Below are 144,179 nucleotides of genomic sequence, written 5' to 3' on the forward strand. Positions count from 1 at the left end.
TCACAAACGAAGAGGCAGATGAGGGGAGTGCCACCATTTATTTGGCTGTTTACTTAACACATCCATCACTGTCCCATGCGTGTCCAGGGACATAGGTCTTTGGAGGCTTTCCTCATGCATCACCTCATTAATCTTCCCAGCCACGCTGTGGGGAGGACTCATCCAGCCCAGTTTGCTGAGAAGGAAACAGACCGAGAAGTGGCGGGGAGTGTCCAAGGCGAGGCCTCAGAGAGAGTGGACAGGGGGCCGGGAGGCTCAAGCGGACATGGCTCGGGCAGGGGAATGGTGGGCTCCGCAGGCCAGCATTCATGTGACCTGCACGGGCCTCCTTGCGTGTGGCCTAGAAAGCCCTGCCTCTCCATCTCTCGGGATTCGGGTTTAAAATGCATTTCCCAGGCCCCTCCCCAGACGCACGGACTCAGGGCCTCTGAGCAGAGTGGACTGAGAACATGTATTTTAACGAGCTTCGTGGATGGTTCTTCCACTAGTTGCAGTGTGAGAACTAACCAGCTATTAAGCTTTGGGGGCTCCACATCTTCAGGGAGCCTGTGGGGCATTCCCCAGGGGGTGGCTGGCCTCTGGATAAACCCACTGCTCCCCAGGGCCCTCAGAATGGCCCCGGGTGGGTGCTGGCCAGGGAGAGGCAGCCTCTTTGCCCAGAGACGTGCTCACAGGGGCGGATGCACCGGGTCCCCAGTGCAGGGAGGGAGGAGCAGACATCAGAAACAGAAGGAGAGCCGGGGAAGGGACCAGAGAAGCACGCCAGAGACAGAGGAAAGGGAGAGTCGGAGACAGACAGACGGACAGATCAAGACAGTGGGCTTGGGGGGGTGGCGGGGAATACCAGAGCGAGATTAGGAGAAGTGAGTCGCTCCCATCTCCTGGGCCTTCTGAGCCCTCCCTCGAGTGAGGGGCAGCCCAGGCCGGATCAGCACCCCACCTCCGGAGCCGGCCCCCTCCCGTGCACCAGCCACCCCCTGCCCAGCTGCCAGGCGCTCAGGGCTGTGCCTAGTGGGTGTCCCTGTGACTGCGCCAGGCAAGGCTCCCCGGAGGCACACACATGGTGGGGGGGCGGGATCCAGGGCGCCTTCACGAGTGCGACACCCAGAGCAGGCGAGAAGGGCCTCTGCAGAGTGTGGGGGAGCCGGGGGTGGGAGACAGCCCGCAGAGAGGCTGGAGCGGGGGTGCGGGAGGGTCAGAGGCTGGCTCGGAACTCGGGACCACAACTGGAAAACAAAAGGGAAAGCGAATGGAATTTTGTTGGCACCTTCCATGTATCGGTACCTTATCTGCATTTGCCTGTTTGAGCCTCCAAACAGCTGTGCGGTGTAGAGACCTTGTCCCCGTGTTACAGATAAGGGACAGAGACTAAGGGATTACAGACCCCAGGCATTTAGCTGGTACGAGGCAGACCTGAGTTTCCTACTCAGCCTCAAGTGTGTCTAATTCTAAAAAATATGGGTTTCTGTCCACGACACTGAAGTTTCCAAGTTGATCAGAAGACAGAGAACAACACACAAGATTTTTAAACCGCACAATTTAGTGACACCAGAGCTGCCACAAGGCAGTCGGGATGGACCCTAGACCGGGAGCTGCAGATACAACAGGGGGCAGGACAGAAGCAGAGGGGTGTGGGCAGGGTGTCCTGGGACGGCTTCAGGGGCGAAGGGAGTTACCTCTTTAATTCCCTGCCCTACCGCCTTCTGTAAGGTGTTGAGGAGGTTACAGTAAGACCACATATACTGCCAAAATAGAAAATCAAAAACATATAGGAGGAGGAATTGTGTGTGTGTGTGTGTGTGTGTGTAGGGATGCTGTGATCGAACATTAAGTTTAACATTGAGCTTCCTGGCAGTTGTGGCGAAAAGGGAAACACAAGTTACATGATTCAAACACAGAAGTCCGCCTTATCAGCAGCAGATACGTCCTGAGACCCCAGTGGATGCTTGAAACCATGCATAGTACCGAACCCTGTATACACACTGTTTTTTCTATACATACATGCCTACGATAAAGTTTAATTTATAAATTAAGCACAGTACAAGATTAACCACAGTAATAATAAACCAGAACAATTATAACAATTTACTGTAATAAAAGTTCTGAATGTGGTCTCTCTCTCCCAAAATATCTTCCTGTGCCGTATTCTCCCTTCTTGTGATGATGTATGATGAGAAAATGCCCGCGTGGCGAGGTGAGGTGAGTGATGTGGGTGCTGTGACATAGCGTTAAGCTACCACCGACCTCCCGACCTTACGTCAGAAGGAGGCACATCTGCTTCTGGGCTGAAGTTGCCTGAAGGTAACTGAAACCACAGATAGAAAAAGGGCAGAGGAGAGGGACTCCAGTACAGGATGAAACATCCTGACTTAGCAAGAGAGGTATTTATTTCCCAATGTCTAGAAATCATAGAAAAGGCTTCCAGATGAATAAAATGTCACAAACTCTTATCTTATTATATTGTTATACACACATTTATATAACTATATATAACATATGGTCATAACAATATAATTGTATATATATAACAATATAGTTACAAGCTATGTAACTCTCTTTCTCTCTGTCTCTCATGAATAAATAAATAAAATCTTAAAAAAAAAATCCCTGTGATGTGCTTAAAATCTAACATTTCATCACAAACATCCTTCCGGTGCCATTTAAATTGCTCCGGTAGTATTGTTTTTGATATCTGCATAATGTGCTTTTTTTTTTTTTTTTAAGATTTTATTTATTTGACAGAGAGAGACACAGCGAGAGAGGGAACACAAGCAGGGGGAGTGGGAGAGGGAGAAGCAGGCTTCCCGTGGAGCAGGGAGCCCGATGCGGGGCTCGATTCTAGGACCCTGTGGTCATGACCTGAGCTGAAGGCAGGCACTTAATGACTGAGCCACCCAGGTGCCCCTGCATAATGTGCTTTATTTCCAGTCTTTGCTATAGTAAATACAGCTACAGTGAACATCTTTGTGGTTGAATCTGTGGCTGAATTACAGCTTGCTTGGGATAATTTTCTAGAAGAGACACTATTTAATCAAAAACTTTTTGATTATTTAGGGGTGCCTGGGTGGCTCAGTCAGTTAAGCATCTGTCTCTTGGATTTGGGTCAGGTCGTGATCTCCTGGCTCATGAGATAGAGCCCTGAATCAGGCTCCCCACTCAGCGGGACTCTGCTTGGACAGTCTCTCCCTCTGTCATGCGCGCGCACGCGTGCATGTTATCTCTCAAGTAAATAAATCTTAAAAAAAAAAAAAAAAACCTTTTTGATTACTTAATCAAAAAAGGCAAGTTTGCTTCTGCTGTGATTAGTGCCAGGTTATGGGACGTACAGGCATTTCCACATTGTCCAGTGGTGATTCTGTACAGAGTCTTTGTGTGTCTTGGAAAATGACTAGCTGGAGCCAAAGGCTCCAAGAGACAGCAGATGCTGGTGAGACATCTGCCAGGGCCCAACTCACAATATTCGCTTGAATATTGTCAGTTGCAAAAGCAACAGGACAGACCTCCTGAAACTTTGGGAAATGTAGGAGGAAGACCTTTCTGATGAGGCTTTCCTTCCAGCACCCCCATGTAATAGACACCACCACCCGCATCCCCTTTAGGGCCATCCTGTGGAGTCAGAGCACGTGCATATTCTCCATTCTTTTGAAAGTTTACATTACCTCATACACAGTTTTCCTACTATTACCAAAGTCTTCAACTGCTTCATTCTAGGGGGATATACACATACCATTAGGGACCTTCTCGTTCACTCACTCCTTTACTGTTGAGCAGAGAGGCTGCTTGGAAAACGTTGCTATTATGTGTGTCCTTTGCTGGGGAGTTTTCTCCTGGTGAATCATAAGCGGGATACTTATGTTTCTTTTTTCCCTTTGGCTCCCAAGAAGCTTAGACTCAAATATATGGTTTCAATGTAGCAACATATAGCCTGTTTCAATCTCGGCTATATTCTTACACAGGTGGACACAATTTACTCCTGTCTTTTCATCTCTCTGGTCCTGATGTTTTACTGGGCTTTTTAAAAATACTTTATTATGTTTCCCACTGGCATTCTCACAGCTTTGTGGGATGAGGAGGGATGGAAATTATTAATAAAGAATTTAACAAAATGTTGAGACAAAGGCAACCATCTATAGGTCCATAGCTCTTCCTCGCTCCAGAAATCTCTAACTAGTATACTTAGAGTTTCTGAGAATGACATCACCAGATCAGATAGAACACCATTAGACCTTCAACACAACTACTCCAGAGCTTCTGAGAGAAAACAGGGGAATATAGTTGCAACACAGTATAAGTAACAAATCCGAAATCTCCATTGTGCCTCCAAACAAAGGCGAAAGGGCTCGTCATGCGAAAAGCCAAAGGGAAAGGGGGCCTGGGGTGCCATCTACAGCTTTCCTCTTAATTTCTTCCACTTCCCAGCTCTTTGGTTCTGCACCCCCGCTTCCACCCTGTAGCATAGGATGTGGAGTAGAAGCTTACTACAACCTTGTCGATGGAAAGGAGGAGGAAGGGTGAGGGAGAAGCACTGTTTCTGACACCCCAGTAGCTCCTTGCTTTGGGGCACAGCATAGGCCCTTGATGAATGTTTATTTCATGAGCAACTTGTGATTGGATGGATGGATGAATGGATGGATGGATGAGTGGATGGATGAGTGGATGGATGCACAGATGGATGGATAGATGGATGGATGGATGGATGGATGGATGGATGGATGGATGCACAGATGGATGGATAGATGGATGGATGGATGGATGGATGGATGGATGGATGGATGGATGGATGGATGGATGGATGAGTGGATGGATGGATGGATGGATGGATGGATGGATGGATGGATGGATGGATGAGTGGATGGATGGATGGATGATTGGATGGATGGATGGATGGATGGATGAGTGGATGGATGGATGGATGGATGGATGGATGGATGGATGGATGGATAGATGGATGGATGCACAGATGGATGGATAGATGGATGGATGGATGGATGGATGGATGGATGGAAGGAGGGAGAGAGGAATGAGTAGATGGATGGGTGGATGGATGGACGGATGGATGAGTGGAGGGAGGGAGGGAGGGAGGGATGGGTATGCTATACTTTAGGGTTTCAGAGAAGATTCCTATGTGAGATTGGAATATACCCAGATGACTTGTAAGGGTCCCAACTATAAGATTCTGCTTGTCCATGGGCTTCACTGTACTTTCCCACTATCCATGCATCGTCCCCAGTCATACCCTCTGCAAGACATGCCTTTTCCCCCTCATGTCCTCATCTTCCTGGTGAACCCTTACTCATCTTCCGAGGAGCAGCACAGCTTCACTAATCCCCCCCCTCCCCAGCAGATCAGCTGCTCCTTCTCCCGGGCTCCTCTCACTGCCCACATTACCCCATCCTGCAGTCTGGTTTCATAATCCATTTTTTTTCATTGAACAAGGAGTACCTTAAGAGCAAAGACCAGGCCCAAGACCTCCCTCTGTAACTAGGCCTGACATCCAGCTCAGTCTTTGCTTGGGGGCTAAATAGACTTCTGAGCTCAACCAGTTTTAACTTCTGTAGAGCATCCTAGATGGTCTGTAACCAGAATCCTATAAAAATCGTTTTGAAGGTTATGCAATGCAGGCAGCTGGTAACTCAGACTTTACCTGCACATGAGGTCAGAGTATTTTTCTCCCTGGCTTGAAAGTTATGTAAGCTTCATTATGTATATTATGACATTAACATGTTTTAAAGTTCTATTCATCTAGTTTTCTCTCCAAGGCAGAAGGGAATTTCTAACTTTAATGGCTGAACTTCAGCTCAAGAGCAAGGTGTTTAGCAGCCTGTTCTGATGCCCCAACTGGGACTGGGACTGCTTGGAAAATGTGCAAACCCTGAGACTTGCAAGGTGGCTGAGGACTTGTTGCAACCAGCAAAAATGCGGGGTTTTCTATGCTCAAAAACCCATTCTCACCCTGATTTGTGCAATCGGGATGGGGAACATTTCTGACCCTAACATGCCCACAGAATACTGTTACTCTGTGTGCACAAGACACTCTGGTCAGGATCCAACCATTCAAAGGCAACAATGGGTCCTTCCAGGTCACCTTAACTCTCCATTTTATAGGTGGGGAAACTGAGACCCAGAAAAGAGAAAGGACTGACCCAAGGTCACAGAGCTACTGATGAGACAATACTGAGAATGGAGTTGAGCCTTTCCTCTGCACCACTGATAACCCACAAATTTGGTCTTCTTAGAAGGGCTGAGGGAGAGGACGGGCTGCAAGAAAGCAACTGAGCCTTTCAGTTCTGCCAGTTGCCCAGTTTTCTGAGTGGAAAACACACAAAGGCTCAGATACCTGTGTGTTAAAGCCAGCTGCGGAAAAGACTTGGAGCCCAGGCCTAGGAAAAAAAGAGAGTTCCTCTGTGGAAATTCTTGTTCCTTAAGCCTCTAGAGAGCAGGGCAGGTCTTCTCCTGAATGGCTGCCTACTCCCTGCTTGGTGCTGGGGTTCAAATCCCACTTCTTTTCCTCCAGTGCTTAGGCACGGCCTTGGGGGAATGGTGACCTGTTTGGGGTGAAAAGAGGACACAGAAGAACACGCTGCCTTATTTCTCCTATCATCTCTGTGGGCAGAACCCACAAAGCATCTTAGCAAGCATGGCTTGGCGTGTGTTCATTTTTTGCAGTGTCCTTGCCAAGATTCTTGGGCTGCCTAGGTTGGGACCTGGTTCATGGTTGCAGAAATGGACTTGAGTGGAATGTTCTTTGTGTATCTAAGAGCAGGAAATGTAAGAAGAGCAGTCAAGAAGGACCCAGTGGGTCTTTGATCCCTTTGCACTCAGGGATGGGCTCTGACTCTCACTCACAAGGAGGAAACCAAAGGTAACCTTGTGCCTAACTGGCTGAAAGCCAGCAAATGCCTTCTTCCATCTCCATCCTGACTGCTCCAGGCCCAGCACTGGGAAAGGCCAAGTTAAAGGCTAGTTCCTTCTGAAAGACCTTGTTTCCTCTTCTGGATCTGGGTGATTATCCCTAAAGAACATTTCCTCAAGTCTGTTAACATCTAGCCCGTGGGAGGGGAAGTGAGTCCTCCTAGGTGATTTTGTTAAGAGTCACAGAGAGTCAGAGATGCTATCCAGTCCAACAACCTCACTTCACTGATGGGAGACCTGGGGGACCTGACCAAGGCCACAGAGCCATCTGGGTGCTTACAGAAGGGCTTCTGTCTCTCTCTGGTCCCTGGGTGCCTCACCCAGTGGCTCCCACTGGGTGTTCAGAAAATGTGAGCAGAATTAAACTAGACCCGGGCCTTGTCATTCCCAGACAAGTACCTTCTCTTCTAAACCACTTGTTCTCCAATGGGGCCGTCTACGAGAATCACCTGGATCACTTTCAAAAATACTGATGTCTGGATCCCACCTCCACAGATTCTGGTAGAGATCGGTTCGGGTGGGGCCTGGGCACTGGAACTTTCAAACCCTCCCGGGTGACTCCAATGTGCAACCAGGACTGAGAACCACGGATCTAAATCGTGCTGCTTTACGAGAGTAAAGAAAGAGAACTGCCGGTCTCTTGGGCCATTGTTCCCAGTCTTCCCAGATACGGGCGCCAGGGGTGTGGGTCAAGAGGAAAATGGAGAAGACCTTCAATTCGCCCTTGGAAATGAGCTGTCCATCCCCCACCCTTGAAAGACACAGAAAAGGACAAGGTTTGGAGATCAAGTTAAATGTCCAATTTATTTTTATAACTTGAAACCAGAACAAACTTGGTTTTGAACAAGCGTACAAATGGAATGGCAGACACATGCTGAACTCAACATTGTGACATTAAGGGAAAAAAGAGGCCCAAAATCTTGTACAGAGAATAAAAGGAACAATAAATATTTTACTAAGCCATATTGAAATGACCTCCTGTCATCTCAACATTTTATCCATAATAAAAAAAAAAAAAGTGCCCGTTTCTTAAACAGAGCACAAATACCAAGCAATAATAAATAGTTCCAAACTTGTAGTAAAAGACAGAACCTCCAAGTAAACAACAAAAGCTCATACAATAAGTAATAGAAAAGGTAATAAAAATATTTCACCTTGCCAGTACAAATGCAAACAACTTAAATCAATGTAACTTTGCTTTGCAGGGTTGAGATACAAAGAGCACCAAAATCACGGATTTGCCTGCGCGCAACAAAACCTTCGCTACGGACCGGGATGAAAGGCTGACTTCCTTACTTTTCACATTTTGCTTAGAGTAGTTCAGCCTCCTCCTCTCCCCATGAAAGACCCTCTAATGGCAAGTGGCAGGTTCCAGTTTGGGGCAACTTTGAACAAAGTTGTGGCAGTATGGAAACCAGCCTGAGGTCGGCTGGGTCACCCAGGCTCGGGGCCTCTCTCACTGGGTCATCTGCTCCAGTGTTGGCTTTTTAAACATGAAAGAGAAGCATAATGCTCTTTTCTCTGCAGTCGACAGAGACACAATCTTTGTGCTTTAGGATGGCTTAGTCCTGGCATTCTGGTGACTTTGTGGAAGCTGGTGAGGGCTGGCTAGCTTTCGCAACTACAGGAGGATCACCTTGGAGGCTCAAGTACCTTAACAGGGCATCCGAAGGAAAGGGCAGCCCCTGGGTCTTCAGGTCGGGCAGGTAGGAAACTGACATCTCAGCTTCCTCTCCCCTCCTCCCCCTTTCTGCTCCCTTTGCAAAGGTCAGTGGCAAGGAGGGAAGGGTGTACTGAACAGAAAAGCTCCCAGAAGAAAGACTTCTGCGTTTGGTAAAGAATTGCCCCAAAAGATGCTTGGTTATACTTTCATAACCTGAAATAATGGTTTTACAGTTCCTGAAATAAAAAATGGCTTCCTGATATAGGGTTTGTTTTTTTTTTTAATGTATTATTCCCTCATCCAAAAAACCACCACTTCATTATCTTAAAGCTACTTGGCTTTACAAAAAAAAAAAAAAAAAAAAGGAAAAAAGAAAGAACGAACGGGGGGGGCTACAGAGAGGGAGAAAGAAATGCAATTGGGTAAAAATGAAAAGGACAAAATAAAGGGCTGACAGAGGCTGGAGGATGGAGAGGAAACACAGAGGAAGGAGAGAGAGAGATATGGAAAGGCACCGAATTCATCCCAGGCCCTCGGCACTCGGAAACTGACGGAATGTAGGTTTCAGCGAGAAAAGCAGCAGAGCAGGTAAGAAAGACAACAGGCCAACACTCTCCATGGAATGAAAGGCCCTGGTTGTGACGGGGACTCCTTCCTGAAATCCAATCTGCGCTGGTCTCAACAGCAGCTCACGTCACCTGTGCCTAGCTGATTCACCAGCTCCTTTCACTACATCTTTTGTCTGTCTGTTTCATGTTTTCTCAAGGACTAAAGAAAGCTCCGTTTGCATTCCTTTCTGCTCCTAAGGGCGGGAGACGTGGTGACCCGCCACAGTGGTGACAGTAGAGAAGGAAGATGCTCTCTCGCTCTCTCCTCTAACACCTGACATCTTACAGATGGCCTCTTAGAGAACGAGAGGACTCTGAAATACACCGACATCTTTACAAAAACTGGCTTCTCCACTCAACACGAATAAAGAATTTCCCATCCGGTCTGCTGTGGCCACACCAGGGAGCCTTGATGCAAGGTTCGGGGCATTCCGAGAGAAGCCCTGCTCGAACAGTCCTTTGTATAGGCCAATTCTGACAAAAATATATACAACTAAAATGATTTGTGAACCAAAGCATTTAACGACTTCCTTTTGTTTCTTTTCCTCAAAGGTTGTCAAACAACCCCTTTTCTCCTGTACAATAGGACTAAACATACAAATTTTTTTTTGCAATATTTTATCCTGCCAAATTAAAAAAATATATTATGGCAGCCTGTTTGTTTTTGTTTTTTTTTTTTTTTCTTTTTATTTCCAAATTCACTAACAAAAAGGTACATTAAATCCCTTTAAAAGGACAAGCTTACAGTTAAAAAATTACAAGCTCCAGTAAAAATACAGCAAGTGCCTACATCATATGAACCAACCAATATATCCATTCCAGAGGGGGCAGGGAGAGAAAAATAAGTAAAGGTCAGAAATGTGATTTTTTTTCTGCAAAGCAATAACAATATTAAGCACTTTTTTTTCTACATACTTTTTCTACATGGTGTAGCAATCCCCTTTTAATCCCCAAATACAAGTTTCTATACATTTTTTTTTGAAATAAAAATTCAACACCCAAGGCAGAAAAGAATTTACTAAAACTCCGACTTTACAGTTACTGTGACAAGAACAAATTTATAGACCCACCATTTAAATTTTACTGCAACATTTTCAAGGAAAAGAAAAGGGTTTTTTTTTTTTTTCTTGTTTTGTAAAATGCCCAGGCATTCTCGATTATTACAAATACTGGTCCACTTGTACAGTAATCAAGAAATTTTAATATATATAATATATACTAAAACCCCGTCACCAAAAAGAAAACAATATACACGCAGCCAACTGTGGCATTTTTTTATAACCTAGTAAGCAAACTTGGAAAAAAAAATCGCTCCAACACACATACACACAATTTTTTTTTACCCTTGTATGTATCCAATACTGTAAACGTATTTTTAAGACAGAGTGCACTAAATTTAACTTTAGAAAAAAAATTAGCCGTTGTTCCTGAATTGTTTGTGTTTTGTTTTTCATTCAACGATATCAACGTGTAACTTGTGTCACTTGAGTTTTAATTCAGCAGTAAATCACCTCCACGCCAAATCTAAGCAGCGTTGTCCCACAAACAAAGGGGGTTGAGGATAATTCAGCTAAGATGTCCATGGTTGTGCTGGGCTTATCTCTTCATTTGATTGGGTCTTATGGCATTTTCATGTCCTCTATCTTCAACCAGGATTTTTAAAAATTTAATTAAAAGTAAATGTGGCTTTGTTTGTGTCTAAAGAATGTACTTTTCTTGTTTTACTCTTTCAAAAAGTCTTTTCATTTCCAAAAAAAAAAAAAAAAAAAGTTTTGCATTTGTCTCAAGAGACTCAAATAGGAAGATCAGTTTCCAAGGCACTCACATCAAATTGAATGGCAGTAGAAAAACCGTCCAATAAATTATTTTATTTTGTTCTTTATAGTGCCAGTATTGTGAATGCCAAGCTTAGCAACACTGACACTCAATCTCAGCCGTCCCTTACAGGTTAACCCACCTCTGGGCCAAAGAGAAGAATATGCTGCAATTTCTTGTTTAGAAGCCATTTAATTTAAATGCAAACAAAAGCTTTAAAGTGCGGGTCAACAGAATTCAAATGTCTAATCTTAACAGTCCAATGTTTAGTACCTTCCAACCTAATGGGATAGGAAAAAAAAAAAAAAATTGGGAAGTAGCGCTGGGCACCTTCGGATGGAATGCTTTCCCTGCTTATCCAGTAAAAGGGAACAGAAATTCGCAAGATTCGCCCACCCGTCCGCACAATGTCATCAGTGTGCATTAAATGAGAGAAAACTACCTTCTCTCAGTTCCCCTCATTGGGGCACTTGTCTGCTTGAGACATGGTCAATTATCACTGGTAGCAACATGCGACTTGGGATTTCTGTGGTGGGGGGTGATGAAAAGAGAGAGAGAGACAGAGACAGAGAGAGAGAGAAGCCATCAAGCCAGAAGAAGCCTGAAAGAACATGGCTGGTTCCTTCTTTTCTGTGTCACCGCAGGTCACCGCCAGCTACCCAAAAGAGTACCCTCAGCCCATTTTATTTACCCTCATCTACAGCAAAGAGCAAAGACGGCATCCCAGGGCAGGCGGACACTCCAAGAAAAGGACCGTATCTGCTGGTGATGCACAACTGCAGGATGCTCTCGGGCCACCTCCCCAGCAGCTCTCAAAAACCCCTATTTCTCTGGCAGTGCTGAGTCTTCCGGGGGAGGAGGGACCTCTGACTCCCCCTCACCACTAAAACTATCTAAATTCCTTAGATAATGTAAAGGTTGAAAACACAGGAAAGGCCTCTGTTACTCAGGACATCATCAGTGCTACATCTCAATTCCAATTCTGAAACAAAGTGCTACAACTTTAAAGATTGTTATCCGCTGTACATCCAACCCTCCCCCCCCCCCAAAAAAACAGCATGCCACTTTTTATTTCAGGACCAAAGAAAAAAAAGAAGGAATTAAAAAAAAGTAAACAACTTTAAAAGTCATTTAAGTGTTGGCTTCTTGACAAGAAATTACACATGCTTAGCTTAAATCTCAAAAAAGCAGCGCCCTCCCCCCCCCAAATTATAATTTAAAAGATAAGCTTCCCTTCTATATCGCTTGGGAGTCATTGCTCAGGCTGCTACTGGGTTAAAAAAGAAAACAACAAAAACAACAGCAACAAAAAAAGGAAAACGAAGAAGGGATGGATACCCAACAAAATCTCTTAAAAGAATTTAACAGAAAGAATAATAATAAAAAGTATCTGCACATGCCAAAAAATTACAAAACCCAATAAATACAGAAATTATTGCACAGTTAAAGGCTCCACAATAGTTTACTGCCTCAATCAACCCTCGGGTTTCCCTAGGACTTCGGAGACACGGGTTAGGTTGGAGGGCCGCCTCCCCGGGGACCGCGCGCCGAGGGGGACCCGCGCGCGGAGCGGGGCGAGGGGGCGCAGACACGGGGGCGAGCGTCGGGCGAGCACTCCGGCGCTGGCGAAGGGCCGCGGGACCGGGGCGGGCGCGGCGCCCGCTTAGCTCCTCTCGGCCTGCTCGATTTTGACGTCGTTAGTCAGCAAGTGCTCGCCGTGCCACTTTTTCATGTGCTTCTCCAGGGTGCTGTAGACGCTGAAGGGCATCTGGCAGATGTCGCAGCGGTACACCTCCTTGCCGATCTGCCCGTGCGTCTTCATGTGGCGCGTGAGCTTGCTGCTCTGCGCGCACGCGTAGTTGCACAGCTCGCACTTGTACGGCCGCTCGCCGGTGTGGCTGCGCCGGTGCACCGTCAGGTTGCTGCAGTTCTTGAACACCTTGCCGCAGTACTCGCACGTGTCGCTGCGCCGGCCCTCCTTGGAGCTCGGCCGCCCGGGGCCCGGGCCGCCCAGGTGCGGCGTGCTGCCGCCGCTGGCCGTGCCGCTGCGGCCCGACAGGCCGCCGTCCAGCAGGTCCCCGGGCGGCGTGGAGAAGCGCAGGCTGCCGTTCTCGGACGAGTGCTCGGACGACGTGGCGAAGGGCGACTGGCGCGCGTCCGTGAAGCCCAGGAAGGGGTCCTTCATGAAGTGGCGCGACGCCGCGTAGCCCACGAGCCACTGCGAGTACACGTTCTCGGACGGGATGAGCGCGGCGGGCGGCAGCTCCAGGTCCTTCTCCACCTTGATGCGCTTGGCGGCGCTGTTGAGCCCGGGGCTGGGCAGCGGCGCCGGCTTGCGCGGGAAGAGGCCCGGGAAGGGCTCGGCGCCCGGCGCGAAGCCGCCGCCGCGCCCGTTGACCGCGCCGCCCGGGCCCGCGTCCCCGCAGCCGCCGGCGTCGTCGTCGTCGCCCGCGTCGCCGCCGCCCGGCGCGCGCTTCAGGAAGGCGCCGCGCTTGGGCTTGTCGGCCAGCAGCTCGCCGTACGGCGGCAGCGCGCCCAGCCCCACGTTCTCCATGACCTTGCCCAGCACGAGCGCCTTCTCGTCGGCCAGCGCCTTGGCCGCGCCGCCCGCGCCGCCCGCGCCCGCCACCCCGGCCACCCCGCCGCCGCCGCCGTTCTCGCGGTTGCGGCTCAGCTCCGAGTCCATGCTGAAGCTCGACTCGGGCCGGCTCTCGTTCTCCAGCAGCAGCTCCTCCTCCTCCTCCTCCTCGTCCTCGTCCTCCTCCTCGGGCTCGTGGCCCAGCGACGGGTCGCTCTCGTGGTGGCGGAAGTCGCCGTCGGCCGCCTTGAGGCCCTCGCCGGCCAGCTCGCTGGTGCCGGGCTCCGGGGAGCTGGCGGCCGAGAGCCCGTCGTCGGAGCGGCCGGCCAGCGAGCCGGCCTTGTGCATGTGCGTCTTCATGTGGCGCTTGAGCTTGCTCGCCTGCGAGCACGCGTGGTCGCACAGCTGGCACTTGTAGGGCTTCTCGCCCGTGTGGCTGCGCCGGTGCACGATGAGATTGCTCTGGAACTTGAACGTCTTGCCGCAGAACTCGCACGACTTGCTCTTGGCGGGCGGCTGCGGCGGCGGCGTGCCGCCGGGGGGCATGGGCGGCAGCGGCGGCGTGCTCAGGAACGGGGACTTGGGGCTGGGCTGGAAGGGGTTCAGGAGCCGGTGCATAGGGTTGCCGCGGCCCGGCGACACGGGCGGCGGCGTGGAGCTGTTGCCCGCCAGCTCGCGGAGCCGCCGCGAGAAGTCCATGGCGGGCGAGTCGATGGCCATGGGGTTGAGGCGCATGACTCGGTCAAAGGCACTGGGGTGCTGGGCGACGAGCCCCATCTCCTCGGCGCTGAGGCGGTGCGGGTCCAGGTGGTGGCGCGGCGGCGGGCTGAAGAGCGGCGGCGTGCCGGGCAGGCGGCCCTCGCCGAAGCCCGGGTGGTCCCGCAGGATGGGGCCCGTCATGCGCAGCAGGTTGAAGGGGTTGCTGTCGCCCAGGAAATTCATGAGCGGGGACTGGGCCACGGCCTCGGGTCCGAGCGGCGGCGGGATGGTGAGCCGCGGCGTGAGCGAGCTGCTGGCCGGCCCGGGCTCCAGGTAGATGCGGAAGCCGTGCGTGTTCTGCGCGTGCTGCAGCAGGAACCACGCGCTGTTGAAGGGCTGCTTGCATGTTGTGCAAATGTAGCTGGAAGGCTCATCTTTACCTGGGGAGACACACGGACAGAAAGGCAGAGAGAGCGTGAGAAGCAGACGGGGCGCGCGCACGGCGGGGCCACTGACCTGAAGGCGCGCGCGGGGGGGGGGGGGGCGGGCATGAAGCGAGTCCTGGATCCGCGCGGCTCCGGAAGGTGGCCCTGGAAGGCGGCCCCGAGGCGGGGGGGGGGGGCGCCCTTCGGAGCGGGCCAGGGCCGGCGACGTGTCGGACCCTCCGGCGGGCCAAGACCCCACCCGACTGGAGAGCTGAAGAAGCTGGCTCTGTGGGCAGGTGGCCCCGGCAAAGCCCAGATCGGCCACACGACCTCAGCAAGCACCCCCAATTCCTAGACCTCGGCTTGCTCCCCTAAAGAAAAGTTGCTCTTATCCCCATCATCTCAGAAGCCAAATGAGGCGGTGTTGTGAGAATGCGTGATGTCAACGACAGAACAGCCGGGACACCTGCAACCATGACAGACCAAGGTTTGTCAACCAAGGCACTACTGACATTTGGACCAGGAGGATTCTGGGGTGCGGGTGGGGGGGTCCTGTGCTTTGTAGAATGTTCAGCAGCATCCCTGGCCTCTACCCAGTACAAGCCAGTAGCACTCCCTCCCCCAGTTAGGAGGGTCGCAAATCTCTCCAGGCCCAACCAAATGTCCCCTGGGGGGCAAAACCGCAGCTCACGGCTCCCCCTCAGCTTCAGAACCAGTGATTAGGCAATATTTGATCCAAGGGGGTTCTAAAAAACACAAGTCAAACCCAATTGCCTGGCAAACATTTTTTTAAAGAGAAATGGCTGATACCTCTGCATCATTTGGGATTTCAGCTATAGGAAATACGAGGGTTTCACACACCAGCATACATGCCGAAAGTACTGTCAAATTTACACATGAACATATAGGAGCAGAAGGAATTTAGCATGTTAGGAAGCCCACTGCCCTCCGATGCCCCCTCTGGCCTCACACACACCCCTACCCACCCCATGGAATCTGGCCTCCGCAGGCCCCTGGGCGGGAGGGAGCGGGGGCCACTGACAAGCATGAAGACCTTTGCCGGAATGCTACCTGAATGGGAGAATGTCAAATCTGACGGGGCGGTCGAATGAACGGTGGCAAGTGTGGATCTGTTACATGCTGGCTCTGGTGACATCGGGACCAAATCTTAGTGGACACTTGTGGCACTGAGCCAAAAACGTTAGTCTTTGTCCATCATTGAGGCAGTCAGAAAATGGAGGCTGAACGTTTCATCCAGAACCTGTCTCGGGGCCGCCCTCCTCAACCTCCGGGGGCAGCCTGCTGCTTTTCCAGTCTGGGTTGCTCCTAATGCTCTCTATAAAGGGGCAGGTGCGGGCAGGCCCTGCTTTCTGCCATGAGATTCGCTTGCTAGCCAGGGAGGGAACAGAGAACAAGACATCACAGCCCAGATCTTGAAAAACCCCTTTTGTTTTTTCAAACTTTCCTGTACCTGGAAGGTTTTAATGCTGATGAAGTATGGTAGCCGCAGACTCCCTGGTGAAGCCAAAGCTGCAAATTAATTTCCAGACCCCAAATCAGAAGGTGACCTGAGAATACAGCAGGGTGCAGAGTGGAGAAGACCGCCCCCATCTCAGCCTCTCCCCAAAAGACCTTCCGAAATCCTGCACAGAGATTTATTTTTTGTTTTCCGTACACAAGTTATGTTTCCGGGGGCTTCACATTTAGCTGTAAAAACCAAATGACCGAAGGATCCAATGTTCACAGGCTCGGCTGGACAGCTTCAGAGGGCAGAGACCTCCCCGCCCCACTCAGGGCCTGAGGTGTCACAGAAAGGGACCAGCCCGTCCAGCAGGCAGGGTGGAGATCCTACCCAGACCCCAGAACCAACTGGGCCAGAACACCCACCTCCTTTGGAAACCAAGACAGGCTTTAGGAGTGTGGTGCCCCATAGTGATCCGTTCACTCCCGGCTCCTAGTCTGTGTCTGCGTGTTTGGTGGTAAGGAGACCAGTGGGCAGGGGGGGGAAGGACAGAGAGGAAAAAAGAATTGTGAGGTTCGGCTTCACTCTGCTTTTGCTAACAGCTCAAGGAGAACTTCTGAGGCAATTTTCTTTCTCCGGTGTACCCAGTCCGTCTGGGCAATTCAGTTCCCCACGCTGGAGTCCCCGAGGGGAATTTTCCCCGCCTGGAAAACGACAGGGAGGCCTCCCAAGGCCCTGGGCCGCCGTGTTTCGCATGGGGCGCCCGCTGTACGGTGGTACCAACCGTGGGCCTTCCCTTCCGGCACACCCCTCAGCTGGCAGAGAAAACACCTCCTGCCTAGCTGATTAGTTAATGGACTTGGGCGAACGGAGCCCTCTGCCTCAGACTGCCGCACAAGAGAGCTGGCCAGAAACCACAATATTTAGAGTCCTCTTGAAATCCTCTTCTAGAGCAAGGCAGAATAAATATGTAATAAATAACAAGAGGATAAATAAAATGTCCCTTTCTGACACGGAGCTAATAACACAAATGAAGTGCCACATCCTACAAGGTCGTAGATCTTCGAATTAAAGAGCGTTTCGGTACCCTTCACCTTGGCTTTTGGAAACTCTAATTAATCGATTTATGGTACACAGATGCTCTGGTTCTTCATTTTTTAAGTGGGACCCCACCCCCTTTTCCCCGATCTCTTTGTTCTTCATCTTCATCTCCTTGGGCTTCAACTCCAGAGCATTTCCTGTTTCTTGTTCTGCTGGCCACATATTTTCTAGAAAGTTCTACTGCTGGTGAGGAATGCAGATATCAGAAGAAAATGCAGAATTCCCCGGCAGGCCAGGAATAAAGAATCCTCTTCAGCCGAAATGGCCGATTAAAACATTTTTTTAACTCAAAATGGCAGCTGCTGGGAAGCCTGTAGCTACATGTTCTAAAGAGCTCAGATGTTTCCACTTCTTGTTTAAAAAAAAAAAAGAAGAAGGAAAAAATGAAAAAAAAAAAAAAGACACTTCTAAAACTCTGGAGCAGCCAACGGAGGAAGTTACCTGTCCGTAATTCACCCTCAGGTGGGGAAGAGCTATGTGTCCATCAAATAGGATCTCAGAGCCACTGCTCATGCCGGGGTGAGCTCTTTCTTTTCCCACACCCCCGAACTGCTTTGGTTCCCAAACTGTCCTCGCACGATGGCCAGATTCACTGCAGGCGACGGCCTTCCCAGGATCTGACAGCTTCTGACTTTTTTTAAATCTCACAGCCCTCAAAGGCCCTCCCTAGACAACTCTCTTTCCACTCTCCCCCAGCTTTTTCTTTTTTTTCCCTTAATAAAATGTTCATTTCCATATTACCACTTCATGGTTCTCTCTTGCCTAGAAGTAGCCTTGAGCACTAGGGCTGCTCACTTTTAACAAGTGAACAATGTCAGAAGTCTTTGAAGAGCCACTCAGAACATTTTTCTATTCAAAAACTCACTAAATATTTTACACTCACAGCACACCATTCACGGACAGCTCATTTTTAAATGCAATGGAAGACCCCTGGCGAGAGGGTTGGCCCCCTCCCCGTCCCAGGACCGGACGTGACCCCCTCCTCAAGCTCAGGGCCACCTGCCCAGAGGTAAGCTGGCAGCTCCACGAGACCACTTAGCCAGCGACCCAGACAGGATCCACTCCCACCACGCGCCCCGCGTGGCTGCTGAGGTGCCACGTGATCGGTGGATGCCTATAATATTTTGAAGTGACGTACCAGCAACATCAAACCCAGCCTACAGACCTAGAAATGTCAGCTGCGCTTCGATCACGAAATCAGGCTTGGCAGCTCAGAACCCAGGGCCCGTGTCTGTCTTTGCTTGCTTGCTTCCTTCCTCAGACGCTTTTACTCTCAGTTGGCAGAAACCCAGACTGGATCTTCTTTGCTCTCCTGGCTCTAAAGGGAGTTCTTACGATTTTCTCAACCTGGAAACCCTCCCTGCCGTCTCTAGTTACGAGGGCCTGGGCGACCCTACCTCTGCCTTGATGTTCCCAGCACGGTGAGGTCACTCAAATCACAACCTCTTTGGGCCTCGATTTCTACATCAGTAGAATGGGAATAAGATACCTGCCTTTAAAGACGGCTGGGGGTACCCAGTGAGATCCTGCATGGGGACACACACTGAACATCGAGCATGACGCAGATGTTATGAGTGGGGTTTGTATAGTATCCATCCTTGAACCTGGCGGTGCATGTTTAAATCTGGCAGTAATAAAACCCACCAGGAATTTTCATGCAGCCTGCCTCAAGCATGAGAGGCTCCAGGGAAGTGAAAACCTGTTCACAGTGAGGAAACATCATTTCTTACAGTGACGCTTGGGGACCGACCGGCAACTGGACCCTCCTGCAACGGATGAGTCTCCCTCCACCATGAGGGGTTGTTCCTTTTTTTTTTTAATGAGCATTTAAATAATTGTTCTTCCTTATTATGCTGGTTACTCTAATAAGACCAATAAAGGTATCAGGGATGTTCAATAAAAAACACACCTTTAACTGAGTAATTATTCAATGAAAAAGCCACAGCTGAGCGCGCTAGTTTAACGGGGTCTTTCCAAAGGCCAAGTGACGCCACGAGGAAGGGCGCTCGTGCCTACGGGAGAGGAGCGGTCCACTGCTGCTCAGAGGGGGCAGCGAGGATGCCCCCCCACCCCCCAGCTCACGCAGGGCCACAGGTGAGATCCCGCCCGGGCCGTTCTCCAAAGCTGGGCAAAATTAGAATCGGGACCCTTGGACTCTGATCTAAGAACCGGGTCTTGGCTTCACACAGCCCTCCACAGTTTGCAAAGTGCTCCGTAGCTGGTTTAGCATTTTTGCCAGTATTAGCATCTTTCGTCGTTCCTCACCCCGCCTCTGAGGAAGGCCAGGCAAGGGCTGCATCCCTGCTGGTGCATGAGGGAATGGAAGCTCAGGGAAGCAAGCGGAGAGAGCCCCGTAGCCAGCAGGGAGAGGGCCGCGGCCCTCCTCAGGCTTCCCTCAGGTTCGCTCCCCGCCGGCTCTCCAGCGCTCAGCACCACCTGAGGGACTGATCCTTCTCGCTACACTCGTCAGGGCCTGTTTTATGATGAAAATGGCCAAGAAGGAGGTTCTCCTGCCATGCTGTGTGCCCTTCGGTGAAGGGCACAATTATCCTTTCCTGGAACCCAATCGAGGCCACTGCAGGCCTGGCCCCTGGAGGGGGACATTTCACAAAGCAAGTAAGCCCACTGGGGGTTGGGGGGGAGGGCAACAGAACCCAGGACCCAGATGCAGGGCAGGATGCCGGATCCCAGGGTCCCCTGTGCCCCAAGAAAGGGCTTGGTTCACTGGTCCACACCCAGTCCTCCTCCCGAATCTGTAACTGCTAACAATATCGTCTGCACTGTTCCAAAATGATAGTAATTATTATCACTAGTATCCTTTGGATGTGTAGACCCCTTAGTAGTTGAAAAACCGTCTCCCCTTTCATGAGCCCAGAAAGAAAATGTCAGCTGGCCACCTGGGCGGTTTTTGTAGGTTTTGTGTTTCTATTATTTCTGAGCATGGCTGTCTACGAAATCTAGAATCACCCCTGCTTGATCTGCAGGTACCCTGTGAAACATCAGCCTCTCTCCAAGTCGGACCTATGGGAGTAGTCACGACAGCAGGAACCCTAAGCCATCATTAGATCCTTACACGGGCCTGTCCACAGCTAAGTAGAGCTGACCTCACCCGAGGCTCCACACAAGCCCCGAAGAGCTGTCACTGGCCCCATTTCACGGAGGAGGACACTGAGGGCTGGAAGAGGCAAGGCGGTTTGCCCGAGGCCACACAACCGGCTGCGCTCTTGAGCCCTGTGCCAACTGATAAAAGCCCCGGCAAGAGAGGAACGTGTACAGACCTGGGACCCCGGGCCAAGGTACCTGGGCATAGCTGTGCCGGGCGCGGCACCTTACCTTTTGCTCCAGCCCAAGTGCTAAGAAGCGGAGGGGTGCTGCTGTGGGCTCGAACCGCGGTAACTCGGTGAAATCATGCTGATTACATCTCATGGAAAAGTAAGAGATGCACTTTGGTGGGGGTGGGGGTGATATACCACTCCTGTGTGGTCTCCCTGGTGCTCAGCCAGGCTCTGCCTCACAGAGCCCACGCCCCTCCACCACTGCCCGTGGCAGACGTGGCCAGTCCATCCCTGCACTCTCCCTCCGGGCCTCGGAATCCTCTAGATCCTCATTACCACATTCAGTGTGCCTCTGCCTCGTTGCCCTCCATGGATCCCAGTGCACAGAAGCCCAGTAAGTGGGGGCCCAGGTGAGACGGGGCTCAACTAACGAGGTGGCAGTGTGTGTCCTGCTGAGAGCCAAGACCCCACTGGCCCTTCCTTTGTTCAGTGCACAGACAGGAGCTGGGCACCCTGGGCATCCGCCAGGTACTCTCCCTAGATGGACAGAGCTCACGCTGCAGGGGGAGACGAGACACCTAGTGCCCCCTCAATCATTTGATGAACAGTACGAGCACTGCTAGGTGGGCAGCCAGGGTGCCGGGAGAGGGAAGAACGCAGGGGCCTGGCGGAACTGGGGCTTAGAGCCTACGGCGTGGGGCTCCCGTCTGCATGGCCTCCTTTAGTCCTCGTGATAACTACACACCGCGACCACTGACAGGAGCAATAAAGGAGGCTCAGGGAACGTCAATGAGTTGCTCAAGGCCACATTATTGGCCCTGGGTTATTGATTAAAAATTCATCATCTGGGCTAGATTCCAAGCTCCCTGAGGACAGGGACCGAGCCGGCCTTGGCCGCTGCTGTGACTATGGCCACCCACACAGTGACCAATGCACACGTGCTTCAGAACTGCGGGTGACCTGCGAAAATACTGTGTCCCACGGCCAGCGCTGTTGACCACATCGTCACCCAGACGAGGGTGTCTGGGTGAACCTGCCTGGCCCCACAGGGCTCAGCCTTCACCTAGTGTACCACTCCCTGGGCACGCCGGGCACAGGGCCCACCCAACATGCCCACGCCTCTCAGCCGCAGCGCCTACCACCGGGCAGGCCGGGATCCCAGGGGACTCCAAACAGAACCTGGACACTAGGCCACGGCCACCGCCCCGCCCCCCTCTAAGCTGGCGTCAGCAAGACGGGCGAGCAGGCCACCCCCCCATCTTCCCGCATCACAGGGCTGCCGGCCCCTGCTGCCCAGGGCGAGGGAGAGGCACTCAGCCTTCCCTCACCCTCCCGGTCCTCTGCTTGAGGCCACGTGTTTACACACGGGCTGGCACCTGCTGTTCCCTGCGCCCAGATTACCTGCCTTTCCTTCTCTGCCTGAAAATGTCTTTTCAGACCCTGCACCACCGCCAGAGTATTCCCCGGGCATTTGGGGAATACTACTTGATACTGATCACACGTACTATCATAATCTGTCCTTGACCTTGGTGTGTTCAACTCACATGCCATCTGCACGTGTCAATGCCGGACCTGGACTCTCAGGCAGATGCTCACAGAAACTCTAGGAAGTGGGTTTTAATCGAGACTTACATAAAAAAGAAATGAAGTCTCATCACAGCTACGTGCAGGACCCAAGGTCATATGGTTTATGGATCACAGAACCCAGATTCACACAGGGTCTGAGTCCCAGAGCCTGTGCTGCATCCAGACACACAGCTGGCTGCCCCCTCCACACGAAACTGCAGCCTCCACTATCGTGGGCCCTGGCGAGGGGCCCGGAGCAGGCACACAAACCACTCCACCCACACCCATGAACACCAGCAAGCTGCAGGCTGGGGTACCTCGGCTGAGACTAGACACCTGACACACGTGGGAAGACCCCGCTCAGCCTCTCAGCGTTTGGGGACAGTCCACTGACCCTGCCAGCATCCCAGGGGCAGAGGTCCACTGTGTGCTTCATATGCCTGGAGTTAACTAGGGCTGGGAGACCGGGCCTCCAGCCTCCCCCACAGCCTCCAACTCAAGCCCCCAACATCCCCCTAGGCAGCTGTGCACAAAAACACCACTGAATCTTGCTTCAAGCAAAAGAGACATACCTGGGAAGTGAGTGAACCCAAGGAAATCTAACTATGTCCCAAATGCTCTAGGGACATGCGTTTCTCATTCATTCATTCATTCATTCATTCATTCATTCATTCATTCATTCACCTCACTATCCAGTTATTCACGGCAGACACGATTCAGAGGGATTGGCCATGACCCCTCCCCTCCAGGAGGCCATAGGTAGGAGCTGAGAAGCGGGGGAGAGTGAGTGGACACAAAGGATCCTAAAGCAGAGCAGAACCTGCTGAGGGACTTCAGAACACCTGGGGAGAAGGCAGGCAGGCAGGAACACTGCACGGACGGGAGTGCAAGCCGGGGAGAGGGCACCTGCCCAGACCACGGAGGGAAGGCGTGTGGATGTAGGGCACTGCACGTGCACCCTCAGGGCTGCAAAGAAGAGAAAAGCCCGGGGAGGGGAAACGGGAGATGCAGCCGGGGAGGGACGTACCTCCCAGAGATGGCACAGATGCCTGCTCATGGTGCGGGGCTGTCCTCACTCGTCCACACTCACCGTCCAAACCCAGGGCTCAATATTAAACACGGAGAAGAGGTGCTGCTCTCAGGTGTCCTTATCCTTCTTTTAGGGAAACCAAGGAGCACATCAGGACAGTACCCAGGATCGCACTACATCTGGCACCCCAGAAACTGCACTGTGGTAGCAAATGATGAAAGGATCTGTCCGACACCATGTAGTTAGTCACTTGCTCCGTCCCCCCTTCCTTGGCTCTATGACACAGAAAGCACCTGCCGGGCTCTGCTGAATGGAGGGACACAGCAATGTACGTCTGTCCGCATGGAGCCTGGGGTCAAGTGCAGGGGCTAATGAGTCCCCACGTTTCTAGTAAGGCTTCAGGCCATGAGGTCACTAGGAGAGGCTGTGACATGAGGCACAGGATCCAGAGGAGGGACAGGCGGACAGCGTGGGAGGATCAGGGAAGACCTCTCCGAGGAGGAGCTCCTGGAGCTGAATTCAGAAGGAAGGAGTCTGTTGTGCAGAGCAAGAAAAGAAAGTGTGTGCCTGGCAGAGGAAACTGCACACACAGAGGCATGGAAATGGGACCCCAGATTCACAGAGGCAAGGAAAAGGATGTGGGACTGAAAAGGGGGTCTCAGATCAATCTGAAGAGGCTCTGAAAACACAAAGAAATGGAGCCAGATACAGATTAAATTCCATCGCTATCAATTCCATCATGGTGAAAACTCTGATTTTTTTTTTTTTAAATATGAAGATTTTCAAACCCACACTCAAGGCCTACTTGAGTCAAAAACTGTTCCATGCAACAAAATGTCAGTATAACCAAAGGATGAAGGGGAATCCCTTGAAGGGCTCTTTCTGAGACCAGATCTACCCTTTCTGAACTGTGAAACCGTAAGATATAAAGAAATGAAACCGGGGCGGGGGGGGGGGGGCTGGAAAATGCAAAGAGGAAATTTAAAATCCAATCTATGAGGCTCACTAGACTACAAGTTGGCTTCAATATCACTCTCTCCAGCAGGAGTTCTATTATTCCATCAAGATTCTCATCTGAACCACCTAGGCCTGTGATCCAGCTTCAGGAACAGGGTGGCCCAGGTTCTCAGAGGAACAAAGAAGTACTAGAACTGAACTGCAGCTGCAGGCACCATGCACCCCAGATTTCCCCAAACAGTCTCGATTTCAACTGCTCAATTCTGTGGTCAGGCCAGGTGTGCAGTTCAGGCTCAGGAAACAGCCACCCAGCCCTGAAACAAAGCAATATTGCTGACCACGGGGGCATCTCGGGGAAGGGTGAGAACGGTGGTGTTTGCTAGTAAGATGGAAGAGCCGGAGGCCCTTCTGACACGCGGAGTGATTTTGTATGTGGCAACGCACTTACGGCATTCTCGAAAAACTACGGCACATTCCTCAAGATCATCTTTATAGAGCTTCCCCCCCCCTTTACATAAGGCACGCAAATCAGCTGGAAATAGTATGTCTTCCCCAAAATAGATGAATGCATCGTCAGATTCCCTTGAAATCTTTCTGTCGACTTCTCTCAAAAGGACCTACGACAGTGGGTTCTGGTGGGCTGAGAGATACACTTACTTTGGTGGTTTTGTTCCATCCCCCAGTCCCCCGCAAATATATGTGGTTCTCTGAACGCACCGCACCGTAGCACTCTGGGGACAGGAGTTTAGCAGAGAATGTGTAGGGGAAGCATGAAGCAAATCCTCCTTATCATTTAATGGAAAAATAAAGAGTGAATTAAGAAATAAACAGGTAGGGCGCCTGGGTGGCTCAGTTGGTTAAGCGACTGCCTTAGGCTCGGGCCATGATCCTGGAGTCCCGGGATCGAGTCCCGCATCGGGCTCCCTGCTCGGCGGGGAGTCTGCTTCTCCCTCTCCCACTCCCTGTTTGTGTTCCCTCTCTCGCTGTGTCTTTCTCTGTCAAATAAATAAATAAATAAAATCTTTAAAAAAAAAAGAAAAAGAAAAAGAAATAAACAGGTAAAAAAAACACACACAACTCAAGGCGTGAGCTGCCGGGGTGCGAGCTGGTGTGTGCGGGCGTGTGCACACCTCACGGGTATCTTCACGCACGCGTTCTGGCTGACACAGGAAGTCTCTCTTCTCCATTATTCATGACTTTCTTCACAAGGCAGGAATAAGGCTTCCTTCCTTTCCTTAAATCTACAAAAATCTTCACATTCCACCCCAAGAAGTATTGCAGGGGCAGTAAATCTCGTTTCAATGGAGTGTACGTTTAGCTCTGAGGAGATAATTGACGTTATGGAGAGCCTCGACACCGAGTTATATAGGTTAGCTAATGCAGAGGGGACTCATTACCCACACACTACAAACAAGTAGTAATATATGTATATTGTTCAGAATGGCGTCATAGCCAAAGTGTTCCGGTCCGCAGGGATTGATAAAACACAAGAAAACAGCAGACATGCACTTGTAAATTTGTCTCATTTGTCTCTGAAGTTAAAGGTTATTCCCTTGTTCTGAATTTGTAATAAAAACATGCTAGCCCAAGGTTTGTGGAGGATGTTTGAATATTTAAATTGTGTATAATGATAGGCAATTATAGGATGAAAACTGGACCGTGTGAATGGGGGAGCACTGTCTGGATCACCAAGTGTTTTCCCACCAACGAGTCATCTGTCTTTCACGTGCCACCCTTCCCCCTCCCGGAGGGCTGTGGGGACTGTTACCAGGTCCCACGGCCACCAACCAGCAGCCAAGCAAGCTGGGGTTTGCTCGGGTGCGTGGGTTCCTCCCTTTCTTTTTTTCTTTTAGTTTTGTTTTCTTCAACACGCACAGCACATCTCTCCAACCACAGGCGGGGACCGAGGCCACGGCCCCTGGAGGACGACCCGCCACACGCCGTCCTTCTGCAGCCGGTCAGCGCTTCCTCGGGGCGGGAGGCAAGGCCGGGCGTGGGGAGGGGCCTGCCGGCAGAGTGTGAAGGTCCCCCTGCTCCCAATTGGGGTGCCCGTCACCCCAACTCCCTCTCTGGTGGCACGCCCGGGGTGGCTCCGTGGCACCCTGGCTAGAGCCAAGGTGCCCGCCTGGCCCCATCCAGGTTAACCAACTGCAGTGTTTGAGTTACTCCAGCCGGCTTGTCACCGAGCACAAAAGTCATCAGCGAGTGAATGTTCTTTTCTGCACCACAATTAAGACGAATCAATACGACGTGCCGCAAATGGTATTTTACTCTCAATAAGAACTCGAGCTGAGTTTATTCAGAATATTTTAGCGCTTCCCCGGGGGATTTTGGGCCGACGCAGATGGCAAATAAAGTACTCAGCCTAAGGCTACAGCACATTATGGTAATTCTAATGTCAGATGTACTTTAATATACAGCTCTATTTAATCACCCCATTATTTCACATTTCCATATGAAAAACCTGCGGCACTTCGGCAGCGCTTTGCCTCTTCCACGGTGCCAGCTTCCTCCAACCTGCCGGCAGCCAGGGAGATGGTCATTCTCACCAGACGCAGCTCAGTGTCGAAGTTTCCGGGTGCTCCATGCACAGCCGAGCCACCAGGCATGATCAGAGAACCAGAGGATTCAGAGGCATACCAAATGCCACGGAGGTTACAGAAAACCCAGACCGAGCACCCCCACCTCCCCCACGCACAGGTTCTCACACACACATGCACACACATGACGGGGACACAATTACATACATGCCCTCCACGCTGCCCGGCTCCATCACCAGCAGCCTCAGCATGGTGGCTGGGCAGCCCAATGGCTAGATCCAACTGTGGCTCAGGGCTGGTGGAAGATGTGGCTCCCGCCGTGGCCCACAGAGCCCATGCCAGGGGGTTCTCACAGCACTGCGCCCCCTGCCCCCCCAACCAGGGGTACATGAAAGCAGCAATGCCAAGGGGCAGGGGAGCTGTGCTGGCGGTGACAAAGGACGTGGGCAGAGCAAGTGGGGGGCCAGGGGGGGCAGAGGAGCTGCCCAAACTGCCTGTACAATCTGGGAGCCAGGAGGCCCCCAGGATGGTGCTGTCAGGTTTGCACTGGAGAACCCGAAGCCAAGAAGCCCAGGCCCCAGGGGAGGTGGAGTCCTGTGAATTCCAAATGGCTCTTGCACCTCCAGGCTGGCTCTGCTGGCCAGTTGGCAGAGAGAAGCCAGCGGAAGCCTGGGTTTTGGCTGAGCCCAGGAAATCACTCTCTCGCGGTCACACGCATACTTGGCCACGCGGCCTTCCAAGGAAGCCCGGCACAAAACCCGCCGACCACCTGGTTCTAGATTTCTCGAACAGGAGTCTGCTGATGGATGAAGGGACACCTGGCACCTGACCCTCCCGGCTGCCCCAGGAATGAGTCAACATTAAAGCCACAGAACACGATTCTTGTAAATGAATACAGTGTATGTCGTCAAAATGAGGTGCTTGCCTGTGAGCAGGCTAGGTCCGGTTCCTACCACGGGGTAACAACCTCTCAGGAAAGGAGGCAAGTGAGGAGACAGAAGGAAGGGAGGGAGGGTGCAGGCAAGCGAAGAAGGAAGGGCAATAAAGGGGAGAATGTCCCAGCGTACAATGCCAAAAACACTGGCAAATTCCTCACAACTGTTGGTTCACTGATAAGATGGTCAGTTACCTAATGCTAACAGAGCTGTATTAGAAGATCCACGTAGGGGGGCGCCTGGGTGGCTCAGTTGGTTAAGCGACTGCCTTCGGCTCAGGTCATGATCCTGGAGTCCCGGGATCGAGTCCCACATCGGGCTCCCTGCTCGGCAGGGAGTCTGCTTCTCCCTCTGACCCTCCTCCCTCTCGTGCTCTCTGTCTCTCATTCTCTCTGTCTCAAATAAATAAATAAAATCTTTAAAAAAAAAAAAAAAAAGAAGATCCACGTAGGAAACATTTTAGAGAAAACTGCTTGCTTATTTGAAGGCACAGACTCTGGCCAACCTGGCCATTCCAACACCTACAGATGCAGCTGGGACAGCTCACTGCCCCTCACCGGCCACACCGGGGCCACCCCTCAAACCCGGATCATCCTGCCACTTCTTTTAAAAATTTGCTTTGGGGGTAAAAATCAAGTGGGGGACTCATTCTCAATTTTCAAGGCTTTTGATTTCACTCGGCTATTATTGCTGATGTGTAAACCTAAAAATGGGTCCTAATAATCTCCGGGCCTTTTTTTGGCTGTAAGTTTGGGGAAAAAGGCCAGACCAGTGGTACCTGACGGAGGACTGTTTTGCCCATGCAGAGAATTTTGGCAATGTCTTGAGACATTCTGGATTGCCACGATTGGCAGAGGGGAGGGTGTGACTGGCATCTACTGAGTCGGGGCAGGGATGCTGCTCAAATGTCCTACGACAGGAAATCATCCAGCCCCAAAGGTCAGCATTGCCGCGGATGCACAACCCGGGGACAGACCAGACCCCTCACATTCAGTACCGGCCTCCTTGTAGGCTCTGCAGCTGAACCTGCAAAACTGACTGCACGAGAGAGAGAGAGAGAGAGAGAGAGAGAGAGAGAGAGAGAAAGAGAAAGAGAGAGAGGAGAGGTGGGGAAAGAGGGTGGAGAGAAACTGAGAGTCAGAGGGGAGGAGGAGGGGCCGACATCATTTACTTTTGGCAAAAAGCAAGCTTGGGGCATCCCAGTCAGTTTCATCATTACAGAAATCATCTGAATCCGAGTCGCCGGGGATGGCGGGTCCGGGGCTCCCAGGGAGCTCTCTGCCTTGCTCCCCGCTAAACAGGCAGGGGGAGCTGGGGGCCATTAACAGTGCCAGCACGCCCCGCTCCCCAGCCCTCCTCCAAAAACCCTTCCGCCTGAGGGTCGCCTCCCTCCAGAACTGGGCTCTGCCACTGGTGCAGGGATGTCAGGGGCTGCCCTAGATTCGGCTGCTCAGATGTGAGCCTTGCAACAGCGGCTGCAGGAGATGAAAACCCAAATATACTTCCTGAAGTCAAAGAGATAAAAATACAATTTCTGCTGTGTAGGGCACTCTTTCACGCTGCAGCAATACTTACGGGGTGGGGGGGGAAGGGGCGGGCTGGGGGGGGGGAGCGAGGAGATGACCATGCAGGCTTAAGTAAATTCCTTTTTTTAAAAAACACACGATCCAGAGAGATGACATAAAAAGTACAATTAAGGACCGCTCAGAATCCCGAGGCCTTCGAGAACGTGCTGCCTCCGGAATATTTTTAGAACAATCACTGGAGTGATTCTTCTTAGTTGTAGAAACACTCCAAATCAGAAAGTCAATTTTTCCTCTATTTGCAGAAGTGAGCTGGCTCCACTGGACGGCAGGCGCGTGTTTTGCTTGGCGGCTGTTCACAACACTGTCTTGGCAGCGTTTCCTTGGAGCGCGCACGGTGAACCTGGCGCTCACACACAGTAGCACTTGCATTTCAAACGCCCCAGCCACGCTTCCCTAATAACAGCCTGGGAACTGCAAAACCCCTGTAAGCCCAGCCCTTTAAATGGGGAACAGAGCGCGGCCTTCGGGGCCCTTCTCACCACAATAGGGGTTGTAAACTGGGGCTGGGGCTTTCAATAAAGATGTTAAAAGGCAGGAAAAAAAAAAAAGCCAATGCTGCGACATTCTGGGGACCGTGAAAGCTACCTTCCCCCTCGCCCCCTGCTCCCCCCCCACCCCCCTCAGGCCCAGCCCTGGCTGGCTCCCCTGACCCATCTGCCCTCTGGACAGGTACCAGGTTGTCTCCGGACCTGCTGAAGTTTTTGCCCAGGAAGGGGCATGGGGACTCCAGAACCACACTGGGGCTGGGGGTCCTTGGGCCTGACAGATCCGGCTCTCCTGCTTCTAGCCTCGGCTAATGTGAATGAGGGAACTTGACTGTGGGCTGAGTTTCCTTCTCCTCCAGCGGCAGGAATACCTGTACGGGGGATCTAGAGCATGCGTGTAAAGAACCTTGCACCCGGTCAGCGGTCAGCGCTCAACCGAGGAAGCTATTGCGCGAATGTGAATGAGCACATGAATGAATGACTGGGTGAAAGAAGGAATGAATGAATGACCACAGGATGGAGTGAAGAGGGGGGAGGCAGAGAACCCACCCCTCCCCTCCCCTTCCTGGGGCAGCAGCTGCAGCCCCGCCCCCCCCCACCAGGGGAGCCATCACTCAGAAAAGGGACTTCCAGGTACAAATTTCCACCCCTCCCTGGAAGCAAGAAATGTAGCTATTTGGGCCTCTTAGAACTGGCTCCTCACCACTGTCTCTGCCTCACACGTTCTTCTTTCTTTCTCTCTGTGTTGTTTACAAAGGTTTCATTATGTTTTCAACTAATCAGAAAAGCCCCGCTAATACACAATTAACATGTGATTATAAAAAAAAATTAAAATAGCTTCTAGAAGAAGGAAATGTAATTAAGTAGAGAATGCTTTTCAATAAGTGCTTGCTTTAACCCATTGTCAGAACACAGTCTATGTTCGTCCACAATGCCTGGAACAGATGCCAAGGGCAGAATGTTAAAAGCAAGTTAAAAAAAAAAAAAAGGACATTATTTTCTGGAGGAATAACAGCCATCGACTTGGCATGACATGCCAAGATGCTGGAAAGCTCAGATTCTGCCTGCAGAGGGGTGACCTCCCCCAATCCTCTTACCACTCTCTCCGATAAAAACGCTTCCCTTCTAAAAAATAAAATAAATAAGTAAACCCAAATCCAGGATCGTAAGAATGAGCACAAGTGAGCGAAGAAACAATAGTGACATACACACATTTACAAACTCCACCGTTAACAGATGTTTTAGTCCAGACCACAAAGAGAGCCTGATATCACCACTTTCTGATCAAGTCTGTGATCGTTTTGTTTCAAATCACTTCGGCCAAATTTCAGAAGGAATCTGTCTTTAAAAAGCCCAAGTCTAAAATGGGTTTTTAACCTCACGTTCAAGAAGCAAGCTGACAAACTGAGGGATTTTGTCATTTCCCCGCTTTTCTTCCCCCTCAAATCAATTCTTTATGCCAACGAGGTCCAGCCCTGGTACTGGCCCCCGGGCTTGTCAACGTGAATGAAGGCCCCACAGGTTTCGATGGTTTCTGCCATGGCCCCAGAGCAAATGGCAAATTCAACAAGTTCCCAAGGAAATGGGAACCCTGTGAGAAACGTGTATGGCCCTGCACACGAAGCATCCGGTCTTCACCATAATTCTCCTAAACATGATGGGGAAGAAGCACAATCAGGGAAGTTGGGGCTGGTGTCAGGGCTGCCTTACCAGGGACCTGTCCTCCCTCCTCCAGGCCCGAGCAGAAAACAAGCATTTTCAGTCCCAGACTATCCCCAGTGGTGGAGGCAGCGGTCGGTGAATGTCATGCACCCGCTCAGAAAACACACCCTGGTGGGCCAGGCCTGCCAAGAAGCTGGGGCTTCTGGATCAGGGCTCCACAGTGGAGGCCGAGCGGGGGCCCAGGGTACGGCTGGCCCCCAGCAGTGCTGCCCCATGCACCCCGAGCAATGGGCACAATGCTACCAGTTTCTGGTCCAGGCTCAGCAGTTACTAGCTGGATGGCCCTGGACAAGGCACCCCACTTCTCTGTATCCGTCATTCAGTGTGACATTCCTCGCCTATAAAATGGCCCCAAGAGTGAGCTCATTTCTGTCTTTTGGGGAGAAGAGTGAAGAGTGGAGACTCCAAGGAGTTTCCACAGGAAGTGCCGAGACCCAGGCCTGGACAGTCTGGCTCAAGAGCCCATCGTCTTAACCACAGCACTGACTGCCCTCGACAACAGGGACCCCCAGAGAGCTGCCAGATTCATACCACGGGCACCGTGTCAGCAGGGCCTTGTTCCGTCCTTACGGCAATCCCAGAGGTACATACTTTCACTGAGGTTTAAAGGTGAGGAACCCGAGGCTGAAGATTTACTCATGCTTGCCTGAGGCTACCCAAATTGTGAAACCAAGGGCGGGTAACAAGCAAGATGGCCCAGTCCCCCCCACCCCCACCCCAACCAGTACTAGATAGGGAAACCAAGGCTGCCCAGTGTGAAGAAAGGACTTCCCAAGGTCACACACCAGCCAGGCCCTGGTTCCTGATCCAGGAACCTCACCAAACCACCACAGGCACCAACACGGCGGGTCTACTCAACCCAGGACTCCTTCCGGAAGGGAAGACAAGTCGCCAATGTCTTCCCTTGTCATTCCTCATGTGTCCTCTGCAGGGCTCTCCCAGTGCCCCGGTTTCACAGATGGCATATCCATGGCCTATATCCCCAGCCCAGAGTCCTGTCCTTGCTCTGTCCCACCACACTTCCCTGGGACACAGCACCCCGAAAATAATGGCCTGCCCCCATCAAGTACTTGCCCGGTACCTCAGTGCGTCATCACTAACACTTGCTAGCCTCGTCACCTCGGATTCCAGAGAGAATCCAATGCTTAGAGAGGTCTCTGCCTGGGGTCACACATCCTGAGACCTGTAGCCCAGGTGGCACTCAAGACACAATGTAAGTCTCTATCTGATAGTCCTGCCTCCCCCACCTCCCCAGGGACAACAGGCCTCCCTGTAAGAGGAGCCTCGGCCGGTCCATCCCCCTATCCCTTCACCACGTGGCACTGTCTGACACACAGTAGGTGCTTGCTTTCCCAACACCCGCTGGACTCAAGTTGAAATGCCTGCCTGCCGCCCAGAAGAGCCGTTAAAATTCTGCAGTTGGCGCCTGCCCCCTGCGTCTGCACAGCACGGCAAGAACTGACAATTCTTGCTAGATAAATATCTGGAAAGAAGTCGGGAAACAATTAAAATTAGAAGCTAATAAATGATGAAGAAGCCATGAGCCAAGTCCTGGCCCACTTCCCAGGCCTCATTCATGCGTCAAAAAACGCCAGCGGTCTGAGCCTTCAAGAGGGCAGCTGGGCAGTGGGGCTGTGCGACGTAATATAAATGGGAATTAGATGTGATCGAACTTACTTGTTGCAGGCCCGACAGCAGCCACTCTCCCGACTCCCCTTCCCGTGGCTCCCCAGCCACGCCCCTTCTGGGGAAGTCAGGACAGATGATCTTGTAACTAGGCAACCAGGAGGAAAGGTTCCAAAGTTCCTCCACAGGAAGGAGAATGCTGCATTCTGCCTGGTGGCTACTGGGACACGGCATTGTGATGCTCTCTTCTGGACCTTTAAAAAATGGGGGTTGGGGGGTACTAGCTATTCCCCCAACACGAAGACTCAAATGTCCTGGTGTTCTCTCTTCCCCTAGCAAGGTAGGTGGGCCAGCCCACTCTGCAGGGAGACGGCCCCGTGCCCCCACCAACAACCACCGTGGCCATCAGCGCGTCTGCACCCACAGGTCCCAGGCTCGCCCTGGGCAGCAGCCCAGCCCCTCGAAGCAGGCACCCTCTGCAGCTGTTTCCACAAATGCTCCCAAGATTCCAGGAGACCGAAGCCCCACAGGTTCGGCGGGGTCAGCTACACTTTGGGGAATTATGTGCCCATAGTCAAGAGGAATGCCTCGTGTCCACGGGAGACGGAGAGACGGAAGGAGGATCTTGGGGCCCCAACAATGTCACAGAGGCTCTGTGCGTGGAGACTGTGCACACGCACCATCCACTCTGAGAAGTCCAATGCTTCTGAAGCCATATTAGGCACCTCAAAAGCCTAGCTCTTTCGCTGGGCATTTGGCATCAGCCAGGAGTTTTCACATCCGAATGGCACTGGGTCCTCTGCGGTTAGATAGGTGCTGTGATTATCATGCTGAGTGTGGCCATGGCAAACTCGGGGCTGCTCGGGGCTGGAGAGGGGACAAGGAGCCTCCATCAGGAGCCTCCCCTGTGCTAGGAACTGGGCCTGAAGGAGTTGTAGATATAACGTCATGAGCTTTGTCCTCACGCCTGGGAGTGTACCCAGGCCCGAGATGCAGAGCCAGAAGCCGATTGAAAATCTCCCCGCTCTCCTGGTCTGTGCTCTCCTTAGGTACACGACACAGCCTTTGCTAACCGTCATCTCATTTGAGGGTGGGTACAGGATTACAGATGGTGGCATCGGGTCAGACGCTGTGGGCAGATAAGTGAGAAGCGGAGCAGGGGCAGACGGGCACACCTGCAGAGGGCCCAGCGTGTGCCAGGCACTGCCCTGGGGCCTGAAGAACCCCCTTGCGCCTTCCTACCAGCCAGCTGAGGTCAGTAGACAAAGCAGGGTCCAGACACTCTGAATTCAGAGCAGACCTGTCATTGCGCGTCTTCCCCCAATAACCATAATGCACTTACTAAAGAAAATGAGTGAAGCTGAAGAATAAAAAATTGGAAAGAATTTTTTTTCACCAGGGAAGCAAGCCTCCCTCCGGAGAGGGCCTGAAGACCCTGTTGGGGTGGGGGGGGGGGTGGATAGCATCCGCATATCTAATGAGGTCCTTCTGACAACACCAAGATGCACACGCACACAGGCACACACACACCACACTTGTTCGTCTAGCTGCGTGAAGAGAGTGTGAGTTTAACATCTCTACCCGCATGGAACTGACCACAGCCAGAGACTGGACAGACGGCTGGACAGCAGGAGGTGCGGAGACTGGCCTCCAACTCAGCAAATGTCCTTACCAAATGTCCCACTTCAGAAGCATGTGCTCAGCCCCAGAGGACGAGGGTCTGGGCCCCACCCGGGCTGACTCCCAGTGTGGAGCCACAAGCAGGGAATGGGAATAACATGGAAAGAAGGTGCCTCCTGACTGGGCTGCGTGGGGAAGCCCCCCATCACGGCCCTGATGACACAAGTCTTCAGCTCCCATCCCCCTGATACATCTAAGGACTGAAGGGTTTTCTGGGAAGTGGAAAGAGGAGCTCATGAAACCACAGGCTTGGCAGAGCCCTGCATAGGGTGCCTGGCTAGAAACTTCTCTTTCCAATCAGCAAAAGTCACCATAACTTTTGAAATCAACATTACTGTGTCTTCTGATTTTTAAAGGAATACTTTCTTCTCGTAGAAAACTTCCAGATACAGTCCAGGATACAGGAGGAAACAAGCTACCAAAGTCACCTCCATCAAAATGTTGGCGTTCCCTTTCCTACAGACACACAGGCGTGCGCGCACGCACACACACACACACACACACACACACACCTACTGACTGAGCTCTTATCATGTACCGTTTCGGTTCAGGCTTCTCTCTCGTGGTGTCATGTTGGGAGCATTTTCCCACATCGCTGGAAACGTCACCAAGTCATTATTTTTGGTTGTTATGTGATGTTCCACCATCCGGCTGGGAGACTGCACATTCTAACCATTCTCCTCCCTCTTGGGATCTACTTGCTTCCAGAACTTTCCACCATCATAAGGAGACTGCAGGTGTGTGCACATGTTTTCCTGAATATCCCTGGCAAGCCTTCAGGATGGTGTCCCCAAGTGGCAATCCTGGGTACAGGAGGATGAAGCATCTTTTTTTTTTTTTTATATTTATTTATTTGACAGAGACAGACACAGCGAGAGAGGGAACACAAGCAGGGGGAGTGGGAGAGGGAGAAGCAGGCTTCCCGCCAAGCAGGGAGCCCGACGCGGGGCTCAATCCCAGGACCCTGGGATCATGACCAGCCGAAGGCAGATGCTTAACAACTGAGCCACCCAGGCACCGAGGATGAAGCATCTTGCTACATGTTCCCAGCTATCCCCCAGCCTGCACCTCTTTACAATTCACCCTAACAGGGCATAAGAAGAGCTGGCCGACCCCACCCTCAGTCAGCATACATCAAGAAAACTTCCCATTTGATCACTAATTTTGGAAGAACCTTCCCCGGCTGGGCTGGCGAGGCTGTGGCTCCCCTGGTCCACGCCAGGCTGATGATACCCACCACGTGGGGACCGCCATCTCCCCGGCATACCCCAGAGGCAGGCCCAGCACCGAGGACACACCAGTGAGCCTCCCTCTGACTCCCTGGCTGCCAACTCCCTCCTCAGAATGATGCTTTGCATGGGGCCACTGTCCACAAACAATCATTTTTCAAAAAACAAACAAAAAGCGAGTCGCTGATACTTTTGCGCAATACTCGTCCGCTTCCTGAAAACGCGAGATAATGAATAAAAATGTTCATTACTGAATTATTCACTTTCCTCCCTGATTCACGTCCTGGTAATTACCGTGACCAGCCTAATAAAAACTGCTACAAACCGAAGGTCAACTGGTAGTTAGAAGTGTTCATTTTCATTTCAATGTATTCATCTCTGGCTCCTAATGGCCTCATTTTCTCCCATGCTCCTTAATAAATACCACTGAATTACAGGTTAAATAGCTAAATTAAATTATTGCAATTACAGCGTGCAGAGCCCTGAATCTGGGTTTACCTTTCCCAGTTCAATTAGAGGCGAAGTTTCAACAGCCATGGAATTCTGATTGCTGTCAATATTCTCAATTGCTGAGAATCCGCACGGACGCCCAGATATTTGGTGAGAGGGCTTTATTCCCCCGCTTGTTTCTGAGGGGCTGATTGGAGCTCTCGACTGAAACAAAATCACACAATCAAAAGTGGTTTTTGGAAAGCGACCACAAGGCATAATTGATTCCTTTCGACTGAAAGGGAAAGACTTAGCAGGGTTCTGGCTAAACGCTGTGTGTGTGTGTGCGTGTGCGTGTGCGCCGTGTGCGTGCATGTGTGCGTGTGTACACAAAAGAACACCCCCATCTTCTGAAGGGGCAAGTACATTTCAATAAATCCAGATCCTCGCGCCTTCATGCCACTGGCCCACAATTACTTTACGGGTCCACATTAAAGAGCTTCCTCATTATTTAAATATATTCTAGCGCTTGTTGCTATTGCCTCGCCACAGGATTAATTATCCAACATCCCTTATAAGACAGAGTGTCTTAATAATACAGAGGGCCTGGGAAGGGAAAAAAAAAAAAAAAACCTCGCCTGTTCTGTTTCCCCAAATCCCAAGATGTGAGAGTCTATTTCTTGTGGAAGAGCTCCCCCTTACTTCTCTGTGCCTCTGCTTCTAAAGGCACCAAATCCCACCGCTGGCAGGGCTCTTGTCTTTTTTCCTTTTTTTAAACAATCTTATTAACACACAGCACGGGTGAGCAGTGAAAGCCCACGAGGCCCACCCATGAGTGTTTAGAAAGCTGGGATGCGGCAGGGAGCCATGTCATGGGGGAAGAGAGCCCACCCACTTCCCTGGCCCCCAAGCACAGGCCTGGTCAGACTTGAGGGGAGAGCCAACTCTGCCCCGGTGGGGCTGAACTCCATCATCCAAATAGGAGCCTATTTGGAACTCGGTCATCCCTGCTCAGAAAGCCCACAGCTGAGCCGCTGCCAAGCACGGAAAGGCCGGTGCCCAAAGCCAGAGCCAGGGGACATGGGCAGTGACTGAGTTCTGGGCACAGCGACCATCAGGCAAGGGTCTACTCAGCGAGCTCTGCTTAGGAACTCCTATCTGGAAGCCTTCCAACCATGACAGGCCTCTTTCTGGGGGCCTGGGGCACTCTGTCTGCTTCCCAAAAAGGTGGAAGTTTCTCCACCCCAGCCCAGGGAAGCCACTTTGCATGTGACACTGGGGTGGGAGGCATCTGTGTTCACACCACATGGCCCACTCCTCCAGCCAGGGTCACAGCCATAGCCCAGGGCTCTGCTACAATTGCTTGGTCCAGGGCCTAGGCCACAGCCCACCAAGGCCACGTGCAGGCGGCTGGCACGAATACCTCCAGACCAACCCAGAATGGAAGCAGGGAGACCAGGAACGGGAGCTGCTCGAGGACAGGGCCTCCCCCAGGCCTGGCACAGAGCAACCTTGGGTCAGTATTTGCTGACCCAAACCGAACGCAAAGCCTCCCCATCCTCTGCCAGCTGCCTCAGGCAGCCCTCAGAGCCCTTTTCCTCCCAGACCAAACTTTGCTGACATAGGGAAGTTGGCATGGCCAGGCCCAGGGTGGTGGGGAGGAGCCTGGGCATCCGGGCAGGTCAGAGAGTGGACACACATCACCCCAACTTTCCAGGCACCCAGTTTTTTCCTAAGGGCAGGATCCACACCACACCGCAGAGCACCCAGTTTCCCAAGAGAAGTGGCCAGTGGCCCATGCAAATATTTCTACAAAGGAAAAAGCAATTCTAGCCAAAGATTTCTAGCCCTGGAAACCAAACCAAGACTCATTTTAAAGAATGTCTGAGAAACAAATTGACCATCAACTGCTTAAAACCAATCAGTAGTTGAAAAGCTATCACAAAATTAACACATCAGATACTAGGGGGCTTTGGGGGTGGGCAGCACACTCGGTGACAAGGCAACCCTCCCAAGTACTAGGCACACTCACACGCAGACCCTTCTTTAAACCTTGCAACAACCTGATGAAACAGGTACCATCTTCCTCATCATCACCACCATCATCATCCCACTGGGGGGGATGCCTCCAGTTTATAGATGAGGAACCTAAGACTCAGAGGGGTGAAGTGACTTATCCAAGGTCACACAGCCAGGGGTCTCCAGGTGCCCATCAAGGGCTGCCTCCTGGGGAAAGAGCAGACCCCCCACACCTGGCCCCAAACTCATCTTGATCTGCTGTCAGTGGCCTTCTCCACCCTCTCTGGCCTCACTCCTAGGCACCCCGACCTGGAGCCACTGTAGCTACTCCTGAGTCCCAAAAGAGTCTCCTCCCTCCCACCCCCAGGCGTTCCCTCTGCCTTGCACAGCCTCTCGTCCTATGTGCCGCTGGGGCATATTTCTGCCTCCTTCGTGTCTGGCTCAGACCCCCTTCCAGAGCTCCCCGCCTTCCCTGATGGTCCTTGGATGTGCTGCATTGCTCCCTGGCTCTTTCTGTGGGGCCTCCAGGGACTGCACCCCTGTCTCTGTACCTGGTGCCTCCAGCGGGAGTCTCAAGCACCACCCCAGCGGGATGGACCCACAGCACCAGTCACACGGGCCTCTGTACTGGCACCCATGGTCACTTGTTTCTTCTTGCGAAGACTTTTTATGTGGTAGGGCCCAGGAGGAGCTTCCCGAGTCAGCCGGTGCTTGCTGGTCAGAGAAGGTGCTGGGGAGCACTTTGCGGGTCAGCTGAAAATGTGCCTTGGAATGAAGAGGAAAGCCAGGGGCTCCCTCCTGAAGCCGTCTCAGTCCACTGGGGCTGCTCTAACAACAACAGACTAGGCAGCTTGTAAACAGCAAACACTGATTTCTCACAGTCCCAGAGACAGGGAGTCCAAGATCAAGGTACCAGCAGATGTGACGTCTGGTGAGGGCCCCTTCCTGGTTCACAGACGGCCGTCTTCCTGCCGAGTTGCCCATGGCAGCAGGGACAGGGGGTGCTCTGGGGGCTCTTTTATAAGGGGGCACGATGGGGACAGTGAGGGCACCTGGGTGGAAGGAACAAGCCTGGGGTCTAATGCAGATCCAACCCTGCCAAGTGACCCCAACAAGACCCTCTCTGGACCTGGGTCCCTGGTGGGCAGGGAGTCAGGCCAGACAACTCCTAGCCCTCCACCAAGAATCCAGGACCTCATGGCCCCAGTGCTCTGGGGGAGGGGCCGCCACTGGAAACCTATGTTCATAGAGAATCCCACGGGGGCCCTCCTCCTCCCTCATCCTTGGCCATCCACGACCCACACCCCACTCTGACAAAATAATTGGTAGCTGCCTTTTCCAAGCCCCCAGCACGCCCAGGCATCAGGCTGGGCCCTTCCATGTATTCCCAGTGAGGGGATCTGAAGTTCCAAGACGGGAAGCAGCTTCCCCAGCCAAAGAGCAGGAAGGCAGCACCATGCCACTGTCCACCGGGCCCCTTCTTGTCCCCTGTCGCCTCGGCAGGCAGAGCAGGCCTCCACAGCAAGCACCACGCGGAGGGTCCGCATGGGCTTGGGTCAGCACCTGTAAATCCTGTCTACGTCTCAGCACAAACAGCGCACACATCCTCAGGATGTGGGATGGACAGAACACAGAGTGCTGTATCTGTGGCCTTAATTTCTTAAAAGTGGGTTCAAAATGGGTTCTTCATGTGTTTGTTGCACAAGCATTTCCTGAGCATCTACTACATGCCAGGCACTGTGGGGATCCTGGCATGATCCCCCCTCTTCAAAGAGCTCATTCATTCATTCATTCACCCATTCTTTGCTCTTTCATTTCACTGATAGGTCGATTACATGTGCCTTCTGTGCCAGGCTCTGTGATGCAGTTATGAAGGGACTCCCCAACCCCCCACACCTAAAGGCATCACCATAGCCCAGCAGAGGAGAAAGCGACCCCCTCTGCCCCTCGAGAGCAACCCCAACCTCTCCCACTGCCTGTGCCCCAGCCCACAGAGCACGGGCCCTCAGGGACCCTGCTCAGTCAAATCCTAGCCTTGGAATGGAAAAGGCCACCTTGGGTGTGATGACCGGGAGTGTGCAGCTGAAGGGGGACAGCCACTGTCCCAGGGGTCTGGAGTGAAGGCATCTCCCTCCCTGGCATCATAGGCGTAGAGGCTGGGGCACCTGTGAACCCCACTGGCCTGCACCTGAGCACCCCTGTGCATCTCCTGCCTGCGGTGACCACAGGCCCTTCACCTGCAGCGTTGGGGCGGGGGAGGGGGAGGAGGAGGGGAGGAGAGGAGAGAGGAGGAGATGGGAGGGGGGGAGGAGAACAGCGGCGGTGGGGAGGGGAGGGGGCCAGCTGGTGTAGGAAGGCAGGTAGGGGATTCAGAACCTGGCTCCCCTCCCCAGAATGTCACCCCAACAGTGCACGGGAAGATGCGTAGCAGACTCAGCGACCCCTCAGCTGCCCTCCCAACAGTCACTGAGCGCACCCGCCGTGCCCAGGCCAGTGCTGGGCAGCTGGGAGCTGGGCACAGACAGGTGCCGACAGGAGCTCTAAAACCTTCTCCTTCCCGGGAATGTCCCTCTTTCCCTGCACCCAAGCAGAGCAGGAGCCTGAGCCCAGGTGGTAGAAGGCAGGTTTCAGACACAACTGAGCACCACTGTCTAGTTGCATCCTTGGGTCCCTGAAGGTCATCATGAAGGACACTGTTCAAAAATGTCCAAAAGGCTAAAGAAACTTATGGATGCGCATAAAACAAGGACACAAGGACAAAGTAAAACACAGTCGCTTGGCTTGGCACCTAAATTAAGCCCACTTAGTGTGACAAACCATCACTGCCTCGCCCACAGGCACCTGGGACGGGCCAGGTGGGCCAGGTCTCAGATCACCTGTGGGCAGGTGTTCAGAAGATGCGCCTCCAGTTAAATTACTTTTAAAGGGAGGATGAAATGATTATTACTTAATGGAAACACAATCTTTCGAAGCAAGGGGAAGGGAGAGTTAAAATAATGCGGGTTCTTGAACGTAAGACTATCTGGGTAGCTGAGAGAGAATTCTGGGCCATTTCTTCATGGGGGGGTGGCCAGAGGTTCTCCCCGACTAGGACGCCAGGGCCAGCTGGGCCCCCAGAGAACTCCCGTCCACTCTGGTGCCCTCATCCATGTTTTATAGAGTTGGGGAAAATTCAAGGATTATCCCAAAGGCCACACCACCCACTTCTGACCATCGTTGGTGAAACGCAACCATACTACAAAGCGTCGGCCACTCTAGTACCTAAGGAAAGAAGAAAACTAATTCCTTGCACCTCCTGTGTGCTGGCCCTGCCCGGGCGCTTTCTGAACCCCCATTTTGCAGCGGAGGAAAAAGAAGTCAAACGTACGACATCTGTGTGGTCCTGACCCCTCCCCCAGCCTTTGGTGGAACAGGGTCAGGAGTGAGTAAATAAACAAATTGCAAGTAAGTGGTAATGAGCAGAATTCACAGAAATGTCCTAGTCTCATGTTTTGCCTCCAACCATTGAAAGAAAAAGCCATGGGGCACCTGGGTGGCTCAGTCAGTTAAGCGTCTGCCTTCGGCTCAGGTCATGGTCTCAGGGTCCTGGGATCGAGCCCCATATCAGGCTCCCTGCTCAGCGGAGAATCTGCTTCTCCCTCTCTCTCTGACCCTCCTCTTCGCTTGTGCATGCTCTCTCGCTCGCTCGCTCTGTCTCAAATTAAAAAAAAAAAATCTAAAAAGAAAGAGAAGAAAAGAAGGAAGGAAGGAAGGAAGGAAGGAAGGAAGGAAGGAAGGAAGGAAGGAAGGAAGGAAGGAAGGAAGAGCGAGCCAGCACAACCACCCCTTTCCCAGAGCAGCTCGGTTCTCAACAACTGTGAAGCCAGCCCGAAGGTCTGCCTGCAAATATCTATCCCTTGCAGAAGCAAGTTGTTGAAGGAAGGTGAACCCCAAAGGGACAGTCTGGTCTCACAGGAGGGGAGCCCACAGCGACAGCTCTTTTCTACCTGGAGCCTGAGGCTTTGGGAAGGGAACACTCGAGCCGGCAAGGTTCATCAGGCTGGGGCCAGGCCCATGGCCCCCCGACCAACTATCTACCTCTGTCTCCAGGGACAGAGGGGCAGAATGAGGTCTGGAGGAATGGAGAAGAAGAGGACCAGCCCCTGAATTTCATGTTTTGTCTCAACTTCCACCAGAGTCAGGATGAGAAGCTGCTTGCTTTTTTTGTGTGGGCTAATGTTACAACGATCTCTCAGAGTGGTATTGATTATTCCTTATCTTGGAGATCCACAAACTACAGGCCAGGGACTGGCCACATGTTTCTGTAAACAAAGTTTTATTGAAACGACAGTCATACCCATTTGGGACACACTGTCCATGAAGGCTCTTGCCCTGCAACAGCAGAGCTAATTAGTTGCAACGGAGGTCACTGGCCCACAGAGCCCCAAGTATTTACTATCTGGACTTGTCATCTTCGATAAAGGCCCCGCCTTATCTAAAAAACCATGGAAGGAAGTCTCCCAGGCTTGAGGTTGATGCAAAAATCCCTCTGTCCTGAACCATCTTTCTTTCATAAGCAAATCCAAATTCCCCATGTCTCCCTTTTGGACAGGCTGCCAGGAGGCTCTGAGCCAAACTCTGTGCCCCACTGTGACACAGGTTCCTGGAGCGGCCTCCCCGCCCCCAGTCGGAGGACTCCCCCCTCCCATCTCTGTGTTCAAGCTTCTGCTACTGGTTTACTTGAAGTCAGAGACTTGATATTCCTTTATTACGGAAGCAGCTACGGTGTAAATAATAAAGAAGAGAAAAAGAGCAGGAGAACAGGATGGCACTCCAGCTCAGGGGTCCCTCTGCACCATGATAAGCCTTTAGTCGATGCCGCTCTCAGAATTCACCTGGGTAAGGCCCCCCATTCCTTCCCTTCTAGTCTAAGCTCCCACCGGCTGCATTTTCTGGACTGGAATTCTGGCATGCCGCTGGGCAAGCTTCAGGCACTCACTCTGGTCACTTCCAGTGCCCTACCCACTTCCGGTAGGCAAGAAGCCTCCAAACACACCCCTCATTCGTGCAGACCCTCCTGGGTGCCAAGGCCTGCAACTGAGTCGCTGAGGCCCAGAGACAGACACACAAAGCACAGGCTGTGCCCTGGAAGCCCTGCCGTTTCATCAAGAAGGATACGACCTCATGAGCTCGGCCCAGAGATGTGTGCTAAGTGCTGCCTGAGGGTGCTTTTCCCAGAGTAGGATCCCGGCTGCCTGGAGACCAAGGGACTCTCTGGGCAGAGTCTGGCCGGGTTAGAGAGCAGAGGTGTCCAGGGCCCAGCAAGAAGGCCCTGGGGCCGAGCTCAGACACACAACAACAACCTGTCCTGAGCGCTGGGGTCTGGCTGAGCGGTGTCCCACAGCTGCACCTGGAAACGTGCCACAGATTGGTGGGTGACCCCACGCGAGTTACAGAGGCTCTGCGTCCCAGTCCCCTCACACCAACATCACGGTGGCAGTCTTAGGAGAGCACAGGTGTGCCAGGCCCGGCACAGTGTGGGCATCTTCTAACAGCAGCCTGGCCAGCGCGGCTGGGCACAGCAGACAGCCCTGGGCGATGAGTCCAGAAGGCCCTGGAGGCCGTGAACCCAGCCATGGGGAGTCTGCTCTCCCGTGGGGGTCCCTGAGCCCAGATGTTTCAAAGCCAGAGCTGAAGGACCTCATCCCTTGTCCTTCTGAGCTACACAGCTGGAACTTGAGCTCACCCAGGTGAGCCATCCCTTCCCTCCTCAGGAAAAGCTGGGCTGTCAGCCACAGGCCCTGGGCCCTGGGTTCCAGGTATGGACAGGGACCTGCCCCCACAGAGGCCAGAGTCTCTGGGGCTGCCATCCCGATAATCACCACATTATTTACTTGGAGTTTATTAGGAAGTTCCTACCACTGGCTGTTGGCAGGCTCTGATATTTACACCCAGCCTTCTTGAAGTCTCCAGAAGCACTGAACTAATAAAAGGTCCATTGCTTCACGCCGCAGAAAGGGAACTAACCAAAGCAAGACTAAGGGCAGGGCTGCATTTAACAAGAGGGAAGAGGCTTTTCAGGTTCCCTTTGGCTCCAGGCTTCATGATTCTGGTTATAACGCTCGCCTGGGAGGCAACATACCCAGCTGCCTCCATCCTGTCCACGGAGTCTGGGGGCAGAGCCCCCTTCCAGAATTCGGCCGGGGCCCTTTTTGAGCCATTCCTGGCCCAAGGCATGACAGGGCAGCATGAAGGCATGTCCGCCCCCCGCCATGCACGCACCTGCCAAACACGATCAGGGCCCCTGGGTGGGCCAGGCACAAACTCGTGTCAGAGCTACAGAGGGCACGAGACACAGTCCCTGCCTCAGCCAAGGTCCAGTCTAGAGGGGGCACCATGTGCGGGCATAAACACGGCAGCTGGGCTGGGCAAGTCCAGCAGGGACGGGAACAGGGACGCCCAGTGCAGGGAGGAAGGGAAGGCACGGCGCCACACAGGGAGCAGGACGTGTCCGGGACAGAGCACGGTGACAGCAGATGAGGCTCCGACAGCGGCGCCAGGACAGGCTCTGTACTCACACCAGGCCTCGAGACAAGGAACGAGGACCTGGAGCCTCGCCACCCCACACGGCCCTCCACTGCCACTTCCCAGCCGTGTGGTTCGAAGGAGAGCCTTGGCCCTGAGCCTTGGTTTCCTCATCTGTAAGACGGAGCTGCCACCCCACGTCAGGGAGCCATCGTAAGCGTTCAGGAGGCAAGGGGGGAGAGACGGGGCCCGTGGGGAGGCAAGCTCCCACCGCATCTCTCTCACTCAGCTCACGTTCCTACTGGACCCCAAAACTCTGCTTCTGTTGATCAAAACACACAGCCTCACTGACATCAGCAGGGAATTCTCAAGCAACCGGAGAGCAGGCCACAGCCCTGGGGTGGAAATCCACGGAGACCACAGAGGCCATGTGACAGAACAAGCCAAGTCCCAGGCCAGGACGAGGTCAGTGCAAGGGCTCCCGGCTCAGAGCAGCGAGAGACCACGGAGCTGCCGTGGCACCAAGCTGAGCAGGAAAGAGAAGCTCACAGTGATCTCAACAAGGGGCCGGAACATACCGCCTTGGGGAGTCTGGCCCGGCCTGGCGGGGGCACCCACTGCTCCAGGCAGCCAAACCACAGGACGGCCTGGAGGTGCGGGAGGTGGCTGGGGGGAGGCTGGAGGCGGGACCCCGGAGACCGCAGCCTGCAGGAGAGCTGGCAGCCCTGGGGCTGAACTGGCCAGGTCGACCATCTCCTCTGCCTCTTTCAAGTCGGTGACCCCAGGCCAGAACCCTGCCTTCTCCAACACCTGCCTGCAAAAACACACAAGAGCAGTCTGCCCTGGAGGGGGCAGGCTGACGCTCGGCGGCTCAGCCATCACTCTACAGCTGCCACACTTAAGCCGAGGCCTCCCCTACAAAGCCCCCCCACACACAGTGGTCCAAAGACAGGCTCACGGACACTGTCCCCAGGGGCTGAGGAAACAGCGTGGGGCGGTGTCTTCTCTCCCCCCCCATTTCCTCAGAGAAAAGGCATGCCGGGATGGTCACCTTCCCGGCCGGTGTGATGGGTCAGTTGGGGCTGCCTCACCTACTCACTTGAGGTGCCCAGGCCCCAGCCAGAGGACAGAGGTGCTGCGATCGACTAGTGATGTCTGCCATGGGTACAGGAGGCAGCACGGGAGGTGTGCGTGCTGTATCCACCCCCGACCCTATGGCACCTCGGGACCACAGCACCCCCTTCCTTCTGAGAGAAACAAAGAACAGACGTAACAAGGATTGTAGAAGATAGGAAAGCTGGAAGACTTAGTCCAAAAGAGCGGCTGAAACCAGGGAGGGGAGGAAGAAGAGTTGTCTTCTAGACAGCTCTTTTCCATAAATCTCTGGGCTTTTCGAGCCACAGCAAATGCAAGGGCAGCGTTTTCCAGTCCACCTTGCCTGCAGAGGTGTTTACTGAGACGGCTCTCTCCAGGGAGAAGTTACTGAGAATAGATCTCTCTCCTCAGCTAGCCAGCTCTCTGGCTCCAGTCCCTTTGCTCTAGACCTGGGCCCCCAAGGAGCCCAAGCAGCTCACACCTGAAGACCAAGAAGCTGGTATCTCGAGGTTTGGGCCCATGGCAAGGTGTAGAGGGCCATTCGAGGACAGAAAGAGACACAGGCCAGCACGCTGGAAAGCTGGTACCTGGCAGGGGACTCCAGGTGGCCCAAGCAGAGACACCGAGGGCAGAGCTTCTCACTGGGGACCAAAATGCCTCCGAAATTGAAGCCAGGCACGTACTGCAGCCCCAAACAGCAGCTCACACTGAACCAGAAGGCATGTCTTAGACACTCCCGAACCTGGGGTCTCCACACCTAGGATGCAGGAGGACCCCAAGGTGGGAGGGAGCCCAGTCCTCACCACCACCCGCTTAGCTCAGTGGCGTGCAGTGTTGCAGACCCCTGGGCCACTGCAGCGAACATGCCTTCTCCTATACCTACTGCGACAACTGTCGTCATGAGATCAGCAAGAGCTCCCCTTGCTGGGGCCTCCCGTACACAAGGCCCCGTACCAAACACTAGACAAACCTGCAACCTGAGGAACACCATCATTTCCCTTCAGTGAGGGACCCGGCCTCCAAGACGGAGGGGAAGGGCCACGGTCACCCAGTGAGGAGGGGGCAGGGCCAGGGCCATGCCAGGCCTGGCAACATCCGGGCAGGGCTCTCTGCCCACCAGGCTCTGCCTCTGAAAACACCCTCAGGGCAGCCTGTGTGCACCCAAAAGAGTAAGGATCCCGGGATGCTCAGGAGAGCCCATGGTTGCACTCAAATGTCATTTGGGCACCTCACTCCCTCCTGGTCCTGTGCACCTTTCTCTGCTACCTGACCCTTTCCAAAGCACCCCAGAGCAGCCGGCCATAGAGCCTGGTCCCTGACGTTCATGCACATGCACATGAGCGTGCGCACGCGCGCGCACACACACACACACACACTTCCTCCTGGACACATGGGTCCATCACTATTACTCCCCTGACCTCCTTAATATAAATGAACGTGCCGACGTGGGGGTCTCAGGGCTCTGACACGCTGGCCCACCTCCCACCCTCCCAGGGGCTCTCATCATACTCTTCCCCATTCTCTGGAATCCCCTGCTGCTGGTCCCACCATTCTAAACCCTTGCTTATTTTCCGAGAAACGTAATGAGTGAACAAATTCTGCTTTCCAGCCCCTGCTTCTCATAAGCATAAGCCATGGGCTTTTACTTATAAAAAGAGGAAACTTCAAAGAAGTAAATGAACTTGAAGCCCTGCCTACCCCATTCCTCCCCCCACATCCCCCCAAAAAAGTGATGGTTCCAAACTCAGAAACCACACTTTGTATCCAATTCCAAATCCAAGAGCCTGTCCCCTTCCGGTCAATGACTTCCACTGTTCTGATGTGGCCCACTCACCTTCTGTCCTCAGATACATCCCTCAGCACTGCTCCTCCTACCGGAGGATTCACCTGAGCGGTGGGCAGGGCGGAGCACCTTGCTGAATAAAGAGAAGCAAAAGCAAAATGGAACTCCCAAAAAGGCTAAATTTCCAAAACTCAAGTGCACATCAAGCAGGAGAGACAGAAGTCCAGGTTGGTCTGACAGCTGTGTCTTGCAGAGCTGCAAGTCTCAGATTTCTTAAATACACAAAGCTGCAGTTTCCCAGAGGACATTCCCTCCCTCACTGCCCCCTGCAAGCTGCATCTGGGGCCAAAGGTCAGCCCACCTGTGGCCCAGGCCTGGTTGGTCTCGGTGACCCCAGCCTCCCAGCACTCTCCCACTTCCCCAGCATGCCTGGCTGCCTTCCCCCAGAGCAAGAAGTCTCTGGGTCTGTCCCCTCCCCACCAGTGACACCTCCCTGCCTTGGTCCCCAACTTGGTTATTGGAGGTTTCTGGGAAGGATACACCAAATCTATAGACCAGTTTCTTTGAGGGAACAAAACCTAGCCTGTCTGCACCCTCACCTGAGCAAGACACCCACCATGGAGAGGGAACCCCGGGATTCTGTGCCAGGGCCAGGCATGGAGCAGGGAACCCACTCCACTCCCATCTGCTTCCAGTTCCCATGAGCAGACAGACGTGGAACCTTTTCAACTGGACATTAATCATTCGCAGCAATTAGATACCCAAGACCTTGCAGAGGGAACGGAGGAGGCCCTGAGGCGCTAGACAGCAAGGCTCCCTGACTTAGGTGCTCCTGCATAAAGGGAAACAGAGGCCCTGGGTCTGCTCTCAGGTGCTGCGTGCAAGGCCCCACAGCAATCAGACTGCAGAGGCTAGTGATGCGAAACGCCCAGTGGATTGTCAGCAGTGAGGTATAATTGAAAGGATTAACATGAATGCGATGTTTCCCTTCCAAAAATTCGAGGAACGCCACAACTCTCATCTGGGCTGGTATGACTCATGTTTTTAATAGAGGAACTTAATTTTCACTTCTGAGGAATTTGGACTCAGGGAAACATTGTCTAAGAAGTGTGCATTTTACTCCACCTACAGTGAGTTGCAACACCCCGAAAGGTCCCCAGTCTGTCCCTTGTCTCCCAGAACCCACTGTGAGCCACGGGAGGGGTCCTCCATGGGCCTGCCCAGGGCATGAGGTCTCGGGGGAAAGCGTGGGGTCTGAGGTCCGCCAGGCAGGTCCTGACTCAGCGTGGTGGCCTGTGGCCAGGACCTGCCTGTCTCAAGCCATGCCCACTCAAAGGCAACTGGCAATGCTGCATGGGGGCCTGGGCAGGGCACAGCTGGGTCGGGCACCTTCCTCCTGATCTGGAAGGCTCCAGATAACGCAGCCCCCAGTGCCTGCTGGAGAGGTACCCCCCATCATCCCGACCCTATGGCATCCTCCTCCCAGCAGAGCTGGCTCCCAGGAGACTGAGCCCTAGGACAGACTCCTCCCTCTGCTGAAGGCCTGGTCCTCACACTGGGCACGGGTCAACAAAACCAAGGCTCAGAGGTCAGAACAACCTGTCGCCATCCCCAGCTGCCCAGCTAGTGGAGGTAATGAGACATCACAGGAGCCCCAGCAATGCCTGTCCCTTCCCAGATCCCTCCCTCCTGGTAGAGTCAGCACACCCACCTCCACCTCCCTGCCCGGAGTCCCCACAGAGACCCTGCCTCCCACAGCCGTCCCAGCCCGGCACACTCTACTCCGGATTCTGATGAGCGTCAGGTTTTACATAAAAACTGAACCCAGGATGAGCATCTGGGGTGCAGACTTCTCGAGGCAGCAGTACCAGGCAAGACCATTTTTCTACCTCTTTACCTTCCCAGATGCATCTTCTTACTTACACGGCCCCCAGCAGGACCCCAGAGCACACGTGCTTCTAGCTGAAGGCTGCTGGGTCCTGAAGGGGAAGCGGGATCGTGGGGGCCAAGAAGCTGATTCGAGGCCACAGCTCCCAGGCACTGCCTTTACCATGCTGAAGAGCCCCTGCAGGTGAGAGTTTCCCAATCGAGCACGCCAGGAGGGAGGATACGCCAAAATACCACTGTCCCTGGGACGCTCGTCGCTGCGTCCCGGCAGCTCGGTCACCTGGCCGGCCACCCGGCAGGATGTCCCTCCTGAGTGCTGCACGCCGCTCACCAAGGCTTCCACCGGACCCCACAGCGCCCAGGACGCCACCCACGACCCCCACCCCCACCCTGCAGCGAAGAACAGATATCCAGATCCCCTCCCCAACTCCTCCCCACCTCTGCTCCGGCCAAGGGAGAGGCACTCATTTATAAGTTGCAGATAATGTCACCCACCATTCATCCAAATGTGTCACTAACATCCCATTAGACTGTAATTATTTTTTAATTAAAACTAAGAAAACTGGCATGCCTGTGCCGACTTTATGCATCTGTTATGGGTTAAAATAGCTTTTAAAAAATGTTTCGGAGACCGCAGTCTATTGTGGCCGCGGCCTCTGCCAAAGAAAACGCAAGCTTGCTTATTTTCTCCATGGGGTGCAACAGCGCTTGTGTGTGCCGGAACAGAATCGGCTGGCCGTGAAAAGAATTCTAAATAAAACACAAACATGGAATTTGGCAACGCCACAGAAGCAAGCTTAAGACTAATTCCAGCATGCGAACGGCTCTCACATAGTAAGTCTGGCTCCAGCATAAATGAAACCAGGCACTGTAAAATACCAAGCAAGTTGGGAGTTTCAACTTAAAGGGACAGAACGCTGGTTCCAGGTATGAAAGCTTATTAAGCCGGCTTGCGCTGGCTCCATAAATCCATAGGTTATTAGCTGTTTGCTTCCAGCCAATCCCTCCTTAAAGAGATGCATATTAAGAGAGAGCACAACAAATGAAAACCATCACTTTGCACTTGACTTTTAGTGCAGCGGTTCTGGAAATACGGTGCTCATTACCTCAATTAGAGGAGAAACGACTTTCTGAAACCTCAAATACCCACAAACCCGAAGGGGAGGAGGGAAGACGGGGTAGAGGGGCCAAGGGATGCCAGGTAAGACTGTTCCATCCCCGTCGGAAGGATGAAAAGGACCCCCGAAAACCAGACTTGTCAGGAGGTGGGACTCAGCCACAAGGGGAAAAGCCATGTGGAGGCTAGAATACCTCCACCCAGGGAAACAGCAACAATAATGACTGTGATAGTAATAATTATAATGACAATAAAAATGTTATAGTAATACCTGCCAGTACTCACCACCTTTATACACCAGCCGCTGCTGAAGGTGGTCGTAATGGAACCGGGAAAGGTTTTTAAGGATAATGAAACAGTTAAGGACCCTGTGTCAGACTGCCTCAGTTTCCCAATCTATAAAATGGGAATGCCGGCGCCTTCCTTGCAGGGTTGGGCTGAGGGATATTGAGGACGAAGCCCATACTAAATGTTTAGCCAAGTGCTACCCATCCCACTAAGTTGTGGCCACCTCATTTTATAGACCAGGAAACTGAGGCTCCTAAAGGCTAGGTCACTCACCAAGGTCAAAGAGCTGGTCAGCGTCAGAGCCAGGATTTCAGACCAGACACCTAGCTCCAAAGCCAGTGTTCCTCACGCACGCACTCCTGGGCGGGTCATACCAGCATTGGCCATGTTTTCCAGGACCATGACCTGTGGGCTCTCTCTGAGGCTGGAGTAGACAGGGGGATGTAGCTTCCCCTAGAAGGTGGTGAGAAGACAAATTCATCCCCAGAGAGAGATTCGCCCTGAAAGCCTCTCAGCAAGCTTTGGTACTGAAAGTCAACTGCACACCGCAATCCAGGGAGAATTACAAAGTTCAGGGAGGAAAATAATCGAAGGGCCTCTACCATAAATATGCTGCACTGGGCAGGGAGGAGGTGACCCTTGCTGTGCTGATAACTCCCCCACGCCACCATACACATGCATGCACACGTGCACACACACCCATATACACACACCAAACACGCTCACGTGAACACTCACCTGTACAAACACATAACACACATGAACGCGTGCATATGCATGCACCCCACACGCTCACATATATACATGTACAAACACATGCACACACGTGCATATTCACATACCCACACACACAGGCATGCACGCTCACATGTACACACCTACACACACACACTATACATACACACAAATACACTCACATGTAAACACACAAACACACAGGGCCTTTTATTACAGGGTCTATGCCAGGCCCAAGGACCCTGGCAGAGGCAATGGGAAAAACCAGGGAGAAGATTACATGAGGCAATGTTTGGCTCCAAATAAAAAAAGCCATGGAATGTTTTCCCTCCAGTCTTGGTTATTTCTTACAGGTCCACTCAGACCTGGATCATGCGGGGATGGCAAGGCAGCTCAGCCTTGCCCAGAAGGAACCCCCAACCATCCTGGCCCCCAAGGTGCACCAGCTGCAGTCCCCCCAGTGCTGCCAGCCACCTGAGCAGGTGTGACGAGGACCCCTCAGGCAACCAGCACCCATGGGGGCCACAGTCGGTCTGCTCATGGCCACTCCTCCGTGGAATACACACTCAGCACAACAGGGCCCAGGCCTGGGTCCTGACCCTCTGACTCCACCACCACCCTGCTCTGCAAGCTTGGCGACATCACTCTCCAGTGGGCTCCAAGCTGCTCTTCCTGAAAAGATGCACATCTTAGAAGATGCAGACTAAAAATACTCCTGGCTTCTCAGAGCCAGTTTACAAAAATAATTATATTTTCCTTAAGAAAACAGATTAGAGGCAAGTATGTGTCCAGCTATTTTTAGTCCCTATTCAACTCTGCTAATTTTTTCTCATAATAATCACTGCAGACTTTTTTTTAAAGCCACCCCCCACCCTGTTAATAATTGTGTTCTGACTTGGCACAGGGCAGGACTTGGGGGGGGGGGGCGGGGCACACAACCTTCCCTAACACACAGAGATCTGAGTTTTGCCCCAAGTTGACGACATCTGAATATCACTGGGACAAGGAACATGTGGCCATCTTATTGGAGACCAGCTCCAGGCTCAACACAGTATACTTTTGGGGGATGCCCTGCATATACCTGAACCCAGACCTGGGTTGTTCACAGAGGACATCAAACTGGGATTCCTGCCCTGAAGGGGCCCACAATCCAGCAAGGGTTATAGTGTGGGTTGAATGGTGGCCCCCCCAAACGCCATGTCCATAACCAACTCCCTGAAATCTATGACTGTGACCATATTTGGAAAAAGGATCACAGCAGAGGTAATTAAGTTCGGGATTTGAGATAAGATCATCCTAATTAGCCGGGTGAGCTCTAAATGGAATGACAATTGTTCTTCGAGTTTTCCTCGTCTGCGTCTGCGAGAGGAGAAGACAGGCCCCAAGGATGAGGCATGACCACAGAGAGAGAGCTAGAGGATGCAGTCATGGCCAAGGAACGCCGGGAGCCACCAAAAGCTGGAGGAGGCCAGGAACAGATTCTCCCCCCCGGAGCCTCTGTAGGGAGCATAGCCCTGCCGACACCTTGAGTTTGGACTTGTGGCCTCACGGAAACGTGAGGTGACAAATTTCTGTTGTTGGAACTCACCCCCCGCCCCCGTCTGTGGTCATTAGCTATGGCAGCCCTAGGAATGAATACAGGACAACAGAAACCACAGCCACACAGAATAATGCTCACTACAGTCCCACGATTACTCTCCCTCTGGCACAAAGGACCCAAGGCCACGCAATCACAGAGGCAGACCCAGGAAGTCACCCTACAGTCCAACTCAGGATGCCCCCTCTCCAACTCCTCCCAGCCCAGCTGGGAAGGCAAGGCCTGCATGATGATCCCCAGGAGACAGGGACCCAGAGAGACTCAGAGAGGGGCGGGACCCAGGACACCAGCCGGCTCCCCCTTGCTCCCAGGTGCTCCCCCTCTGAAGTACACAGCTCCTTCTGCTGACCCGAGCCCAAACCAATACCCTAAGGACACAGCAGAAAGGAAAGTGAAAATTGTCCACTTGCAGAATCTTCTTCCCCAAACCCTCAAGCTAGCAAAATGTTTAGCTGACTGCTAAAAATCAGCAGCCTGGGAGACAGGCCGTCGCTGGGAAGCACTTGGGAGAGACACAAGAGGCCCTTACCCCCAGGGTGAGACCCTCAAAGGAAACGTACTGTGGGAGGTGGCCACTGAGTCCGGCCACAGGTGTTACATCTGAGCTCAGCGGAGCCGAGTCCCTTCCAGACCCTCATGTTCCACCACATGCCTGGGGCCAGCGGTGGCCCACATCCCTGAGTCTCAGGAGTCGGAGGAGAACGCAAAGAAACCGGGACTCTGGAGCACTGCGGCGGGAATGTAAAATGCGGCCGCCGGTGAGGCAAACAGGTGGGCAGTGCCTCAGTAAGTCAGACACAGAATTACCATATGGTCCAGCCATCCCACCGCTGGGTGTATACCCGCAAGAACTGAAAGCAGGGTCTCAAACCAGTAGCTGCACACCCAGATTCACAGAAGCATGGTTCACAGCGGCCACAGGGCAGGAACAAACAAGGGTCCCTCCCAGGACGAACGGACAAACACAATGTGGTATATCCTCAAGATGGGATATTACTCGGCCTTTCCAAGGAAGGACATCCTGACCTGGGCTACAACGTGCATGAACCTTGAACTCGCTGTGCCCAGTGAAATGAGCCAGTCACGGGGGGAGAAATATTGTCTGATGCCTCTTCAGTATGACACCCAGAGGACTCAAACTCACAGGGACAGTAAGGGGGAAATGGGGAGTTAGCGTTTCTCAGGGATAGAGTTTCAGTTTGGGGTAACGAGAAAGTTCTGGAGATGGATGGTGGTGGTGGGAGAACACACCACAACAGGAATGTACTTAATGTCACGAACTGTGCACCTAAAAGTGGTTAAAAGAGTAACTTCTGTATACTTTACCATGACAAAAAAAAAAAAAAAATCCTGGGGGGCGCCTGGGTGGCTCAGTTGGTTAAGCGACTGCCTTCGGCTCAGGTCATGATGCTGGAGTCCCGGGATCGAGTCCCGCATTGGACTCCCTGCTCGGCAGGGAGTCTGCTTCTCCCTCTGACCCTGCCCCCTCTCATGTGCTTGCTCTCTCTCATTCTCTCTCTCAAATAAATAAAATCTTTAAAAAAAAAAAAATGCAACAGCTCTATCCTCACACCCCTGAGAAAGCGTCCATGGAGAGGGTGCACACAGAGCCCGGGGTGCACCGTAGGCTCTCAAGCAATGGCTCCTTTTACTACCAAATCAAGACTCAGAGGCACCTGTTAATAAGGCACGAGGAAACTCGAGAAGAGGGTGCATCGGGGGGCTGGCGAAGTACAGCTCTGAGGGCCAACTCATGCACCCCATGAGCCTGTCCTAGCGGCCATTCCTCACATCCTATTAACAAAGGCAGTAATTAAAAATGTCTGGCTTCATGAAGAGATTCCAAATGCCCCTGTCTCAGCAGGTAGTGGCTCCGTTTCCGCATTAACCTCTTTCAAGAAGTCCTGAGCCCTCTGACTCCTTCCGCGGAAATCATCAAGTACCGGCCTTCTTGTTATCCATGGCTGGGGCCATGCCTGCAGCACCCCGGGGCTCCCACTCACACCTGCCAGGTAGAAGGCCAGCAGGAGGGCTGTCTGCGAGCCAGAGAGCAAGGACACAGGAGCAGGCTGTGTCCGCCAGACCCAAGAAAACCCGGGTTCAAACCCCACGTCTGCCATCCACCAGCTGTGCGATTTCGGACACATTCCACCACCTCTCTGGTGTGTCTCCTCACCTGTGAGCTATAGACTAGGTTACCGCCTAAGAAAGAAGGTGCTGGGAAGCCTGAATATCTAGGAAGGCCCCGCAGAGGGCCTGATACACGGTGGGGGCACAGAAATGGTAACCTGGCGGCCCCATTGCCAAGTGTAAAGAAAGACCCTGGTGCGAGAGCTAGCCACGGCCAATGCTTCCACCCGCGTTGACCACACACCATGGTCACATGCTAGCCCCTAGGAGGGGCCTGAAGCGATGAGCAGGTAATAGCCCCCCTCAGGTGTGAGGTCAGGCTATGTGTGAAATCCCACCCAGAGGGACCCCTGCCCACCAAGGGTTTCTCCCCACTGATTTCTGGATTAAATTGGCCAGCGTTGATTATGTTTGGATAAACTATATTTCATGGTTTAGACTATTTGGGTTTGATTGTGAAATATGTACAGCACACAGCCCCTCCGCCTTGCCTGGCCCTCAGGTTTAAAAAGTCAACTACATTTTGTTCCCCCCACCAAAAAAAAAAGGCAACACCAAGAACTCCTCAGGCTTTAAGGAAGACCTAAGTTTGTTTCTCTCCAGTGAAGAAAAATTGCTTCTAGGGGACCGCATACAAAAAATGAGGAGGCGGAGCACCGGGCTGGCTCAGTGGGTGGAGCATGCGACTATTGATCTCATCAGCGTTGTGAGTTCAAGCCCTATGTTGGGTGTAGACATTACTTAAACATAAAATCTTAAAAACACAAACACACAAAATGAAGAGGTGATAAGAGCATTCTGTGTCTCTTCTTTCTCTTGCAGACATGAACACGACCTTTCCTGGGTCTTCACCGTCTACCAGCATTTCCTGAGCACCTCCAGGGAGGGCCGCGCCTGCCTGGGCTCTGGAAACCCGGAGATGCGGATTTACATGGACCTAGTAAAGGCTGTGGTGAGGCCAGCTACCAGGTCCCTGCCTCCCAGCCAGACCCCAGAAACCCAATCTGAGGGCGATGAGATGAGAACATCTTTCCCGGTGCCCCAGGCCTCTTCTTTTATGCCAGAGTTCCCTTTGGTGGACTCTCGAGGGTTGGTTCCCTGTGCTCCCATAAGGTACTCACAACTTGGACCCCTCAGGAGCAACCCGAGCTGGAGGAGGCTCACCGGGTCAGCAGGACCTCTCCTGGCTGACACCCACATCCACGTCTGTCACTGGTCACACGCTGGAAGATTTCCGACCTCCGGCCTCACCTTCCCCATCAGGAAAACCCCAGAGATCTGCAGGATCCTCACTGCTCCCGGAAGCTCAGTCCTTTCTATTTTCTTCTGCAGAGAAAGGCATTCCCGTGCAGCCCGACCACTGTGGCAAGAGCCCCGCTGAGCTTGTTCCCAGCCCCCTGCATCCTGCCCCAGATCACGCAGCAGCACGGCTGGCGAACGAAGACCACAGGGACCCTCCCAGGACCATGTGTGAATGTGGTCTGGCTTCCTACCATGAGCTGCATTTCCAATACCCCTGTTTGAGCCACTCTGTGTGAGCCCAGTGGGAAGCAGGAGGGGACAGCTACAAGCCCTGAGCCCCGAGATCCTCATGAGCAAAAGGGGGGCTGCCTCTTCTTAGGGGAGTTATGAGGATGGGGTGGTCCGAGCCAAGTGTGCGTAGTGCCCAGAACAGTGCTGGCACACAGCAGGCCTGCAGAAAACCCTGGCAAGTCACAGGAACAGTGACGGTGGTGATTTCCCAGGCAGCAAACTTGCAACGAGATGGCAGCCAAGTCATTGTCGTTGTCGGGCATCGGGCAGGGGGCACCCACAGCTTCTCATCAGCCTAGCTTCCTCCTCCTTGCCTCTCACGCCTCCCATTGCCTCTGCTTCCCCATATGCTGGTGCTCAGCTGCGGCCACCCCAATACAGGGGCCCTTCAGTGGAACTTCCAATGCAGGGACGATGGGCAGGTTCTTCCAGTGTCTCCATTTCACAGGGAAGGAAACTGAGGCTTGGGGAGAGGAGGTGGCTAGCCCAGAGTCACATATTCACACCCAGGCACCTTGAGGACAGGGACCAAGCACGGTTCCACCTCTGCAGCTTCCCACAGTGCCTCTAGCCCTCCCAGCATTGTGTGTCCACAGTGACATTTCGTTTCAAACACGAATCCATGCACAGAGCCCTGAGAAGGGGTGGGGCAGCCCGTGATCCAAACACAGCCACAGAACGTCTCAAACCTAGGACACACGGAGGCGTGTCCCAACTGCAGATGGCAAAACTGAGGGTCTAAGAAGCTAACCGTGCGAGGCTCCTCAAAGCAAAGACTCTCTGCTGCCAAATCAGATCGTGGGCTTCACATGGCTTCAGCTGGACAAGGAGTCTCCTTCCCGAGTTTCTGGTCTGAACTCAAGTGGGGGTGATACGGTCTGGTGGGCAGAGCCAATAGGGCACAGTCTCCACCCCAGTGACCCATCTAGATTAGGAAGGGGTTGGATGGGACGATCTCCTGGCCCCCTGACCCCAGGTCAGTAGAGATGAACCGCATCAGCTGCAGGTCCCCTGGAGGGAACCCATTTCTGGACTGCTCCACGTGGAGGGCTCCCAGGCTCCAGATTCCCTTCAAAGCTGCAGAACGTGGCCGCCTGCCCCGAGATCTCTGATGTCGGTGACCAGAGCTCGTTCTTCACATCCACTAACTGCTTTAAAGCGCTGCATCCAGCGCTGCATTAAAAATTAATTACACATGCTATTTTATTGCCAGTGCATAATGTAATGAGCACCAGCTGTGCTAAACAGCCAAACTCCTTTTTAAGACAGCTATAAAAAAAGAAAGAAAGAAAGAAAGAAACTGCACTTCCAAATGCCTCTCCTGTCAGAGCAGAGAAACAGCAACATCTTGTACGGATTTGAACAGAATTCTTTGATTTAGCTCTGCCTTCAGAACGTCTGAAGGGCCGGCGTGGAGTGAAATAGAATCTGGCGTGGCTGCAGTGGTCTCCTCTCCGGGACATTGCCAGGACCTCTTTTATCCAGGGGCAGTCACGCTGGTAGGTGCCCCTGCGCCGCCCCCACCCCCCCACCACAGGCAGCACCGCACTCCTTCTGGTCCCCAGAAACGCGGTGCCCTTGGCCCTGTAGGTGCTGGAGCAGATGTGACTTCCCGGCCAGTGGGCTTTCCTGGAGTCCTCCCAAGCCCTGCTGCCCTCTGCCACCTCCGGCAGCCTGGAAAGTTGGCTTCCTCCGTCCTGGGGGCCTTGCAGCACTTGGTGGCTTCTCCTGGTACTTCCCCCAAATACAAAAGGAGGCATCTGGGTTCTAAAGACAGGCGGTCCAGAGCAGCCTCTGCAGCAGTGTGATCCCACAAAGCGGGCAGACACCAGAGTAGAATCCACCGAACAGGCATGCAAGAATCACCCTCGGGTTGTAAATGCCGGACCACCAGCCCCCTCGGCATTGTAGACATCGCAAGGCGTACAGATGACTCTTTAAATTTTTAATGACTCCCCTGAGAGCCCTTTTCCTCCAGTGAGCCAACCCCCATTGACACTGGGACCTGGTTAGCCCCAAAAGACTCACAGCAAACGCGACTTTGTGGAGGGAATCACAAGAGCACGTCTCGAACCTTCCCCAGATGGAGTGCTTCTGTCCACACACGTTCATCCACACTCACTTCTCTTCTTCTTCCACCCCCCCATATTCACCCCTCCCTCCAGAGTCTCCACGGAGGCTCTCATGTCCTACTGGGGAGGCCCTGCACACCCCTGCACCAGAACAGGGGCAGTGCACCCGCAGGGGCCTGGTGGGCGCTGCCATCTCGGTCAGCATCACCCTTTGGCTTCCCACCGATCCTCCGGTGTTAATCAAACCCAGTTCAGAATGAAACTACAGCGTGCTTCTTGTTCTGGTATGAAATGTGCAAAGCACAGACCATATCATTAACATAAAACTTCCAGAAATAAGGCCACTTTCCAGACAGACTGTATTAATTGCATCAAGCTTCCACAGCTAGGGTGGTCTAATCCACAGTGTCCCATTGGATGGCTCCGGTTATAAAAACCAACACAAATGAACACTGGGATATAATTGAAGGAGGAGTACACGATAGATTCTACTGTTACACCCTACTATTTACTTACAGGTATTCTTTTATCTTTATTGTCCCTTTAACCCATGCCAAGAAACCCCAGACTAGTTAAATAACACAGCAAGCAATTTCAGTAGAAAAGTAAATTGAATTTAACTTTACAAGATTGCCCTGTGATTTCAGCATCTACTAATGACTGCAACTGACTCCTTCTATTAAATCCAAACACTTCCACTTCCCCGAGCTGGGATCCTGTGTGTTCTTGCGTGAGACCTTGAACTTCACCGAGCACATGTATTAATCACAGTAGCAGATGACCATTTGCGGCTTTTAAATATGCAATGAAGTTTCTAGGTTCCTTTTCCACCTCACAATGCTGGTACATGATCTGGGCCAGCCAAGAGGCTAAATGCCTTTAAGAATGGAACCTGGAGATCGAGCCTGATGTAAAATCTCAGACACATAACTGTGTACTGTTGTAAAACCCATTCTGCTCAAGCATGAATCAGAACTTCTACAGGGCTCACTTAGCATGAGGCACTGGTCTCAGCACCTAGCAAATATGACCTCATCTGATCCTCAAAACAAGCTGTCAAGGCATAAACTATCATCACCCCCATTTTATAGGTGGGAAAACTGAGGAACAAGGAGGAAAACGAGGTCCCAAAACCATACAGAACAGCAGCCTTGACTCGGGCAGGGGATGCACTCTGATGACTGCCTGACAGTCATGGAAACCCTGGAATGGGGAACGGTTCAGGGGAGCCAAGGCCCAGAGGTTTCGGAACCGGCCTCCGACCACCACACCCCTGCCCTGGGGACCTGAGCTAAGTCACAACATGCCCAGTCATCCACAGCAGCCAGTAACTGAAACAGATAGATCTGTTAGATAGATCAATAGAATCTGTTTTAGAAGTCAAATGTGGAGCCTCATTTTTAAACGTTACGTATATATCACGTGATACGTATGTACGTGTGTAGATGCATTTATATTTTTTATTACAGAAGAGGAAACAGCCCCAGAGAGAGAGAACAGCTTCTTCAAGGTCACCAGCCAGGTGGAGTGAGGGCCAGGACCACAGCCCGAGCTTCTCGACTCCATGGGCGCCCTGGATAGTTCCTCCATGAAATGTCTCAGGGAAGAAACTTCAGTTTCCAGGAATGCCCACACTCAAAGTCCTCTCACCCTCCCAATATCTCAGCAGAGTCAAAAAGCAATGAAGAGCCCAAGTGCCTCCTCCCCACCCCACTGTGACCATCCGGAGGTCTGGGGTGGAGGTCCCAGGAGGCGGGGCTGTCTGGGACGCTGCCAGCCAGAGAGGTACACAAACACACAAACCTGTGTGGCTTGCTCCCCCATAAAAATTACATCCTTCTATAAATAACTGTGAATGCCTTCACGGGCATGCAATTAACCTGTGTGAAACACGGTTACTCCAGGGTTTTCCGTATTAATTTGAAGAGATAGGTTCAGTGCATCCTGATCTGAAAAGAGACAAAACAAAGTAAGGACGGTGGCCCCTCTCCGTCTTTACAGAGGGCTGCTTCTTCCTAACGGGTTACTGTGAATTTAATGACTCCATTCCAACTACTAATTAAACAGGCACTAAAAACACTTCAGCAAACAGCCCAGTGCCAGGGACAGAAGCCACAAAGGGACAAAAACCTCCGGAACACGATATTTTCAGGTACTGAAACTGATCAGAAAGTATGGAGGGACAACCTCGAGCAGGCTAATTAGCGGGGATCCAACAGTGAAAGAGGACAGTGCTGGAAATCACGGCCAAGCGTCAGAGGCCCAAGAGCAGGCCTCCGAGGAGGGTCGGGAAGGGTGGTCCCAGAGACCCCAGGAACAGAGCCCACCCTGCCTCGCTCCCCTCCCTAGACACTGACATCAGTTTGGGGGCTGCTCGAGGACTCTAAGCCCTCATGGCATCAAGTTCTAAAATCCAAGAGGGCCTCTAAGCCAGATGAACCAATGCCAGAGATGAAGCAGGTTCTGGATGACCAGCCAGGGTCAAATCCCACCTCTGCCCCTCCGCCCCCTTCCAAGAGTCCTCTCTGCAGGTCCCCATTCCCGCACTCCCCATCTCCACCCCTGCAAGCTGCAGGAGGGTCGGACATGCTGTGCCTGACTCCACCTTGGTTTGCACGGCGCCTACAAATGAGGTGCCCAAGAAAGGGCTTTTCCTAAAAGAGTGATTGAACGTGGGCTATGAGAACTCCACATCTCCGAGCCTCACTTTCTCATCTGGAAAGTGGAGAGAAGAGAACCTACCTCCTAAGGTCACTATGGGGATTAAATTCAAGAATGCACACAAAAGGCCCAGTGCAATCCCGCACACAGTAGGCCCTCCACACATGGTCCCTTGAAGGAAGGGGGTGGCACTGTGGCTGAGGGCAAGCGTAGGAGGACGTGTTGCTACCAGAGCCAACAGAGGGTTAAGTGAAGCCCCGGGCGCACCTCTGCCAGGGAAATCATGTTTCTGTACCACGGAACTTGACCGAGTCTAGTCAGAAACACTCAGGCTGATCTTTGATAGCGCGACTCCCCGCGTGGCTGCAGGGGCTGCCGCACTAATTACAGGAAGCCACGAGAGCAGGGCAAGCACCCGGACGAAGCAGGCATCCCTCGCTCAGCAAGCAGAGATCACAGCGCAGCCCTACAGAGCTGGGATGGGAGCCCCAATCCCCCGGGGCGCTCGGGCGGCCCGGGGCAGGGAGTCGGCCGATTTGCCCGTGGAACCGACGCCTTCCTGGACAATTTTAGTCTTTGCTTTGTGCATTCACTGCATTAGCCCAGTACCTACAATGCCACCATACCCCACAGCAGGAGCTGCTGAAGGCCGCAGGCCACCCGACCGGCAGGAAGGCCTAGGAGGCTCTTGCCCCTGGAGCCAGGGCTCCACCTGGGACCATCCCTTGGGACAGCTTCAATTGAAGCAAAACCTGTCTCAGAAAGACAGTTTTCCCTTCACTACCCAAATCAAGAGAAAGCCTGCAACGTGCCTGGTGACAAAGCTGGGACAAACTGAGTTGGCCCCAGCTCGGCAACGCCCCCCCAACCCCTTTCCTGGCCCCTGCCCGGAAACCAGGCCTCAGGGCGCTCACCACCACCTGTGTCTGTGTCAGCATCCTGGCACCAGGCCCTGAGCAGGAGAGGCCTGTGCCCACAAATTCCAGGGACCCCAGGCCACAGCAGGAGTTTGGGTTGTGTTTGGGAAGAGAGGTGGGGGGCGCTGCGCTGAGGCTGCCCGTCTGCCCATCTGTACGATGGGCAGCCACACAGACCCGCAGAGAGGCACACAGCAGGGAGGTGCATGGCCCCACCCCACAGGCAAGGCTTCACCCCCTCCCACGGCCACAGCTGAAAGGCTCCTTCAGAGTGACTTTTTTGTCTCAAAGTTAATAGGCAACACATTCTGGCAAAGAGAAACTCAGCATTTTGGATGGCTCCGGCGATGTGCACAGACGACCGGGGAGTCCTCCCCCCAGTGCTGTCGTCAGGAAGGGGGGCAGTGACTGGGGTGGGGGGGGTGGCAGTGGCGAGAGCAGAAGAAAACCTCAGATGTTAAGTGTTATCCAATTAAGCTTTAGCTAAACAGCCCAAAGAGATGAAATTTGGAAGCTGGAGAAATGCATTCCGGGAGTGAGACACTCAGAACGGGCGGAGGCGTCGGAGGACCTCCTGACGGATGGGGACAGGGGCACATTGATGTGCTTCACCACTCCCCCTGTGCCCCCGCAAAATGCCTTTAGGGGTGGGACTGCACATCCTCCCTGGGGCCCCACCTTGCCCGGCCCACCTGGGGGAGGCAGCCGCCAGCTCGGCCCAGGGCACACCCCGCCATCCCTGGGAGCCCACCCCCCCCACCGACCGCGGCCGTCTGTTACCTGACAACTGACACTGGCATCCAAAGGGAGCCTCCGTCTGACCCTCACCCTGAGTCCCGTCACCCGAGACTGGGCGCGCGCTGCAGCACGGCAGGGGGAAGCAGGGCGGCAGAGCGCCCAGGGTGCGCAGAGGTGGAGTGATCACGGATGAGTGAGGGTGGGAGGAGGCAGCTATGGGGGCCGTCGCTGGCAGCTGGGCAGGCCTGCACGGCCCTGGAGAAAAAACAATAAAAAAGACTGGTCAGTCGGGCCCTGGACCGTACAAGGGACCCGGGGTGTGGGGCAGGGGCCCGGGGCAGAGAGGGCTGCAGGCCACCCTTCCAGAGTGGGAGGCCCCGGGGTGCCAGGCCCTGCAGGGAAGGTGACCGGGCACAGGCAGGGGGCAAGAGGCCAGGGAAGTGGGTGGGGGGCGTCTCATGGGGTCCTCCTTCCACAGCTGCCAGGATGGGCTGTCTTGGGACCAGACTCCCATCCCTGGGGGGGCGGGGCCAAAAGAGGTTGTCAGGACCCTTGAACCCAGGAAGCCCCCCACCCGCCAACGTGGAGGCTTCTGGAGTGTTCCGGAGCTGGCTCCCTTTGGGGATTCATTCCCAAAAACCTGGGCCACCCCCCTCTGGAGGAGCTGGGAGGCTCCAAGCCACCACTGTCTGCTCTATCAGGTGGGCTCTTGGTACAGGCCTTGGACACCTCAATCTACCTCTGAGCACCTGGGCACCGGTTAACCTGCGGGCCTGGCGGACGGCCAGCTGGTGTCTCTCTCCAGCCCACAGTCCTCCTCAGCAACCTGAGCATCAAGCACACAGCACACAAGCCCCAAGGCCTTTCAGAAGGCTTTAAACGCCCCCCCAAACCACCCCAAGAAAACCCTGGCACTGCCCAGCACCCCTCTTCACGCCTCGGGCCGGCTGGGGGCACCTCCCCCATCTGACAGCCAGGATGCAGGGCCAGGAGCTCTCTTGCCTCCGCCCAGCCCCATGGCCCGCCTCGACTCCCCGGCAAGGCCTGCGTTTGATTTGGCCGTTTATCTTAAATGGCTAAGAGACCACCAGGGCAAAAATCTGTGTGAAGCCCTTGCCAAAACCACAAGTGAAGAAGCCCAAATTCCCTGGGTAAATAATTGAGCGGGGAAGCATCAGAGAGACAAAAAGAAAACACCAACAAGACGAGGGCAGCTGGGCCCCGGGCCGGCTCTGCCAAGGAGGCCACCCGACGCCGCTCACCACCCCACACGGGCCTGCAGGGCGGGGGTCTGCCCACTTTGGGGCCCCACAAGGGATTCCCCCACCCAGGAGAGCCACGAGGCCCCACAAGCCCACTTCCGGCCAGGATCCTGTCAGTCCCCCTCCTGAGTCTCCCAACATGCCCAGGGGACAGGGCCTGGGAGACCCACTGCACAGACCAGCAAACTGATGACGTGACCGCAGCCCCACCAAACCCAGGCCGTTGGCTCCAGAACCAGGGCTCTTTCGCTACAGCACCTGCCTCTACAAACCGGGTGTTATCCAGGGCCTTTCAGAACACCTGCAAATGTCCTGCCAAGAAGCCAAAGTCCCTGAAGACCTTGCACGAGGCAAGGCTTGGGGCCCAGGGCGTGGCTGAGCCCATGACAGCCCCAGAAGGGAGGCATGGCCAGTGACCCCACACAGTTCCAGCCACAGACTCAGTGCTGGCCCCCATGTAAAGTCGACACCCAAGGCGAGTGTCTCTGTCTCCTCCTGGAAGCCTGCCCTGGCCAGTCCTCGCCTAAGCCCCTGCCCCAGCACCGGACACTGCACATTCAGTCCTGTCTACATCCATCTGCCTTCACACCGTGGAAGGCTCCTGACAGGGCTTTGTGCTGAGCACCTACCACCAATACCTCACTCAGCTGAGAAAACCATCCACCATCCCATAGGGGATACCGAGGCTCACAGAGACCTGGGACTTGAACAGAGTTGTGTCTCCAAAGCCTGGATATGCCATGCTTCCCCCTCGGGCTGCAGCTAGTGTGGAGTGACCAGGGCGCCCAGGGATGCTGAGAAGAAGGGCCATGTGGCGTGGAGGGAAGCCGGAGGGTCCTTGGGCTCAGTCGGGCCATGGGAGACTGAAAAAGAGCAAATCCAGGCCCCCAGGTTCTGGGTGAAACCGTGACACAGCCACCACCATTTACCATGGCTGAGAAAGAGTGACAGGAGTGCTCAGGACTGCCCAAGCAGAAAGGGAGCAGAACCTAGGTCTCCAAGGCTGGGAGGAAGGATCTAAGGGCAGGTCCAGCCACACATCTCTCCTTCTGGAAAGGTCAGGCTTAGGCCAGAGTCTTTAAAGGCAAAGTCATCCCCCAACTCAGGTAGGGTTGGGGGGCCAAGCTGCCCCCTGGAGGGGCTTCCCTATGCCCCACTAAGAATTCCAACCTCACTGAAGACCACCTATTCCAGGGGCTGGCTCAATGGAGGCAGGGGAGGGGACAAAAAGAATGAGAGGCTTCTAATCCTAAGCTGCCCACAGAGGACACTCCAGCTGCTCTCAGAAGGCCTCTGCCCTGGGGGATCCCTCCCCCCACCCCCAGCAGCTTAACCCACAGGTGAACTCCAGAAACTCCAGAACTTCTCTCCTGAAGCTAGAGCAAAAGCAGAAGGCAATGCTAGAAGCCACCCACTGTGTGACTACGGTAAATGTCCAGAGTCGGCAAAACCACAGAGACAGAAGGTAGACAAGTGGTTGCAGGGGCCGGGGGCGGGGAAGTGAAGGCTAATAGGGACGCGGTTTCTTCCTGGGGTGGAGAGAATGTTCTGGAATTAGACAGCAGTGGTGATGGTTGCACAACATTGTGAAGACACTCAAAACCACTAACTGTACACCTTAAAGTGGTTGAAAGGGCAAAGTCCAAGGTGAGGACTGTCTGGCCTCAGCACCCATCCCAGGCCACCTCCCAGCCCTTGCCCATCCTCAAGGAAGGGGCGCCTGCATTCAAGTGCAGGCAGGAAATCCAGAACATGCTCGACAGAGCCCTTGAGGCCCAGTGACAACAGACTGACACACACAGAGGAAGCCTGAGCTCAGATGCAGGCCTGGAGCTGAAGCCTAGGCCCAATCCCCTCTGCCATTTCCTGGCCACGTGACTCAGGGTGAGTCACTTTCTCAGAGCCCCGCCCTTAAAGGAAGGTCAGGACAAGCCTGGCCAGAGGCTGGCTCCCAGTGAACACTCACGGAATGGCCACTATCATCCATTTATTTTCCACTCTGGAACTGTTCGGGGGCTCCCTCCCCACAGCCTGGCAAGGAACGTCTGTCGGGTGTTCTCGACTCTAGAAGGCACCCAACAAAGCCCTGCAAGACACTCTTAAAAATTACTTCTTTTGAGGTCTAGGTGGGTTCCCCTCTGGAATTGGAACAGCACCTGAGGTATGTGGAAGAGGGACACCAAGACGCCATCTCAGCTTTATGCAGGATCCAGGTGGCTTAAAAATAAAACCCTGGCTGGCTCAAATCCTTATCATGGAAGTTGGCTTTCATGAGGGAAAAGAAACAATGAACACATATATCATTTAAGGCCAGCAGCCTTGTCTAGGAGTAGGTGTTATGAACCCCCCATGAATGAGAAAACTGAGGCTCACAGGGGTTAGAATGTTGCTCTATGCCTCCTGCACAAAGAGGCACAAAAAAGTCCAAAAATAAGATCCCTAAAATGTTTCTTAAGCTCCAAATCAGGGCACAAGGCAGTTTTTACCGCATGCATTCTGAGGGTGTCTGTAACCTGTCTCCCTTCTAGAGGGGCCCTGCAGATGTTCCTGCTTCATCCTCACACATGCGCACTACCCTGAGAGCACGCCCACACCCACCGGCGGCGTGTAGACACACAAAAACGCGCCTGGAAAAGCCCCAGCCTGGTGGTGAGGGGAAGGTGCACCATTCCCAATGCTGGATCCGCGGGCGCCCCTCCCACATGGGAGGGTTACGGATTCCTAGCTGGCGAGAGGAGCTCTGGAATACACTGTACTGGAGATGTAGATTTTTCTCCCTACTGGTGCTTTTCAATTGATACATTTTTTAAGCCAAGAACTCCTACCGATAGTGCAAAAATGAGTCATAGATCAAGGAGGGAGATAGACAGGGAGCGAGCGCTTGTGAGTGAGGGCCACTGGCAAGAAAACCTGACAATCCCCGCGCCCCCTCCCCCCATGCCAAGACATTAATTCTCACAAGTCGGAGAAAATTACTATGCATGAATGCAAAAAGCATGATCAGGAGTAATTAACATGGCTTCATATGCAAATTTTATTAATGCAGAAGTACAAAGTCATTATGCAAATGAAACTTACGTCAACTCTCTTGACAAATATTCATCTCTCAGGCTCAAGTTTCTCCCTATTTATTTATTTATTTAATTCTTCTCTCCCCCCCCTTTTCCCGCCCCCCCTTCTTTTTTTTTTTAAGAGGTAGGGGGGTAGTGCTGGCGACTGGTGACCACTTCAGCAGCAGCAAGCCAGGAGGACTGTTTGACAAGTTTGCAAAGTTGTTTTCAACCAGAGAAATGTATTCTTGCGTTGTTGATTTTTTTTTTTTTTTTTTTTTTGGTTGTTGGCAGGTACAAGACAGCTCATAGGAGAAGAGGAAAAAATAAAAAAATAAATTAATTAATTAAAAAAAAAAAGCTCTGGGCAGGAGGCAGCCAATCAAAACGCCAGAGCCTGTAATGAGGGCGATTGATGGCTGTTTGGCTTTTACTGCAGGGTAATGAACTAGAATCCAGTCTGAGGAGGGGGGAAAATATGAATATTCATGAGACTGTGCTCCTGCCTTTGATGATTAAAGAAATTTTTAATATTCAAATAAGCGCTTGCCAAGTGATTAACAAAGAACATGCACGCAGAAATATGGAAATGGGAGCCGGGAAAGATTTGAGAGGCGAACAGACTGCTGGAAAGGCAGCCCCAAATTTCATAAACAAGATCGGCAGATAACCCAATTCGCACACAGGCAAATAAAAACATTTCTTTCGGATCGCTTAAATATTTTGCCAGCTACTTTGTCTTAAGGATGATAAAAACGCTATGTATTAAGGGGGAAGGGGGGAGAGACAGAGAGAGAGGAACCGCATGAAGTCAGATGCACTGCTTGGTGCTTAAGAATCTATCCCAATTCTAGCCCCCCTCCCCCAACCCCGACGGGAAATCAGGACTCTTTTTCCGGTTTGCTAGAGAGAGAGGATGGAGGGAAGCCAGCTCAGACTTGAAAACTCCATGCTGGAGGTTCAGGCCTGCCTGCTTTGGGGTACCCGCCGCGTGGCAGTGATATGGGCCTGGGCTGCCACATCACGGTTCATAGTTATTTGTTGCTTCTAGGCTGGCCCAAAGGCCCAAAGACGGTGGAGCGTGCTATCTCTGCGGGGCAGGAGGTGATGAGCCTCTTCTGGACTTAGGCCCTGGTCAAAACACAGAAAGAAGGTGGCCACAGGGAATAAAGGGGGCACACACATCTTGAGAAGTTGAAGGGCCTCACGCTTCTGCATGGGCCTGGCCTGGGCACCTTCAGGGCCACCGAGGAGAGGGCGCCAACCAATCCCGCAGGCTTCATTAGCTGTGCGCTAGGGCCGCACGCTCATATTTTAACAGCTCCACCATGGGTTCACATTGAAGCACGTAATAACAGTATTAGCTGGTAAAATGATCCTGCAGTTAAAATACATCTAATTAGCAGCCGATGACATCCATTTTGGCAATTTCCTATTTGAAAGAAGTAGAGTGCCACCTTAAATGAGACAGGCAGTGGGTACTCACCCAACAAGACCTAGCCTTCCCACCATTTGTCTCTCTCTCTCTCCCCTTTTCGGGGGAGGAGGGTGGCTGAGACAGGAGGAATAGGGAAGGATTCTAAGCAGCCTTCTTTGTTACTCAGTTTCAGAACTGCACGGGTCTGGTGGAGGGGGCCCTTAGAAAATAAATTCCCTCGCTCCACAGGTATTATTTCATCTTCTTCGTTTTTAATCACTGAGGTCTGGTAACCAGCAAAGGCCAGAACTTATTTTTCATTTCATTATAAAATACATCATCAACAACAACAAAGCAGAAAGGGAATCCAAGCATATACGTGAACACCGTTAAGTCATCGTGAAAACCTGCAAGGTCAGGACAGGTCCCCAAGACAGGCCAAGAGAGCTGGTGGGTGTGCAGCATGGCTCAGCTCAGTGCGCCAGAGCATTTGGGGCATCTAGAAATTCTCTGCAGGGAGCTGGGACTGCCAAGTCCCACCTCCCACTTCTGGATTCTCCTTCTAAGTCAGGCAAGTCTGAGCGCCCTTCACGGTCTCAGGTCCTTGCTGCAACGGGTTTGAGTTTGGGGGTGAACATGGTGGTGTCTTTTAAAAGAGGAGCAACAAAAAGGGCAAATGAGGTCTCACCAGGGTTTGCACAGCTGTGTTTAAAGACATCCTTCAGGGCCATCACACAGGGGTCATAAAAACAAAGCTCCAGCCAGAGCCCGGCCTTCACTCAGGCTTCCTGCTGACAACAGTAGCCCTTTCACAGGCCGGAGAGTGCAGATTCCCTCTGATGCAGGTAAGAAGGCCTGCCTGGCTTCCCTTATCACTGCCCGGGCGTGGCTGGACCTAGAGAGGGCTACTGCAGGGTGCCAGGCAGCAGGGAGAGGGGTGGGCTTGCCAGGGGCCTCCAAGAACATCTGTGGGCTTGAGGCCGGTCCAACTGCCACTTCCCCAGTGACCATCCAGAGACCCCCCCACACACACACCATCACAACCCTTTGGGGCCACCAGGGCACCAAGAAGGCTTGGCCACATAAAGAAGGCAAGAAGCACATCCCTTCCAGCACCCTGAGACAGGCCACCTTCTGCCTGGCGCCTCCCCCTTCGCACACTCCTGAGATCTGTCACAGTGAATCACCACTCCAACTATTTTTGCTCCCCAGCATGTTACACATTTAATGTATCCCCAAAAGGGGAAAGGCAAGGCAAAGGAACAATCGTGCCTGTGCCCCCCCCCCCCCCCCCCGCCACAATGCTACCCAAACCAGTTTCTCTCCTTCCACCAAGGCTTAGAAAGGGAGCATCCTCCCCGGCCACTGCATCTTGTAGTTACAAACAGGCACACAGGCCCATTCCATCACCAGGTCCAAAAGCACCTGTTTCAATGGCTGCCAACCACAATCTCCTCAAAATTCGAGCAGCTGAAGTACTCTGGGGCAGCACCCGGAGCCAAGGAGTGGCGAGGTTACATCACAAACTCCAAAACCTTCTACGGCCCTTCCAAAAGGCCCAGTGAGGAAGCTCAGGAAATGTCAGGTGCTACTGAGGAGGAAGGATGTGTCTGAATCATATTCTGCAAACTCTTCAGGGTAAGCTGACCAGGTGCTCGGGGCTAACCAGTCCACCCCCTAAGCGGGCATCTGCAGGGGAAAACGTGCAGCTTCAACTCTTTTGCTCATCATTCAGGGAAATCCCTGGAGCCCTCTCAGCTGCTGGAATGCAAATAAACCACAATCACTTGTCCTCTGGCCGGGATGTTGAGGCCTATGCACCACGGCTTTGGGACGCACACAGGAACACAGAGATGAGTCCTCTGGGGGTGACCTCAGCAGTCAGGGTCCACCATATTGAGGCCCACCCTCCTGGAATGGGCAGGCCTGGGGACAACAGAAGGTGAAACCATGTGTTTCACCAGTTAGAAAAATGTGCACGTGCACATCTATTATACAGAGATTATACATATATGCGTACACACACATACATGCAAATATCAGCAATGTGGACACGTTCAAATGTCTGCATGCATACCCCGGAATCTACAGAGGCCAAGGACAAACAGGAGTTGACAGATTCTCTGAATTCTCACCAGTAAAAACACCTGGCCAATACCTAGCAGAAAAATTTCCCCTTTTCCCCTGACTCAAGCTTTCTGATCAGAAGCTGGGTAGCCGCTGCAATCTTCTGCAGTTTCTGTCCTAGAATACAACTTATCCAAGATCCTTCAATCATTTTCTATCGTATTGCATCAGGAACCACTAACAATATAGTGCACATAACTTCAGGAAGAACCGCGGGCAGAAAGCGCAGTCTATAAACTGAAGTAAAAAGCTGAAGTTCATGGGGACTTAGGGTCAGGACTCTGCGCCCCTTTCCCAGAAGGCACTTCGTGGCCAGACTCCCATGACCACCTTGGCCAGGCATCCGTCAGGCACGTCCCCATGGACATTCCCCATGGAGTGCATTAGTTTAGAGCTGGTGGGGGACGGGGATGGACCACAATGAGGACAGAAGCTACACGTCATGTGAGGGAAATACAACACAAGGTGACTCTTCAGATTTGGTGCCTACAGTAAGTTTTAAACTAAAGACACTTTATCCCCCCCATCAGCATCCACTGTGCCTGACATCTGAGGAATGACCTGGAAACACTGAATCCTGACACTTGTTAAAAATCTCGTCCTCTATAGAACATGTTTAAAAACTGGTGAGTTCAGAAGGTTGTTGTGGTTTGCAAGCCCCACAAACTCCAACACTGGCTTTGGTTCAGCCCCCACGTGCAGGGAGCACAATGTAGTAAATACAAGGGGGAGGTCTGAACTCTGAAGATCCCAGAGAATTGAGAATGAAAAAAATGCAGCACAGCCAATAAAAAGAAAAGAGTGCCCAGGAAGGAGGTTATTGCCAGGACTCAAGCCAGAGGCAGCCGGCAAAAGGGACAGTAGTCCCAGGTGTAGATGGGGTTGTGGCTATGAGGGATGTGGGCATCATCAACCTCTATCAAGATGGGACCATAAAATCCCTACCTGCCCAGTAGGGGAACGTGCAACCACAAAGGCCAGCAGGGTGGGTTTCTTGGTTTTTATATGGAAAGAAATTTAACTTGGTCAGTAGGTGGAAGGAAGGAAAGGAAGGAAGGAAGGAAGGAAGGAAGGAAGGAAGGAAAGAAGGAAGGAAGAGAAAGGAAGGAAGGAAGAAAAAAAAGAAAGAAAAAGGAAGAAAGAAAGAAAGAGAGAGAAAGAAAAGGATCAAATTGAATAAAGGGGTCACTGCTATAGTTCAAATGCATTTTGGGGTTTTAGTTGCATTGCTAGAATTACATGCAAGGGAATTGCTACTATCATAATAAAAATATCCGGCTCTCCCCTGGCTTTTGTTGTTGACTGAGTCTTTTTTTCTCTCCTTTTTCATTGTTTTTACCTTCTACTAATGGACATATAGAACACTGAGGTGCGTTGCCTCACATCACATAAGAACAAAATCTTTCTGTGGCCTCTTTATGTTTCCAAGCCAAGTCTGAAATGTCAGTGACTAAAACACTGAGCAGGCCTGTAATTACTTTCAACAAAGTAGCTCCTGTAAGGGAGTTTTCTGCATGTAGATGGCATGTAATATACATATTGCGAGCCTCCCTTTCAGCATGGGTAGCCTTTGACGGCTACCATCACAAATTTTCTTCTAAGGAAGCAGTTCTGACAGTCACCTTCTTCCTTAGTTTTTGACGTGAAATCCATTTTCATCTCCTAACACACCGACAGTGAGGTACGGTGTGTGCACAACAAAATCTATAAAAATTAACACTTGGAGGGATTAATTGAATAAAGACTGTTAGCACATTAACACGGGGAACGCGGCTCCTTCGGATTCAATCTAGCCACGCTCCCGGTGCTGCTGCCACCGAAACAGGGCTTTCCATCAGCTGAGGTTTACACGGCTATTTAATGTAATTAAAGAAACCAGTAGCACAGTCCTCCATGGAAATATCATTTCTATTGCAGGGTATTCCCATTAGAAATTGGGGGAAATCGGAGCACACGGACTTTGATTTTGTTGTAATTTTTTTTCCCTTGGCTGTCTTTGAAACAGAGCCGAGGTGCTGGGGCCTCAGACAGAACCCACTGCAGAAACCCCACAAAGATTGCCCGATAAGACAAGCCCAGGCTCCTCTCAGGAGCGCTCGGCGTTTGTCATTTTTGTTTTTGTTTTTGTTTTTGAAACTGCTAAAAAAAAATACATATTTTTTTAAGCTGCTGTCTATATTCGGCTGTAATCCTCTGCCCAGCAAACAGCAACACATCATGACAATGACTTTTCAGATACCATCCCCAAACAACGCTGTGGATAAAGACACGGAGGAAGGGAGGTGTCTCCCTAGCTGCTCTTCTATATAAACAATGATAGCGTGGCTAGGATCCCAACAAGCCCCAAACCCGGATCGGGACTAGAATCTAACTATAACCTCAGAGGAAGCGCACAGAGAAGGCTCTGCTCAGAAGGCCCCGAAATGAAACACACAGACCCAACCGGGAAAAAAAGAGAAGCAAAATCTCTACACCAATCATCCAAAATGGCAGAGAAAATTAAGTCTTGGGGCTGAAGGGAAAGGGACTAATTCAGCTAGCTCTCCCGGCCCGTGGCAGCCTCTCCTCATCTGAAGGCTGCCTCCTGCCCTTGAAGCCAAGTGCAAACAAAAGTGAGACCCATCTCTAAACCTGCTCAATGCGTGTCCCTGTGCCATGGGGATGACTGTGTGGGGTTGGTTGGTTTGTTTTTTTTTCCTTCCCTAAGTGCATTTTAATACTCTTCTTCTACATCCTAATTTCTTTGGGGGGAAGGGAAAAAAAAAAAACATCAGTGTCACTAAAAAAACGTCACTCTGTTTTGCAAAATCCAGCAGCTTCCTTGGCAGCAAGAGAGGCTGGCTGGCATTATCCCCTCATTTGACAAAACTACTATTTCTGGGCATGTGCTCAAAAACAGGTAGGAAGCAAATGCTGAGAAATAAGGAAGTAAAAACAGGCAACAGATTTTTCACTACCAAGAACGCCAAGCGTAAACACGATTTATTTAGCTGTGTTTAACGTGTCTGTCCTCCACGCAACTAGGAGCCCACTTGGGTTGAAGGAAGGGTGGGGAGGAGGGGACAGGAAGAGGGAGCAGGGGAACAACGGGGACAGAGAGAAGAAGAAGGCGGCTCTGTACAAGGACTTCCTGAACGGTTCCGTTTGGTTTTAGGAGAACAAGAATCTTCTGCCCCAAAATACACGCATGTGTCAAAAGAAGGCAACACTAATCTGCCGGTTAATTAATGAGCCGCCACTAACAAAGATAGAAGACCCAGCTCACGCAAATAGTATTTACATGGGCGTCGCGCGATCTCCTTGCCCACTTCCCTTGACTTTTTGCAAGCCCTGGGGGCTGGGGGCTGGGACAGGCACCAAGGCCCCTCAGGTTGGGGGGTTCCGAGCTTCCACGTCCAGACACGGGGGAGAGGGGAAAGTATCAGTGCCCTCCCTGCCCATCCTCACATGGCCACGTGGAACTGACTGAGATCTGTATTCAATTAAGGAGCACCAGACAGCTTCTGGCTCCTTGCCTACACCAACGCAGGCTATGGGGATCTGCTGTGCCCCCCACCCCACCCGGGCTCTAATGCCAGAGAACAAGGGTTCTATCAAGTCCCCCGTGGAGAAGGCAGAGTGCCACACTCCCCCACCCCCAAACTCAAGCCTGAGGTTTTGGCCCTGCCAGAGTGAACCAAACAAATACATAAAGCAAGCATCTGTATTTTCTAACTAGCAAAACTAAATCGGAGGTTTCGGGCCCTGCCAGGGGTTATTCTTTTTAAAAATCTAATTCAGGTTCACTCAGCATTGGCTGGAAAAAAGGAACCAAGCCTCATCAAAAGAAAAACAACACAAAAGTAAGATGGAGTCCCAAAAGGACAGTTGGGCCTCCCATTTACGCAGCAAAGGTGCCATTTCGGAGCCACCAGCTGCACACTCTGGGGGCATAAATGCCCATTTTTGTTAGTTTTAAGAGGTGGCGGCCAAAAGAAGGGAGAATTTCCTCACCAGCCTGCACAGAGTTCCTTCCTCATCTGCATCTAACAAGACTGTGCACTTAAAGGCAGCCTGCTGTATGCATTCCTCCACACCCCCCCAAGCCTACACCTCCTCTGCCCAACTCCTGTCCAGGGGGGCCAGCCACCAAATGTCAGTAAAGATACCTTTTCTGGTATGTTCAGGTCAAGAGTAACAGCAAACCCACTCCGTATTAAGATTCTGAATCACGTGACAGTCCCCACACTAACAAAGAGCTGGGGTGGGGTGGAGTGTCAGTCCCCCAAAATGAACGGGAACGGGAGAGATGTATTTCCTACTGGTATTAGGTTACTAGATCGAAAATTCAAGTCCTCCTCCTTGGACCCCCCCACTAAATCCCGATTCTTCCCCCTTGCATTGAAAATGACCTGCTACACAAGTAGTTATTTGATTCCTCTCCCTTTTGCAAATTAGTCACCCTGCCCCCGTAGACTGAACAATAAGAGTCTATGCTTTGATGATGTCTTTGAAATAAGCAATTACTTCACTCCTGCAGAATGGTTTGTTTTCATATTTGGACGGTGGCAGGAGTGTAAACAATTGGATATCCCCATTTTATAGATGAAGAAACTGAGACATGCCCGGGGCTGTTTAGGAACAAACACATCTGAGACCGTGTGAACACCTTGATTGTGGCGCTTCAGCGACGGAGGCGGCCCCAAAGGCTCCAGCGGCAACAAAATATTGATGGGAAGGCTAACCAGGGCTCTCAGGTGCTGGTCTGGGAGGCTAAACTTCTAGAAAAATCCTACAAGGAAATCTAGATTTCTCAAAGTAATAAAACTGAAGGTGTTTAACTGCATCTCCAAAGGAGGCCTCCCCAGGATCCCTCTGGATAACAATTCCATTGGTATTTCAACATGATCCAGCTGACAAAATCCCCCACTCCCAAGCAAATCTCCCACACGTGACTCCTGAACAAAGCAAGGCAGGTCACCTGCACCTTGCAGGCGAGTGGCTCAGAACACCACAACGCACGGCAAAGCAGCCCACCCTGCCATTAGGACACAAAATGATGTGTGTGTCCTCCCAAGGCACGAGAGCACCCAAGGGGGCCTCCTCTTCGAGGAGGATTCTGGACAAACAACTCTGCCCTAGGCTCTGCCCCAAGCCTTAATAAAACTAGAGGGAGAAATCCCCCATAATTTTTATTACTGTTGAGTCGTCAAAATAAAGAAAGCAGAGGTAAGTTGGCTTCCTCCTTTTCCATGTCATAGACATTAAGTCAGCCAACCACACAGTTACCTGTCTTTTAAGCCAAACATGAGCAATTCCCCCCATAAGTACCCTGATTCCAAAAATCCTAAAATTTATGACATCCCTCTTCAGGAACTGCAGAGACCTAGGATGGGGGCCCCTCAAACACACACACATAATTAGTGTTTCATCCACCGTTCTTTCTGTAAAGGAATCCGGTAACATAAATATTAATCAAACACAAGAATCTGCCTTTCCAGTCTTGGACCATTATGAGTGCCGGATTGTGATCTTTACCCGTATTTACAGATATTCAAAGGCAGATTCTATCTTGTTAGAACTGTTATAAATGGACGTCTGAGAAATCAACGAGCAAGTTCAGGCAGATATGAAAACCTTCCTGTCCAGGGCTGCCAGCAGCTGAGTTCCCAAGTGTTGAATTTGTTACCTTTTCCATAGGCCTTTCAAAAAAAAATAATAAATTGACAAATGCCTTCGGATTCCTCCAGAAGAAAAGCTAGCTGCTCAAACTTCGGGTTAGCTAAATCTGAGATTTTCTTTAGATCAACTCTTACTCTAAATGCCATGAAGGCATTGTTTACAAAATGCTTTAGCCTTTGATAGCACAGAAAGTGCAACACTCTGTTATGATTTGGGTCAACCCAAATCATAAATAAGTATGTATATATTTTTTTTAAATTACCTTGACTCTTGTTACAGCAAATATGTTCTGTGTGGTTCAGACCTATTTCTGAATAATGGAAAACAGAGACGTGACTCCAATTCTAGCCTAGAAAAGCTGTCACGGTGAAGGTAAACTTGTGATCTTCGATAGGCAAACAGCATACATTTTTATTTCTGGAGTAACAGCTTTGGGAAAATGTTTGAACATTTTCTTAAGAGCTTTGTGGTAAATACACTGGGCGTCCAACCACTGCTTTTCTGAGTCTTTAAGGGTCTGCTGGAGTGCTTTAAACAACTGGAGGCCCATTTTTAAGAAGCAAAAATAAAGAGAGACTCCTAGCAAGGTGACCATTTGCATACAAATTCTCTTGGGGGGGGGGGTATTGTAAGAGAAGTCGGGCTGGAAGAAGGACTGACATTAATTCCCTGTAATTCCACGAGGCTTTGTGTCCCACTCTAGTAGAGGTTTCCATTCCCACACAATTGGGAAAACACTTTTGTTCTTGAGTGTTTTAAAATCCCAGCCCCCAGGAATTCCCTCTAGAAAAGCAGGCTCCCTCTCCTCCCCCACCCGCCACCCCGGGAGGAAAAAAAAAAAAAAAAAAAAAAAAAACCCTACAAAGAAAACCACTTTGGGACGGGACTGTTTGCCCAGGATGGACACAAAATGCACAAAGAACTCTTTGAGGCTCCCTCCAAACGGGCCTCACCTGGATCCGGGGAACTGCCGGGCTCAGTCGGGCCAAGGTGGGCTGATGCCGGGCTCGGTCGGGCGCGACCCTTTCAGAGCGTTCGCGGCGGGGCGAAGAGGGGATCCCAGGGCGCCCCCAGGACCCAAGACAAACGCCCGGGAAGGAACGCCAACCAGGCGAGGAGCCCCGCCCCTCGCGCGCTGATTTTGAGGATGGGGCCACTGGCAGAAGTTTTCAGGGGTCCTGAAATGCAATTCCCCACGCCCGGGAAGGTCACTCGTGCGGTCGCGCGCCTGGGGGTCGGGGAGGAGAGGGCGGGTGGAGGAGGGGCGGACCTGAGCGCACAAAGGGACCCCAGGCCGGCGGGCTCCCCGCCCTTGACCTTGGGTCTCCGCCTCCATCCATCTCCGCCCGCTGCCAGGGAAGGGGGCTGGCCCGGGGCCAAGGGCGAGCTCGCCGGGCTGCGGTGGGGCTGGGGGCCGACAGGGGGTCGCCGAGGGCGGGGAAAAGGGGCTGGGGGGGAGGGGAAGATTCGAGGGCTGCAGAATGCTCGGAGGAAACCTGCATTCCAACTCCCCCGGCTCCTTCGGGAGCCGGGTCCCGGGGAGGCTCCGTTTCACTGCACGCCTCCCGCCCTCCAAAGCAAAAGTTGCAGGAATGCACAGAGGAAGCCCCCTCCCCTGGGCTAACCCTACGACTCGCCTGCTCCCCGCCCCCCTCGGACCCGGGCCGAGAGGGGGAGGGGAGCTGTCACGGGAGGAAGAAAGAAGCGCGCCTCTGCGGCGAGGCCAGACGCGGGCAGGGTCAGCTGCGCCTCCGCCCGCCCCTCACCGCCCCGCCCGAGCAGCTGGCCCATTAAGTCCCCGAATTATGCATGGGCCTGGAGCCCCCTCGGCCCTCCCGCCCCAGGAAGACACAATCAACGTGCGCGGCGGGCCTGGGCCGGGAGAGCAGGAGAGACGAGGCGGATGGTCGCCTGGCCGCGCGCCCCGGGGCGCAGGCTGGAGAGGCCGCGGGCGAGTCGGCGAGGCCGGCTGCCTGGAGGGGACCAGGCGCGCCCAAAGGCCGGGGAACAGCGCCTGGGAACCTTCGGCGGGACCGTAGCCGGCGGGGTGGAGGGTGGGCACCGACCGCAGAGGAGGCCCCCGGTGCAATCACGGAGTTGCCTGAGCGTCCGCCTGTTTCCGTGCGGGGTCCGGGAGGTGCGGGCCGCCTTGCGCCCCCACCTGAGCTCTGCACCACAGGCCCTGGAAAAGGCCACTGTGCGCCTGGGCTTGGTAGTGAGGGGAGACCTATGGACCCCAACCTTGAAGCCCCCGGGGGCGGAGCCTGAAGTCCCCGGCGGGCGTGGCAGGAGGAGTTCTGCCCCTGCCCCCTCCCACGTGGGAGGGGATGATGTGCTGGGGGTGGCACCGTCGCGGGGGAGGGGAGGAGGCCGGGAAGGGGGAGGGTCGCTGGAGATCCCGGAAGAGGGCAAGATGAGTCTTGCAAGTTGCAACCGTCGGGGCACACGGGAAATTGCATTAGTGGTGAGGCAGGTGGCGCCTGGTTTCATGCGAGCGGGAGAAGAAGTACAGTCTCAGAGTTGGGAGGATTTTGATGTCCGTCTCCCCACCCCTCCCCCATAGTCTTAGAATGCGTCTGAGACCCGAGACCCTCGGCGCTTGGCAGGCCCCCGGTCTCGCATCCCCACAAAACGCCATTTTCGGTATCCGGGATCCTGTGCTCCCGCCGGCAAGGCCCCGACCCCAGAGTGTGGAACTTGTTTGCTGTCTTGGGCCCCGTTTGTTTCTGGAAATGAGTTCTCTCTTTTCCTTCCCCTCCAAAGCAAAGGCCAGGTCAGGAAAATTACATACTACTTTTTCCCAGCGAATAAAGGCGCCTCCTTTGGAGGGAAAGTTTTACAAGCCAATGATGTCAATGATGCAAGGAGAAGACCACACTGTTTAGGTTTCTTAATTGGCTGGCTTTGAACTCTTGGTGGGAGGGGGAAAGAATCCACTCTGGCTCCTTTGGAGAACTTAGTTTTGTGGGGTCTACCAACCTCAAACCTTTTACCAGTTGCTGGGGTGGGAAGGGGTCATCAAAGGTTTGTCCTGTTTCTCCTTAAGGGAAACAAAGAACCCTAGATGGTTGCTAGACACAGAGCATGAGACAGGCATTCCGTGGCCCCCAGCCTCAAGGGAGGACCCCCAGAACTCAGCTGGGGGACTACACTCCCCAGATGCCATGCTCTGCCCGGAAAAAGTCTCTAAAACAAAGTCAGTGCTTTCTCCATTACTTTCAAGGATTCCTTTGGTACCTGAAGTCAGGAAAGAAGAATTGTGCACCCTGGACACTGCCACGTTGGACAGATGTCCTCACTGGAACTTGGTCACAGTGTAGGCACTGGGGCTGTCAGGTGGCAAGGCTCTGTTCGTGGGGATTCATCTTGGGTGGGCGCTGACCCACGCACCTGTGCACCTTTGAGTCTGGATTTATCTGCCTGCATCTAAGGCTGTGTCCACACTTGCAGCCTTAAGGCAAGGGAAGCTGTGCAGGTACTCAGCCCCCTGGAGTCAACAGCCCTGATCAAATATTGCCTTGGCCTGGAGAACTAGCTGGCTGTCCTGGGCTGGGCTGGGGGGGGGGGGTGGGGTTCACCCTGCCCTTGGCAGTCCATCTGAATACCTAGCTGCCTTCTCCTCTCCACATCAGGAATCGGGGGGGCGGGGGGTGATGACTTCTTACCTCCAACAAAAGGCCATTTTGTTAATATTTTTCCACCCAAAAGAGCCTGGGGTCCAAGTTTTCACGCTGGTGGTGGCAGTAGGCACCTATCTCTCACCAAGTGATCACACCTCTCCCCGCCAGATCTCCCCCTCACACACTCAGCCCCCCTCCCTCAGCACAGACTCCTCCTTCCTGAGCCACCCCATCCTCCCACCCCCACCTCCAGATCAAAATCAGCAGACCAGCAGGAGGAGGACTCTAAGGAAACCCACTGAAAAACAAAATAAAAATGAAACCTAGAAGCCTTGCCTTCTAGAAAGACCTCCTGGTCCCTGGGTCCAGCTCGGGGGGGCCTCTAAGTCCTGATCACACCCTGCCATCTGGAGCTCCTCCCTGGACTTAATTTGGGCAAGGCTAACACCCCTACCCCCTTAGGTCACTGGTCACAACCTAGCAGTGCCTGGATCAGAGTGGGTTCTGATTTCATGGGGCCTGAGGTTCATACAATTCGGGAGGTCCTCCTATCAAAAGAATAAATACCAAACCACATCTACAACATGAGGGACAGTGCCTGGAAGAGGCACAGGAGGGGCCCTGAGCCTCAACTCTGCACCATATCCTTCCAGGGGAATGTTCACGGCTTGAAGCAGAAAGAGACCCTGTTTATCCTTTAGTATGATGGTTTTCATTTCAGCCACCAATTTCTTCAAAGAAAATTTATTTCCTAAACCCAAGAAGTAACAAATGAGGGAAGCCGGTTGGGCTGCTGGGTGGGAGGAGGATTTAGGTAGGAAGCTGGAGCTTACCCCCCCACCCCCCCCACCCCCGCCAGGTTCTTGCAGCTGTTGGAAACCACTGGTAGCTCCTTCTCCTATTTCAGCTCAGGAAGCTCGGGGCCCAAAGTGGGGGAGGGTCTGCTCAAGGTCACACAGCCTGTCAGCCACAGGGCCTAGACACCACCCCAGGTCTTTGGCCAGAGTCCACCATGCCTGCCCCTCCCCACCCTGCATTCCGTAGGCCCAGCTGCCCCACCACCCGACCCAACTGGGTAGAAGTCGGCTCCTAACAAGACAGCTCCGCACAGACAGCAGTCAACACGAAATCCACAGATGTGTGTAGGACAGGTGGAGGCCCACTGTCCTGCTTCCTGCAGCTCACACTAGACCCCAGGTCCCATCCTGGTGCTTCACCCTCAGAGAAGAAATCACTCGTGGCCCAGCCAGGAGCAGAAGGGGCCTGTGCCAGCCGCAGTTAAAGAATCGAATGATCCCCTGGGCCTGGGCGCCCTGTGAAGGTCACGGGCTGGCAATCAGGAGCCTGGTGTCTAGGCACAACTGTGCAGCCAACTCACCGGGTAAGTATGTGAGGCTCTTAACCTCTCTATGACTCGGTTTCCTCATCTATGAAATGAAAGTAATAACTGATTGACCACCTTTCATGGGGTGGAGACAGTGGATGGGAGTGTAGAGTGAAATTAGGATGAAATACGACCACGCGCAACGCTGCCTCGCCACAGGAAAGAGCATGACTGCCAGAGGACACAGCCCGGGCCCCTACTCACCAGCTGTGTGACCCTGGGCAAGTGACTTAATGTCTCTGGGCTTCAGTTTCCTCTTTGGTAATGTGGGCTTGATACCAGCACCTACCTCATGGAGGTATTAGGATTAAATCAGTGAATAGTTGCAAAGCCCTTCAAACAGTGACTGGTACAGAGTTAGTCCTAATAAGTATGTGTTCAGTTAAAAACCCAAATATGAAAACTCAATCTTTTTGTTTCTTCAGTGAAAAGATAAACCCAAGGGTGTAGGGGTGACCGGCAGGCTGCCCTATTTATATAGTTTACTGACACAGAGCCCCCTCCTAACAGATTCTAGAGCTACTCGTTATGCATTAGTCAGGCATGAAAATGAACACACACACAAAAAAGGCAGGCTCAAGTGCCTAATAAAAAATTTAAGCCGACTGCTAACTATTTACTGCCAAACTAAAAACCTAATAATAATGATAACAGAGGCTTGGGGTTGGTTAGGTTCCCCACCTGGGAGCCCCATGCCCTTCCCTCACTCTCTTCCCTAACTTCCCGTCCTCCTTTCTGAATTGCTTCTGGAAGCATGGAACCACCTCTATGAACCACACCTAACGAGGGCCCCAAACCTAAAGGAAACCTAGCAAGGAAAAAAAAAAAGTTACCCTAGCTGATTAGTATTTTTTGTGTTCTTTTTAATTCAATAAAACTTTCAATTAAAACTTGGTGTTACAGTCGCTCTGGGTAGCTGCTCACACTCCGCAACGGTTTGTGCAGTTTACGCCGTACCCTAGTCTCTGCTCTCCCTGGGAGGCCAGCAGGGCAGGGATTGCTTACCCCCGCTTACGGCTCAGGACACTGGGACTCTGCCCGGGAAAACGGATCGCCTCAAGTCACAGAACCGGGCAGCCTGGTGTGGCAAAAGGGGCGCCTGACTCAAGATAACTAGGGTCTGGACTCAGCCCTGCCAGTAACCAGTTACATATGCTCAGGTAAGAATGGGAGGAGATCCTTAGCAAGGAGATCCTTCCAGCTTAAGCCCGGAGGCCAGAATCCCCGCATGGATCCCTCCGGTGGTTCTCTGTTATTAATAACAGCTAAAGATCCACAGGGACCTAATACAGGAATGCACTGCCTAAATCAAACTTTGTAACAAGGCTGAAAGATAAGAAAGATTATCTCCATTCTACAGGAAACGGGGACTTAGAGAGGTAAACAACTGGCTGAAGGTTATACAACAGGTCACTGGCAAACCCAAATCCCAGTCCAGATCCATCCATCTGAATTCACATCTTAACTGCTTTCTTACCCACCACCCACCTCTCCAAAACCTTCACGAGAAAGCACAGGTAACCACATGAGGAAGGCTACCCACGGACTATGGGTCAAGGCCTCTGGGGGCCTGAGGGCTCCAGGCTGTATCTGCAGAGTCATACCTAGGAAGGCTTCAAAGATCACCTTGGACAGGGTCTGGAGGTCGTGCCTGCCCCACTGGCTGGGCCAGCCAGGCAGTTAGACTACCCCTCCCTAAAGGCCTCCATTCCCCGTGCCACCCGAGGAAGCCAGGCAGACCCGAGTCTGACTCCACTTTGCTGTGTGATCTTGGGCAAGTCCCTTAACCTCTCTGAGCCTTAGTTCAAAGTGGGGTTAGAAAATATCTATTTCAAAGTGGGATTAGACGTATCTGTTTCAAGGCTGGTGTCTATTTCAAGATGAGGTAAACCAAGAAAAGCACCTAAGCACAAATGTGCATTACCAGGTAGGCCCCCTCCTCCCCACCACCTGCCAGCCCTGCCCCAGCTTTGGGGCCAGCCTTACAACGCCCAGCCCCAGGACCATGTCTCCCAGACAGAACACTCCACTATTCCTTGGTGCAGACAGAACTAATAATTAGCTGTCACGATTTAATAATACAAAAAGATAATCCATGCTGCAACACACATGGATTTAACTAACCTTAATTTGGAGGCAAAATAACAACACTAAATATATCAAGCACAAGTTTTTAAAGACAACCTGCAAGTGGGGTTTATCTCCAGTTTCCAGCACAAGCAAGTTATTTAGTTTCTTCCACTGACCAAGCTAATATTCTCTTTTTCACATTTATTTTATTTATTTTTTAAAGTCTGAAATGCACATTTGCCGAGCAGCATGTAAATCCTCCAGCTGATCAGAAGCCCTTTTCTCCAACACCATTTGCCTAGCAATGGGTCACTGGGACCTCAAACCAAGCCCCCTGTCTGTGCTCTGCCTGCTACGCGAACCCCCCGCCTCCAGGCACACCCCGGACCGTTCCTCGGTTCCAGATGAAGATGTACAGAGTGGGTGGGGCCATCGCAGCAGGGAACTGCCTGCCACTTCCAGCCCAGGGGGATCTGCCACCTCCTTCACCCGCTGCCTGTCTCCTGCATTTCTCCAGAAATTTGACATTTGGGGCTTGGGGAGGGGAGGACAAAAAGGCAAAAAGGCAAACCTTTGACTGACAGCTGATGGCTCATTCCTCTGGTTATAGCTTCATCTGGTTATGGAAGGGGTGATAACTCGCGAAAACGAATTACCTGAGCCTTCCCTCCAGTGGCTATAAAATGGGGATTCTAAGGAGGAATCAGTAGAAATGCTGAGAGAGATATCCGAGGGAAATTTTCAAGATTCTGACTGAGAAGCCAACACCTCGTGCTGCCAAGCGGGGTCCACACCCTCTTAAAAGCTTTTCAAGAAGCTTCCACTTCTCAGTCATCTGGCTGCAGCCGGACCCTGAGCTAGGTGGGTGCTCTCTGGCTCTCATCGCTGTTCATTCTTGCCATAGGACTGACAAGTGGGGACAGACGAGGAAACTGAGGCCCAGAAAAGTGAAGTGGCTGGCCTGGGCGGGCACTGGAATTGCACCCCTCCCCACTGACACCAAAGCCCATGCTCCTTTGATCCCCCAGGCTCCTCCCCAGAGGGACCCACCATCAGAGCGGCCACCAAAGGACAGTAACAACGTGACCAAAGATGGCTGGGGGGAGGAGGACACACGGCAGTGGTTCTGACACTGTTTCTGATGGTGGAGTTCCCCGAAGCCAATGGAAGTTTCTCCCCCAGTTCCTGGAAGACCTACACTGGCTACAGTACCAGCAGGAAATGGAGCTGGGGAAACAGCACCAGTAAGGGAAGAAGGCGCTCATCCCTGCAGCAGGCTCCCCATGCGCCCGGCAGGCACACAGCACTTAAACACCACAGTTACTGTTAGATGCGCTCCCCGTACTTGGCTGCTGCCCCTCAGGAGGTCAGGTCACATGGCCCAAGGCTGGCAGGAGGCAGGGGAGGGCTCAGACCTGCACCGGGTCCCTCCCCACGGGGCAGCACACGGCCTCCCTGGCGCGGGCCTCGAACCCCAAACACCCCCAGCCCCCTTCTCCCCACCCCTCCTAAGACACCCATCCCCCATAATGCTCAGAGACTCCTGCTCTTTGCAAACCCTGGAACCCATCTCACCCCAGCTCTGCCAGAAGTGGGAGAAGGCAGTGGGAAGGGGGCTTGGGAAAGGTAAAGAACTCCTATATAGGCAGACCTGAGCCCCCACCTCGGCTCAACTCCACCCCTCTGTCCCCAGATGGGCCTCAGACACAGGCTCCATGGCCCTGCTCTGCCCACAGCACACGGCCAAGGCGCAGGGCCCCGGGGCCACAACCGCACACAGCAAGGGCAGGGCAGCTACTGCTCACACTTGGGCCATGTCCCCCAAGGGGGACAGAGCAGCAGCCCAGATGGCCGTCCTCCCACCATGCTCCCCTCACCCTGGGGGGTTCTGTCACCTCACGGCCAGGGGTATGCTCAGAGCAGGGGAAGAGCAGTAGGTGCTTGTTTATTAAATGAACAAAAGAATGAATGAATGAATGCCCTCCAAGATACAAAGCTACAGAAAAGTTCCTCCTTCTACTCTCCTACTTCTCTTATCATTAAAAAATAATAATAATAATAAAGGAAAGGAAAAAAAAATGATTAACTACTCCTTTTATGCCCATCTCCAGACCCCAGTGTCCCAAGGAAAGGGCCGATCCAGGGTCCAGCCCTGGTCCAATGACTGACAGAATTCCAATTCCGATGTCACCCTGGGGGCGCCCTTGAAGGTGGAAGGGATCCCACCTATTCCACAGGCCAGCCCTGCCCATCCATCTCTGCGGCCCGGCCTCTAGAAGCACTGGGCAGCAAGGAGGGCTGGGACCCGTCTGGACAAGGCTCAGATTGTTGGTTCCCCAAAAGGCATGAGCCGCATGGTCACCGCGGGCACCTCCCTTGGGACAGCCAAACCAGAGGCCAAGTCCCAAGAGTTAACAGCCACCTGCTCCCCAGTAACCGGCCCTGGGGACAACAGTGGGGCTCGGACAGGCTGGAGCATCCCTCCCCACCTCGGCTGGGGAGCAGGAACAGGAGAGGCCTGGGCAAGGCCAGCGGTGCCAGGGGCCTGGGCAGCAGCTGTGCGGATTTCCGGAAGCCCGGGCGGAGAAGCGCCTGTGATTCCTGGCCCCCCTCTTAAAATATAAAGACTCAATTATCTTTGAGCAGCTTGCTTTACACATGAATTGACACATTTATTTTACAATAAATAACTGAAAGTTATCTGTGTTTCCTTTACTGTTAATCTACACAGAGAAATAATAAACAGGGCTTGTCTACAAAAATGCAAGTACTGCAGTCCTCAGAATTCAATTAAGCTAAAATAATTAATGCTCCCACCATATTAAATTACTTTATACATTTGAGCCACTGAAGTTTTATTCTTTAATCTTTCCTTTTTTATTAAATAAAAAAAAAAAAAAGCAAGAAAAGTTGGTGCCAAGGCAGGGAGGAGAGAAGCGGAAGGAGGGCCAGCAAGAAGGCACAACGTGCCGCTAGAACGGGATGGTCGTCTTCAGCTGACACAGCATGGAGACTGTTTTGTGCCTTTGATTAAAATAACATTTTAAATGCTTTGAACAAACATATCTCTTTAGACTTCTAAGGGATTATTTTACATATTTCTTCGAGAATGAAGAAATGCATTCGTCCTATTGCTGAACAGAAAAGGCCAAGAATATCTTCTGTCACACATAAAATAAAAATACTGTAGGCTGCTGCAGTATTACAACCCGAGAAAAAGGGGCGCAGGGGGTATGGGGGGGTGAGGACAAAGCCGCCTTGCAGATTAACTTTGCCTTTTATGAAATCACATCTAGTCGCTTTCTTAAACAAACCTACCCACAATGATCGGCAGCCTCTCGCTGGGAAATACCTTCATCGTGAAATGAGGATTCGGATGGTTTTGGGGGAAAGCAGAATGCCTTTCCATGGAAATATAAGTAGGGACCAGAGTCTCGTGGGCAAGGTCTGTGGTCACTGACGCCGGGTGTTTATTCTACTGGAGGAAAACTGTTCCTCCAGTGTCAAAGAAAAGAAAGGCATGGGGGCCCCAACAACACCAACAAAAGTGACCCGGCACCTTTCTGGGTGGGAGGCTCCAGCCCAAACGAAGGCAGCATCACTCACATCTGCAGGGCACTCTGAGAAGCCGGGGTTTACATGACCACGGCCCTGAACATGCTGGGCATTTTTCTCAAAGCCCTTGGCAACTTGAGAGCAAGAGAGATGTCTCTAGCTCAGCAGCCAGAAGGCAAGGCCCACAGGCCAGTATGATTTGATGGGGTCTCCCCAGCACCTAGCATGTGCCAGCAGGAGTCTGCATCCCACCACAGTCTCTTCCCAAGAGAGAACTCATTAATCCCATTTGACAGACGGGCAAATTGAGGCCCGGAAGTCTCAGAGTTGCCAAGTGGCTTTGCTGCATTACCATGACTGCCTTCTGAATGATGGGGCTCTCTGCTCCATCTTACCCGTGGGAGCAGGTGCCTTGGGCTACACCAGGCTCATCCTCCAAGGAGGAGCACCCAGAGCCTCAGTCCCTCCAGCACCAGCACTAGCTTCCACGCCCAAAACAGAGCGGGCACCTACTTGCACATTGCAGAACCAGAGGGGACCCCTGAGAGGAAACTTCCACTGGCAAAGCACTTACGGAGCCCCTGCTCATTCAATCCTCACAACAGGCCTGCCAGTATTCTCACTCGCTGTTGACACATAAGGAAACTGAGGCCTGGACTCATGAAGCAGCTTGTCCAGAGCCAACCGGCAGGATGTGACCCCTCATCTACACGCACACTGGTGCCATCTTGCTGTAGGACTGGCTGCTGCTTACTGCAGGAACACAGGCCACCACGGCCCTCAATCTTTGCTGGGCCTCCTAGGCTCAGAAGTAGGACCAAAAGCAAACACTGTGGCTTGCACAGAGCTCGGGCTCCCTGGAGGAGGCTCTGGCATTCCGTGACCACGGCCCGGCAGGACATGGTGCCACCTCCCTGTGGCCAGAGGACACAACCCAACACCTGTTCTTCAGGTGGTAAAAGTCAGCTGTCCAGGCGGTCAGCTGAAAGGGGCGCAGTGCTCCAGCAAGTTCCCGCAAGCCCTTCGCTAGACCTGCCAGAAGGATCAGGCAACATCAGAAGGGGCCTCTGAGATCAGCACGCCTCTTTTTACAGATGGGAAATGGAGGCCAGAGAGAGGAGGAGGAAGAAATGAGTGCTCCCGTTCCTAAGTGCCTACAAGGCCCTGCCCACAGGCCACGTCTCATTAGACCTCACCACAACCCTATGGAGATCGGTCTCATTAGCTCCATTTCACAGATGGAAAAACGGACTTGTCCATGTTGTGAAGAACAGATTCCAACCCAAGACAGTCTGGCTGCACAGCCAGAGACTAAGCCAAGAACACCAGCAAACCGAGGGCCACCCTAGCCTTCCAAATTTCTGTTCTGTACTCCCGGCCACCTATGGATTAGGCCCCACAACAGAGCCTCATTGCCAAAAGCAAAGCAACCATCAGCCAGCTGTGCCTCTCTGAGCCCCGGGCCTGTCTCCTCCTGAGGGTCACCCAGACAGTGGCCCCTCGGAAAGGGCGAGCCCTGGCTGGTGGTCCTATCCCAGTAGCCCCTGGGCCCTCCCAGCACCGACACCCAGCACAAAGAGGGGACAGGCGGGCGTGGGACCCAGGAGGTGGCTTCAGTGGCGACCTGGCCAGTGGCAACATTCCATACCTGCAATGTTCTCCTGCTTGGGGCAGATGCCTTTCGTGGGTGAGAGCAGGTGGTCATCTTCATCGGGGGTGACCTGGATCCCGATCTCCACCGGCTCAGACACTTTCCTGAGCTCGGAGCGCGAGGAGGGCGGCGGGCTGCCCTTGTCCAGGCCTTTGTCATAGCAAGCACCCAGGCTGCCGCCACACTGCTTCTTCTTGTGCTCTATAAAAACCAGGATGTCCCCCAAGGGGAAGTTCATCTGACACTGTCCACAGGTGAGCAGGTCAGGGTCGGGGCCACCCACCATCAGCCCCAGGCTGCTGGGCTCCTCTATCTCCAGACCCTCATCTTCTTCGAGGATGGCGGCCTCCACATGGTCAGCCTCTGCTGGAGAGAGAGAGGAGAAGGGGGCAGAGAAGACAGAGATGGGCTTAGGCAATCACGGGCACCCAGCGGCCATTCCAACCCTTCCCCACCAAGAGGAGGCCCCTCCACTGCAGGATACTAGAGGTCACCAAGTCCCCGCATGACTCCCGGAGGCCACAGATGGGCAAACTGAGGCTCCGGGAGCAACATCGCAGCCCGTGGAGGTGGTTGCTTAACTGATGCTAAACTTACTGCTTTGTCCTTTATTTGCTGGTGATTCCACCCCCCAATATAGCATGTAAACACATCCACATGCACATAACACCCGTCCTGCTTTCACAAGAGGCTCAGTGTCACGGGCCCCCGTACTTCAAGCTCGAGACGTGTCTCTCCCACTTTACATCATCTGAGAACCACCTGGGGAGTCCCGAACCCCCTGTGCCCAGGCGGCACCCCAGACCAATTACAGCGAGATCCAAACCTCAGATTGTCTTTTTATTTTTAAGACTCCCCAGGTGATTCCAGTGGGCAGCCAAGGCTGAGAAGCGTGCGCCAGAGCCAGTTCACCCTGCTTGGGCTCGATCGGCCGCCCCCTCCCTTCCACGGTTCATTCATGTCCTCCCCATTCATGGGAGCCCTGCTTGCATTCCTCTACCTCAGACCTGGCTGCACACCAGACAAGAAAGCAGAGCCCCAAACGGGCGTCAGGCAGCCAGGCCTTAGGAGAGAAAGAAGCCCACATGCTCAGAAAGCAACAAGTGAGTGTCGGTTCAAAAAGAAATATTGAAGAAAAAAATAACCACCACCACCAACAACAATGCAGGGGAAGGGACGCTGTTAGTCTGCTCCCTGAAAGAGGGAGCCACTCTCCTGCCAGACACCCTGCTCCTGGTCAGACCGCCATCACTTTGTAGATTTCCCGGCACTCATCAGCTCCCCACTGTCCTTTCTGTTTTGTTGGTTTTATTTTTCACTCCCAGAAAAAGAAAAGGAAAAAAAAAAAAAAAAACCTCGTCAGACTCCAAAAGCATTTCTTGGCAGACAACAAACCACCACACTTTCAATGGGCTGTACATTTTCATATTTCTTTAGCAGCCAATATACTTCCTTTTTTTTTTATTTGGGAGGGGACAGAGGACCCAAATATTTTGAAGCCAGTAAATGCCTCCAACAGCAGCAACCCCCAGGGGGAGAACGGGAAGACTCGGCCGCCAAAAGTGTCATAAATAAGGGGAGTGGACAATGAGGTTGCACATCCCCTCAGGCTCTGAGCAAACTTGGGTTGGAATTTTTCAAGAGCAAACAATGTGGTCGTAGGGCCGGCACGAGTGTCGGGGTGCTGGGAAAAGCCAAGGGTCTGACAACCGAGGAGGCAGGTAAATTTTAAGTTGTACGGTATTTAGTGAGATATAATGAAAACCAGAGAGGAACGGAGAGAAGGGATGGATGGGAGGGAAAACACATTCCGGGGCAGTGAAGTTACTGACGGGCCAGAGCCAAAGAACAGATAATTTAAGGAAAAAATTCTGTGGCATCTTCTATCTTACATATGAATCCCTGTCCTGTATTTTCTTTTTTCTTTTTTTTTTAAGATTTTATTTATTTATTTGACAGAGAGATAGAGAGAGAGCACAAGTAGGCAGAGAGGCAGATGGAAGGCAGAGAGGCAGGCAGAGGGAGAGGGAGAAGCAGACTCTCCACTGAGCAGGGAGCCCGACGCGGGGCTCGATCCCAGGACCCCGGGATCATGACCCGAGCCAAAGGCAGCCACTTAACCAACTGAGCCACCCAGGCGCCCCCCTGTCCTGTATTTTCTGAACACAGCTTCTTCAGGGCCCGTGGGAATCCACGTGTGATGCTGAATCTAGGATGGACACTGTAGGACAGGTGACACGTATGAGCCGCATGTGAACAGGTCGAGGCATAGGTGTGGCTGGGAAGGAAAGTTAGCATTTGAGATCCTGCCTGTGGTTAGAGACAAGCAGACAGAGTCCTCCATGAATTACACTTGGACATGCATGAGACCCACGTCAGTACAAAAACACCCCGAAGATGAGGAAATCCTAAATCTGTTGTCTCCATGCCTCTAACACACACACACCAAAAAAACCCAAAAACCTATAAGGTAAGAGAAACGGTTTTCACCAAGCCAGCCCCAGGAACATTAATTACACTTTAAAAAAGAAATCGGGAGTTTATTTAAAAAGGAGGTGGAACACAATGCTACATAATTAATTTACCAATTTATTTTATGAAAAGATGCTTTGGTATGGTTGAAATGTAATCACAACCCTCATGCCGAACAGTGGTTGTAGGGGGGACCGGATTCCTGTGAACGGTTTGTCAGAATGGAAAAGGTAATTATTCGGTGCTTCTTTTCCCTTTAATGATCTAACATTGAGCAATACTGTTTATATTGAAAAGCTTGCACCTTTAATTACCAATTACATATACATAATTTCAGAGCCAAAGGAGAGGGCTGTGAAAACAGTTCTTTAGAAATATAAGGATGTATTGTGCACCATTTCTAGAGAGGGAACTCTAATAAATGGGAGGAGGATGTCAAAATATTGTTTTGTTAAAAAAAAAAAAAAGGAGAGAGGCACAAAGGAAATGAGCTGAAAAGCAAAAAAGGACAAAATGAAACAGAATTCAGAAGGAGCAGGGGCAAGCTCGGTGGTGAGAAGGGCGGTGGTACCTGGTCCTGTCTCAACTGCCACTCGCCCACAGGCCGGGCACTCCGCTGTGTCACCAAGACGGCCACACTTCCAAGCGTGACCATCCTCGCTGAAGCACGGGGAGGTGCTTCCTGCTGCTTAATAATTTAATCTTTCTTGTCCTTGTTTTGTTTTGCTTCTCATTAACTTTTTCAGCCCTGCCTGTCCGCTCTCCGGGGAGGAGTTCTAGGAAGCACGCAGACGTCCTCTCTGTTAGGAGGCTGTAAGCTACGTAATTTCAATTCGTCCTTCTCATTCAAGAGAAACACAGACTACTTTAAAAATTAGCAAAGGTCACGTAAGCCTGTTCATAGGCATTCCTGCCTCTCTGCCTTCCATCTTTTGCTGAGGACTTGGTACCAGCACTTTTTTTTTCTTCTCTCCGTTTTTTGTTTTGTTTTGTGTGTGTGTGTGTGGTTTTTTTTTTTTTTTTTTTGGTAACATCTGGTATTCTTTCCTTTATTTGGCTCTCTCTGCCTTTTCACTTTCCTCCTGCAACAGGCCCTGTGAGCCCCCGTCACTGAGTCTGAAAGTATCCGACACCATTCGCTGTGCTGCAGTGGTGATTCCTGCCTTGGCCCCCTGGCAGCCAAGCCCCCCTTGAGGGGCCAGGCCCTGCCCCAGGCCCACAGACAGCTCTGAACCCCACCTCCTGGACCCAGGACCCAGCTCGCTGCCTCCAAGTGAGTCCAGGGGCAAAAGAAACAAACAAACAAATCTTCCCTCCCACTGTCAATGTTGAAAGTAAAACTCAAGATGACAGCGGGTGTTCACCCTACTCCAAGAATGGGGTTTCCTCTCTCCCCTCCCCTGGAAGGGGGGGGCGGCCGTGGGCTCTGGGCTTCATCTACTGAGTGAGATACTTCACTCAAGAAGGTGTGAACGTCACCCCCAAAGTTCAGGCAGCAGAGGCAGCATGAACCCCTCAACTGTCAAGTTTTGGGTCACAGCGAGTGGACCAAGACAGCTTGCTGAGCCTGGAGGCCCATGCTCACGGCCTTCGGAGACACCCCCAAAGACGGGCTGTGGTTTCATTTCCGCTGGCAGGCGGATACTGAGCTGGGTATGTGGGGTGCGTGTGTGCATGTGTGTGCGTGTGCGCGGCCCTTCTTAGAACTGTATCGATAATGGAAGAAATAAAAGGAGAAAGAGCCACCTGGCCCAGCTCAGAGAAGGGCGAAATGGGCTGTGTCCGGTCCTCTCAGTACCCTCCTTTCCCTGTCCTATGGGCATCCGGGGCCCCACGACTCCACACGGCTCGGAGAACCAGGCCTCTGCTGGGAGAACCGGAGCGGCCCAAACTGCCACCCAGACATAAGAAAGCACCAGGAAAGAGAAAAGATACATAACAAAAACAGCTTTTTGAATTCCCAGACCCAACAAACCAGCCCCTCAGGCTATCTTGTCCGGCAAACTCAAGCCTTAAATAAAGAAGGCAAAGATGAGGTCTTTCCCCTGAGATGATTTCTGCTTTCGTGAAAAGCTCCCCAAGTGTCAGGCGGCCCTGGAAAATATTGCTGCTCTCGCTATTATGAGCCGAATAAAGTACAGGGATTGCTAAAATGTTTGACTCATTAAGAGGAAAAATGAATGGATGCAGCAGGAAACTTGCTCAAATGTACAGTATCACGTTGGGGTGGGTTCTGAAATATGAAATCCTAAACCTCATGGACAACTATATATTTTCTCTCTCTCTCTCTCTCTCTCTCTCTCACACACACACACACACATACACACACACACAGTTAATTTTCTTTTACAACAAAACCACATTTTATTTACAAGGCTACGCCTCCTCCCAGCTGATAAACGCATTTAGAAGCAATGAAATCAGGGTTCACAAATAATAATGGATATTTGTTGTTAAGTAGATGGGGAAGCACTTGATCCTAAGACAAACTCCCCCAAGCCTGAGCTCGGCTGGGAAGGAATTTGGGGTAGAAGACAGAAATGGAAAGACATCATTAATACCGACCCAGCCAAGCAGCCAACAGGCCCCCCAGCAGCTGCAAAGGCTTAGCATGGCCTTACCTGGCCAGTGATTTCCCCCACACGCAGGGCTCCAAGGGCCCCACCCGCCCTGGTCCATCTGTAACAACTGGCCCTGCACCTGCCCTTTGGCGAATTCCAGCCAAGGGGCCGACCGCCTCCTGTCCCCACAGCACAGCGCGTGTGCATTGCTGCACCCACGGCACACAGGCCCATGTCCGCCTTACCCTGCACTGATTCAAATCCAAATCTCTAATGGCTAAGCCACAGTCCAGGAGAAACATAGGAAGAATTATTGTTTCAGTGCCGGGGGCGTGGGTAGGAGAAGGATGTGGGGGGAGGGGTGCCAGGCTCTTAAAATCGTGTGCCACCAACGTCACAGCCGCCATCCTGATGTGTACGCATGTTTACAAGAAATGCTCAGCATCCCTCCGCCAGAGCTCTGCATCCGACTGGAGACTTTACACCTGCTTCCTACGAAGACAGAGCCTTTGCCAGCAAGCCCATGCTCACCAATAATCTGCGAAGGGATCTTTTCATTCTCCTCCCCGCGAACATTCCGGGAGGGGCTGAGACTCCAGGCGACACTGAACCACCACCAACACACACACTCGATGGAGCGCACCACTTTTCTGAGCTGCCATCAATTTTTAATTTATTGGATCCAAGAGAAAATAACAACCATGGGGAGGGGAGGAGGGAAACGGGTGGATGGGAGAGAGAAGGAATCAATTCTTGGTGGAGAAAATAATCTATGACTAGATGACGCTTAAAGGCACGACAAGAGGTTTTATGAAGTTCTCCTTACATTGGGAATAATGAAGTGCCCGGCAGAGGCGGCAGAGATAAGAGCAGCCGGTCAGCCCAGCGAGGCATGCATTAGGAGGAATGTCCTCACAGGGCCAGGAGGGGTTAGAACACTTCTGAGGGTGGGAGACACTGTCCGGGCCCCAGCCCCGTTTGGCCACAGAATTCCTGCAGCCAGCAAGGCCTAGGACCGCCACTGGCCCTGGGAGGACACAGCCTGGTGTGTGGAAGTAAGCCATGTCGTACAGATGAACTCCCTCCCCTGACCCACCTGCCCTCTCAGGAGGACGGCGGAGCAGTGCAGCCGGGCCAGGTGTCTCAGAGCTGCTGGCCCAGGCTGCGCACCTCCCTGACACCCTCCAAAGGCCTCCTCCCTACCACCCTCAGAACGGCTGAAAGGAAGGGTGCACGCCAGAGCCACCACCCCAGGAGGCCCTGTCTGCTCCATGCCAACCACAGCACGAGCCTCAAGTGAAATTGTCGAGATTTCTGGCACCCGGGTGGAAGGCAGGGATAAGACTGTGGGCACACGACCTTGTCAGCAACCAATGGAAATAACCTGGGGTCTGGCTGAGGGGGCCTGCAGGGGGAGGCCTGAGCCTGGCCGGCATTCCAGGAAGGCAGGGATTCCTGAACCCCGGGAGGTGGTGTGGGGTGCAGGAAGAACCTCAGTCACATAGCCCAGTGGCAGACTCTGGAGGGGAAAGTCTGACAGTGGGAGAAAGACCCCCATATATACATGTTGCCCTACACACCCCAGCCTGGTTTCAGGATACTCTGGCATATTAAAAGTAGCTCCTTGAAAAATACTTACTTGAGCAATGGACTGTCCAACCTTCCCTTCCCCACACTGCATCCACTTCTCTAGAATTCCAAAAACTGAGCTCAAGGGGCCTGTTCTCACCCATTCAAAAGCAGAAAAAAAGGCCAAATGAATAAGGAAAACAGCGTTCAGGTGCATTCACAGATCCTGTCCATTACTAAGAGGTTACTAATAAAAAGCCAAGTCCACAAAACCAAAGAATAGAGTGACCTATGTTTTGATAAATAAAATAATTGCTTTAAAAGAAAAAAAAAAAAAAGATTTACCACCATAGAAACCCTTCCAAGCACATTCAGCAGAGTCCACAAAGCTGCAAATGCCTTAAATCTTCAGAGCCACAACAGGGCTCGTAATGACGGGATATAAAAGCACTCTTTGAGGCCAAATGAAGAGATTTGTTTTATTTAATGCTGTGCTTTTTTCAAAGGTGCTAAGCGGAAGAGAAAAAGGATCCTCCATACAGGACACCGGACTGCAAACCTTTCACTGGAGGACATCCTCTGAGGCCGGCAACAAAATAGCAAGGACACAAGCCATTTCAGTATCTCACATCCAAGGTAGAAATTTAAACATGACCTCATAAAAAAAAAAAAAAATCATCCTAGCAGCACGTCCATTTCTGAAGCACACGTTAATCACAATAACATCGGCATTCAACTTTCTTGAGTCATTTTTGCACGTTGTCTTAGTAGAGAACTCATCAGAACATCCGCAAATGTATTTCTATTTCAGTGGAAGGGGGTCATAAAAAAGTTGTGTACAACAGAGGCTTTTTTTTTTTTTTCACTTTGAAGTTACTTAATTTTGTGTGGTCTGGCATTTCATTATAGTTAAAATAGCTCAGGATGGCTAATTCAACACCCAAGCAGATTATCAGCTCTCTTGGAAATAAAGAATGAATTTCTTGAATTTCAGCAACTGCACAAAAGACTTGCATATGTCAAAATGCCGGACGAAAAGTCCCGGTGAATGTAGCACCATTAATCAAACCTCGATCTGGTGTCACTCTTGCCAGTAAAAACGATGCTGTTCCTCTCTCCCCGCCTCCACTCCCCCCCCAAACTGGCTCGTGCAGAAGATGCAAGAAGTGTGAAGAAGTGTGTCCCTCCACTTTCGTGGGTCTCCAAATAGCCTGCTATTGGCACTTTGTATACACGCCTTGGGGACACCACTGCTCAAGAGAGGCAGTCAACAAACGGCTTTTCTAGGGGAGGGGTAGAGGAATGGGGACCAGAATGTAAGCAGGTCTCACGGGCATCTGGCTCCCTGGGAAAGAAGAGAGATATATGGGAGTGGGGAGGCGGGGTGAGGGTGGAAGGGGCAGAACACCGAGGACCCAGACCCAGTCGTGGGAGTAAATAAAGAAGTGACAAAGCCATACTCAAAGCAGCTCTATGACAGACATTCATTCCCGGTTCTCTTCTGTGCCCTCTCCCCGTTAAAAAATCTGTCAGTGTGCCTACAGATAACACCACCTTCAGAGAAGGATGCTCAGGCAGCATCAGTCTCTTGACCGTGTGGTGCTGGGTGCGGTCCCCAGAGCATTTATTTCTCCTTGTCCTCCCAGATGTGACCCCCACATCAAACCTGGAGTCCCAAGTCCTTGGCGAGCTTCAGCTAAAGGTAGGCCCTAACCGGACAGCCAGAGGGGTCTCCCTCAAGCCACAGGGGAGGCAGGAGGCAGCCTCCAAAGGTCAAGAACCCCATCTCTACCCTCCCCACATGTACTGTTTTTGTCGAGCATCGTCATATCCGTGGTCTGTGCTTAGTTACAGCTTGTGAGACTCTCCCAAGTTCCAAGGCAAAGGATTGGGGATTTCTAAAGTAAAATTTTTTTAACGGTTTTCTACAGGCCAAAGGCCACTGCCCAGCCCAAGGCTGCGAGGTGACTGTGCCACTTCATCTCTTGAGTTGTCAAATGAGCTCGCTGCCGCGATATGCTTACAACTGGCTCAATTCAAACATTAAATGAAGTAGAGAAATCATCAGATAAATTGCTGGCCCTCTGTACTGGAGAGTGAAGGCTCTTTCTCAGCTGATGACAGCACTAGGCTTTTGTCTGACCTAATTTATTTCTCTTTCAGGTTAGAATAAAGCACTCTTTCCTGTCTCAGGGCAACCTCTTCTGCCCATATATTGAACTCAAGCATAAGACTCGAGGTTAACTGTGCTGTCTGCAGATTTCTTGAACTTGGAGAAGACATTATAGATCCAGAAATCCCGTGATCAAAAGCACACATATTCCCCAGCACTAAATTACACGTTTAGGAGAGAAAGAGTCTCATTAAAAGCCATCCATTAAGGGCACTGTTTGGGGTGAAAGGTATTAGCAATGCTGGGTCTAGCAAGCCTATACTCCTCCCAAACAAAGTTTTACACATTATTTGAGTTGGCATTTGATATCTTTGGGGAATGGTGCTATTTCCCTTAGTACAGTGGGAACATTACCTAATAAATGAAATTGAGAATCCAAGTGTTATAAAACCTGAGCTAAAAGGATTTCCATTCATCAAGCTGTTTTAGGAGCATGACTCCCAAAAGCAGTGATTCTCGACCGTTCCCTGGGTCTGTGACATGCAACACAGAAATGGACAAAATGATGTATGCTCTTCCCAGACCCCCCTCATTCCATCACGAATGCCTTAACAGCCTAATGGAATTTTCAGAAAGTCAAGACCACAGACCCATTCAAAACTAACCATTTTAATTGTTTAAAAAGCAGGAAAAGAAGAGAAAAAAAGAAAAATGCCCCCATCTGCCTAGTGAGGGCTTGTAAATCAATGCCAATAGCTTGAAAATAGATTTCTCAAACTTATATTCTCATTTTGTCCTGCTCAAATCTCTGCAGGAAAATCAATATTACAACTTCACACTTAAGACATTTTGCAGCAAGGCACACTGCCTCAGCTGCTGATGGAAGCCCATTCCTGGCCCATTGTAGCGAAGGCGCCAAGCCATGACACGGGCACCGAGCTCCCCCTAGCTGCCAAGTGGCACCAGGCGCGGCTCAGCGTTTCAGGCTTGCCATCAACCAAAAGCCAATTCAACTGAAAGTTTATTTTGGAAAGTATTTTATCACAACAAGCAACAGAGAATGCAAAGCGATCAAGGAAGGAGATGAAAAGGAAAAAGGGAAGGCCTGGTGCAAGACGTGTTCTAAGCTGAAAGACAGCGCCAAGAGCTTGAGACTGATAAGGCGCTAGAAACTGGTGCTCGCTACAGTCGGAAGCTGCTATCTGTAAATGAACTGTTCCGCATGCTTCCATCTCACCTGAGACATACCGCTAATTACTGTCAGATACACCCAAAGCTGGCCTTTCTCTTCGGTCGGTGAGACCCGTGGAGTCCTGCACCGTGGTCAGCAAAGCGCCACACCCAGCCATCTGACCTCAGCCTCCCTCCATGTTCCTAAGGCCGGCTTCACCAAAGCAACTGCATTCACTCTAGCACTTGAGAAATGACTCGTTTTCTTGTACGAAATATTCTGGAGGCCACACAAAAAATCGCCAAGGCCAAGGCATAGGGAGATAGCAAGCTCCCATCCTCAAAGAAAGAAATATGCATATGTACATAATATTCAGGGAGGGAAAGAATACCCTTTAAAAATATTAAGGGTTGTTAAAATACGCTCACGGCTGTTTTCTCTCAGGTGTGAATTACAAATGAATAAAATCAGCCTGGCATAACACCTTTGATGAACACATTTTTATTCTCCCGTGGAATCAGAGCAGCTGACTTATATCACACTTCTAATGATATGGGGTTCCCTTCTGTGCAGAAGGGAGACAAACTTCACTCCCCCCCAGCTACCCCCCCAAAAAAAGAGGGGCCCATGTCTTATGAAATTTATCGGAGGCCCAATCTTGAAAGATTGTGGGCAACTGGAGATACACTATACCCCACAGAGTTAAGGTCATTGTGAACCCAGCCGCCTCCAAAACACACAGCTATAGCAAAACCCAATTTAAAAGGCAACCGTGAAATTAACACAGTTAGCCTAACTTCCGTGTCAAACCTTGGGTCTCTAGTTGTTTTGCAAAATTGTAAATTCATACACAAAATTACTGATCTTCCAAGGAAACCTGTTGGTAGGTTGTTGAAAAAAATCACCTTTGCTAGGGTTGTATAATTTACTAGGGACAGCTTAGTTTCTTCGGAAAGCCTCAGAGCTCCTTCATGGACGGGACTTCATGCAATTTCCCCTACTCTCCCTGTCTGGCACTGCAGGCTCAGCGTCCTTCCCTCTGCCTGGTCAGCCACTGCCCCTCTTCCTCCCTCCTCACTATTGTCACTGTTGTTTTGTGTTTGTTTTTATTAATAGCTGTGTCTGTCGTCCTCCCATTCTAAAAGCCATATCCATCTGGGTCAAACATTTTGAAACAAACCAGAAGCCCAGGTTTTCATCCCCAGCTGTCTCCCACCCTGTTTTATACTTCTCTTCTCTGGGGCCCTGTCTGTACATTTAACAAGGCTCACTATAGAGCTCTTCTGCAATGCCCCCTACCCCAAGATTGTTTGCTGTTTGTGTGCTCTTCCTGTCTCCCAGACCAGCAGTCATGCTAAGTTACATTGTCTCTAAAGAACCAGGGGCTGCCACCCCACCGAAGCTGCACCACATTTTGGGTAGTTTCTTTCGCATTTAAAATCTAGAATGTGAACCCGGGGTCAGGGCTGTGACAGCGCTCGTTTTTGCTGCCAGGGCTCCAGAGCACCCTAAAGCCATGACTCCTGCATCCCTGTGGAGAGGCACTTCCACAGGCCATGCAACCTCAACTGCATCCAATTCTTGCCATCCCCCTGCCCGCACTCCCACCTCCTGGGTGACACAGGACAGAGAAGCCAGCTGCTTTTTGATAATAAATAGCCTTGTCTGAAAACTGGTTGGACCACTCTCCCTGCTTGACCCCCTGCACATGCCCTGGGCTCCATGTGCCCCTGAAAGGCAGGCGAGATTTCCTCTGCCCCTGCCTCCTCCTCCGCCTCCACCTCCTCACCTCTTCTCCTTTGCCTCTCTCTTCTCCTTCCCTCCCTGCTCCAGGGGCAGCAGCTTTTCCCCAGCACCTTTCCGAGCAAGGCTGAGCGAGAGAGGGGACAAATGAAGGATGGAAGGCTGTTGCACCAGGCACGCCTTGTCCCCCACAACCAGCTGCCACCAGTCCTTCTGGCCAGGGCTTTCTCTTGATGTCCCAGGAATGCCACAGGGGGAGAGAGCAAAAGCAAAGCAAACCTACCTGCTTCTTCCCCCCCTTACACACAACTGCAAACACTCCTGGCTCCTCTCACTGCTTCCAGCTTGGCAATGCAGCCCTGACAACTCCCCCTTCCCCAACCCCCCCCCCCCAACTTCCCCCTCCTCAAAAACAACCCTGGCAATTATACAGAGGCTACAAGAGGGGCAAACTGCCTCCCAGAGAAATTAACCTCTGCAAATATAGACATTGTAACAACGAGTACACCATCTAAAGGGGGTGGGGGTGTGGAGGGCTGAGGGACAGCTTCGGCTTGGTAAAGGATGAAATGTCAACTGGCCAAAAGGACCTTGATCAAACCAGGCTCAAATCTGGTTGTAAAACATTTTGTTTAAAAGGCAACCAGTGAGTCTTCTTTGATGTTACAATGGCGAAAAATAAAAGAGAAGTTCTCTTCCCTCCCTCCAAAAACGCATCCCTCTCCCCAGGTGAACCCCACTTTAAAATCTATTCCCTTCCCCAAAAAACGATAATAAATCCACAAATTCTTACTAATGTATCTGCTGCAACAAAGGAGAGGCGGCAGCGGCAATGCTCCGAGCAGATGGCTCCTATGCTGGGTGTTCAGGGGAGGGGAGAGCCCCTTTATATATTTATTTATTTATTTAAATTTTTTAAAATATAACATAAATATTCGGCTCTCGGCCGCCCCACAGCCAGTCCTCGGCTGCGGCTGGGCGCGCAGCCCTCTCCAGCTCCGCGCGGGCTGCCTGGCCCCAGCCCGACGAGGCGCTTGGAGGATTGCAGGAACACAATCTGCCCACGGTCTCGATGGCACCCAGAGGATGTTTTATTACTATTGCAATTAAAAAAAAAAAAAAAGGCAACGGCGACCTAGGCACCGCGAGAGAAAGGACCACGGGAGATGTTCGCGCGCCGCGAAGCAGCGGCCCCGCGGGCTGCGCCGGGCAGGGAGCGCTGCGAGCCGACCTTCCCGTGCAACTGTGCGGTTACTCGGGGCGAGCTCCCCTGCAAACACAGTACCTGGCCCGCTCGCGCTCGCTTTTTCCCTTTTCTAAATAAACCCAACTGGGGCGCTGGAAGCTGCTGAGTCTCTGCCCCGCTGCCTGACTTTGCCTGCCCGGCCACTTGCTTGAAATCCACACGATTTCAGCCGGTGGATTTCCACTGCGACCTGCCTTGTTTATTTAGAGAAGGAAGATGAAAGATACTGAGATAGAAAGATGGGTAAGAGATTGATAGGTCTCTCTTCTTTTTTTTTTTTTTCTTTCTTCTTAATTCTTTTTATTTTTTCCCCCTATTTTACAAGCACATCCCTGTCTTCCTAATCCTAGCTGACAATCCTTCTTTTTCCCCGTGGCGGGGCTTTTTCACCAGCCCCCAACCCCCCACCTTTTTTTTTTTTTTTTTTTTTGGAGTGGGGGATAGAAGACAAGATCATCCCAGGAGACAGACGGAGGTGGGGAAATGGGGGGGGGGGGCATGAGCCCAGCAAACAGCCGCGCAGCTGGATTCTTTTGCAAATAGCAGGAGGAGAGGAGAGAAAGGCGGCGGCGGAATCGTAGGACCGGCGTGGTCGGCGCCCTGACCGGGCGGGTGCAGCGACCGGGGACCCGGAGCCGGCGGCCGTCCCTCGCCCCACGTCTCTCCTAGGCCGGAGCGCACCCCGCTCTCCTCCGCCCGCGCCGTCAGCGCGGACCCACGCGCTCGCCAACTTTTCCCCACTTCCCGGCTCCCCCCTCCCCCTCCGCTCCCCCAGCCCCCTCCCCCTCCTCTCCAAACCCCGCCACCAGCGCCGCCGCCGCCACACACGCCGCTCGGAGGGGCGAGAGTCCAGCCGGGCTCCGCGTGCACACACACCTCCTCCAGCCTGCGCGCCCCCTCCCCGGCCCGGAGCCCGCTCCGCAGGCCCTCGAACCCGAAGCGCGTCTGACTGCGCAGCGCTCCGACTCCCAGGGCTGCAAAGAAACTTTCCTATGCCCCCCCAGTCCCTCCCCCCCGCCCCATACTCTGGGCCGCCGCCGCTGCCTCTGCGAGTCCGCGGGCGGCCCCGGCGCTCGGCCCGGCTCTGTGTACCCAGCCCCGGGCACCCGGAGCCCCATCCTCCGGCCCCTGGCGCGCACGCCGCAGACACTTACGGGTGATGAGCTCCCTCTGGGACAAGTGCTGCGGGTTGCCCTGTTTGCGGCGGGACATTGCCCCGGCATCTATTCTGGCATCGCCCGGAGAGCTGCACTGATGGGGGGAGCCGGGGGAGGGGGTCCGAGCCGCCGCCGCTGCCGCTGCCTTCGCCGCCGCGCCTCCTCGCCTCCTCTTCTGCCTGGGTTGGTGTTTTGTTTTTTTTTCCCCCCTTCCTCTCTTGCCCTCTCTTCCTCCTCTTCTTCTGTATTTTGCTCTTTCTTCTATGTTGTTTTTTGCTTTGTTTGCAAAAAGAAAAAGAGAAGGGAAAAAAGGAAAGAAAAATCTCTCGATCCAAAATAGGAGAAAGAGGCAAAAAAAAAAAAAATCTGCTGTTGCTTGCCGCGGACTGGCTGGTTTCTTTAAAAATATATTCTTTTGAAGGAAAAAATTCGCTTACACTTCTCCAAACTGCTTGGCCTCCTGGACTTCCAAACGTCTTCTTGAACTTAACCGGATTTTGCACCGGCTCCTGACACTTTGTTTCAGGCTCTGGTAGGTGGAAAGCGCACTTCTACCAGGAGGGGGGGTGGGGGAGAAAAAAATGCAAACAAATAAAAAAAAGAAGAAGAAAAAGAAAAAAAAAAAGCAAAGAAAACTTGGGGACTTGTCTTGTACCCCCTCACCCCGCCCCCTCAAAAAACCCAAAGCAATGTAAAACTGCCCCGGTTCGGTTGTTTCTGGGCTTTCTGCGGGCTGCCTGTTTTTTTCTCGGAGACTGACCCTTCCGAGGCTCTGGGGGGACTCCAGGAGCGGCTCCTTCCCAGTTCACCTGGCAGGCTGGCGCCGGCCGGAGAAACTGCCGGGTCCCCGCGAGCGCTCCCCAGCGCTCCCCTGGCGCCGCGGGCCCGGGGGGAGCGGGGCTGAGGGGCGGCTCGCCCAGTGCGCCTGGGTCGGTGCGGGCGCGGACTGGGAGCTATAGATTGCAACGTGAAGATGGCGGAGTCCGGGTTCTCTGGGAGCTCTCGGTCTCTCTATGGCTGGGGCTGCCTCTGTACAATGGGATAAAATTCAAGTTCAAGTGCGGACGTGACGTTTAATCTGCACTAGAGACAAAAAGACCCAGAGAGTCGGAGCACTGGGGGCGACTAGCGGTGGCTTTTTAACATTGTACCCTGTAAGAGAACAAGAAAGCACACACAGAGACACACTCGCGCGCGCGCGCGCGCACACACACACACACACTCGCCCGTGCGCACACCCGCAGTCCAGGCCGGCCACACGTGCAAACAGCGATTTTGTGCGCTCCTCTTCTCCCTGTGCACTGGCAGCGCAAAAGGGGAGGGGGAGGAGGATATTTTTAAATAAAAGAAAATCCTCTTCATCCCTCCTCCCCTCTGGGAGCAGGACCCCCTGAGAAGGGAGGAGGAGAGCTGAGTGCGTGGAAGTAAGTTGAATCAACACAAGTCCCCACCCACCCATCCAAAAGCTCTTCTGGATTGAAAGGGGGAGGGGCTGTGTAAAAGGATTGGGGTCGACACGGGGACTGGGGGCGATGGTCAGTTTGTTTCGCCTCGCTGGAGAAGTAGGTTGGTTGGTTTTATTTTGTTTTATTGGGGGGTCGGGGTTAAACTTCCAAAAAGTGTCTCCACAGAAATCTTGATATTACAAACTCTGGGAGAGCCAAGTGGACAAAATAAAGGATACTGAGAGAAGGAAAGAATTAAGAGCACAATCGGGGGAAAGGCAACATGAGACCTTGTGTGAGTCCCATTCCGTAAGAAATATTCATCCAAGTCTGTGCGCTCCCCCCATTAACTCTTTGGGATCAAACACGGATCCCACCCCCTGAGGCCTGGCTCTGTTGGAGGCGTGGGGGTAAGGGGACAGGAGTGCTCCGCGTGGGAGAGGGACTTGCAAGGGCTGACCCAGAAGTGGGCGTGGTCAGATCTCTGAAGATACTTGTGCGGGGGACTCCCTCAGGTCCCCCAGTCCCCCTCTCGCCCCCCCTGACAATTACTGAAACCTGGAAGTAACGTGCCCCCCCCCCCCACGCACACACACACACCCCCACCTCCAGTGTGCCTCCGCCCAGGGCAGGACTTGAAATCGCCCGTCAGACTGGGAAGGACATAGCTGCCTTGTCAGCCGTTTGATCTCCAGCCGGCGAGGACAAGAGGAGTTGTGGGGGCCTGTCCGTGGCCTGGGGACAAGGCCAGGCCGCAGCCGCGTGGCCATCTCCCCCACCCCACGCCCCGTCCCTCTCCAGGCCGCGACCAACTTTGTCTGTTTGATGACCTGCCCCATGGCTGGGCGCGCTGGACCCCTCTCCCATCTCAGGGTTCCTCTGGTCTGGGCCAGGAGGCGGCCAGGGCGGGTCGGGGCCTGGCTCAGGGCTGGGCTTCGCCGGCGAGCCCAGCTGCACCCACCCCACCCCGCCCCCAGGCCGGGCTCTGGCGGCTTCACTCAAGCGAGTGGCTAGGCGGTGACGCCTCCGGGCGCGCCGCCTCCTTCGGGTCCTTTTCCTTGGGGGACACAAGGAGTTTTTGCTCGCCCCCAAGGTCTTGGGTGGGGCGAAGGTACCAACAACTTAGAGCGCAGTGCGAAGAGAAAGAACTCCCTGCCCAAACCACCACCCCCCTCCAAAATTTAATAACAATAAAATGTGCCCCAGCATGCAATTTTGCGGACTGGGCTGCAGGGTCGGCATCCGAGGAGGTGGGGACTGGGCAGGGAGGGGGTGGGCAGGAGTCGGCATTTCCCCCACCTCGACTACACACAGCTGCCCACCACCCCCACCCACACCCCACCTCCAAGTGGTCCAAAGTCCAGAAGCACCTCTCCCTCTCCCCATCTAGCCCCACCGTGAAAATCTTTCCAGGAAAGTGGCCTAAGAAAGAAAAAATGCTCACGCGCACCTTTAATAAACTTCTTAAGAAAACCACAAACTGGTCATCCCAACCCGCCCACTCCTGAATTTGGGAGGGCCGTCAGCTCTCCGCCCGAGAACTGGCGCTGTGAAGTCCAGAAAGGGTCAGCGTTTTGCCCAAGGTCACACAGCACCGGGGGCAGGTCTGACTCAAATCGCCGCGGCATGCCTGTTGCCCGGCTCCGCCGGCAGTCCGGCGCCCAAAATCCCAAACTGCGACGCCGGCCCTTGGACGTTGGTTACAAGGACTGGGGACCCGGTCTGTGGCCTGGGGGAACGCGACAGCCCCCTTCAAGAAAGGGGGTCCCTCCGCGTACTGCGCAGGACGCTCAGGAACTCCGGCTGTAGCTCGGCCGGCGGGGTCTGCGGAGGGGGCACCCCTGCCCCACCCCTGGCAGGAAGTAGCGGGCAGGGGGCGGCGCGGGCCGCGACGGACCCGGGGAGCACTTCCTCATTGGCCCCGCGCTGCCCCGACGGCGGGAAGAGGGACGCGCGGGCGGGCCGGCGCAGGGCCGGACACGCCGCCACCCGCCGGCGCGCTCCACCTCGCGGCGGCCGGGGAGAGACCGCCCTGCCCCTGCCCAGCCCTGCGCTGGCCCCCTCGCCCTCTCCTCCCCCTCCTCCTCCCCCTCCTCTCCTTCCTCCCTTTCCTCCTTCGCCGCCGCCGCCGCCGCCGCCTCCTCCGCCTCCTCCGCCGCCGCCGCCGCCTCCTCCTCCTCCTCCTCCTCCTCCTCCTCGCCCGAGAGGCTGCCGGGTGCAGGCAGCGAGCAATCCCAGCTGCCGCTCCAGTCTCCTTTTTTTCCCTTTGCCCGTCTGGCACGGGCATCATTAGCGCTGAAAGCTGTTAATGTCTGGTCTCACAGCTCCCCCTTTAGTCTTGCTGCGCTCTCTGTCTCGCATTCCACGCCGGATCAATAGCCGCCTCTCCCCGACCTTAACCTCTCTCTCGACCCCGCCTGGCTTTGGCAGCTGGCCCCCAGTAATATGTCCCCTCTCTTGATGCCCAGACAACAGACAGGCGGTGCGGGAACGGGTGGCGGAGGTTGGGTCTTACTCTTTACTCAGGACCCTAGACTGCCAGGGTGTCCAGTACCCTTCTGAGAAGGTCACCGCACACACACACACGCTCCCACTCCACCCCTTGATCTACCAAACCTTTGTATAGAATAAAAGTCACTCCCAACCCCAAAAACAGGGGAGGTGCGTGTGTGTGTGTGTGTGTGTGCAGGTGCTTAACATAGGAAAATATAAAAGTACAGTACAAATGTGCTCCTGAAGTAATATTACAATACCTCAGACTCATTTCTCCACCACCTGCTATAGGCCTACTATGTGCCTGGCTCAGGACTGGGGTTTTGTGCAGACTGGAATCAGAAGGAAAGAAATGCCACATTTTCTGCACTATCTGAAAGAAAAGAAAAAAAGAAACAGCAGATGTCAAAAAGCTTTTTGAACTCACAAATATTTCCCTGCTCTTCTTTTTCTAGCTTCACAGTGCATTCCAGCAGATAATCCCTCATATTCTCAGTCACTTTAAATTTCTTTATAGAGGAGTAGCTCAGAAATCATAAATCATTTCATCAAATCAGAGTACATTTTTATTAACCTCGTGTGGGGTTCTGATTCCCTGCGTGTGCTGCGTGTCACACTCCATGCAGTGGGGACAGATTAAACAGACACGTGACCCCCTAAGCCAGGCTTCTTGTTTGAAATTCTTTGAATGATTCTCAATATTTAGCTCTTAGCTGAGATCCTACAATGTTATCTTTGCCTTCTGAACGGTTATATTTTATATTATGTCTTTGCAAAAATCTGGAAAGAACCAAGATAAGTAGTGTCAATAGAAATGGGAACTCCCAATGTTTCTGCAGAAAGAAAATCCACATTTCATTTGTTGTTGTTTTTTTTAAACAGGGATCCACCCCTCTAAAATGTAGTCAAATAACTTTGTAGCAATACAAAAACTGAGCAACACATCTTACCAAATTACTTTGGGCTTCATTTCTGGTGCTTAAAAAGAAAAAAAAAAATTCTGCAAAGGCAAATCTTTTTATACTCGTAGGTGTAGGGCGAACTCAGAAGCAAACTGCCTGTTAATTTCTATACCTCAGGATCTATAAACACTATTGACTGTGAGGATGAGGATAAATAAAATGCACCAATCTGATCAGTGGACTGACTTGTTTTAACTTTTGAGGAAACTGTAATGGAGGTACTAAGCAAATCATGTTAATATGCATATTAATAAGGCTCTCAAGATGGCCCTTATCTTCTTCCTTACACTTCCAGAATCTCTAGGAGCTCTCCAATCCAGAAGCATAAAAAGACGAAAAGAGGCCTTTTGCGCTTCCTGGCATATCTTCTACAATTATTTTAAGCCATTTCTGAAAATTACGGCAAATTTCTAAATGCCGTAAGGACTCAATTAAGGCTGTGCCGGATTTGGAGGTGTTTTTTGCATTGTCACTTTATAGCAGAGGCAGGACCACAAAACTTGCCTTCTAGCAATTGTTTGGTTGATTCTCTCCATGTAATGACTTTAGCAACACTGCTTTTGTTAAAACATGATTATCATTGCACCTTATTTGTTTCTGCAAGTAACACTTGGGCTTGATACCATGGTAGATTTCTGACTATTGCTTTAAGGACCTGAAGCATAGGTAAGCTCTAGGAAAACTAAGAGGCATCATTGCCTGCTGTCTTTATAGCTGCAGCCTGCAGGGGGTTAAACCAAAGTCACTGTTCCTGATTCATGTATTATTTTCCTTAAAAATACTTACCCAACTCTCCGTATATGAAAAAGACTCACACCCACATTGAATGTTCCTAGCTCTGTCCCTGTCATCAGAAATGATATTGAATGGCTCAGTACTAGGGGATCTGGAACTATTTCTACTGCTTTCTCACCTCATTTGGAATTTTCTTGCCTTGCTAATTTTAATTCTGAGTCATCAATTCAAATTTGGTAGGGACTGGCATCACCCAGTTGGTCGACTTGGGAAAAAATATTGTTCACAAAGATGATCAAACTCCACCAAATCCCACCCCCTAACCCCCACGTACACAGAGATAAGAGTGGCTAAGGAGACTGTGTGTGTGTGTGTGTGTGTGTGTGTCGCACAGAAAGGGTCTCTCTGCTGCTTTTCCCCTAGTCACTGAGTCTACAAATTGTGTAACTGAAAATGCAAAACATGCATGTGTGTGCGCACACACGTATGCTAGTTTGAATCCAGCGGTCTAGTTACCGTCCATCTACCCTATTTGGGGCATAGACAGGGAAGAGAGAGTTGAAATGGTTCATTTGGGGAAAGAACTGGGATCCGCAAGGGAATTTTCAGTTCTGAGTCTGGCTGTCAGCCACGGCCATCAGGACTGGCACTACAATGAGGTGTCTGGTGATAGGAAATGGGGAGGGGCTGGGGATGGAGGCAGCAATGATCGCCTTCCTAACAAGGGTTTTATGAGGCTGTGAGGATTAATTAGTTTGTATCCTTAAGCAGTTTGAGAAAGAGGAAGTTTCAGTGAACGCTAAACTGGAGTTGTAGGTGAGTGTGACTCAGTTGCAAGCTCTGCCCCCACCCCAATCCCAGGTTCTGAAAACTCCTGTCTGAGCTGTGATGCTCTCTACAAAGGAAGTGGTGGAAAGGGAAGTGAGGGGGAAGTCCTCGCTTAGGGAAAAACAGAAAAGGGGAGAAAGGCATGAGTCAGGCTAGCATCCCTCTGAAGGCACAGCTAATGAAAATGCTGCAAGGGGGCGCTTACCAAAAAATAAAAATAAGAACCAGCCAGCAACTTGCTTCAGATACACCTTCCAGAGCTGGAAAAGAAAAGGGGATCTGGGAGGTCTCCTCTGTTGTTTTGTAGTTTCAGAAACAGCCAGGAATGCTTTCGAGTGAATTCAACAAAGGTACTTTGTATCCTAGAAAAACACTTAAGTGGCTTCCCCTCTGTTTAACAGAGAAGGGTTCAGGGTGCAAGATGACAAACAAGCCTCTACAACACAAAGTTTGAACTGCAGGCACATAATTGGGGATGGAATAATATATCCAGCATACGTGGAAGTTATAAAAGTTGCTTCATTGTGGGCATATTAAAACATTGCATCTGCTTGAAGACACACTTTCGGCTCAATTTACAAGGCAGACAATTTGCTACAACAAAAGATAATTAATGCCACCCAGGGAAAACCGAGATGCTGGGTTGCTGTGCATTCTGGTATTAGTTTAATCTGGGTCCTTTAAAAAAGATGATTTCACTGTGATTTTAAGCCGCTGGGATCATTGAAACAACAATGGCTTCTAAAATACAGCTGTGACAGTACCATTTCCCATTTGAACTTGAGACAAAGCTCCTCCTCCCCTCCCACATGTGTCCTGAAGTGGGACCTGAGACAGGAGCACAGACACCTATCTCTTACCTGTCTCCACTGGGCTGCCATATAAGGAGGGCAGATTTACCATCCCTGGTTTTTTGGGTTTTTTTTTTTTTTAAATCTGAATTTGGACCTCCATATTCATACGGGTAGACTCCTCGGCTGTTGGGATTCAGCACAGGCATCTGCAGTTTCATTATTTGTATCTGCTTAACAGGAACAATTAGAGAACTGAAGAGTGAGGACGCCTGCTTGGGGACCATTTCGGTATTGTACCCAGACCACACATTCCGGCTGGGAAGGAACACAGTAATGCAGAAAGCATTAGTGGATTTAACACTCTGTCTTGTGTTTGGGGAATCGAATTGTCGATGTTTCTGGCAAGAACTCACACTCCAATTGAAATCTATCAAACACCTTAATTAGCTGCGGGTACCTACAAGCGCCCAACCAGAGGCAAGTTGGAAAGCAGGAGGAGAGGACAGAAGCTGCCTGGAGGAGGCAGCACAGGGCCCCTCCCTCCATCCCTCCATCCCCACCCCCCCACCCCCCGGTCCCACCAGCCTCGGTTTGCAGAACAGGGTGCACGGGCTGGTCTGACTTGGGACAAGCCCAGGCTCTCACCGAGGCATCCCCAGGGGACCCGGCAGAGGTGGCCTGGACCGTGTGCGGGGTGTTGACAAACGGGACGGGAAGAGGCCACAGTGACATAGAGCTGTTGCCCACGGTAACTGGAGTCTTTTCCTCAGCCAACTGTTCCACCTGGACCTCAGCACAAATTATTGTTTTCAATTACCACCTGTGTATTCCTTCCCATTCAACTTATTGATGTAAAATTACAGCTACACCGGTATAAATAAGTTATGCTGCAGTTGTAAAATGGAAGAAATTCTGTTGTAGCAATTATGTTCAGCAAGATGACAAAATAAATTTCCAGAGCGGTGCCTGCAGTAACCTGGGGAATTTAAACCTCATAATTTCCATTCATTTCAGATAATTTGGAGTAATTTCTATATGTAATAACTTTGTAATGAAAAACACAGCGGTGCTGAAGTGATTTCGCTCTACTTTTTTCTCTGATGGTATACATGGCACAAAATAAATGATAAAAATAATATTTCCTTTTTATATGTGTGTGTGTTGAGTAATTCCTTCAGCAAAAAAATCATAAACTAATACCCGGACTAAATCTCTGTCCACAAAATGAAAAATAAATTGAGTTAAAGAAAGTGAAAAAGTATGAAAGGCTTTGGATGTTTTATTGTGAGTTTATTGAATTGTCTTATCCCCATGCTCCTTCTGATCTCTAAGGGTTACAGTTCCCAAGTAAGGGGCAGAGGCACTTGGGGCCCCCAGACTCCCAGGCAGAGGCCGCGGGAGACCCCCACAGCTAGGATGGCCATGCCAGTCGGAGGCCATCTCTCCCCCAGAAGTGCTAAGAGACACGGTCCCCTCCTGAGATGAGCCAGGCTGTGCCTGGCTGCTGCTCCCCACCAAGCTCTTTGACTGCAACTTTCCTGGTAACGAGAAAAGACCTGCTAGGCTGAACAGGGGTCACATAGATCCTCCTTTAGTGAAAGACATGGCACGGGTTCCCTAGCTGCATCGGTGCCCTGCCCAGCCTTTGGTGGTGACATCCACCATGGATGTACATGGCCCTGGAACAGCCACATAATCCAGCGGGAGCTCCCGCCGAGTTGTTAGGAGGTGACGAGGCTCACGGTGGCTGCATTAGCCCCAGCACCAAGCCAGCCGCAGCCAGCCCCACAGCGCCCATCAAGGGTTTCCTCTGAGTGAAAGATGGACACTGGGGCTGGATGAGGCGTCCACCCTCTAAACCCTGCCTGCCAGAAGTGGCAGCCAGGCCAGTCGCAGGCCCCTCCCCACCAGCCAAGAGGGCTGCCTGCTCCATCGGGTTCCCTCTCCCGCCCCTGCCCTGCATGCAGCCAGGGGCTCAGACCTGGTATCTCAGGCCGTGTAAAAGGCGCCCAGTGGCTGCATGGTCTGGGGAGAGAGGAGAGGGTGTTCACTTCCCCACAAGGTGATCTCCCTTGTCAGGCGGGGCTTCGGAACACCTGTGGGCTGGCTGTCTAAGCGGCGGTACGTGGGCCTGGCCCAGGCTGTGATTTCATCCTTTCAACAGCACACACAGACAGGGCACCTACTCTGTGCCAGGCACACTGTGGAATACTGGGCCCCAAAGATGGCAGCACTGTATGATGGTTAGTACCCAGGTTCCTCATTCAGACAAACCTGAATTTGTCAGGTTTGTCACCGCTCCTGCTCTGAGAAATATACAAGGTAAAGCAAAAGGCAATGACATGGTGATAAGACTATTCTAGATCTAATACAGCCCACCAAAAGTACTCCAGCCTGCGTGTCCCAAGTGACATGGGAGCAAAGGAATAAGGGGCAAGGGTCCTGGTCACAGATGACAGGATTCTCCAACCCTCAAGGCCTACTAGGTCAAAGAGAGATGGCCTAATGACACCGTTGGGTGGCTCATCTTATCCTGGGGAGACAAGGACCTCCATCCCCAGGAAACCCAGGGCCAGCTGCCAAGAGGCAGGGCCAGAATGAACCCCAGGCTGTCTCTACGTACAACCACACCAGTCTCCACCCAGACTCAGTTTCCAGCCCTCCTGCAGTGGGCAGCCAGAGACACCACCAGATGTGGAACTAGAACAGCAAAGGCCAAGTCAATGCAGGATGAGGACACAGAGGAAGAAAGAAAAAATTAAAAGAGAAACAAGGTCTACAACGGGGTCTGTAGGAGAAGCGTTTGTTCTTTTCATTCCGGAAGGCAAAATCCAGAAAAACATGACCACGGCTCTGAAACCAAATAACGGAGGCAGAGAAAAATGGGAGGAAGGACAGATAAAGAAGATCTGGAGATGCTGAGTCCCAAAGAGAACTGACCAGAAGAAAGGGGCCGGTGCAGTGAGAGGGGGTGGAGTAGACAGCAGATCTCCTGGCGAGATTCTGGAACAGACAAGTAACTCACAGAGGTGCAGAGTGTCACAGGGGATAAAGGCCTTCCATGTCCCTGCTTGCGTCTGCCCTTCCAGCAACCTTGTGAGCCATGCAAGACAGGGCACAAGGAACTCGATGCACACCTCCACTGAGATGCAGGTTTGGGTCCCCACAGCGCCCACTGGGAGCTGGAAGACCTCATGCAAGCAGCCTCTCTTCCTGGCATCCCAGGTCCTCCTGTACCACATCCAAGACTGTCATGAAGACTGCATCAGATCATCCGTCCACAGGGCCGGGCATGTAGTAGGCATTTAATAAATAATATATACTATTAATCTGGAGGCCTTGTACTGGGCTCTGGAGGAGAACCACATCCATCCGAAGTATGGCACACACCTCAGCACTTTATCTCAGGCATGAAAAGAGTAATTTGCCCCAGGTTTCACTCATCAACAGATTCAACGAATACTGGTAAAGCTCCCACTATGTGCCAGAGACCCAGCTAACCTCTGGAAATGCCCAGAGGAAAACATGACACTCTTTATCGGCCAGTGGGTTGCCACACATCAACTGGGCCCTGATATCCACACAGACAGCCAGGGTGTGCCTCTTCTCCCCTGCTTGTGGCGAGCACATAGTAGGTCATCAATGGGTGAGCCAGCTAGACCTCACTACAAGACTAATACCTCTGCAAATTGGCATGGGGGCTGAAAAAGCCGAGCCCACAGAACAAAGGCTGGGAGGAAGCCTCTCAGTATGTTACTGGGTGTCACTTGAGAAATGGGGATCACAGAGCCACTGGTCATTCCCTCCTCATAGTCTCGAAATTCCCCAGAATCAGCACTTGGGCCTTTTATGGTCAGCCCCCCAAAAGTTAAAAAAAAAGTTGCAGCAGCAGTGCTTTGGGGGTGGGAAACCTCCTATGGAAAAAAAGATTGGAAGGAGATACAGGAATGGCAGCACTACTGTGTTAGGATTATGGGATTAGAAGGGCTTTTAGAAGAACTTCATTTCCTAAACCTTCTAAAATGTCATTAAAGACTCGCCATATGTTTTTTTTATAAAGGTTTGTGAAAGAATCAAAGAAGGTGGCACTGGGCTGTGAAGAGCTCCATCGGGGCATCTGAGATGCATGCGATCACAGCAGGACCCTGTGCTCGAATGGAGTCGTCCTGGGTGCAGGGAGACTGCCTGACAAGGCTGGATGAGAACCTTTACAAGAAGCTGCTTTGTTTTTCCCTCATTTCCAGCATCTGAAACTGCTCTTTGAGCTAAGATTTTCTAATGTCCACAGGGGCTGACTTTAAATGTCACCCCCCACCCCACCCGCCAGGGATGCGGAGCTCATGTTCCTGGTCCAGGTGGAGCTCAGGCTTCCGCCCCGCAGCATCGGCCCCGGGCTCGGGAAACAGCCTGGCGGGGCTCTGTGCTGGGTGCACGCTAAGTGTGGGGTACTTTTAGACACTCACAATGAAGAGTGTCCTCTTGAAGCTTCCCCCTCCTTCCCACCTTCTGTCATCCGGGGAGATAACTCATTTATGCAGCTTTCACAGAAGACTGACATTTTTTACTTTTTTAGCAGAATAAATTTATAAGGTAAATTAGGGGGTGGGAGCCCTAGTGTCCTAGGCAGATTCAAACTGGTAATTACAGAGGGCCTAATTACGTATTCACCACAGAGCCTTCTGGAACAGGGAAGTCTATGGGATGGCTCTTATTCTTCCTGCAGAGGACATTAGCCCCTGGAATTTTCACAACTGATGTTTGAGATGCTTTTGCTTCCAGCCCTGAGCCGTTGTGGGGAAGTACGCTTGTCATCAGCACTGCTGCCCTGATATTTGTAGAGAATATCCTAACCCTAGTCAGGGCAGCCAGATTTTCCCCAACAGTCATGGGGTCAAATAGTTTTCAGAGCAGAGGTCCTGATTTGGATAAAATAAAACTCAAAAAGGGGGCAGGTTTAAAAAAAAATTCTTGCTCTGCCACATCTTCCCCAAATTCCTTCTAGGGTTCTGTATCTACATCTACCAGCCTAAGGTATCCAAATCCCTGTTGTCACAGCCACCTCCCCTCCTTGGCTGGGAGCTCCTGCAGGGAGGGAAGTGTATCTCATACTTCTCAGCCTGGGGTCTGGCCTCCATATAGACACTGAATGAATGAATGGCCTGCAAAAGTGCACAATGGCCCTTAGAAGAGAGAGACTCTGGGCCTCAGCAAAGTGGTGAACTGGGTAAAAAGCGTTTCTTTCTCATGTATCACAGTGTACCATGATGTGCAAATGGATATAGAAGCACGTTTGACATGCAAAGCCTCCTCTCTGTGCCCCGTTCTGCTTCATTTTCCCATTACCTCTCTGCTCTCAAGCATCTGATTTTCCACTTGGTGAATATGGATTGTGCTCTGTTTTGGGTTGAATTGTGTCCCCCCAAAAATATGTTGAGTCCTAACCCCTGTACCAGTGAATATGACCTTATTTGGAAATAGGGCTTTTCCAGATGTAATTAGTTAAGGTGTCATTATACTGGATCAGGGTGAACTTAATCCAATGACTGCTATCCTTGTAAAAAAAAAAAGGGGGGGGGGCGCCTGGGTGGCTCAGCTGGTTGAGCGACTGCCTTCGGCTCAGGTCATGATCCTGGAGTCCCAGGATCGAGCCCCGCATCGGGCTCCCTGCTCAGCAGGGAGTCTGCTTCTCCTTCTGACCCTCCCCCCTCTCATGCTCTCTCTATCTCATTCTCTCTCTCAAATAAATAAATAAATAAAATCTTAAAAAAAAGGAGTGGACGCACAGACAGACACACACGGGGGAAAGGTCATATATCCACAGAGACAAGGAATGCCAAGGATGCCCAGTAGCCACCAGAAGCTGGAAGAGGCAAGGAAGCATACTCCCCTAGAGTCTTCAGAGGGAGCACAGCACTGTCAACACCCCGTTATCAGACTTCTGGCCTCCAGGACTGGGATACAGTAAATGTCTGTTGTTTTAAGTGCCCCAGTTTGTGATACCTTGGTCACGGCAGCCACAGGAAACTAATAACTCCTCTATTAGGCACAAGGGAGCAGAGCTGAAGAGGACCCCACCCTCAGGGGATCAGAGGCCACAGGCCTTCCCTACAACTCATGAATGTTGTATTTGCAAAGAACGTTAGTGAGAATTGTTGACCCTCCTTGTCACCCTCAAAAAAGAGTAGTAATAACTGGACTATAAATATCTTGAGGCCAAATGAAGGCAGACTCATCCTTCCATCCTGAAACCTACTGGTACATCCCAGGCCAACCTCTCGTCCCAGCTCCATGCTTGGTGCATACTTCAAACTCCAATTATAATGGCCGAAGCTGGGGGAGAGCCACACTTCAGTGGAGGGAATATCCAGGAGCTCAAGTGTCCTTCCAGCAGCCTCAGATCACAGCCCCCAACGAAGCACACTCAAAACAGGCCAGCACCCCTCCGAAACTTTTCTGCCCCTGGAGGTGTTAGCTTGGTGGGTGTTTGGGTTTCATTTTCACTTTGAGGTTTAACAAGCAAAGAATAAAAAACAAGAGACGACAGGAACCAACTATTTAGTGGTAGCAACTCACATAACAGTGCTAAGGAAAATGGAATTGGATAAAAGACCCGTCTCAGCCTTTTACTGAAACCATTCTGGATGTAATGAAGGGAGGAACCATGCTCTCCCCGACCCCCACCACACATCCCTGAAATTATTCAGGCAAATAAAACCAGCCTTGCTCCGGCGTGTGGAAGATCAGAAAGAAGCCTCTTTACCTTTCTCATCCACCTACCCGCTTAAGAAAGCTCAGGCCTGCGGCAGGACTGACTCTGGATGGCTCCGCCGCTTTTGGTCCCGGGTGTGCAGCCATAGGAGAGGCGGGCGCAGGATTCACACTTCTGAGAAGTGCTGGGTTCACGCCCAGACACAGGCATCTGCACCTCTGACCAAATGCACCCGCGCATGGCAAGGTGATGTCACTTAGCCCATGGAGGGGACTGTCTCCCCGTGAGACCGCGAAGCTCCGGAGGGAGCGGAGTCATGGCTCTGGGGTTCCGGGCGAGAACTGACATCGCCCGTGCCCCTCCTGGGTGCCAGGCGCTGGCTGGACGTTTAAATGCACTCCTCCAGCACGCCCACCGCGCCAGTTAGATTCTGCAGCCCAGTTTACTACGGAGGGGACGCGGAGTTCCGGCGCGGGGCCAGCGGCGCACAGCCCGCCGCAGTAGAGGCGCGACCCCACGGCAGCTTTCCCAGGGGCGTGCCTGACCCCTCTCCACGTCCTCACGTAGGCAGGAGAAGCCAGGCTGCGCTACAAACGCACCTCTAGCTGTAAGAGACCCACAAGTCTTCCCCCCGACGGCCGAGGCTTCCACGCAGCCCTCGGGCCGCTCCAGTCACACCTCGGGGCCTCCGTGGCCACAGCGAAGGAAGGGGGACCTCGCAGCGTGTCACCGGCTGTTCGCGGCCCCGCCCACTTCCACTCACAGCCCATTGGCCACGGTCAGTCACGTGACCCCGCCTAGCCGCAAGGGAGTCTGGGAGATGTGGGTGGGCATCTGGGATACCGGCGGGCTGTCCCTCTCTCGGCCACCGTACCCAGGAACCGCGCGCCCTTACGTGGCGTGTCCTGACTGAGGGTGAAGGGAGTTGAACTAGGAAGTTATTCACCAGTTTTCGGGGCGGGAGTATGGCCCCGTGACAGTGATAACACGCCCGGTTAGTGACAAAATTGTACTTCGGCTACTTGTTTTGAGCCAACTGTTTTTTTTCCCCTCAATCCTGTGGTATTTACTGATGGCGCTGTGTCTTCACCCATCTCTTACTGCGCTTGCCCGCATCACACTGAAGAACTCAGGGGCCGTCCGGGCAATACAGAGGTCTTCATGAGGAGAATTAAGTCCTCGCTGTGCAGCCCGCAGTCAGGAGCAAAGAAACCTGCAGGATCTGGACGTGGCCAGTCAGCTCCTCGGAGAAAGAGCCCCTCGGGCCCAGAAATGTGTCCGTTTGACATGCCACTCAAAGGAGACTTCTGAACTCTAGAAGGTGTGAGGTAGGTGTGTGGGATAATGTAAAACACCCAGGCTGCACTTCGAAACCCTCAAAATAGTGTTTGATGGATGGATTTAGAACAGAGAACTTGGAAGCTGGGAGGAACCGAGGGATGATGCTGTCCACCTACTTCAGGAGAGAGTCGGGGGCCAGGGGAGGAGGCACATGCCCGGAGGGGTGCCTGAGCCCTCCTAGGTGGGCCACGATGCCTCTGGCCCCCAGGCCTGTGGCTGCGGCCCCAGCCATCCCCCAAGTCTCTCCTAAACCTGTCAGTCAACAAATGAGAAACAAGGTGTTGGGAAACCCTAAGACTTTGTCTCCCTTAGCCTGGCAGAGGTTAGGACAGCACCAGGGGACAGGGAAAGGATGGGCGCGGTGGGAATCTTCAGTCATCAAGGAAGGCAAGGGGCAGTTTGGCGCTTCTCTGAAGACTCGCTGAGATAATGCTGGGGAAAGTACCAAGCTTGGCATCTGGGTATGGAAGGTGTCTGATACACCTAAATGGAATCCAGATAAGTGACCTACACTTTTACCAATACCAGTACCAGTTCTAGGGAGACAAGGATGGGGAACATTGTGCAAGAATAAAGGCAAGGTAACTGACTAGGCAGATCGTAGAAAAGCCCTCCATGACCCTCCCGAGGGTAGAGACCCCTTTACCTCCTGTTCAAGTCTCAACCCAGCACCACCTCCTCCGGGAAGGTTTCCCTGCTTGCGCAGATGGTTCCGGCCTCTCTGCAGGGTCCCACTAGCCCCTGGACTTCCGCATCATGGTACGTCTCACATTGGGCTTTCAGTCTCGGTAGACCTCTCTCTGGTCCTGAACTGTATGGGGGCAGGGGTGGTGTTTCCTTCACCTCTGAGTCCCCAGAGTGCTATAGCAATGACACACTCTTGGTAGGAGAAAATGGGCTCTTGTATTTGTGGCCTTAATTAAAACATGCTGTGCTTTCTTCACATCTCTCCCACGTGCCACCCTGTTTCTCCAAGAAGAGCAAATTCTTGAAAGGAGTTGTCTGTGCTTACTTGGCTGAATTACTATCTTCCCTTTCCCTCTTGAGGGCACGCTGTTGGCTTTGGCTCTCCAGCTCTGCCCAGCTGCTCTTGTCAAGGTCACCAGTGGCCTCCGCTGCCAAATCCAGTGGTCAGCGCCCAGTCCTCACTGTACCAGGCCCACTGGCTGTAGTAAGGCTGACCTCTCCCTCCCCTCCAGTGGGCTTCAATGCCCCTGGTTGTTTCTTCTTATCGTACTGGGCAGCAGTCTCTTTCCTGGTCCCTCCTCATCTCTCAACCTCTGGACATAGGACAGCCCCAGAATCATCCCTTAGACCTCTTCTCAATTTACACTCACCCCCTTGGTGACATCCACCTGTCAAATGGCTTTAGATACTATCCACATGACAATCCCTCCCTAATTTATATCCCTACCCCCTGAACTCTTCTTGCATGTACCAACCACCTGCTCTAACTCCTCACTGGGTGCCTAATAATAAACTGATAATACCTCTCCAAGACCAAGTTCTGAACTCTCTCCCTCAAACCTGCCCCTCCCGTAATATTCCCTAACTCAGCAAATGGTCATTGCTCAGGCTAAAACCCTCAGAGTCTTCCCTGTCCTTTTCTTTTGTCCCACACCCAACATCCAATCCATCAGTGCATCCCACTGGTTCTGCATTAAAAGGCTTTCCAGATATGCCAATTCTTACTGCATGCACAGCCATCTACCTGGACCAAGGGCCTCCAATCTGGTCTTTCTCTTTCCATCCTTGAGTCTATTCTCAATAGTCAGTCTGACTTTTGAAACATAAGTCAAATCACAACACTCTTCTGCTTGAAACCCTCAATTGCTCAGAATAAAAACCAATGACCCTACAATGGCTTAGATGGTCTTAAGTTGTCTGGGCTCCATTACCTTGCTGAATTCATCACCATCATCCCCCTCCCCCCACTCTCACTCTTGCTCTCCACTGGCCTGCTTATTGTTCTTCAACACACCAGGTACATGCATGCTTCAGGGACTTTGCACCTTCTGTTTTCTCCTTCTGGTATAATTTTTTTTAATTTTATTTGTTTGAAATCAAGAGCAAGAGAGAGAGAGTACAAGTGGCAGGAAGGAGCAGAGGGAGAGGGAGAAGTAGGCTCCCTACTGAGCAGGGAGCCCAATGTGGGACTCAATCCCAGAACCCTGAGATTATGACCTGAGCCAAAGGCAGATGCTTAACCAACTGAGCCACCCAGGCACCCCTCTGATATATTTTTCCCAGTCATCTTCATGGTGTGCTTCTTCTCCTCCTTCAGGTGGATATTGCTTTCTCAGAGAGCCTCTCCTAGACCAGCCTATTTTACTTTAAAACACCAACAATTTTAGATTAAATAGACAAATTCCTTGAAAAACACAACTAATAAAAACTGACATGAGAAGAAACAGAAAATTTTAGCAGTCATGTCTGTTAAACATTGAATCTGTAATTTAAAACCTTCCTCCCCTCCTACCTCTTTCCTCACCTTTCCCCAACAAAACAAACAGGAAAAAAAAGACCCAAATGATTTCACTGGCAATTTCTTCCAAATGTTTAAGGAAGAAGTAACACCAATTTTATACAATTATTTTCCAAAAAGTAGAGAAAGAGGGAACACTTCCTAACCCCTTTTATTAGGACAAATAATAGTAACACCAAAACCTGACAAGGATACTACAAGAAAAGAAAATTACAGACCTTTATCCCTTATCAACACAGATGTGAAAATCCTAAATAAATTATTAGAAAATTTAATACCATAATGTATTAAAAGAATGATATGTCCTGATCAAGTGGGGTTTATTCTTGGAATCTATGGTTGATTTATTATTCAGCAATTGATGTACTGATGTGGAGTGATTTCTAGGATGTAGTATTAAGTGAAAATGCAAGCATACTATAATATACTATACTTAGTGTAAGACAAAAGGAGAAATAAGGAAATATACACACATCTGCTCATTTGAACAAAGAGAAACAAGACAGAAACCAAGGACTAGTGAGGTTGGTTACTGCATCAGTTTGCTGGGGCTTCCATAACAAAGTATCACAGACTGGGGGATGAAAGAGCAGAAATTTATTTCTTCACAGTAAAGAGGTTGGAAGTCCAAGATCAAGGTGTTGGTGGGGTTGGTTTCTTCTGAGGCCTCTCTTCTTGGCTTGTAGATGGCCATCTTTCCTCTGTGCTTATCTGTGTCCTGATCTCCTCTTCTAAAAGGAACCAGCCCACCCATATGACCTCACTTAACCTTAATTACTTCTTTAAAGACCCTGTCTCCAAATACAGTCACATTCTGAGGTGCCAGGGGTTAAAGCTTCACCATACAGACTTCCAAGCTATACATTCAGTCCGTAACAGCTACGTGCAGGGCTTGGGCACGTTTGCAGTGGGAAGAATAGAGAAGATGGGGGACAGTGGAATTTACTTTTCTGACTATAATATTTTGTATAATCCTGACCATGTTAATGTTTCTTTCAAAAAAAGAAAATGAACAAAGAAGGGGACTTAAATGAGAATACAAACAGAATACAGAGTGATACTTCAAACAAAGGACATAACTATACCGAAAGGAAAGAACTAAGTAACTGTTGAACCCAATATTTGCATTATATGCCCTCGGACAATAGAAAATAAGAACTTTAAACAAATACTGAATTCTAATTAGCAGTCTTCCTTTTTGCAAAGGAATGGGTTATCAATTCTGAAACTACTCTTTGCACATTCCAGAATAGAACAAATAAGTAAATATATTGATAATGGGAGCCAGACTTCTCACTGTCAAGAAAGGAATTGCAAATACAGAGAGGGGGAAATATAAAATGGACCATGAAGCATTATTTGGATTTGGAGTTATTAATGTGAACTCATAGTTTTAATATACATAGATAGCTAGATATAGAAATAAATATAAATGTGTATGGCTGCATACATGAGTGTGTGTATGTGTGTGTGCATGAAATTCCCCAGCTCTGTTAACAGAGCTGAGTAGCAATCAGCATATGTATAGTCAAAATCTCAGTTTATAAATACTCCATTCTCCACTAAAAGGAATCAATGGCTGATTCCAGGGCTGGAGCAGGGAAAGTATGAGAAGAGCTTGAATATCTTCTGGCAAAAAGTAAAGAAGTACCCCAAACTGAAGGAAATATGTGAAAATCACAGAGCCAGATTGAGGGGGGCTTTCAGTGGACCAATTTGAAACAAAGCATCAAAATAAATAATGACGACAAGGGATGATAACCTGCAGAACAAGGTAAGAATCTATGAGGTCATTCTGACTCATAAATAAAAAATAAATACATGAGAAGTAAAACTCTTCCTTACAGTAGAAAGCCAACGAAGAAAAGTAGAAGGAATGACATAATTAGAAAATCACCATCTGGTAATAATAATGATGATGATGATAAGAACACTAATAAATAATTCCACCTGGAGTTATCAATGGATGCCAAAACTAGTGGATAAAAATTTGAGGAATAACAAGATATTTACATAGTCTCAAAGAGTCTCCCCATGTGATACTTTTTAATTACAAAAGATAAAAAAGTAACCACTGGAGAAACCTAGAAGACACCATCTTAACCAAATGATTAAAGTTCACATTGCCACCAATACAATTAAATGGCAATATATGCCTCCTGATATGATGCATGAGGACATATCCCTTCTGTGATTTTCCCACAGAAGTTCCTAACCTGAATCTGATTATGAGGAGTCATCAACAAACCCATCCTACCAAATAACTGGCTTGCACTCTTCAAATGTGTCAGCGTCATGGAACAGAAGATTGAAGAGGCATGACAAATGGGTAGAGTGGGTGACCTTGGGCGTTCTTCTAGCAAAAAGGACATCATTGGGACAATCCGATGAAATCCAAATAAGGATGACAATTTATAATAGTTTTGTACCAATATTGGTTCCCTGAATTTGATGATTGGACTGTAGTTAGGTAAGAGAAATCTTTGTTTTTAGGAAGCACAGACTCTGAAATATTTAGAGGTAAAGCGGCATATCTACATTGCATTCCTAAATAGTTCATGAGAGAGAAAGAGGGAGGAGAGAGAAAGAAATAGGCAGAAAAAAGAGAGAGGGAGAAGTAAATGTAGTAGAATATTAGCATGTGGGTAATCTGGATGAAGAGTGTCTAAAAAATATTTGTACTATTCTTGCAACTTTCCTGTAAGTCTAAAATAATATCAAGTAATTAATTCGTGAATGCAGTAAATTGCAAACCATTCCTATCACTTCCTATCTCCTTCCTGTGCTTTATTTTCTTCTGTAGCTGTTCTTGATAAATCAGTATAGCATATTTCACTCATTTAGTTTATTTTCTCTCTTCACCTAACAGAATATAAGCTCCATGAGGGCAGAGAGTTGGATCTCTTCTATTTCCTACTATGTGCCCAGCCACTAGACAGTAACTACCACAGAATTTTATAATAAATATTTGTTAAACCTGTGATTTGCCTTGTTGTGTTTCATATCTATTTGTTGAGTGCATGAGTGGGAAAAATGAATGTTAAGCTGGGCCTGAGAAATGAGGTCCTCTCTAGCGAAAGACATCCCTCAGGTGAGGGTCTCAAAATTAATATTTGAAAGCAAATATTAATGGGAAGATCTTGATAGAGAATCCCCTGCAGGCTGCCACTGGAACCTGTGCTGTTAATTAACCTCATTTTGGACAAGCCTCACTTCAACAGGAGTGAGGCTGCTGTTGGCATGGCACCAAGAGAAGTACCTGAGACATGACTCTACTTAGCCCCCAAGGTGAAATGGAAATCAATTCAATCTGGCAGCCACTAGAACCCACCAAGACCCAGGACTATGAGTTAAAACCCCCTAAATATTATCTCTGAGAATACTCTGCTTTTCCTCGTAGGCATGGCTGGAGGACAGAGGAAGATCCCAGAATGCCTGGTTTATAACACATGTTTGGGAACACCTTGGGAAGAGGCAAAAGAATCCAAGGAAGTTAATGCTGCAGAGAAAATACCTGTATAGCTGTCCCCTCCTCTCCCTCATTCTCTCCCTCTTTCTCTCTCTCTCCTTCCTTCCAGAACATTTATAATCAGCTTTTGTGCTTTGGCAATTCTAGTCAATGTATCTTCATCATTTCAACCCCTCTTTTTAGAGCAATAGTTCTTCAACTTGTAGAAGCGTGAGAATCTCCTAGGATACCACTGATTCAAGTGGCCTGAGGGAGAGCCCAGGAATGTGTATTTTTAACAAGATAAAAGACCAGGCTTTGAACCCAGGAATCTGGCTCAGAGCCCATGCCCTCAATCACTGTGCTATGCATTTCTGATTCTCTGACAGAGCCACAGAAGTGCACAAAAAGGAGCTACAAAGATGTCCATTGCACAGGTTTTAATATCACAGAAGACTGGATATGAACTAAATGTTTAGCAATAAAAGTGTGATTAATTAAATTATGAGGTAATGGAATTCTGCTTTCAGTTAGAATGAAATGGCTTTCAGGAGACCAATGTGCCTTTTAAGAACAAGAAGAAAATCAAGATAAAGTTTAAAAAACATTTTTAAGACATTGGAACCATAGTGAGGACCATAAAGCAATTCCCAACAAATTTGAAAAGATTGAAATTGTTCAAAGTTTTTTCTGGGCCATGGTGGAATTAAGCCAGAAATCAGTAACAAAAGGAAAATAATAACTTAAAAAGACCTCCAAATGTTTATAAGTGAAGTAAAACTCTTTTAATAACCACTTGGTCTACAATAAATCAGAAAGAAATTAGAAAATATTCTGAATGAATTATAAAAACACAGCACATAAAAACATGTCACAGAACTAAAGCTGTGATCAGAGAAACATATATGGCCTCACAAGCACATATAACAAAAGAAGAAAGGCTGAAAGACAAAAATAGGAAATAATAAAGACAAAAATTATTCTTCAAAAAAATATGATTAAAATTGATAAATATTCAGAAAAATCAGACAAGAAACAAGGAATGGATTACCAATTTAGAAATGAAATCACTACAGATTCTATGGACTCATTATGAATATTTTCCGAAGTATTTGAACCTTGAGATGAAATGTCCAAAGTTATAGAAAAATGCAACTGTTCAAAACTGATACAAGAAGAAATTTTAAATGTGACTAGTATATAAATATTTTAAAATTATTTTGTAATTTAAAATCTTCCCAAAAAGAAATGTCCTTGCACATACAGATTCCCTGGTGAATTCTTTCAGATATATAAGTGAGAAATAGTGTCTTCTTTTCTATATTAAGGGGAAAAGATAAAGATGATAATAACTGTAGATTTTAAAATATATACTCTTTACCAGAGTATGGAAGTTTATTTCTATTCTGTGTTTGCTAGGTTGTTTTTTTTTTTTAATTGGGAGAGCATGTTGAATTTTATCAAATGATAATATCCTTTTTCTGCATTTTCTGAGAATATAGTGGATCAAATGGGTTGATTTTCCAAATATTAAACCATCCTTGCATTTCTGAAGTAAATAATATATGGTCATGATATATTATCTTTTTAAATAAATCATTTGACTCAACTTGCTTAAATTTTATTTAGGATTTCAGCATCTATCTTCATGAGAAGGATTGGCCTGTAATTTTCCATTCTTATTATGTCTTTGACAACAAGATTATGCTGGTCACATAAAATTAGTTGGAAAGTATTCCCTCTTTTTTTATTCTCTGGAAAATGAATACCTCTTAGATTTTTGGCTTATTATAATGGCAGAGTGAATTGGTTGGGCAACTACTTGCAAAGGTAACAGTTGTAAGGTCCAAGAAAAACTTATCAAAAGAAAAACCATTTAAAGGTATGAAGGTATTGTTGTTGTTGTTGTTTTAAGATTTTATTTATTTATTTTAGAGAGAGATAGAGCACAAGCTGGGGGAAGGGTAGAGGGAGAGGAAGAGAGAGAATCCCAACCAGGCTCCCCACCCAGATGTGGAGCCCAACGTGGGGCTCGATCTCAGGACCCCAAGATCACGACCGAGCTGAAATCATGAGTTGGACACTCACCGATGCCCGCATTTGAAGATATTATAAAGCAATCAAAAGAAGGCAGAAACCAGAGACTTTTGTCACAAACGATGACCATTGCAATGGGAAAGAATTGCAAATATATGGATTTTTTTTCCTCTGAGGTGACTAAGAGTGATCTCCAATCCTTACAAATTCCATGGCAGAAAACCTTATGTTTACAGGTTTGAGGACATGGGGAAGATAGCTCAGGGCTTGCAGAGTGGCTGGAAATGTATTGATGGGAGTTGGTGGGGAGGGGGGTCCTGAAAGCAAGAGAGCAACAGAAGAACAAGACTTAAAAATATCAGTGTAAACTCTGCCCAAATCCCTGGCTGATTGCTAATTTTATATGCATAGAGGAGAACTCAGGGAGCCCAGCAAAAAAGCAGGCAGAAATCACGAAAGAGTCTGCCTTTAAAAGATAGAACTACACTGGAAAAGGTTTGTAAGTTGGCTGCATTTTTTTTTTTTTTTTTTTTTTTTACTAAGGGCATTCCCCAGCTTTGAAACCTCAGGCAGCAGAAAGTTGAATCCTTACTGGCTTTAGAGGTCACAGCTCAGGATTGGCAGACAGCTAAAAATTTAAGAGAGAAACCAAAGGAACAAGGAAGTCAGAGAAAGAGTGAATGCCAAAATGTAGGTATAAACTCTGTTCAAATCCTTGGCCAACCACCAAACTATAGTGGAGTAGGGGTGCACCAGAGAGCCAAGCTAAAAATACAGCTAGAATTTGAGAAATTGAGGATGAAAGGTACGGTGTTCAAAGACTGAGTCCTGCCAAATTAACTGCCTTCTAGGACAAAACAAACAAACAAACAAACAAAACAAAAGTCAAAAACAAAACAAAAAACTAATAATCCTTTAAAAACAGAATCCAGAATCACAACAATGTATTGTCTATAAAGTCTAGTTTTCAACAAAAAAATACTAGACATGCAAATAAACAGGAAAATGTGATACATATACAGGGTAAAAAGACAGCCAATAGAAACTCCAAATGGGCACAGACATTGGGTTAGCAAACAAAGACTTAAAAGTAGCTATTATAGTTACTTACGATATATAAAAAGAAATGTAGTATTTTATTATTTATTATTTTTAAGTAGGCTCCATGGCCACCATGGAGCCCAATGTGGGGCTTGAACTTATGGCCCTGAGATTAAGACCTGAGCTTAGATCAAGAGTCAGGTGCTTAACTGATTGAGCCATCCAGTGGCCTCAGAAATGTGGTATTTTAAAAGATTAAGCAAAAATGTGAACTTAATGAGTGAACAAATAGGAAACTTTAACAAAGAAGATGAAACTATTTAAAAGTCAAATATTCTGTGAATGAAAAGTACATAACTGAAATGAAAAATCGAAATTCACTACAAGTGCTTAACAGCATATTGGAGATGGCAGAAGGAAAAATATCAGTGAACTTGAAAATAAATGAATAAATATTGTCCAATCCCAAGCAGAGAGAAACGATCAAAGAAAAATTAATGTCAGAGAACTATGAAAGAATATCAAGAAATCCAACGTATGTATAAATGGAGATATATAGAACAAAGAAAAGGAAAACAAAGAAAGAAGTGGTCTGAAAAAATATTTGAAGAAACAATGGTCTAAAAGTTCCCATATTTGGTAAAAAAAAATATAGAGTTACTGACCAAGAAGTTAAACAAACCCTAAGCAGGATTTATACGAAGAAAATGACACCTAAGCACCCCATAATTAAAAGGCTGAAATCCAAGATGTAGAGAAATTCTTGAAAGCAGTCAAGAAAAATGGCACATTACATAAAGAGGAAAAAGAATACAATTAAATACTGACTTCTCATCAGAAACAGTGAAGACTAAAATGTATTCAAATTACATATTCAAAGTACTCAAAGAAAAATAAAACTGTCAACCAAGAAACTGTCCTTCAAAAATAAGAGCAAAATAGAGACAAAAAATTATGTAATTAGTTCCACTTTACAAGAAAGAATAAATGAAACTGGAGGGAAATGACACCAGACGGTAATTTAGATCTATAGGAAAGAATAAAGTGCACCAGAAATGGCAAATGCATGGATAAATTTTGGGATGTATATTTTTTGTCTTAATGTCTTTAAAAGGCATATGATTGCTTAAAACAAATCTAACAACACTGTATTGTTGGGTTTATGATGAATACAGATGTGATATATGCGATGATAGCTTTAGACAAAACTATTGTTTCAAGAGTCCTACATTTATCTAAAGTATTTCAATATAAACTCTAAGGAGATAAATTAAAGATGCCCATTGTAATCTCTAGGACAACCATTAAAAAATAATGCTAATATAGAGCTATAAAGCCATCGAATGAATTTAAATAAAACATCAGAAAATTTTACTAACACAGGAGAAGACAGAAAAAGAGAAAGAACAAAGAGGAGAGACATATAGAAAACAAATATGAAAATGATAGACCTAAACCCTACCAAATGGGTAATTACATTAAATATAAATAGATCACACACTAAACTAAAAGGCAAGTCTCTCAGACTAGATAAAAATGCAAAACTCAGCTAACTACTATCTGCAATGGATGTACATTGAATGAAAAGACATAGTTCAAATCAGGCAATCTGGAAGAAATGGATGCATTCCTAGAAACACATAAACTACCAAAACTAAGACAGAAAAAAATAGAAAACCTGAAAAGACCCATAACCAGCAAAGAAATTGAATCAGTAATCAAAAATCTCCCAACAAACAAGAGTCCAGGGCCAGATGGCCTCCCAGCGAAATTCTACCAAACATTTAAAGAAGAATTAATATCTGTTCTTATGAAACTGTTTCAAAAAATGGAAATGGAAAGAAAATTCATTCTATGAGGCCGGCATTACCTAGATCCCAAAACCAGACAAAGACCCCACCAAAAAGGAGAATTACAGACCAATATCTCTGATGAACATGAATGAAAAAATTTGCACCAAGATACTATCTAATAGGATCCAACAGTACATAAAAAGGATTATTCACCACAACCAAGTGGGATTTACCTCTGGGCTGCAAGGGTGTTCAACATCCACAAATCAATCAATGTGATACAGCATATTAATAAAAGAAAGGACAAGAACCATATGATCAATGTCACCTAGCATCAGGGAAATACAAATCAAAACCACAATGAAATACCACCTCACACCAGTCAGAATGGCTAAAATTAACAACTCAGGAAACAACAGAAGTTGGTGAGGATGTGGAGAAAGGGGAACCCTCTTACACTGTTGGTGGGAATGCAAACTGGTGTGGCCACTCTGGAAAACAGTATGGAGGTTCCTCAAAAAGTTAAAAACAGAGCTACCCTATGACCCAGCAATTGCATTACTAGGTATTTTTCCAAAGGATACAAACATAGTGATTCAAAGGGGTACATGCACCCCAATGTTTATAGCAGCAATGTCCATGATTTCCAAATATGGGAAGAGCCCAGATGTCCATCAACAGATGAATGGATAAAGAAGAGGTAATATATATATTAATATATATTATATAAAGAAGAGGTAATATATATATAATATATAGAGATAAAGAAGAGGTAATGTGTATATGTGTGTGTACACACACACACAATGGAATATTTACTCAGCCATCAAAAAGAATGAAATCTTGCTATTTGCAACACTGTGGATGAAACTAGAGGGTATTATGCAATGTGAATTAAGTCAAAGAAAGACAAGTACCATATGATTTCACTCATGTGTGGAATTTGAGAAACAAAACAGATGAACATAGGTGAAGGGAAGGAAAAATAAAATAAGAGGAAAACAGAAATGGAGGCAAACCATAAGAGACTCTTAGCTATAGGGAGCAAACTGAGGGTTGTTGGAAGAGAGGTGAGTAGTGGGATGGGTAACTGGGTGATGGGCATTAAAGAGGGCATTTGAAGTAATGAGCACTGGGTTTTCTATGCAACTGATGAATCACTGAATTCTACCTCTGAAACTAATAATACAGTATATGTTAATTAAATGAATTTAAATAAAAAATTTTTAAAAATTATGGTGCATCTACACTATAGAATGTCATGTAACCATTTTTTAATGAGATAACTTTCCCTATATGTACTAATTTGAAAATGTCCTTAACACACCTTAAAGGAAAATAACCAAAAAAAAAAAATTATATAGCATGACATTAAATTTTAGAATGATCTATTTATTATACATTTAAGTGTGCGTATGTACAAGCACACATTCATTTTAGAAGGATAGAGAGCTGAAAAAATAGATAATAAATTGATAGTTTTGAATGAAGCACAAACATAACAAATTTGAAATTCAAAAGAGTCCCAACCGATAGGAACATTTCCAAAGAAAATATCTAAGTCAGTGGCATATCATGGCATATCAAGTATAAGTTCATGAGCATAGTCTACCTTGTGTACAGGCAATTATCTACAGATAATTTTAAAACAATAGTAAAACCAACTAAAATTTGATCTGCTTTTTATTAACATCATGCATTGTCCATTCTAAATAATGCCAGTAATAAAATACTTTCCTGGGGAAAAGATTTTTTTTGTTGGTCTAAGTTCTAAATAATTGCTGCTATTACATTTGAGTTTTAATAATATGTAGACAAGTTTCAAATTAGGACATTTTTATTACTTACCCTTTCTTGAATATTGCATCCTACAAAGAAATTAATTCAAAGAACTTCTAGTTAAATGATTTGCCCCCAACACACATACGCTGAGTTACATGTGTTCATTTGGAAAGTGAATTCATAATGGTTGGAGGAAGGGGGTATAGCTCAGTGGTAGAGCATTTGACTGCATAATGGTTGGAGGAATTGTTCAAGTTTGTAAACTGAAAGGGGTAGCATTTTTGTTTGGTAAATGAAAATTTTAGTTTACAAATAAAATATTTTACTGAATTTAAATATATTCAACATTGATTTCTTTTTTGTTGTCTTAGAACTAAAAAAATAATCAAGAAAATAATGAGTTTTACTGATTATTGCATAATTGTTACTGAAAATAATTTTATTATATTGAAGAGGGGAAAGTGTTAAAAAAAAAAATCATCTGCTGGGGTGCCTGCGTCTGCCTTTGGCTCAGGTCATGATCCCAGGGTCCTGGGATCGAGACCTGCATCAGGCTCCCTGCTCCATGGGAAGCCAGCTTCTCCCTATCCCACTCCCCCTGCTTGTGTTCCCTCTCCCACTGTCTCTGTCAATTAAATAAATAAAATCTTTAAAAAAAAATCATCGGCTGCAGGAGTTAAACACACGTATATGCTACTGACTACTTCACAAGGATACCATAAGCATTCAGTAAGAAAAAGTATACAAAATTCATGGCATAGTGCCTAGTATATAGTAGATACTCAGTGCATGGTAGCTTTCATTATAAACATTCATAAGTGATTGGTCCCCTGTCCACCTTCCTCAACCTCTTATCCCTCTATTTCTAGACTTTGAGAAGCTGAGATTCAAATTGAGATCAAAGTTCCAAATATGCACCAAGTCCTGTGATTAGTGTTTTAATTATCTGATTATTTCTCACATTATCTAATGTATTTCTCACAAAAATCCTGTGAACACTATTTTTGTCCCTATCTAATATATTACAAAAATACAGACAGTTCAATTTTCTCAAACTTACTCAGCTCAGAGATGGCAGTTTTATGATCAAGCCTAAGTTTTTCTGATATTAACCCTGCACTCATTCTATGTATCCATCCTCCAAGTCGTGTTCACCATCAACATCATCATCATCACAACCACTGATGAACACCTATTCTTTATGCACATGTCCCATGCTCCCATACTTTGTTTTATATACTCCACATGAAGCCATTTCTACCCACATTTTAGCACTTTCTTAGTTCTTCATTCCTTCTCTCGCTTCACACTTTTCATCTGGGATCATTTCCTATCTGCCTAAAGTATATTTTTTAGAATTCCTATAGTGAGGGTCTACTAGTGGCAGATTTTCTGGGGTTTGTTTATATAAAAATACCTGTATTTAATTCCCATTGTTAAAAGATACTTTCACTGGGTATAGAATTGGCAGTTTTTCCCCAATATTTTCAAGATATCATCCACTATGCCCTGGCTCTAATTGTTTCTGTTGAGAAGTCACCTGTGACCTTGTCCTTCCTTTATGTTAAATCTATTTTTACACTCCTGCTTACAAAATCTTTTGTTTTTGCTACAGTTTCATTGTGTTATGTTTTTCTTTTAACTTAACTTGCTTAGAATTTATTGGGCTTCTGAGGATTGTTCTTCCCTCAGTTCTGGAAAGTTCTCACCCATTATTTTTGGCTTTGCCCCATTCCCTGCCCTCCTTGATCTCCCACTATTCCTCCACTCTCTTCTCTCCTCTCCTTTGCTTTTGGAGATGTGATTAGGCTACATTTCATTCTTCACTCTATCTTTTAAGTCTCAGCCTCCTGTTCATATTTTCATCTTTGTCTCTTTATCTGGGCTATCAATAATTTTCTTATTTCCATCTTCAAATTCACTAATTCTCTCTTAACTTTTATCTAACCTTGTATTAAATCTGTCCACTGAGTTTGTAACTCCAATTATTATATATATTTTTCATTTTTAAGAATGCATTTTCTTTTTTTTTTAGTTAATTTTCTAATCTACTTTTTACTCACTCATTTTAAACCTATTTCTTAAATATATTAAATGTATTTTTTCTTTCATTGTATAGTCCTAATATCTGAAGTTTTTCAAAGTCTGATTTTGTTCTCTTTCTCTCTCTCTCTCTCTCTCTCTCTCGTTTCCTTGTATGTCTAGTGATTTTTAAATCAGAGTTGCTCATTTTCCATGGAACTTTATACAAAGTGTTTAAAGCCTAGGATGGAAGTGATTTCCTTTTGAAAGAATTTGTGTTCTCTTCTGTCAAGTACCTGGACTCACTATCAGGATGGGGCCACTTTAAGATAAAGTTTTGGCTTGAAGTTCTTTGGGATCCCAGGTTGTGTTAATTCAGGCTACAAACTGTGTTGGTGACAAATTCTGAGAGGAAGCTTCATTTCCACTTCCACCCAGTCCCCAGGTCCAAGATAGGCAGTGTTCCTTGTGGTCTTAGGAGGGGACATTGATTTCTAGTTCACTCTTAAACTTTTACTTCCTCATCTCAGAATATGTAAAATCAATGCTTAATTATACCTGGCTCAACAAATATCCTCAAGTCCAAGCTAGCTTCAGCCCTCTGCTCACCTTCCTGAGTCTCTGTCTTCACTTACTTCCTGTCTGCATATACCTTATTTTCTTGCCAACTCATAAATGCATTTAGGATTCTTTCAATCCAAGATTTTTAGATGATTCCAGTAAGAGAATTACCCTTTTTGTCTATAGTGTTGACAGAAATAGAAATTTCTGGGCCTCGGCTTTTCTGTCTTCAAAGTGGGCTACTATCCCTGCTCTCCAGGTTAGTTGGAGGACCAAATGAGCTAGCAATTTTGTAAATAAGCTGTAAACCAATGTTTCTGCTTTGAGAAAACAGAGTCAGAGACCTCAGAAATCAATGGGGATTCACACAAGGGCCCACAGTCCCGGGCTTCAGGTGAATCCCACCCCAAGAAAAGGCAGTCATTCCATGCCACAAAGAACCTTTGCATTGTCCACTTGACCCTCAGCATCTGAGTGTCATGACACTCCATTCCCTACAAAGATTGTGGGAATACAGGCTTCAGAAACAAGGTGGCATATGAGCCAGGGTTTGAAGGGTCATCAGACAAGGTTAGGAAGAGACTGGGGGAGAGCATGACAAGCAGAGTAAACAGCACAAACCGAAGCATAGAGGCCTGCCAAGGCACAGTAATTTCAGGGAACCACAGGTCATCCCATGAGGGGAGTGAAGATGAGGTTAGAAGGGAAGGTAGGTGCTGGATGGTTGATGCCTGAAATGCCAGGCTGAGCAATTTCCACTCTGCTCTTAGGCACTAGAGAGCCCTGGCAGGTTTGTGAGTTAAACTGAGGCAGCAGCTATGTCTGCTTCACTCAATTTCTGTCCAACACCTAGCACTGTGAGCACTCAACAAACATTTGATGGATGGATGAATGGATGGGTGAAGTCTATTGGTCTGGCCTCTTTAAATTGAGGCCATATACTGTATCTTTGCTAGTTTAGTCTGGATTTCTTTGCAGCTACATATTTGGATGGGACATTAAATAATTTCAATAAACATTTCTAAGCATGGATTCAGGGGTTCCCCGAGTGATCCGTGCTGTTGTTCGTTACTCACTGGCAGTTCCAGAATTCCCTTGTTGTCCTAGAAGAGCTTCTCTAGACATTTCCAGACAATTCCCTGGACATCCAGACACTATTCTGAGACCTCCCATCCTACTGCTTTTTCAGCCTAGCACAGCTCCCCAATTAGGTGGCAGGGGAACAGGTCCCACCTCCTAACCACAGGGATGAGCTCACAGTCAAGGCTGAGTCCGCTGGTCACTGTGGTTGGTCCAAACAAGGCTATGGGATACAAGATGGCCAGTTGGGTCGTTCTCCAGCATGTTTTCTGGATGGAGATTATGGAGAAGGGTCATCTTCCCTATCAAGTCACTAAACTAGAAGGCTATGATTCAGGAACTGCCTGGGGTCATAAACTCCTCCCAGATATGTTTTGCAGGCACATGGAGACAGAATGCATTTAGAGAAACTGAGGTTATAAAATGGAGAGAGAGAAAGATGGGAAGGGGAGAGAACAGTGATGTCTAAGCCCCCATCTCCCATCTCCAGCTATCCTAAGGGCAGCTGTACCCCTGCCCTGAAGGACATTTTATCACATGAACTCTTTCCCCCTTAAGGCAATTTGAGTTGGAGATCTGTCATTTGCAATCAAAAGATCTCAATGAATTCAGAAAACTCTATGGTGTGTTACTTTGATGACATATATGGACTTCTTTGTTTATTCAATCAATTATAGTCTAAATGTAGACAGTTTTCTATCAATTTCCTCTGGCAACTAGTAGCACAGAATTCTTCCAGATACCACCTCCACCTTCTTCCAGCTACCTATAACCCAGGAACTCGGCCCAGGTGCTCTGGCCACCAAGCATTCTCTCTCTCTCTCTCTCTCTCTCTCTCTCTCTCTCTCTTGCTCTCTTGCTCTCACTGTGTGTGTGTGTGTGTGTGTGTGTGTGTGTGTGTGTGTGTGTGTGTGTGTAGCCACTGAGCTTCCCCAGGCTCTGGCTCTTCCCTGGCTCTGAACCCCACCACCACACACACATACACACCAGCCCCATCACCATCAACGCACGTACACACACACACACTCCACTGGGGTGGCGGCAGCTCACCCAGAGGAGATGCCTGGAGCTCCACCAAAGTGAGAGCCCTGTTCCCTCCAAGTGTATCCAGCATGCATCCTCATCAAGGTGAGCTTATCATGCCTTCCCCTCGTACTACCTGGGCACTGAGACCCCCATCTTCCAGCTGAAAACACTGAGACTCAGAGAGGTTCAGATGCCCTGCATCACAGAGCTACTGGGAGGTGGAGCTGGAAACAGAGCCCAGGTTTCCCAATTGGTGTCCAAGTTTATTCCTTCCAGAGATTATGAGGTTCGTAGGAGAGGATGAAGGGAGAAGATCTAGACACAGGCGGCACCCATTCTGCTTGTATTGCTGAGCAACCGCAGGCAATTACCCAACGTCTCTGAGCCTCAGCTTCGACCTCTTTGGAGCATGCAAAAGTGCTGGGTCAGTACCTGGCACAGGTTAACTATTACTATTTATACATGATGAAGAAGAGATTAGTGGGATGGAGGAGGCAGTGAGGAAAGAGGGGTGGGTGGGACTAAGAAGCGGCAGCATGAGGGGGCTTCTCCATCATGAGGGAGAATTCTGCATCTTGACTTTGATGGTGGCATTACTAATCTACAAGTGTGATAAAATGCCAGAGGGCTATATCAGAAACATGCCCCAAAGACCAGCGCATGCACAACTGGTGAAATCTGAGTTAAGGTCTCTAATCTAGTTCATCATATTGTGCCCACCAATGTCCTGGTTCTGATAATGTACATAATTATGTCAGATTTCACCGTTGGAGCAAGCTGAGTGATGGGTAAATGGGACCGCTCTACAATTTTTGCAATTTCTTGTGAGTCTATACCTATCTCAAAATAAAACTGTTTTCAAAGAAATCTAGGCAAAAAAAAAAGGGGGGGCGGGGGAACCTCAGAGGTACAAATAGTGCCTGCGACTTTGCTCTTGTAGATATCATGCAATGTAATGTTCGCTCATCCTTACTTTCAAATTACAGTAGTTGATAGATCTAATAGTTGGTAAGTGCTTATGATTTAATACATTCAGAAGGAAGCACATGTATTTCTGTATCTCAAACTTGATTTTAATTATCTTGATAATTGTATTTCAATATAATCAATTTCCTTCACAATCGTCTGGTTTTATATTATGCATTAGGAAAACATGGTTCTAGGAAGGGGTCCTTCACCTTCCAACAGCATGGAAAAAATTAAGAACCTTCCCTGGGGTGTGGACTGTAGGCTGACCACCAAGGTCCAGATGAGGAAACTGAGGCCCAGATGGGGGTGTCTAACAACACCTCGAGGTCTCTGATCTTCAGACTCACTTGAAAGGAAGTATCTCTTCTAAGAGAAAAAGAGAGCTCCTCTCTTCATTGCCACCGGCCACCTCTGGGTGAGTGTTTACTCTGCCAGGTGGAGTCCATCTGAGTCCACTCTGGGGCCGCACAGTGGCCTTTGAGACAGAGAACAATGCCACATTGTGGCCCTGGCTTCAGATGAAAGAGAAACTTGGCCTGATTGCCCAGGCAGCAGCGACTGTCCTCTTAATATTAATACAAGGAGGGTGTGCCCCTCGCCCACACCCTCGCCACTTTCACCGTTGTGACGGTTGTGTAGAAGTGCCTTCTAATGGATGGTCAAAGGCCGGCACACCGGGCACTTTTATTGTCGGCTGCCTCAGTAATCTTTAACCTCCTGCTGGCCAAAGGGCTGAAACCCAGAAAGACAAAACAAACATGGGTTGGGCACCACAGTAGAATGACTCAAGAGAATCAGGACTGGAGGAAGACTGTGCACCCCCCTGGCCATGCCCTCCCAACACCCCCAAGCCACAGAGCTGGTCTGAATGCTGGGGGACAAATGGTGAGACCCACCCCCGGGATGCCATCAACATCTGTCCCTTGCTGGTGGTGGAACGCAGGACCCTGGGGAATGGCTATTAGCTTGTCACTCAGGTTCAGGGAATGAAGGCAGATGCCACACTGGCCATGCTCACCCCAGGCCTGTGGCTGAGATGAAAGGCTAGCTGGGCCCACTCCAGGAGCAACACTTCTGCTGGGGTCAGTCAAGGGGGTAGAGGGGCAGGGTGAGCAGTGGGATGGGTGGGCATCAGACAGGCCCAGCTGACCGGGCTCCACCATTCATCTGACCATCCTCCTGGAGCCTCAGTTTCCTCCCTGTGAAATGGGACCTCTAACATCTCCTCTCAGCCTCAGTACCGGCTGCCGCCATTGCTGGGCATTTACTATGGACACACTTTGCTCCAATTCTCACAACACCCAAAAAGTGGGCTTCACTGTCTCCATTTTGCAAACTGGCAAGTCTGGTGCAGAGAGCAGACTTGCCCAATGGTGATGCTGAGAGCTGAACCCAAGTCTCCATGACTACAAAGCTGTCCTCTTTCCACTTTACTGCACAAGGCAAGCCCTTCCAGCAAACATGCATTGAGCCCTCTCACGGTGTCTGTGAGGTAGGGATCGTGGCTCCACTTGGAGGATGAGGACAGTGAGGTTCAGTCCCCGTGCAAGTGAACAGGGGGTTCTGGTTGAAGCCTGGGTCATTTGATTCCATGTCCCCTTTACGTCCTATCAAACTCAGGAGGGCTCTCCACATCCATGGGCAACTATTATCACCATCATGAGAAGGTTTAGACACAGAGCCGGGGTCTGAGTCCATTTTAAGGTGCAAAGATGGAGACCTGGGACTCCCTAATGGGCCCTGGTAACACGGGAGTGCCTGTCCCAGTCAGCCACCTCACTCATTGATCAAACCCATTGTCACTGTGCAGGGGAAGGACAGACAAGGAGATCCGGGCTGAATTTAACCCCATCCCCACCCCCAAGGGGTAGAGGCTACAGACAGGTGGAAAATACACCAAGAGATAGGATGTTATTAGTCTGGATTGGATTCCTTAATCCCTTTCCTTCTCAAACCTGGGCAGCTCTGGGTCTCTGCTGTGCTGGCAGGATCCCCCCCCCCCCCTCCACCATCCAGGGCTGGGGCCCCAACCAAGCCCTTACAAGCCCTGCTGATAAAGTTACCTTCTGTGCCTGGGGCAGAAGGTCAGGAAAAGCCAGCAGCAATTTGAGGAAGGTTATGGTCTTGGGATCTGCACAAGGGTGAGGCTTGGGGAGGGAGAAAGATAGGAGTGGGCAATAAAAGATAGGCAGAAAGAGACAGTGGAGGGGGGTGACTGGCAGAGGAGCGTGGCCCCTAGCAGTACCATCTCTTTATGACCCATAAAGGGCACATAAACAGGCATCAACAACACCTTTACCTTCCCCCCTCCAATCTGTAAATGATCCTCCAGAGTCCACTACTGGCCTCAGAAACATACCTGTGCTGGTCACACAGTGGGTGCTGAGCCACAGGGGACAGGGAAGCCCTGGGTTCCGCTTGACTCCGCCCACAGGCTGGAAGGCCCTGGGCTGCTCCCCTCCCCTCCCAGGGCCTCAGAACCTGTGGATGCTGAGTGAGGGGACCTGGGTGCTTCCAGTGGAACATAGTCTCTTGTAGGCCAGGGCAGCCCCTGTGCGGGTGGTGGGCACCGTGGGGTGAGGAACTTACTCCTTTGGATGGTGCAGATTGTCAGGGGTCATCCTTTGTGGCTGGACAGCAAGGATCTTGCTGGAAAGGGGGACTTATGCCTACTGTGTGACCAGCGCTTCGTGCATTTTGTGAATCTCCGACTCGGCGGCATCCCAAACAGCCCGTAGCCCACCATAGGCGCACCATCAATGGTGACTATTGTTTTTACTCCTCGTAATCCTTGCGCCAGGCCTGTGAGTTATGCCTTACTCTCTGGAGCCCATGAAAATGCACTGAGCGGCCTCCAATCTCAAGGGGCTGGATTGACCTGTGCCCCCCACCCTTGCCACCACCCCAGCCCCTGTGGTGCTCTGGAAACCATCACCACTGCATTTGCACCAAGGCCAAGTCCTGGCTTCCCACAGGTGGCTCCCGGCTGAGGGCTGAACCTGCAGGGTCCTCACACCCACCTCAGAGGCCCCCCTCTACCGCCTCTCTAAAACATGGGGAATGTCATGGATGTGGAATGAGCCTTTTCCTGATGCCCTGGCCACCAGAGATAGGTGACGGACTCTGCCCACCATTCCCCGGGGTGCCCCCCTTGCCCACCCCATGAGTCACTTTCTGTCCTCCTCTGTCCTGCCCTGAGGCCCAGGGACCAGCAGCGAGCACTTCCTGGGTGGCTCTGCCCTCTGACTTCCCGTTGGGGCCAGCCAATAGGAAGCCCTCCCCGGGATGAGACGGTGGGTCGCGGTTGAGGTTGGGGTATTCTTGGCTTTCTTAGCTTTGTCCTCACATGCCTGCAGCTTTGTCAGGTGACACCCACCCCACCCCCAGTCCCGAGCTGGAGCTACCAGCCTCCCGCTGCCGCTGGCCCCTGTTGGTTCCTTTAAGCTGGTTCACACCTCTGTAGAGCGTCTCGGTGTAACTCTCCCTTCCTGCGTCCAGTTCTGCTTCCTGCAGGACCTCGGCTGGATGAGAACCAAAGCCCACCCTCAGGGAGGCCGAGGGGCTGGTGGCTGCCTCGTTGTGCTTGACCATCATCCCCAGGCAACAACAGGTGGTGACCTTGGGGCAGGAGAAAGCAGAGGGAGCACCGTTTGGCATGACAGGGCATGCGTGCATCTCCCTAAGTCCAAAAGGACACAGAGCAAGGTGATGAGGTCTGGGCTCACCTGAGACAGCCACCTTGGAGGAGAGGGGATGCTCGCAGGCCACGGGGGCCTGGCTGCGTTGGACAAGGCTGAATAGAGCCAGCCCTGCCAGGCCAACAATTGTGCGGTGGGACAGCCCCTGGCAACCGCCCCCCTCATGAGAGCCAGCGTCTGGACGGCGCCAGCCGCGCAGGGACCGAGGGGTCAGGGGTTAAAAGAGGGCAGGGGAGATGTGACATTGTCCAGATGGGGCCAGAGAGTGGAGAAAAGGAAAGCCATTTTGTGTTTGGGCCCCGCCCAGCGGGGGCTGGTGGGTAACGCTTGGAAGGCCCCCGACCCTCAGGTTTGAAAAACCTAAGCTCAAAGGATCCCAACCAGTGAAGCTGGAATAGAAGAACGACTGGGCACCTCCACCTGCCCCCCTTCCCCTCTGTGTTCAGTCCCCTCCTGTGGCCACACTGCCCTGTGCCGAAGCGGCCACCTCGGTGCCGCTCGTGCGTGAGCCCGCCGAGTATGGCCGTCTTGGGGCTGGGGTGGAGCCCACAGGAAGGAGGGCGCCACGCAGGGTGCGGAGTTTGAACTTGAACGTCAGAAGGCTTGGGGGATGAAGTAGCGGTGTACCTGTCTCCATCTCTTAAGCATCTAATGCACACTTACTGTATACCAAACGCTGCCAAGCCGCCCAGCCCTTCCGCACACGCTGCCGCAGTCAGCTCTGCAGCTGACCCGGCGCCTGCCCTCGCTGTGTGGCCGCATGTCTCTGAGCCTCCGTGTCCTCGTCTTAGACTGAGCATGCGGGACCCCGGTGTCTGCAGTGCTTTGGAGACGGACTGTCTGTGGATGTCTGTGTCCTCTGACGGACATGGGGCATGGGGCGGCTGTGGGAAGTGTTTTCTGGGATAATGAATACAGTTATTTTACTTTTTTAATCAATAATTTTGGGGTTTATGATTTTCAAACAGAAGATTAAGCCCACATACAGGTGACTTGCATTTTATGGTAACCCCAAATACAAGGATTTGCTGCAGCATGATATGGCAACATGAATGAAGTCTGAGCGAATGGACGGAATTGGAATTAAGATAAACTCCCCCCTCCCCCCTCCCCCATTTAAAAGCTCCTCAAGGAATCAGGGAATTTCAGTGTGGATGGGGCAGAGGGCCCCATAAATGTGTTTGTTGCTCTTGCCACAAGGGGGCGCCACGCTAGCAGGTACACCCTTGTCCCGAACCTGGTCCCAGCCGCCCTGCTGGTAGGAGGTCTGAGGACTGGCCACCTGTGCAGAGAGCAAGTGGGTGGTGCGAGGGACCGAGGTGGGTGGGAGGCCCACCGGGAGGAGCTCCACGAGGACGCCCCCCATGGGCTGGTTAGGACAGACTGGGAGGCAGACTGGCAGAAAATGGTCGGCCCCAGGGAGGTCAGGAGGCTTCTCAGGGGCCCAGGGAGGCCAAGATCAGAGGCCTGGGACAGCTGCAGGGTGTGGTCTGCAGGCTGTCACATAAGCCCCAGCAGAGGAGCACCCCCCCCCCCGCAGTGCTGGGCAATTGTGGGGGGCCACAGAAGGGTGACCTTCCGGAGTCAGAGCCTGGGCCGGCTGGCTGACCACACAGATGGGCGGCCAGGCCAGGCCTTTGTGGAGGGTGAGAAAACACTCCTGAGCTGAGCTGGCTTCTCACCTCCGCCCACCCATGTGGCCTTCGCTTCCACTTCCTCCCTGGACTGTCCTCAGGCGTCCGGCCCTGGCAGGTCACTCTGTTGGTGTCCTAGGGGGACATCCAGGAGGAAAGACATGCTTCCCCTGACCAGACATGCCAGGGGGCACCTCACCCAGGCACACCTTCCCTGTTCTACCTGTCAGGGCTCAAGGTGAGGTCATGTTGCAAGCATCAGATGCGAAGCCCCTGTCTGCCCAGAGTGAGGAGGCTTCTTGGATGCCCTGGGCCATCTGCCATGGCGATGCTGAGACCCCAGCCAGCTCCTCGGGTGTTCCTGTCCTGCTTCTGGCCCCTTTTCTTGGGAGACAGACCAGAGTACCTGAGGGTCAGCCAGCTGAGGACACCTGGTTCTCCTCAGCCCTTGTGGATGCTACAGCCACGGGGCACTGCCACCAAACCACAGGTGACTAGCTGCCTACATGACGTCTTCACCCACTCACAGGTGATCAGCAGATTAGAGGGCACAAGCCCACCACTAAGCCCTGAGCATATGGCCAAGCGCCTGGGAGCACCTACACACTCCCAGTCTGTGCCCAGACACACTCGGGGTGCCACTGACGCTGGTCTGCCCAACCTTGACCTTTTGTGCATCTGTTCATTGACCACTGCTCATTGAGGGCACTCTTGTCCACATGCACACACACACTCAGACACGCATACACACACACTCAGACATGCATGCACACACACACACTGAGGCATGCATGCACACACACACTCAGACATGCATGCACACACAGAGACATGCACTCACACACACACTCAGACATGCACGCACACACACACTCAGACATGCATGCACACACATACACTCAGACATTCATGCACACACACACTCAGACATGCATGCACACACACACACTCAAACATGCATGCACACAAACTCAGACATGCATGCACACACACTGAGGCATGCATGCACACACACACACTCAGACATGCATGCACACACACACACACATTCAGGCATGCATGCACACAGACTGAGGCATGCATGCACACACACACACTCAGACATGCATGCACACACACACACTGAGGCATGCATGCACACACCCACTCAGACATGCATGCACACACATACACTCAGACATGCATGCACTCACACACACACATTCAGGCATGCATGCACACACACTGAGGCATGCATGCACACACACACACTCAGACATGCATGCACACACACACACTGAGGCATGCATGCACACACACACACTCAGACATGCATGTACTCACACACACACATTCAGGCATGCATGCACACACACACACTCAGACATGCATGCACACACACACACTGAGGCATGCATGCACACACCCACTCAGACATGCATGCACACACACACTCAGGCATGCATGCACACACTCAGACATGCACTCACACACACACTCAGACATGCATGCACACGCATACACTCAGACATGCACACACACACACTCAGACATTCATGCACACACACACTGAGGCATGCATGCACACACACACTCAGACATGCATGCACACACACTCAGACATGCATGCACACACATACACACTGAGGCATGCATGCACACACATATACTCAGACATGCATGCACTCACACACTCAGACATGCATGCACACACCCACTCAGACATGCATGCACACACACTCAGACATGCATGCACACACACTCAGACATGCATGCACACACACTCAGACATGCATACACATACACACTCAGACATGCATGCACACATGCACACACCTCTTACCCCAGGGAACGCTGATGGCCTCAGGAAGGAAGAGTCTGCAGGTTTCCAGGTCCTGCTGTACGATGTGTCTGGAACCCCAGTCAACTCCTTCTCCCATCCCCTCCCCTCCCGTCCACTGGCCCAGCCCCTGAGACACTGGCCCACATCCCTGAGGACGTCCCTTCCTCTCTGCCCCAAGACCCACTCCTCAGGTCAGGTCCCAATTTGGTCAGGCCCCTCTTCTTTCCCAGCACCTCCCTGGTTCCT

General features: G+C 50.8%; 1 protein-coding gene across 5 annotated transcripts; it reads right to left on the reverse strand.

Annotated features, from left to right (window-relative positions):
* Positions 1–11,902: 11,902 nt before the first annotated feature.
* BCL11B (BCL11 transcription factor B) lies at positions 11,903–104,218 on the reverse strand. 5 transcript variants are annotated; one of them, XM_045902032.3, is made up of 4 exons: positions 103,226–104,218; positions 89,194–89,559; positions 63,442–63,654; positions 11,903–14,715 (listed from the first exon to the last, which is right to left on the reverse strand). In XM_045902032.3, the coding sequence occupies exons 1-4, from the start codon at positions 103,281–103,283 to the stop codon at positions 12,662–12,664; spliced, it is 2,691 nt and encodes an 896-aa protein (XP_045757988.2). In that variant the 5' UTR covers positions 103,284–104,218; the 3' UTR covers positions 11,903–12,661. The 5 variants fall into 5 exon arrangements, with proteins under 5 accessions (XP_045757988.2, XP_045757987.2, XP_045757990.2 ...); XM_045902031.3 differs by having other exon boundaries at positions 89,194–89,562; XM_045902034.3 differs by lacking the exon at positions 63,442–63,654.
* Between the last annotated feature and the right edge of the window lie 39,961 nt (positions 104,219–144,179).

This window comes from Mirounga angustirostris, unplaced genomic scaffold, assembly GCF_029215605.1.
Source record: "Mirounga angustirostris isolate CCGP_5_RB_7025 unplaced genomic scaffold, mMirAng1.0.hap1 SCAF_9, whole genome shotgun sequence".
Lineage (NCBI taxonomy): Eukaryota > Metazoa > Chordata > Mammalia > Carnivora > Phocidae > Mirounga > Mirounga angustirostris.

Coding starts and splice junctions, on each gene's coding strand:
- BCL11B (XM_045902031.3), bottom strand. CDS start 103,283: ATGTCCCGCCGCAAACAGGGCAACCCGCAGCACTTGTCCCAGAGGGAG. Junction 89,563..103,225: donor CCAGAGGGAGCTCATCACCC/GTAAGTGTCTGC, acceptor CTCTCTCTCCAG/CAGAGGCTGACCATGTGGAG. Junction 14,716..63,441: donor ATGCCAGTGTCAGTTGTCAG/GTAACAGACGGC, acceptor GTGTCTCCCCAG/GTAAAGATGAGCCTTCCAGC.